At 42.6% G+C, this 144,179-nt stretch overlaps 3 protein-coding genes and 4 non-coding genes across 7 annotated transcripts in view; all 7 read left to right on the top strand.

Moving 5' to 3' along the window:
- LOC144693710 (ubl carboxyl-terminal hydrolase 18-like) overlaps positions 1-21,924 on the top strand; it is a 54,251-nt gene extending 32,327 nt beyond the window's left edge. The window contains exons 10-15 of the mRNA XM_078563635.1: positions 6,802-6,897; positions 7,111-7,287; positions 8,912-9,043; positions 10,255-10,328; positions 14,053-14,104; positions 18,487-21,924. Coding sequence (XP_078419761.1) covers positions 6,802-6,897; positions 7,111-7,287; positions 8,912-9,043; positions 10,255-10,328; positions 14,053-14,095 — 522 coding nt within the window. The 3' untranslated portion in view covers positions 14,096-14,104; positions 18,487-21,924. The remainder of the gene's footprint in view (positions 1-6,801; positions 6,898-7,110; positions 7,288-8,911; positions 9,044-10,254; positions 10,329-14,052; positions 14,105-18,486) is intronic.
- Positions 21,925-54,263: 32,339 nt separating this feature from the next.
- On the top strand, positions 54,264-64,414 carry LOC144693718 (uncharacterized). Its single transcript, XM_078563650.1, has 11 exons — positions 54,264-54,618; positions 55,123-55,184; positions 55,765-55,796; positions 56,666-56,718; positions 57,161-57,297; positions 57,700-57,756; positions 58,022-58,064; positions 61,680-61,796; positions 62,275-62,531; positions 62,788-62,947; positions 63,040-64,414. Exons 9-11 carry the CDS (start codon positions 62,283-62,285, stop codon positions 64,086-64,088), a joined length of 1,458 nt encoding a protein of 485 aa, XP_078419776.1. The 5' UTR covers positions 54,264-54,618; positions 55,123-55,184; positions 55,765-55,796; positions 56,666-56,718; positions 57,161-57,297; positions 57,700-57,756; positions 58,022-58,064; positions 61,680-61,796; positions 62,275-62,282; the 3' UTR covers positions 64,089-64,414.
- On the top strand, positions 55,621-55,689 carry LOC144694334 (small nucleolar RNA SNORD49). The gene has a single exon (XR_013579718.1). It is a non-coding gene; the product is annotated as a small nucleolar RNA SNORD49 (small nucleolar RNA).
- LOC144694341 (small nucleolar RNA SNORD65) lies at positions 57,009-57,081 on the top strand. The gene has a single exon (XR_013579724.1). It is a non-coding gene; the product is annotated as a small nucleolar RNA SNORD65 (small nucleolar RNA).
- Positions 57,557-57,626, top strand: LOC144694342 (small nucleolar RNA SNORD65). The gene has a single exon (XR_013579725.1). It is a non-coding gene; the product is annotated as a small nucleolar RNA SNORD65 (small nucleolar RNA).
- Positions 57,877-57,950, top strand: LOC144694333 (small nucleolar RNA SNORD49). The gene has a single exon (XR_013579717.1). It is a non-coding gene; the product is annotated as a small nucleolar RNA SNORD49 (small nucleolar RNA).
- Positions 64,415-76,410: 11,996 nt separating the features above from the next.
- Positions 76,411-143,828, top strand: LOC144693717 (ephexin-1-like). Its single transcript, XM_078563649.1, has 15 exons — positions 76,411-76,625; positions 89,557-89,710; positions 95,811-96,155; positions 99,516-99,610; positions 105,491-105,771; positions 107,689-107,849; positions 108,558-108,710; positions 111,887-112,016; positions 112,783-112,857; positions 119,302-119,391; positions 119,768-119,931; positions 121,075-121,233; positions 122,846-122,925; positions 129,226-129,330; positions 141,530-143,828. The coding sequence occupies exons 1-15, from the start codon at positions 76,448-76,450 to the stop codon at positions 141,727-141,729; spliced, it is 2,370 nt and encodes a 789-aa protein (XP_078419775.1). The 5' UTR covers positions 76,411-76,447; the 3' UTR covers positions 141,730-143,828.
- The last annotated feature ends 351 nt before the right edge of the window (positions 143,829-144,179 follow it).

The raw sequence follows: 144,179 nt of genomic DNA, 5'->3' as shown, positions 1-144,179 counted from the left end.
CATGAGGGGACATGTTTCTAACATTTTTCAATTCTTTATTTTTTATTTTCAAAAATCTTCAGCTCCCTGAGGCACGGAGCTGCCTCAGGGAGCTTTTACTGTGCGCACCCTAATGTGCGAACTAATGTGCTTGCCCTCCTCCCCCCCGCCACACAGGCAGCGCTGCAGCATGTGATTCACGCTGGCTGGCTGTTAATTGGCCAGCCAGCATGAAATCGCAGTCGGGAACTGATCACGGGCAGCGGTCCGATTCGCCCCCGCCGAGCCTGCCCAATGACCGGAAAATCCTGGCCATGGTCGTCTTGTTCTGTGCCCCAATACCACTGAACATCCTTTGCAGTGAGCTTGTGTAGAGGTTCACACTCTGATGACTTTGGGCAAGAACTTTGTTAGCTAGTTCACAAATCCAACAAATCGTTGCACTGCCTTCACATCTGTTGGTTGCTGCATCTCTGCTACAGCTTGCACCTTATCAGGATCAGGGCGAAGCCTTTTCACTGTCAACACATAACCAATGTTTGTGACTTCAGTTATCTTCAGTGCAGTATTTTTCTTGTTCAGCTACAGGTTCACCTGGCGAACTCTCTCTCGCGGCCTCACTGGATTCTGATTGTGATCTGCAATAGCTTCTTCCATCCTATCTCCACATCCATAGACTAACAGATCACCCCCGATCTCTTCCACTCCTGGAAGATCATTGACTTTAAGAGATCGCACTACCCCATGACAACCATTGAATAAATTTTGCCGCAACTTGCCAAGGCAAAGGTTTTTACCCTAAATGTGAAGGATGGATAGTGGCAACTGAGGTTGGATGAAAGCAGCAGTTTTATGGTGACGTCTGAGCACCATTTGGGAGGTACAGATGGTTCTGCATGCCATTTGGCATTTCTACTGCTCCAGAAGAGTATCAATGCAGACAGTATTAGATAGGTTTTTTTTCATTCATTCATGGAATTTTTTTCATTCATTCATGGGATGTGGGTGTCGATGGTTAGGCCAGTATTTATTGCCCAGCTCTAATTGCCCTTGGGAAGATGGTGAGCTGAACTTCTTGAACCCCTATAGTCCATGTAGTTTAGGTACACCCACAGTGTTGTTGGGGGGGAAGTTCCAGGAATTTGTTGCAGTGACAGTGAAGGAATGGTGACGTGTTTCCAAATTAGGATGGTGAGTGGCTTGGAAGGGAACTTCCAAGATCTCTTCAAGGCTCCATTGAGGCCCTTTGGGTCTATGCACATTCTCAGCTTTCCAGGTTTTTTTCACTGTTACCATGCTGCTAATCCAGTCTGTAGGAGTTGTCACTTTTCTGATTACTCCTATCTTTTCAAGCTCCTCTATTTTGTATTTCAGGCTGAACTTGAGGGCAGCTGGAACTCTCGTCAGAAGATGCTGAGTTGGTTGCACACTCTCTCCTACTTCAAGGTGATATTCACCAGGAAGACATACAAGACCTGTGTAATTTGTCAGGATCTGTTCAGCAGTCAATGGCTTGGTGCCATGGGAAATACTGCAAATCTCTTCAGGTACATGGAGGGATACCAGTCTAAGCTTTTGACTTGTTTCAGCTGAGATAAGGTGATTTATATCTGTGTCCACTATCTGGAGCTGTAGATCTTCTTTCTTCCCATTGCATTAATAGGCTCTCATCTTAGTTTGTCCCCTTGAGGTGAGCATTGTTACATCATATAGCCTCAACTTTACCTTCGACAGACTCAGTTTCAGGTCACTGCCTTGAGCAAGCCACACAGGTCTGTGAAATTCATGATGTTGCACAAAACACCAGTGTCTATCTGAGCCATCGCATTAACCTGATACTCTCCTGCAGTCATCATTTCAATCGTCACAAACCATTTTTTATCTTGAGACTTGACAGCACCAAATGTGGTCTAGGATGTAGAGTGATTTGTCAGAATCATTGTCTGACATCCCTACAACCATCTTTGTAGGCTTGCTTTTCTTTTTTCTGGCAAAACACTAACATGCAAAGTGATTCCGCTTCTTGCAGTTAGAGCGCTGCTTTCCCTATGCTGAACATACTTCACTTTCTTTTGTGTGGTGTCGTTTGCAATATTTACATCCAGTCCTCTGGCCTTGATCTTTCTGCTGGCCCTTCTATAAATAGTTCTTCCTTTTCTCCATTGTCTTGTGCTTGGAAGGTCTGAACGGCCTCTCTGCAGACTGCAAAGCCTCATCAGTTCTCACATCAATACTCTTCAGCTGATGATTGGCCACTTCAGATCTTCTGCACATGTCAATATATTTCTTGAGAGCAACTTTCTCTTCTCTCAGCTGACATGCTTGCATGGCAGGATCTCTTGTTCCTAAGACAATTCTATTTCTGATCAGATCACCCTACAGTTGCTCAAACTCACAAGATTCAGCTCGGCGTCCCAGTGCAGTCTCATACTGATCAATATTCTCCCCCTTTTCCTGAGCCCTGGTGTTGAACACACAGTATTCATAAATAACATAATTAGATGGCTCAAAGTGGATCTTCAAGGCCTCCAAAAATTTACAAGACTTTTTTCACCCAGAGGTTGGTGGAGTCTGGAACAGACTTCCTGAGAGGGTGGTGAAGGCAGGTACAATCGAGGTATTCAGAAGGGAATTGGATGACTATCTGAAAAGAAAAAATGTGCAAAGTTAATGGGATAGGTCAGGGGAGTGGGACTAGGTAGAATGCTCTTTCAGTGAGCCAGTGCAGACTCGATGGGCCAAATGGCTTCCTTCTGCACTGTAAAGATTCTTTGATTCTGTGATCTGCTAACAGAATTGCTATTCTTATTCGTTCAGGTTTCTTGTTTAACTCTGGAGCAATTTCACAGTTCTGCCATCGAGACTGGAAGAATTTCCGATTTATTTTCAAATCTCTCTTCAGCTCTGTAGGAGCTGGTACTAGAATATTCAAAGCCATTTGGCTCACCCAGCAGTCAATGTCATATACAAAGTTCCAGACTGAAGTTTTAATTATTCATGTGGTGGATAAAAATGGCTTCTGCGCAAAACCTTTGGGCAGAATTGTCCCAGATTTGTACTAAATACGGTAAGCGGGCGTGAAAAATGACTTTTTACCTTTCACATCATATTGTTTGCTTCCCACGTCATTAATTATACAGGCACAGGAAACATGCCGTCTCGCTGCTGAGCAGCCTCTGAATCACCTCACCGTTGTTGTGGGCACCGCCATTACCTCACCGTTTCCTCACTCTGGGTGCCATATCTAAACTGCAGCCGTGCACACAGTTCTCAATGCTTGCAGCTCAGGACTGCTCCATTGAAAGCCAAGAAGAGTTCAGTGACCTGTTATTGGAATGTCTTTTGGAGGCCCACTGTGATGTCCTCCACCCCCTCTCTGGCCGCAGGAGGTCCAACAATCTCACCACTCCAGCATGGGAGGCAGTGGCAGTGGTGGTCAGTGCCAATGCTGCACAGAAGAGGTTGGCAATCCAGTGCAGAAAGAGGATGAATCTTCTCATCTATGCTGCCTGGGTAAGGCACCATCTCATCACTCTAAACTCACACACTCACAAGGCCATTACACATTCACTGGCATCTCGCTCACTGCCAGCTCAAGGGACATCACCTCTCACTCTCTCTCACACACCCTCACATCTCCATCTGGCCTCATCTCCTCTGGAGACTGCCTCTTCAGCCCTCACCATCTTGAGGCCACTTACACAGTTCAAATTGTGTCCCCCACACACACCCTGGGATAACCCCCTTCCCCAGTACAGCCCTCACCCTGCAGCCTCTTCCCTCGCCTGAAGCCACTTCTCCCCATTCCCCAAGCAAGCCCTAGCCCTGCAGCCATTGAAAAGCCACCCCGCCTTACGGCTTGTCTGGTAGGCTCCTACCCATGAACCCTCCTAAAAGTGCTGTGCTGCTGCCTGCAAAGCCTGGCGCTGATGACCACAAGTGCTGCCCAAAGCAAGGTAGGCAAAGAAATCTCATAATACCAAGCAGAGTGCAGCTCGCCAGGTGCACGTTGCTTATGTACAGTTGTGAAACTCATCAATGCCCGGGTGGTCCAGCGTGGGGTGGATGATTCCGGTGAGCGGGGCTAATAATGAGATACTGAAGTATTGAAATTAGATTCCCGATGTGTGGTGGTAGGAAACATGGCCCGCTATTGATGGGCAGAGCAAATGACCACAGACTGGATTCACTCCACTTGAAATCAAAAAACGGCTGAAGGCACTGGATACTGCAAAGGCTATGGGCCCTGACAATATTCCGGCAATAGTACTGAAGACTTGTGCTCCAGAACTTGCCGCACCCGTAGCCAAGCTGTTCCAGTATGGCTACAGCATTGGCATCTACCCAGCAATGTGGAAAATTGCCCAGGAATCTCCTGTACACAAAAAGCAGGATAAATCCAACCTGGCCAATTACCACCCCATCAGTCTACTCTCCATCATCAGTAAAGTGATGGAAGGGGTCATCAACAGTGCTATCAAGCAGCTCTTGCTTAGAAATAACCTGCTCACTGACGCTCAGTTTGGGTTCCGCCAGGGCTACTCCTGACCTCATTACAGCCTTGGTTAAAACATGGACAAAAGAGCTGAACTCCAGAGGTGAGCTGAGAGTGACTGCCCTTGACACCTGGTTGACTGAGTGTGGCATTAAGGAGCCCGAGCAAAACTGGAGTCAACGGGAATCGGGGAGCGGGGGGAAAACTCTCCACTGGTTGGAGTCATACCTAACACAAAAGAAGATAGTTGTGGTTGTTGGAGGTCAGTCATCTCAGCTCCAGGACATCACTGTAGGAATTCCTTAGGGTGGTGTCCTCAGCCCAACCATCTTCAGCCTCTTCGTCAATGACTTTCCTTCCATCATAAGGTTAGAATATTCGTTGATGATTCCATAATAATCAGCACCATTCGCAACTCCTCAGATACTGAAGCAATCCATGTCCAAATGCAGCAAGACCTGGACAATGTCCAAGCTTGGCTGACAAGTAGCAAGTAACATTTGCACCACATAAGTGCCTGGCAATGACCATGAGAGAATCTAACCATCACCCCTTGATGTTCAATGGCATTACCATCACTGAATCCCCCACTATGAACATCCAGGGGGTTACCATTGACCAGAAACTGAACTGGACTAGCCATATAAATACTATGGCTACAAGAGCAGGTCAGAGGCTAGGAATCCTACAGCGAGTAACTCACCTCCTGACTCCCCAAGGCCTGTCTACAATCTAGAAGGCACAAGTTAGGGGTGTGATGGAGTACTCACCCCTTGTCTGGATAAATGCTGCTCCAACAACACTCAAGAAGCTTGACACCATCCAGGACAAAGCAGCCCGCTTGATTGGCACCACATCCACAAGCATTCACTCCCTGCACCACCAATGCACAGTAGCAGCAGTGTGTACCATCTACAAGATGCACTGCAGGAATTTACCAAGGCTCCTTAGGCAGCACCTTCCAGACCCATGACTACTATTATCTAGAAGGACAAGGGTAGTAGATACATGGGAACACCAGCACCTGGAAGTTCCCCTCCAAGTCACTCACCATCCTTGCTTGGAAAAATATCGCCGTTCTTTCACTGTTGCTGGGTCAAATCCTGGAACTCCCTCTATAACAACACTGTGGGTGCACCTACACCACATGGACTGCAGCGGTTCAAGAAGGCAGCTCACCACCACCTTCTTGAGGGCAATTAGGGATGGGCAGTAAATGCTGGTCCAGCCAGCGAAGCTCACATACCTTGAACGAATAAAAATAAATGACGGTGCGTAACCGATCTTTGGCCTTCTCGCCTCATTGTCTGCTCACGCCTGCAATGAAGCCCGTTGCCAATGAGACTGGATGATTCCTCCCTTTGTTTCGCCACTGAGTCTTCTGCCAATGCAAGATGGCCACCAACATCCGTCTGTGCACTTGTCCGTGTAGTGCAAGAAAACAGTGGATTGTATTTAACTTTATATTACAAAAAAAACAAGTCATTGCAGAGAATAGCAAAATGTTTCAGATATTGATGAGTTAGCTGCCAGAGTTGGTATATAATAGATCTGAAAGTATGCCACAGAAAAAGATAAAGGAAATTACCTAGACGAAATTGGTTATTGTATTTTGTTCTGAATGAAATAGCCCTTTCTGGTTCCAAAACCCACTCTCTAGGATTATTTACTTAATTTTGTTCTTTGGTTTCAGTTCTCATTTGGATTGCTGTGGGTTTGAATTTTGCTTAAAAAAGAAACAAGAAACTAAACGGAGAGGATGAGTATCACACTGAGTTAGGGGGAACAAGCAGAGCAGAGTTCTAATCTCCGTCGCTCGCAACGATGTCACGGAGTGAAGCTGTACAACTGCGCATTCACCGCATTGGCAGCAAAAGCAGCCAAGATGGCATCAGTGATGACACGACAGTGGCAAGCCACAGTATACAAGGGGCAGCAGTGTACAAAGGCATTTCTCCAAACACTGCTGATGAAAATTCTTTCAAAACTTTTACTTAATACAAAGTGCCACTAAATATTGAGACAAATGTATGTGGTGAAAAAATAGATTTCTTTTTTTTTTAATAAATAGAATTTTTGATCTCAGGCTTTGATGTTAGAAATTTATAGACATAACTATCAAAAGCCCAACTGTCTGGTCTAACTTCGAACTGACCAGGGAAGGAGTAATATCTGGGAATTATTCTCTTGGAAATGTAAAATGTTAGCCATTGCCTTCCCCATCCATAATATTTTTGAAATTCGATTTCTTTAACCCCCATTCAAAATAAGTAAACTGGATCTTTTTTTTCTCTGGTTTAACATTGAGAACTTTTATATTTAACCAGGAGAATTCCCTCAAAAGCTTCTTTAAATGCCAATGCTTAGATGGTGATAACAAGAGTCACTGTGACAAATGTGGGGAAAAGACAGCAACACTGCAGGTAGGAACTGACCTACCAAATCAGATTTGGAAGATTTATCGTTCTTGTGTCAAATAATCAATATGGTATTTGCCATTTCTGTATTACCAAAGTAATAATGTACCATATAACTCACAACTAGATTTGTTTTTAATTCTATGATATTCAGTACAGCATGAAAATTCTTTAAAATGCTAATTTGATATTACCTGATTATAACCTTTTCTTCAACAGAGCTACAGAGTGTGTTCTTATCCACAAATCCTATGCCTACAGTTAAAACGCTTTGACCTTGCACCAGACATGAGAAAAGCAGTCAAAAGCAATGATTTTATGGAATTTCAAGACGAGTTATATTCTGAAAGTTTCACTGAAGGACATGACAGCCAAAGGATGAGTTATTACGCAGAGGTGTGTGTGTGTGTGTGTGTGACTTTTCCACTGCTTTTCTTCCATTATTCAGCTCTGAGTAACTGCCCTTCCATTGTTACCTATCCAAATACGGTTCTCAGGTTGAGAAGTCGCATTGCCGGGACTCCAAGCTGGATCCAACCCCACAAGGGCTGGTGGTAGAACCGTAGCTTATTTTACCAATAAACAGGCTGTTGCCGGGATCACCGTCTAGCTAAGTATAGTGACCCACCTCCTAGCCCAATCAGAGGGCCAGCAGCACTGCAACCTCCATAGACCCATCATTACACATGGATGCTGCTGATGCTGCAGGATGAAGGATGAACGAGGCACCCTCAAAGCCAAGTTAAGTTTATTCTGAAGAGCCAGGCAGGCAGGCCCCAGTGATCAGGAGGCGTTCATCTTCAAGCAATGGTACTGTAATCATGGAGGAGGTCATTGCCTCCAGGGGTCTCCTCTGCGGGGTATGAAGCAGCCAAAGAAGAGCTCCACCAGCCCCCCAACCATCCCCGCAACACTCACACCCTCCTCACCCCGGGCACCTGCTGTGAAGCAGCTGGGGTTTACCTGGCTATCTCCGAATGCAGTGCGGATGTCAGGCTCTCCTTCCCCCAATGCCTTCATCTGATATATTACCAGACCTTCCCCCTCCCAGCCCATCACCATAGGAATGGTAACAATAAGGCTTGGCTTTCCAGCTATGGTTCCCCTTTTCTCCTTTGTACAATCACCTCCAAAGTCCTCAAGAATCAAATTTTAGCCACCTCATTTGGCATATCTCCATGATATATCCAGAAGCATGGGTTAAACTTTGACATTTACACTGACTGAGCTTAATTCTAGCTCCCCACAACTTCGTGACCCCTTGTCTGGTTTCATCCTTTAGATTCCTTGACAACGTAAAATCCTGGGTCCGTCACAATTACCTCTGGCTTAAAATCAATAATACATCGTCTTAGGTTCCCACCACAAAATTCCCTGCCACCTAATCTATTCCTTCTCCAGACACACTCATTTGCATTCATGGTATCCAATTCAACCCCCAGCTACAATTAAAGCCTCACATCCTACTCATCAGTGAAACCACTTGCATCCACCTCACAGCCTCTTCTCACACTTTAGCAAAACACTTGTATGTGCCTTTGTCACATCCAAACTGCTTTTCTCACCCTCCATTAACTCGAGCTTATTCAAAATCCAGCCACACATAACCACTTCCACGCTAAGTCCCACGAATCCATCACCCCCGTCCTTGTTGACCTAAACTGGTGCTCCATTCCCTCAAAGTGTTAAATTCAAAACTGTTATCCTCATCCATAAATTGTATCTCTGCGATCTCTTCCAGCTTTCCCCAATGCTCGTTCCCTGATTCTAGTTTTTTATGCAATTGCCCTCCATTGACAGTAGAGGCCTCTCTGGAATTCTCTTCCTAAATCCAGCTTGCTACCTTTCTCTCCCCAGAGTTCAAAGACAATTTCTTCAACCAACCTTTGATCACTCTTTTTACTCTCTCCTGCCCTGATCCTGCCTCCCTTTTCTTTGTGCCTGTTGTAGCTTTGGCCATTTCTTTATGTTAAAGGTATTATAAATCTGCTGTTGCTAATTGATTACTTCTCTTTTGCAGAACAAATGGCAATACAAACTCCTGTCTGTGATTGTGCACAAGGGCAATACATCCTTTGGGCATTATTATGCTTATATAAGGGACTTTCAAGAAATGAACTGGTATCAATTCGATGATGAACATGTTCTGCGTGTAAGTACTGGTATATTTAAGATACAGAATACTTAAACTAAAATATCAATCCCATCGTCCAGGTTATAGACAGTTACCTCTGTATAGGATGCAGCCTATGGAGAATTGTTGATGTCCCCATGCGCTTTGTCGACCTTAACCCCTTCCTTTCTCGAGGTACATGTACCTTGACTTTCTGGAACCATGCCCCCACCCCTGCCCCCCACATTGAGATCATCCAATAACCCCTCATGACTTTTCAACTCCCAGTTTATAGGATGCAGATGTGTCCCCTGACTGTGACTGTGCGATCTACCTCACAGTACCATGCCTCTAACCCCTAGAACCAAATTCCTTAGATGACTAACCTGCATAGCATGCTGTTCACGACTGTCACTGCTGAGGCAGGACTTCCTCTGCCCAAGACTGGGACCAAGACATTTGTGACGTACAGAATCCTTTAACATGACCCGCACAGCCCCAGGACAGTCTGTTCAATATACTCCTGATGGTGTGGCCTGAGCCTTAGACAGCCTGTTCAATATGCCCCGACTGCGTGACCTTAGCCCCAGGACTGTCTCTGACTCTTCCTCGCACAGTCATATAACTCTTGTCCCAGGATAGTCTTCAGCCTACCTAGAGTGGAGCAGTGAAAGAAGCGTCGATGTGCCTTGAGGTCATTGATGAAGCGAAGCTCGCCAGGTACCTACTGCTTATCTATGGTTGGGAAACAGGCTATTCTAATTTTCTGCTGGCGGGGCACTTAATTTGGAGGGAGGACACAATTCTGGCGAGTTGACCTTTTAATGAGCATTCATGAGGTGGAACTGAATGCAGATGTGGTTCCCGTCATACTTCAGTGCGGAAATCAACCTGCCACCAAAGTCGGAAGAACAAAATTCCAAACTAATTTCCTGCCAGCAGGAAACTGACTTTTGCCATCATGCCAAATTTTGTGCCCCCCACTTGCCACGATTCCCGCCACTGGCAGCAGCAGAAAATTCAACCCAATGACTTTTCTACATAGATATTCAGTCACAAAAGGCACACAAGTGCCATGACATTTGAATCTACATTGCATTGCCCAAGAAATAAGGAAATCAACATGAACATTTCAAGATACATGCCTCTCAAAAGAAGGTGCTAGTTAGCTAGTATTGCTGCTGTACCTGGATTTTCAGATTGTGAAATCTCAATTAAATTATGAATACTGTTTATCTCTGTTCTGATAGGCAACATGGGAAGACGTTAAAAAGACATTTGGATCATTGAACAGCTCTTCACTTGATCAAAATGAATTTCACATGTAAGGTTACTGCAATACATTCCATTAACATTTTTAATGTATGGGGGATGAGTGCAAAATTAAAATGTAAAGCTAAAATTATCACATTTTTGATTTTTTTACCATTTCAGACAGAAAGGATTAGGAAAGTAAGAAAGAAAATTATATTTAAAGGCTGTGCTTTAAAGCAAAATGCATTCACACAAATTGTTTTCAAACAAAGGTACCGAAATGGGAATGCAGAAAAAAAACCTGAGTTACGATAAAGGCAGATATTATATAAAGGTTGTAAATAATAGTGAACAAATACTTGTGACAAAGATGAACTTTTTTTTTCATTTAGCTTGGTAGAGGTTCCTTTAACTTCTTTACCCCAAATGTGGTGAGTGTGTTGCTACCCCAGCCAGTGGCTGAAGTAATAGTATAGATGCATTTAATGCGAAGCTAGGCAAGTAAATGAGGGAGAAGGGGACAGATGGTTATGATGACCGATTTCGATGAGAAAACATGGAAGGAAACTCAAGTGGAGCACAAACGCTGGTATGCACTGGTTGGGCCAAATGGTCTCTTTCTGTGCCGTGTATCCTAATCATCATTAATCATAGGTTTAAAAGTTTTGGGGTGACATTGGACTCAGTAGCACCCATTTCTTAAACTACAGCAATAGTGTCCTTGACATGTACATCAACTTCTAACTGGATGTAGCTGGTCACCCTATTTATAAAGGAGTTTTTGCAAGACCTAACAACCGCTGGCAGCGTACTGAGCAGGTTAATTTGATGTCAGCGCTTCCATTTTGGAGCTCCATGTTCCAGCCCATGCCCTCTATTAATCACACAAAACCGAACATGACGTTAAACAGTATGGAGGATGCCTCCATCAGGACTATGAAGAGGATCAGCAATTTATTTGCAGATTATTGCTGGATTATTTATTCTGGCTGTTGCTGCAATTTTACACATTTTGGGTGCTGTTCCATTGCTGTTCCATACTTGTTAAAAGTTCCAGTAATTCACAGAGAGCAATGTGGCTGATGTTGAAATACTTTTTTGACGACATAAAGGCTTGTGAACAAAGTAGTTGTTTCCAGATATGTGTGGAGCCATCTCTTGGAATTGAGCACAATGGGAAGAATGAGCAGAGACCACACAGAGCAGGAGAAACTGCTAGAGGAGAGAGGAAGCATTTTTATGTGCTTTCCAGTGAGCTGGCACCTGCAGTACTCTCTCCACGATCTCTCTTTCTAGTGCACCTGAGCCTGGTGTCTCACCACATGCAGATCCCACCTTTATCCTATCCTCTAATTTAGCACAGTATCATTATCTGAGCTAGTGGCTGCAAAGGGTGATGGTGTCCTGTCATCTTCACTTTCCTCTTGCACTTGCTCCAGTGTCTGAGTAGGTTCCAGGTCTTGAATATCCGAGGTGAAAAGGGTACACAAATTGGGTTGTGGTGAGGGGAGAGGAGAAAGTAACAAGTGTGTGCTTACACCATCAGCTTGTAAGTCAGAAGAAATTGAGGGTGAGGGAGAGGTGGGATGTGAGAAGGCGGATTAGGTATGCAGGTACCCTTATCTTCAATCACTTCATTCATACTGAGGCCACAGCCTTAGCAAAGGCCCTTTCTTCCATGGGTATTAAAATATGCAGGAGTGCCTATCCCACTTCCATTAATTCCTGCTGCCTCCTGTGGTGCCCCACCTTCTGCAAGAAACAGGAGATTGCCAGTGAACATCGTACAATATGTTTGGATACCTGTCATGATTGAATAGCTGTCAATGTGTGTAAGCTGTGAGATGTTGCTGTAAGGCTTACAACAGTACTAAGTGTGTGAGAATGAGGTGAAGCACTGAATTTTAGGTAAAAGTCCTGATTGATAGAGATTTCTGATAGATAAGTGATAGGGGAATTGACCTTGACCACTCATGTGAGATCATTAAACTTCTCCCTGCACTGTATCCAGATCATCATTCCTGGCATTGACTTCTGCCACTATGTCTTCCCACTGCTTTCTTAGCATGTATCTGGGGGGCCTTCATTAGGTAGGTACAGGACCTACTTAATTTATTTTCCACCTCTGTTGCAGCATTGTGAAACCTTGGGCATGCACAGAATCACAGAATTATTATGGTGCAGAAAGAAGCCATTCAGCCCACTGTGGCTGCGCCCATGCTCTCTCCCATGGTTAGCATTACTGATTCTTACACAGCTCACCATTCCAATGATCTCCACACCAGCAGCTGCCAGAATGCACCTCCCCTTTAAGAGGGGTAGGTTAGCTTTAAGTAGTGCTTGGCATTCAGGAACTGAGGCCCTTGCTGAAGCATGTAGCCAATGAACAGTATGGGCAGCAAACATGGAAGTGAGCTGGCAGCACAGTTGGCATCCTGCTATATTGCAGTGAACAGGAATGGGTGGATCACAGGTCATAATCCCTGCCTCTGTTTTCATCCAGTTGTCCAGTTTAACCCCGACTGGCTAGTATTGTCTCCAAATTTAACACAATACAAATCCAGCAAGTTTTATCAGCTGTCTGCAATTGTCTCCTCTCAGGGACAAGCTCAGCTGCTTTCAAACAAACACAGCCTGTGTGTTTTGTTCAGTTATCTGTATGACAACCAGCTGTTTTCAAAATAATCCAGGACACATTCGTAATCATAACTGTTTTGGGGGATATTAAAGAAACTGTAGCTTTTCGCATCTAGAAAAGTCACTTCTGAACTTCCAGAAATGTTGTTCAGACAAGACAGCTGCTGCACTGGTAAGAATCTCAAGGAAAGAAACACTGTTTATAATAAACTGACGTTTATTACTAACTTAGTCATTTGGCCGCAACTGTTTTATAGTTCACCTATCAAGGAGCTAGATAGGATTTCAATTATTATTTATTCATTTATGTTACACCAATTTGCTTGATAATTTAATCTTAATAAAAGAGGTCTAATTTTGTATTAATCTATTGCGTTTTGAAGATCATGAGAGAAATAATCTATGGAGGTTTAGGATAATCCCTGTACCTGAAATAATTAACCAAAATGTTGTTCTGTTCATTATCTGGAATATGTTACTGAAAACTTACCTGTATCAAAGTTGGTGAAGGTGCTGTCAATATAGAGAGTTGGGACCCATCTATGAGAGTGATCACAGGCCAACAAATGTTGAGGAAGGGTAGAACAGACCTACAAATGTAAGAATGTATCTAATACACTCTTACACAAATAGTTTCAATAAAAGAATATGCAGTAAGTGCAATTTAATTTTTCAGGCTAGCCAAATGCCAAATTGGCCTTGCTACAGAGGGTGAAAATAATCTTCAAATCGTAAAGGTCCAGAACTTCTGGCGCTCATTATCAGATCAATTTTGCTGCACACATGTTTTCCCCAGTGTTGATGTGGGCATGGTGGACCTCACATGGTTTAGTGCCAATTGTGGTCTTAGAAACTAGCCTCCAACTGTTGGCTGGTACTTGTGGAACAACCGAGTAACAAGTGCTCACTTTTCTATTTTTTTTACCCCAAACCCACTCATTCCATCAGGTCCCATTGGTAACTTCTCATTGCCAGCATGGGATGGAGTGGTAAAACTGCTAAGCTGACACTAGTGCTTTTTCATGCTACCACCAGCAGAAATCCCTACCTGTACATTTGGATGAAGCTTTGTAACACTGATGTATTGGTTATGACTGCATGTAAATATATGTGACTTCCTATGTGCTATCTAAGTTTAACAGTTTCGTTTTACCTAGGGAGGGAACAGCTTATCTTCTTTTTTATAAGAGAATGGATTGATCATTCCAGGTTAGTCATTCATTATTTATTGAAATATTCTTGGTTTGAAGCCATTTTAATAAGATTTTCACTGAGTAAAAGATTCTGTAGTGTTCTTCACCTCTATACCCACCTTGGGTGCAGGTGTGGTATAACATGATTGCTTTTGTCACAGTATGAAAGCACAATAATTATCAGTACTATGGTGTTGCAGAATTATAGGTGTCTCCAACAAAATCTGAGTGTGATGGAACATTATTTTTAGCCCTGGTTTTAACCTAACTTATCTGGAGCATAAAACCAAGCAAGGTGTAAAAGGGCATCTGTCTCAAACTTGCCCAGTTTCCACCAACAGGTTAAAATTTGATCCATTGTTGTGAGATTCTTTCTAAACTGCATTGTAGGTCATTGACTGATTACGTGCCAACTACAAGTGTTAAGAATGCGAATAGAGTAAAACATATGTGCATTCAGTCAATTTCCACATTACAAGTCTAGCTATGTACAATTTTATTAGAGTGCTGGGATTACATAAGAACATAAGAAATAGGAGCAGGAGTAGGCCATTCAGCCCTTTGAGTCCACTTCACTATTCAATGAGATCATGGTTGTTCTTCTATTTCAACACCATTTTCCTGCACTATCCCCCTATTCCTTGATGTTTTTAATATGTAGAAATCTATCAATCTCAATCTTGAACATACTCAATGACTGATCCTTCTACTTCCCTCTGGAGCAGAGAATTCCAAAGATTCACCACCCTCTGAGTGAAGAAATTCCTCCTCATGTCAGTCCTAATTGGCCTGCCCCTTATTCTGAGACTGTGTCCCCTGGTTCTAGACACCCCCAGCCAGGGGAAACATCCTTCCTGCATCTACCCTGTTGAGCCCTATAAGAATTTTGTGCACTTCAATAAGACGACCTCTCATTCTTCTAAACTCCAGAGAATAAAGGCCCAGTCTATTTAATCTTTCCTCATGGAACAATTCCTCCACCCCAGGAATTAATTTGGTGAACCTTCATTACACTCCCTCTATGGCAAGTATATCTTTCCTTGGGTAAGCAGACCAAAGCTGCACACAATACATCAGGTGTGGTCTTACCAAGGCTCTATATAATTGCAGTAAGATATCTTTACTCCTATACTCAAATCCTCATGTAATAAAGGCCAACATACCATTTGTTTTCTTAATTGCTTGTAGTGCTATATGTTAGATATGTGACTCATAAACAAGGACACCAAGTCCCTTTGAATTTCAACACTTTCCAGCCTTTCGCCATCTTCTGTTTTTCCTACCAAAGTGGATTACCTCATATTTCTCCACATTGTATCCCATCTGCCAAATTGTTGCCCACTCACTTAGCCTCTCCAAATTGCCTTGAAGCATGCTTGCATCCTCCTGACAACTCACACTTCCACCTAGTTTTGTGTCATCTGCAAACTTGGAGATATTACATTTAATCCCCACATCCAAATCATTGATATAGATGGCGAATAGCTGGAGCCCAAGCACTGATCTTTGTGGTACCCCGCCTTTCACAGCCTGCCAACCTGAAAATGACCCGTTTATTCCTACTCTGTTTTCTGTCCATTAACCAGTTCTCAATCCATTATTACCCCCATATATATTACCCCCAATCCCATGTGCTGATTTTTTTTCACTCACCTGGTGGTGAACAATTAAACAACTCACTGGAGGAGAAGGCTCCACAACTATCCCCATCTTGGGAGCCCTGCACACCAGTGCAAAAGATAAGGCTGAAGGCCATGTTGCAACACTCTTCAGCCAGAAGTGCCAATTGGTGATCTATCTCGGCCTCCTCCGGAGGTCCCCAGCATCACAGATCCCAGTCTTCAGCCAATTCGATTCACTCCACGTGAAATTAAGAAACGGCTGAAGATACTGGATCGTGCAAAGGCTATGGAGCCTGACAATATTCCGGCAATAGTACTGAAGACCTGTCCTCCAGAACTCGCCGTACCCCTAGCCAAGCTGTTCCAGTACAGCTACAACACTGGCATCTTACCCGGCTATGTGGAAAATTGCCCCAGCATGTCCTGTACACAAAAAGCTGGACAAATCCAACCCAGCCAATTACCGCCCCATCAGTCTACTCTCAATCATCAGTAAAGTAATGGAAGGGGTCATCAACAGTGCTATCAAGTGGCACTTGCTTAGCAATAACCTGTTCACTGACGCCCAGTTTGGGTTCCGTCAGGGCCACTCAGCTCCTGACCTCATTTCAGCCTTGGTTCAAACATGGACAAAAGAGCTGAATTCCAGAGGTGAGGTGAGAGTGACTGCCCTTGACATCAATGCTGCATTTGACCGAGTGTGTCATCAAGAATCCCTGGCAAAACTGGTCTAAATGGGAATTGGGGGAAAACTCTCCACTGGTTGGAGTCATACCTAGCATAAAGGAAGATGGTTATGTTTGTTGGAGGTCAGTCATTTCAGCTCCAGGCCATCACTGCAGGGGTTCCTTAGGGTAGTGTCCTTGGCCCAACCATCTTCAGTTCCTTCAGCAATGTCCTTCCTTTCATCATAAGGTCAGAAGTGGGGATGTTCGCTGATGAATGTTCAGTACTATTCGCGACTCCTCAGATACTGAAGCAGTCCATGTACAAATGCAGCAAGACCTGGACAATATTCAGGCTTGGGCTGACAAGTGGCAAGTAACATTTGCCAGGCAATGACCATCACCAACAAGAGAGAATATAACCATCACCCCTTGATGTTCAATGGCATTACCATCACTGAATCCCCCACTATCAACTTCCTTGGGATTATCATTGACCAGAAACTGAACTGGACTAGCAATATAAATACTGTGGCTACAAGAGCAGGCCAGAGGCTAGGAATCCTGTGATGAGTAACTCACCTCCTGACTCCCCAAAGCCTGTCCACCGTCTACAAGGCACAAGTCAGGGGTGTGATGGAATACTCCCCACTTGCCTGGATGAGTGCAGCTCCCACAACACTGAAGAAGCTTGACACCATCCAGGACAAAGCAGCCCGCTTGATTGGCACCACATCCACAAACATTCACTCCCTCCACCACCGACGCACAGTAGCAGCAGAGTGAACCATCTACAAGATGCATTGCTAAAACTCACCAAGGCTCCTTAGACAGGACCTTCAAAACCAATGACCACTACCATCTAGAAGCACAAGGGCAGCAGATAAATGGAAACGCCACCACCTGGAAGTTCCCCTCCAAGTCACTCACCATCCTGACTTGGAAATATATCACCATTCCTTCATTGTCGCTGGGTCAAAATCCTGGAACTCCCTTCCTAACAGCACTGTGGGTGTACCTACACCACATGGACTGCAGTAGTTCAAGAAGGCAGCTCACTACCAACTTCTCAAGGGAGACTAGGGATGGGCAACAAATGCTGGCCCGGTCAACAAATGCTGGCCCGGGCAACAAATGCTGGCCCGGGCAACAAATGCTGGCCCAGCCAACGATGCCCACGTCCCGTGAATGAATAATAAAAAAACCTTATCAAAAGCTTTCTGAAATTCTAAATATACCACATCCACCAGTTCCCTCTTATCTATTCTGCTAGTTACATCCTCAAAAAGCTCCACAGATTTGTTAAACATGATTTCCCTGTCATAAATCATGTTGACTCTGTCCAATCCTACCATGATTTTCTAAGTGCCCTGTTATCACATCCTTTATTATATATTCTAACCTTTTCTCTACGATTCATGTTAGGCTAACAGGTCCGTAGTTCCCTGTTTTCTTTCTCCCACCTTTCTTAAATATTAGGGTTACATTTACTACCTTCCAGTATGCAGGAATCATTCCAGAGGCTGTAGAATTTTGAAAGGTGACCACCAGTGCATGCACTATCTTCGCAGCCACTCATTTCAACACTCTGGGATATAGATCATCATGTCCAGGGGATTTATCTACTTTTAAGTCCCATTATTTTTCTCGTACTACTATTTTTACTAATAGTAATATCTTGAAGTTCCTCATTTACACTAGTCCCTTGATTCTCCATTATTTCTGGAGGGCTTTTAATATTTTCCTCCGTGAAGGCATACACAAAGTATTTGTTTATTTTCTCCGCCATTTCACCAATAAACTTCTATCAGTGGAATTTAAATAATGTAAATAGGGAGCTGGTCATTTTATTGCACTCTAGCATGAGGGGAAGCTGTGATGGGAAAACCTCTACATATTAATATTGGTAGCCTCTCTGGTTAGTTATTACCTTTTAAGACTGTCTTCTCTTTTCAAAACGATTGAAGACTAGAATTCAGCTGCCTGTGCCACCAGAGTCTTTGTTTTTAAATGGAAAGGAAGATTTGAAGAATGGCATGGCACCACTTAGACATGCATGATTGGATTTCTACTTCACTTTTAACATCGGTGCTCTTCCTATTTTTCTACAGCACTGATGCGAAAAATTCAGTGTAAAGGCAACACAGGAGCATTGACCATGTGTTGCCCTGGGAGAATAACCATGGGAAACAGAAAATTACTCGTACGGCTGCAAATAAATGAAACCCAACTATAGGATAGCATGTAGAGTTTATATTTTACTTCTGCATCCTTGATATCTATCGTAGTTTGTAAATATCGACCTTTTGGGGTATTGACTCTCCTTTCCCTTCACTGTAGGAATGCAGACCTTGCTGTCCATCCACAGCCTTCTTCATTCTTCTTTGAATTGTGGTTTTATAGTTTTACAATAGATTTTCAGTCTTCATTTTCAATGAAATGTTTTACCTGTTTGTAGACATTAATATTTTTTTATTAATTCATGAATGTGCAGGTGAAAATGAGACCAAATCAGAATGCTAATCAAAATGCAAAACATTTTCTAATTTTGAAGAAATGGTTCATTAAAAATAATTTGCGTTAACCAAAGAGTTGGAAAAATGCCAATGAAACTGTAATGACTGTAGCTTTAAGACTTATTTTACTGTGTAGTATCACCTGATAGTGTGAACGAATCAGCTCTAAGCAAGGGGAACCTTAAGGGGCGGAGTTTTTGACTAAGTGTGGATCTTGATGGAAGCCTGTAATTGCTGCTGAAGCCCTGTAAATAAAGTTCACTGATTCTTTTGAGAAACCTGTCTGGAAAATCAAGTCCACAACAGAAACAATTCAGAGCAAGCTGATTCTCAAATTCTTTTTTCCAAATATAAATTGTGACTGTAATATAACTTGAAAATGTAAAAGGAACATTCAAAATTTACAAGACTTTTAGTTGCCTTTAATAATAAAAACCATTCTGAATTGATTCAAGATGAAATAGGATGCAGTTTAAGGAAATCTATTCCTACCAAAATATCAAAAGATTTTCAGATGTTCATGACTTGTTAGTTTTTTTCCCTTAATCATTTAATAACTGAATGAAGTGTTAAAATTCTAAAATGGGTTGTATCAAAATGTCTTTAGTAGAGAATCTCCTAATGGCTCATGGTCTGTAATGAGTGTATGGAACTGGAAAAGTCTATTGGCTTCAGTCTTTTCAGATAACGGGAAGGGGGGAGTACAATTGCTGACCTGCTTTACAATAAGCCTTGCTGGAAGGAAGTGCTTGTATGGACAATGATGTGGGACTTGGTTCTGATGCCCTGCCACACTAGTCAATAATCACTGTTTAGCCTAACACATGAAAAATGACCTTCTGGGCGATGACTGTTATTTAATAAAGGTTTGATCATGGGTCAAACACTAAAATATTGCCGTTTAGTCATGCTTTGAGAAGGATTGCAGTACTGCATGAAAAGAATGGATAGATTTTTACAAACTTTGTCATTATAAAATATCTCATTCAGGTCTGTGAAACACTTACATTAATACATTTAAGCACTAATACTTGAAGTTAAGTAAATCAATGTTGGTTACATTTTTTTACTTTTTGTGCTGTGGTGTATTTTTTTGGTGTAGTTATTGCAAATCATTGAAAATGAAGGTTCTGCCCTGTCACAGTACCAAAACAGCTCTTATCAAAGTCACAAATGGTCCTATGTTAATGTGACAAAAGTAAACTTTCCCTCATAGTCCTTCTCGATCTGCCTGTAGCCTTTGACACAGTTGAGCACACCATCATCCTCCAACACCTGTCCATTATCATCCAGTTAATTGGGAGAGCTCTAATGTGTCTCCTACTTATCTCTCTAATTATAGCCAGAGAATAACTTGCAATGTCTTCTCTTGCTGCTCCTGCACTGTTACATCTATTGTCCCCCATGGATCAATCCTTGCCCCCACCTATTTCTCATCTCTATGTTTCCCCTAGGTAACATCATCCGAAGGCACAGTGCTAGTTTTCATATGCATGCTGGTGAGACCCAGCTCAACCTCACAGCACCTCTCTCATGCCCTCCCCTGTTGCTAAATTATCAGATTGCTTATCCAACAACCAATGCTGGATGAGCATAAATTTCCCCCAATAAAATACTGGGAAGATTGAAGCCTTTGTTTTCGGTCCCTGCTCCAAACTTAATTCCCTAACTACCAGCTCCATCTGTCATCCTAGCAACAGTCTGAAACTAAGCTGATCTGTTCTCAACCTTGATGTCATATTTATCCAGAGGTGAGATTCTGACATCATATTTTGTGCCATCACTACGACAGCCTTTTTGCACCTCCGTAACATCCATGACTTTGCCCCTGACTTGGCCCATTTGCTGCTGAAACCCTTGCCATCATTTGCTCTAGACTGGACTATTTCAATGCACTCCTGGCTGGTCCCCCATATTCTACCCTCAGTAAATTTGAGGTCATCCAAATCTCTGCTGCATGTATCTTAACCAGTAGCAAGTCCCTTTCCCCTGTCACCCCTGTGCTCGCTGACCAACATTGGCTCCCGGTCAAACAACAGCTTGACCTTGAAATTCTCATCTATGTTTTCAAATACCTGGCCTTGCCCCTCCCTATCTTTGTAATCTCCTTCAACCTCACAACCCTGTGAGATATCTGCATGCTAATTCTGGCCTCTTGTGCATTGCTAGTCATAATTTCCCTACCATTGATGGCAGTGCCTTCAATTATCTAGGCCCCAAGCTCTGGAATTCCCCCCCCCCAACACCTCCACCTCACTACCTCATTTTCCTCCTTTAAGACAATTCTTAAAACCTACCTCTTTGATCAAGCTTTTGGCCATCTGACCAAACATCTCCTTATGTGACTTGGTGTCATAAATTGTTTTACAATGCTCCTCTGAAGTGACTTGGGACGTTTTATTATATTAAAGGCCCTATATAAATATAAATTGCTGATGTAAGATTAAATTTTTCTGTACTTCCTTGATTTGAATCAGATAATGGACTCAATGGACTGAATGGGTACTGTAAATTACTCTATGCTGGATTGTACTCTGTCAGCTAGTTTCTGTCTTTTGGGGGAATAGTTTATTTGCCAGAGACAGTAAGCTGCAACTTGATCTCTTTCTGTCCAACCTTTTCTCAAAGAAATATATATCTGCTGGTGAATGCCAAACCATCATAGCATGTTCCCAGCTTGTACTCTGCTGCTGGCACAGTGCAGGTGTTATTTTCAGTTGACATAGCAACCTGTCCCAAAAGGGATATGAGTCCAAATAGAATACTAATATTAATGACTGAAGTACACACGAGACAGATTAATTCAGCAACAGCCTATTTTGTAAAATGATGAATGAAATATAAAATCTGGACCAATTAGCACCCCATTTATGCCAAACACTAGCCATGAGGAGAGTGGGTGGGGGTAATAGTGTGATAGACATTGAAGATTGGAATTAACTTTAGCATTGTACAATTGTTAAATTGAAAATATTATTACAGCTTGTAGTATCTTAGAACATGTAACAAATGTAATAAAATCTCCAAAAATGACACGTTCTCCTCATTTCGCTTCTTTCACTCATCTTCATTCATTGATACAATCAACCAGCCAATGGACTAAAGTTTTACTATCTGAATGTGATTTCTGCTTTAGTGGTGATATGGATGTAACTCTGCCATTTTGTGAGGACAAATCAAAATGTTACAATGCATTCCAACTGTTTATATGGCATCACTTGACTTTTCCCTTCTCAAGGGCAATTAAGGATGGGTAACAAATACTGACCTTACCAACGACACTTGTAACCCAGGAACTAATAATTTTTTTTTTTTAATTCATGCATTAGAAACTTTCTTTCATTGATCTAGCACTTGTGCAAATGTTTGTGGAAAATTCTGGAATTTTTTGAGAAGATTCTTTGGTGAAATCTGAAGGATATTTTTCGCAGTTGTATAATATAACATGTCAATATTGAAACTAAGCCAAAGTATTAAACATTAATTTATTACGCTACCAGCAATTTTTCAAGCCAACCTCAAAATATTCAGTACAAATGCTTATTTCCTAGTCCATTTTCAGCTATTTCACAAAAATGCCTTTGCCCTGATAACCCTAAATACCCAATTCAAGATAGTGACCAACTTCACATAGATTTTAAAATCTTAATTTATTAAAATGGTGACAGTTTAGTTAAAGTACTGAATTTCTCAAGGAAGCATAACCCCCTCCCAGGCATATATCATATTGTGTTGGTGTGCACTATTTTGCAGTCCACAGTGAAGTAATAGTGCACGTTGCTGACTTGGAAGAAAGCTTCCCTGAAAGAGTGACCTCTGTGCCATGGATTTCACCTTTCCAACATTAATTCTGTGGCTGCTATAAGGGATTCCTAGGATCCAGCATCAGTGATGTCATCAAGCTGGATAAACAGCCAATCACATTGAAGAATTCTCTTGGCGAGCGAGCCAGGAAGTAACAAGCAGGTTTTATCACATATTTTATTGTAATGTTACAGAAAGCAAAACAAAGATTGAGAGACAAGTACGGGACTAAGGTAGCAGCTAGAATTGATGGACTTGTTAGTATTGTTATGATCCTTGGCCAGCCCCTGAATTGTGGGTGAAGATCCGGTTAGGGATCAATAACGTTTTGTTTAAAGTAGACAAAGCTTGAGATTCAAGACACTTAGTAAGTGAATAAAGCCACAAGATTCCATGAGTTTGCAACAAATAAAAATAAACTTTACAAAGTCAGAAAGATATAACAATTTACAATATCTGTCTTATGCTTACCTTGAATGTTAGAGTACGAGGCACATGTGAATTAACATGTGAACTGTGATTGAACACACCACACTACACAATAAATTACATGCGAGCAAACACGATTCCACGGATTTTTCAACAATCCACCCAGATGTTTGTCACACTGTACGCCAACAAATCTCACTGAAACATTACCTTTCCCATGAGGGCTTTCAATCTCCACATTTGAAGGTCTTGCCTTGGGATTCTCTCCAAAAGTCACTCCCACTTGGATGTCTGCAACAATGGCCCACATCAGGGTTTCAATCTCGCCTCCTGAGATTCCTTTCCCCTGGATTTCCGAGTACAAACAAACATCAACTAACAAGTATCATTCCAGATCTTTGGCTGTGCCAAGAAGAACACCACTGCTCCAAAGGGGCACCTTTGGCCCAACAGCCCGCAGCACAAAATCACCAACCTTCAGCTGCCTTCTTGGATCTTCAGGGCTTCTCTCAGGCCCAGTTCACTTAAAGACTACTCCCTGCAGCGCTCTCTTTAATTTGGAGCCTGTTCATCTGCTCCTTTCTTTTAATTTGACTTAACTGGGACCTGTACCTGTCCCCTGTCTTTTATCCCTGCCTTTGGGATGCTTCTTGAGACCTTCTCCCTGTCTCCCTCCCTTGTCCCTTACCTGGGACATTTGCTGCTCATGGCACTCCACGCCTAGGTATTCACAGTGTTCTTTTTTTTTCTTATGCACAGGGCCGGTCCTGGGCCTGAAGGATGAAAAAATGGTAGTAATACGCATGTGCGGCCAGTTCCCAGCCCTCGTATGCACAGGAGGCTCAAGGTTTGTTGGGAATTGGAGTTTGCAACCTCGCAGCTAAGTATTCCTTTCTTCCCTTAAGAGTCCAAAAGTCTTTGGATCTCAACTTTGAATATAATAGATGGCTGAACACCCACAGCCTGCTGGAGTAGAGAATTCCAAAGTTTCACAACTCTTTGAGTGAAGTAATTTCTCCTCATCTTTGTCCGAAATGGCCGACCCCTTATCCTTATGTTATGCCCTCTATTCCTTCGGTGAGGACAACAGCCTTTTGGCATCTACCCTGTTGAGCCCTCTCTAAAACAAATTAGCTTTTTGGGGCCAGAGAAGTTGTTCATCAGTCAAACTTAATTACATGTCATTCAACAAGGCAAAACATTTTTAAGGTTTTTTACAAGACAAAAATTGGAACTTGTGCCAATTCCGTGATCTCTAATTGATTTCCATTTGCAAGGACTTAACAGCGCACCCCAGGGAATCACTGACAACAATTTTGGGATTTCTATATTTAATTGTACATGAAGACATCAAAGCTACTGTTAGTGTCATGAAAGTATATTAATTTTCATAATATTATTGTGATTAATTGTAAAAGAAGGTTAATAGTGGGGTTTTGACAGTTTCTATTTCTGTGTTTCTGTGTGTGTGGGGTTCAGTTGAATTGGAGACAGCTGGTCTGGAGGCTTTGACTCATCAAAAGAAGCTAGGTTTGAAATGCTAAATAGGAAAACACGGCTGAAGCTTTAGCATGTAAGGTGTAAAGGGAATTTGTATTTGTAGATAGATGAAGGGGGATTTGGTTTTCAAAGGGATTTGTCTGTTTGCAAACAGCCAGACAAGCAAGTTAAGGAATGTGTTTATTTTTCTCAAAGGTTATTGACAATATATAGTGGCAACATGAAAAGATTTATATTATGAGAAAGGTAAAGTTCCAAAGACATATGGGAACAATGGAATTTATATTAAAAATGGAGAAACATGTATAAAGGGGAATGAGGCTGTTTGTCAGGGAAGGCATTGTAAGATGTGACAGAAGTGGGAGAAGCCAGCAGTTTTGTGCATTAAGCCTGCTGTCTATAGAAACTGAAGCTGGGAAAAGCCACTTTTAATTCTATTGTCCAAGGTATTGTGCTAACTTACTGGATCTGTTTAAAATCTATTTTTTTTTTTACGTTGCCTTAATGGGGGTGTAACTGGAAGCCAGATTAATTAAGGGTTTTAGGAGTTATTATAATAGTAATTTATAGACCTATGTATGTGCTTGGAATCTTTTCTTTTGTTAATAAATATTTTGTTTATAAAAAAAATCTCTGAAATCTTGGTGGACTTATTACTTCTGAATTCAGGGCATACATCTCAAAATAAATAAAAATTGCAAAATGGTTGTGATAGCGCGATCAAGTTTCCCTTGTGGATTTGATCCACCTGGCACACATCATCTGCTGCATCATGACATTAGTGCTAGAGTAATGATGGTGAAAAGTGACAATTTTACTGTCATTAAAACTACAAAATCCCGCCATGACATTTACTATTCCAGATTCTGATTTTAAATTCCAATACCACCTACCACTTGTTGCAGTCACCTTTAGATGCGAAGTGGTGCCTGGCATGATGGAAGCTGATGGGAGGAGAGGGAGAATGAGAGAAAGGATTACAATTTAAGATAATTGAACCTTTTCTATTGCAAAAGCTGTAAATTGTTTTGGGATTTAGGTGTCAGCTGGGATTCCGTTGGCAGCACTTTCAGCTTGAGTCACAAAGTTCTGGGTTCAAGTCCCAATCCAGGGCTTGAGTATAAAACCAAAGCTGACACTCCAGCGCAGTACTAAGGGAGTGCTGCTTGACTGAAGGTGCCATCTTCTGGATGAGACATTAAACTGAGGCTTGCCCCCCTGCTTAGGTGAATGTACAAGAACCCATGGTATTATTTTGAAGAAGAGTAGCGGAGATATCCCCAGTGCCTTGGCCAAAAAAATCTTTCAATGTCACAAAGAAACAAGTTATCTGGTCATTATTATATTGCTGTTTATGGGAGTTTGCATGCACTTATTGGCTTCCACATTTAATAAAATATTGAATGCAAGTGAGTAATACAGCAATTATCCAAATGTGGTTTAGTATTTTTGTTATAATTACACTCCCACGTTTCATTATTATTAGTCGGCACCACTTGTTAATGTTTAACTTGATGTCAATTGACCCTCCATGATGAAGATAACATTGTTACTGGGTAATTGAATGAAAATTTAAGCACAAAAATGATGTTTGTGCTACTTCTTCAAGATAAGCACTTGAGAGTTCTAGGGTAATTTGTTGATTAATGTAATTATTAGATTGCTGTCAATTGTGTGAATTCAGAAAATGATCTGAAATACTTTCTCAAGATCTCTTTTCCACTGAAGACAGGAAATCAACAATTCTTGTAACTGTGAAGCAAAACCAGTTTAAGTTATTTTAGTAATCTGCTAGTATAATTGTGTAAGGACAATTAAGTAAGTGAAATTCAAATCATCTCACTAACACCAATCACATTTTGCTCCATCAGCTAATATGGCTTTCCCCAGTCAGGAAAATTACTTGGTGACACTCACTGACCCAGTTTATACAAGACTAATACTTTTGGCAAGTTCCAGAGGTGTTTGGTGAATGTGGAATTGTACCCATGAAGGGGTCAATGCTTCAGAAGAGGAAGATTAAAGGTTGGCCAAAATTAAATTAAATTATTTTTTACTGTTATGAAGTAACCTCCTTGAATTTCAGGAAACTTCCCCAGAAATGGACTCCCCAGACTCCAGCTCCAACCTCCTACCAAAAACTGATATATTCACATATTTGCACTGTTTCCTATTTTCTAACAGAGTTTCAGGCACCCTACGATATTTAAGCAATCTGGCAATAGATAAGAAGGCTAAGTGTTAGCAATAATTTTAACGGAACTGAAAACTACGATAAAGCTAGTTGAAATCAGTAAGCAAACAATAAATTTGGCATAGCTTATCTGGATTCAATTCATTCATTTTCTATCCAACTTCCTCATACTCACCAAGCGACTACTAAGAAAAAATATATAAAAATGAGAAAAGACAAAACTTCTGACTTATATATTTGAAACCCCAATTTAAGATTCATTTCGGGTGTTGCTTTTGCAGTGCTCAGTACCATTTGTGACTCTTCAGATACTGAAGCAGTCCATGTCCATTTGCAGCAAGACCCAGACAGCATTCAGGGTGGGCTGATAAGTGGAATATAACATACTCAACACACAAGTGCCAGGCAATGAACATTTCTAACAAGAGAGAATCTAACCATCTCCCCTTGATATTCAATGGCATTACCATCACTGAAACCCTCACAATCAACAACCTGGACTTACCATTAAGCTGAAACTGAACTGGACTAGCTATATAAATACTGTGGCCACAAGAGCAGGTCAGAGGCTGGGAATTCTGTGGTGAGTAACTCACCTCCTGACTCCCCAAAGCCTGTCCACCATCTTCAAGGCACAAATCAGGAGTGTAATGAAATACTCCCCACTTGCCTGGATCAGTGCTGGACCAACAACACTCAAGAAGCTTGACACCATCCAGGACAAAGCAGCTGCTTGACTGCCACCTCATCCATCACCTTCAACATCCATTCCTTCCACTACCAACACACAGTGGCAGCAGTGTGTGCTATCTACACGATGCACTTCAGCAACTCACCAAATCTCCTTAGCACTTTACAAACCCACAATCTCTACCATCTAGAAGGGCAAGGGCAGCAGATGCATGGGAACACAAGCACCTGCAAGTTCTCCTCTAAACCACACACCATCCTGACTTGGAAATATATCGCCGTTCCTTCACTGTCACTGGGTCAAAATCCTGGAACTCCCTCCCTAACAGCACTCTAGGTGTACCTACACCACATGGACTGCAGCGGTTCAAGAAGCAGCTCCTTCTCTCAGGTAATGCTGATCTAGCAAGCAATGCTCAGATCTATTAAACAGAGGCATCTCTTTACACTCCAAGAGAGAAATCTTATGAGCAGAGGGAAATGTACTTAATCCGAAAGAATTGGTAGATATGAGCATAATATCAGGAAATTAAAATTACCAATAGTAACAGGTTACTTATCATGGTGTTGTCTGGTTTAGAGGGCAGGATTGGTGGAAATGCACTTTCCAACCTGTGAACACTGTTGGTAGTGTCTTTTGTTGTATTGCTGGTGCACTGCCTCTGAATGGATTCAGAACTGACAGTATTTCTCATCTCAGATATCTTTATAAGATGTAATATGGTGTGTGTAACCAGAGGACATTGTGATTAAAGTGTCGGTAATCTAATAGTAATGGTAGTATGGCTATAATATCAGGAAATTATCATAATTTACACTATTTTGATGTATGCGCTAAAAAACATGAAAAAAACATTGTTCTGCTATCCCACAAAAACTAGGGTTGAATTATACACGAGATATGTGAAATATTATGGATCTTTTAGGTAAAAGTCGACTATTACTCAAATATATACAGTAGTCCAGAGCAAGTCTATGAATTATCATAAACTTAGAGTGAATATGCAGTCAAATTCAAATCTTCCTGAATAAGATTGCAGGGTGATTTCTTTACAGAGTGCAGGTAGATGTAGAACAGACCATTGTAATCATTATAGTCAGTACCAATGTCTGAAAACACAACAGAGAATCCATCATAGTGCTTCTTTCATACTGAACATATCTGGTATAAAAACTTTAAATTTAGCTTAAGCAAACCAGTGATACTCTTTTTAGCTAAAGCCTCGTAGAAGGTTATCTCAGCTCTCTCCCATTATATTGTGAATGAAAGGCTTTTCCCTATTTTTATCTAAAATCGCCTATCATTAACAAAAGTTTCATTGTATAAAGCAACCATTCTAATGTGATTTGGAACTGAAGTGAAGAAGTAGGAGTTTCATTTTGAAATTGCTGATTTTTTTAGAATAAACTTTATAAGTGTTTGATTTTTCTTAGTATGCTGCTGGACTAAGTGAGGTCACAAGGGGGTGCCAAATGCATGCCTTATTGTACGAGATTCAGGAGCTTGTGAATATAAAGTTCCTGGACACGATTTTCTGATTTGGGTTGGAGCCCCAACGTTGGCATCATGTGTAGGCCCAGACCCCGCACAGTGTCAGGAGCACCCAAACAAGACATTGATTTTGGTTGGTTTAGCCAATTAGTGACCAGGGACAGGGGCGGATTTACAATGAAACACACTGTGCGATGGCACAGGGCACCCAAACAACAGGGACGCCCCAAAATGATGAGTGAATGCTGAGCTTTTGGAAGTGCTGAGGCATTAAAGTTTAACGTGTCTGCTTGCCTGATCTTATTGAGGTGCTTAAAGTTTAATACAGTGCGTTGCCGAAGAATACCAGCAATCAGAGGAGGGGTTTCAGTATGTTGTGTTAACTTGCCATAAAAAAATGGTCCGGGGTGGTGGGGTGGGGGGAGCAAAGATGAAGCTGAGTACAGGGTCCCACTAACTATACATCCGCGATTGACCAGGGGGCATTTAAGGACAATGGGCAGGCACTTGAAGCCAGTAGACACCCTCTCAGCACTTCTAAAATATTTGAAATAAAAAATGGCCACAGGTACTGAAACACGATTATGGAGGGAGAATTTGATCAGGCCTTCCCGTATGTGGCTTGGAGGTGGGATTTGCCCGCAAACCATCATGCCGGCCATAGCCCAAACTGCCCAAAAATCCTGTCCTCTGTGTTGCAATTTTTGGTAACTAAGGTTTAATATCTTTCCCATTTCAAGCATAATTCAATTTTTGGATTAGACTACTTATTTTTATTTTCCTAATAAGTCAAAAAGTCAATTTTTAAACTAAAGTAAAATGTGTAATGCACGCAGACATTCAAACAGATATATTATTTCATATATGATTTGCTGATTATAAAAGTGACACCATCGCATGTTTTTCCTGTCTATCTTTTTCCAAAAGCCCTTCATGCATGATTTTCTTCTCACTAACTCAAAACATCCAAGAACGCAAATAAACTTTGTAGCGCCATAAAATGTCAAACCTCTTCACGCTATTAAAAAAACATTGTGATATTAGGTATAAAAGTTATAATATTCCGTCTTTTAAACTGCCACAAGCCCTAAAATATTTCATTGTGTCCCATCTCTTCATAGTCCTTTAATCTTATATAAATTTTAGTCAATCATCTGTGATGTTGCTCAAATCCGTCAGAGGATTCACTGATTTGTAACAATATGGATGTGTTTGCCACATAAGGGAAAGCATCAGGGCCACTGCTTTACAGTGACTGAATCATCAAACTTTGTTTCTATTAAGTGCTTTCCTCGGATTTTTGTTGATGTTTTGGGAAGTGAATTTACAGCTCCCCTCATTGCTCTGTGAAAACTGTAAATGAGAGGCCTTATTTACATAAACATCTAATTCTTTCACCTTTGTTTAAAATGTATCCCATTTTCATCTCTCGGCATTTTTAAAGCTGATAATTTGCAGGAGGATGGTGTGCAAGATGCATCAAATGCAGCTGGATATTTTGGATATTTCTGCCCTGAAATTCCATTTAGGGGTAGGCAGTGTCTGCTGTGCTGTTGTCAATGCAACAGAATGGAATCCCTATTCATCCCAGCTCCAGGCCAGAAACCTCATCCCAAATCTTTTCTCCAATTTTTGGCTCCATACAAATCTATTCCAGGCAAGGTAGTTAACTGCACCTGGGATTAATTATATTGATCTGCTAAACATATGAGACAGCCCCAGGAATTTCAGAAACCTGTTATTTAACATAATGGTGAAGGGTTAATAAGGACAGTCAAGGGTTGGGTCTATTAAAGTTCAAACAGATCTTCTTGTGGAAGTTGAGTATTATACCCCTGCTAGCCGGTTGGTGAAAGAAGAAACCAGAGCCAGTCTTGGAACAGATTTATTCACACAATGAAACATTACAGGTATATGTCTCCTGACACCCCCGTCTATTTCTGTGTCAATCAGTGTCTCTTTATAAATGCTCAAGTAACCATCTACTCAATGCCCTCCACCTGTACGTGCTTAACCTCAATTGATACAATTAACACAGAGGACTGAGGTACTAAATCGATACTTTATATCTGCCTTTACCATAGAAGATGCTGCTTCCAAAGTTACAGTAAAGGTAGTAGGGAAATTGGATAGGATATAAATAGATAAAGAGGCATTTCAAAGTTTGTCAGTGTTCAGTGTTCAAAGTAGAAAAGTCACCCAGTCTGAAAGGGATGTATTTTCAGTGGCTGAGGGAAATAAGAATAGAACTTACAGAGTTCTGGCCACATCTTTCAATTTTCCTCAGCTCCAATAGTGTTATCACGACGACAGGAAATTCAAAAGTCTTTACAACCAATTAAATATTTTTGAAGTGCAGTCACCATTATAAATGTAAGAAACGTGGCGACCCATTTGGGCACAGCAAGCTCCCACAAACAGCAATGTGATAACGCCCGAATAATCTGTTTTTGTGAAGTTGATTAAGAGTTAAATATTGACCAGGGCACTGAGGATAACTCTCCTGCTTTTCTTCAAAGCAGCACCATGGGATCTTTTATATCTTCCCGAGAGAGCAGACAGGACCTTGGTTTAACATCTCAACCAAAAGACAGTACCACCTCTGTACTGCACTAGGGCATTAGCCTAGATTCTTGTACTCAATTTCTGGAGTGGGACTTCAACCTACAACCTTCCGACTCAGAGACAAGGCTATTGCCAACTGTGCCACAGCAGATATCCCTGATCAACAAAGGGGAGCAGAATAAATTCAGCAATTACAGGCTAGGGAGCCTAATTAGTGGTAGGGAAACCTTTACAAACAATAAACCGGGTTAAAATTAGTTGGCACTTGGTAAAATATGAATTAACAAATGAAAGCCAGCATGGATTTGTTAGAGGCAAATAGTGCTTAATTAAATTCTTTGATGAAGAAATGGAGATAGCTGGTGAGGACAGTGCATGATGTTGAGAAAGAGGACTTTGGAAAGGCAGATGATGAAGTACCACATAATAAATGCACAAACAAAATTAAAGCCATGTGACTAAAGGCACAATGGCAGCATGAATGCCAATTTGGCTAAGGGATAGAAGCAGAGAGAAGTGGTCAATGGTTGATTTTCAGATTGGAGGGAAATGTACCCTGGTGTACAGGGGGTTGGGATTCAGACAATTGTCACTTTTTTGTTTATGAACATATACTTAAATATATATATATTAATGACTTGGACTTAGGTAATTTCAAAGTTTGCAGATGCCAAAACTCAGACAAACAGTAAACAGTGAGAAAGACAGTAATCAACTTCAGGGGGACATAGGTAGACAGGTGAAATGGGCAGAAATATGGTGGATGAAATTTACTGCAGATAAGTGTGACATAACTAATTGTGGCAGTGTTGTGAGACAAATGCCAGAGTTCAGAGATGGTTAAAGTCAGAAGTTTATTAGAAGCATGTAGGGGAAAGATTCAAGCTGCAGAATCTCTCCAAGAGCAGTTACAATAACATACACTTATACACAATACAGCTTCAGCTGGCCACATGCCCAAGTGTGTTTTGTCTGCTCATGGCTTTCATGTGTCTCTGGTAAACACGTCTTATCATATTTTCACAGACAAACAGGCCTGTGGGACAACAAAATATGAAAACAGAAAGCAGCTTGTGCTTATCGGCTACAGCGACTTCATCCCTAGCAAAACATATCTGGAAAAAAAAGATCAGGTGTATAAACTAGGGTTATGGGGAAATGCAGTGAAGCTGCTTCATGAGTGTAACCCTTCATTTCCCACATCAGTAGGGAGAATGAGGAGAGGAAATATAAACTAAATGATACAATTTTAAAGATGGTGCAGGAACAGAGACCTAGGGATGAATATATGCAAGTGTTTTAACTAGGACAAGTTGAGAAGGCAAACAGGACCCTTGGCTTTATAAATAGAGGTAGTAGGCTGGATTTTCATCCTAGAGGCGGGAGCTGGGAAATTTCCTCGGTCAGCACTCCTATCTTGGGAGAAAGTGCCTGCAAACATAGGGTTTTCATTCAGTAGGGGGTTGTGGAGTCGAGGCCGCTACCCCCTGAAAATATTCAAAGCACCCAAGTGCCAAGGCGGACTGGTTAAAAGGCCCACCTTTGGTGCTCTGGGACTTCATGTCAGTTATAATAAAATCAATAAAACAAAAAACAACCCTCGAGTCCTCCCCCCTCACTCCCACGCACCCTCCATGCCAACTCACGCCCCCCCCCATTCATCCAAATGGCCCCTCATGCCCTCTATGCCAAACTTTTGGCTCTTCCATGCCCATTCACCCAGTATACCCTGTGTACAAAAGCACTGAACTCTATACTGGCTAAGAACCCAGACATTCGATAGTATTTTAAAACAGCTGTGCCCAAGGGAAAATTGCTTAATTGACAGGACTTTCTCACTGATCTATTCTGTCAATTGCACAATTTTTATTTACAGACAACAAAGAGGTTTCAAGTTCTTGCACTTTCTGCTATTGATAGTTTAAATGATCTGGATGGCTTTGTAGAGCTGTAGTAAAAGCACCTTTTTAAAGTAGAAAGTTATGAATGGGTGGAGGGTCACAGGTTGGCATTGGTAAGACCTTTTGAACTTACCTTTCAAAAGGTTCCCTCACCCACGCTATGGTTCACAATACCTCTGAGGGGCCACGAACCACAACTCCTTGAAAAGCTGGCCCATCTCCATGAAAATTGGGGAGGGCTAAGAGATGCCTATCGCAACAATGGAGTGAGCCAGGTCTAGAGTGTAGGGTGCAGGCTTGTGAGCTGCACCAGACTGCACCCTTATCCGTGCTGGTGAAAATTGGGAATGGGGGTGGGACTGGGAATCCTGGAATCAGTAAAGGCTGCTATTTTTAAAGGTCTACAGAAGACAAGATTTACTAGAATGGGAAAAGGATGTGGGCCTTCAGTAATGTGGGGATATTTGAGAAACTGGGGTTGTTCTCCTGAGAGCAGAAAATTTTAAGGGGAGATTTGATAGATGTGTTTGAAATCATGAATGGTTTTGTTAGATTAAACATCGCCTTTTCAAGTAGAAAAAGGATCAGTAACCAGAAAACACAGATTTAAGGTGATTAATAAAAGAATCTGAAACATCATGAGAAAAAGAAGAATCTGCAGTGAGTTGTGCCAGTCCGGAGTGCTCTGCCTAAAAGAATCGTGGAAGCAAATTCAATAGTAACTTTCAAAAGGGAATTTGATAACCACTTGCAGGCAAAGGAATTACAGTGCAATGGAGAAAGAGCAGGGGAATGGGACTAATTGGATAGGTCTACCCATGACCTCCTGTGCTGTTTTATTCAATGATGGATATAACAAAATGTCACTTCACAACCTGAACATGCATATGATGCTATAAGCAATTCTGGTATATTAGTTTGTGAAAGATGCAAAACAATCTTATTGTCTCAATAGAATCAATCTTTTTGTCACTTCCTCCTTTTGTACCACTTTATACTAATATAATGTGACACCTTTGATATATCATTGAAATATTCAGCACTAAACACTTAGAGATATTTTGAACTCTTAAATTATTTATCAATCAGCAAAGTCATTCTAAGAACTTTTTGGTCAAACCACTCCTTTCCCCCATGCTTTTGTTGCCAGACAAGTGAATCTAGAGCCCACCTGAAAATACAAAATGCATAAGGATAAACATATCATTAATAACCATGATCAGATCCCATCAAGGCTGATACCCCTTGATGAAGGGGGCTAAAACGTCAACAATCATGGGTGTCTCAGCAACCGGCGTGTCGGGTATTGGCATTCAGTGAGTCTCTGAAATGAGGTGAGGGTCTCTGAAATTGGGAAATTTCTTAGATGGAGGCTGGTTCACTGGAATGGGTGTGCGGAAGACTCCCTTGTAAACCAGTTTACAGAGTTCTAATCCATGAATCAAACAATGTTAAGCAAAGATTTCTGGAATAAATCCTTTTTTACTTAAAAACAAATCAGCAAGAGATTACATGTAATGTTGCACAGATTTATCCCTCACCAAAAGCGACCATTAGCAAAAACCTCACACATACAAACGCCACTGAATGGGTAATTCATCAGTGACGTAACATTGCCCTTTACAATTGCAAGTTGCCTTTTTTAAAGCATCTTTTATACATTTTTCATGGGTGGCCCTGGCTGTTAGATTGAAACATGTGCTCTTCTGTTGTTGAACAAATTTCGGAAAGATAATGGGCAGAATTTTGCATTCTGACTTGGCTGCGGGCGGGCAGCCAATCGCAGCCGCCGAAACGGGCCCCTCCACTATTTTAAGTGGGCGGGCCAATTAAGGCCTGCCCAGCGGGCTGCCCGACGGGAAGCGCTATGCGCCTCCTGTGCGGGGTGGGGGGATTCCCCAACTGTCAGAGTGAGCTCTTTCGCATATGCGCACGAAGGAGCGCATATCTTCCTGAGGGAAAGTGCTGCCTCACAGAGATCACTGAAAGGCTGGCAAATATAAAAAATAGAACAATAAAAATTCATTAACATGGCCCCCTCATGTGAAAATGTCGCACGAGATGGGACATGTTAATGAAATAAACAAAAACTTTATTAAACATTTTTAAAACCGCTATCAAACCTCATCCCGCCACTGGATGAGGTTTGTGAAAAAATCACCTACCCCCCTGCCCATTGGGCCCGTGCGCTGAGCCGAAGTTCGCACGGGCCCCTCAAAATCATCGACGATTGGCAAGTTAAGGTCCTTCATGAGGCCTTTAATTAATGGCGGGTGCGCGTGCTGACTGAAATATCACGATGCTGCGCACTGACGTTGGGATGCTCATGCGACATCAGCGCGCGACATTTTAAGCGCTGGCGTATGGGCTCTGCCACCCACACGCCAGCCGGAAGATTCTGCCCTATGTCTAGCACAGCATTAAATAAAGATTTCAAAACAAAAGACTGAGTTATGAAAAGTAACAACTTGCTGAGCAAAAAACAATGTCAAAGAAATAAATTGAAAATTTTAAAAATGAGTAATAAATAAAGATGGCCATTAGAGTGTGAAAGGGTGAGTGTGTGTATGTCTGGCTCACTCCTGGTCTCAAGGTGCTTCTCACTCACCCTCACCCAGAGAGATTGGGTGAGAGTGCCTGTTCATGTTTGGGGGTGAGGGTGAATGAGAACCCTGAGACTGGGAGTGAGCCATACACACATCTTTTCCCTCTCTCACACACACGCACACACACACTCTTCCTTCTCACACGCACACACTCATAAGCCTGAATTTTTAGCTCAGCGGGCGGGCGCGATTGGCAGGCTTGGGAGCGGTCGAGAAACAGATCACCAACCGCCATCAGCCCCCGACCGCGATTTCACGCTGGCCAATTAACAGACAGCCAACGTGAAACCCGCGCTGAAAAGCTCAGCGCTGCCAGGGTGGGGCAGAAGGAGGGCGGGCGATGACGTTTCCATAGGTGAGTGCTGTGAGAAATCTCCCTGAAGGCAGAGAGCTGCCTCGGGGAGCTGCAGACCCAAAAACCATGAAATAAACATACACACACACACACACACACACATTGACTCTCCTGTGTTCACACAAACTCACTCAGTCCCCCCTCTCTCACATTCACACACTCCCCTCACACACTTACTCTCACACTCTCCCCTCCAATACACACTCACTCTCCTCTCTCAGATACACACAGTCACACTCTCCCCTCTTATGTACACTCAGTTACACTCTCCCCTCTCTCAGATTCCCGCACGCGTGTGCACACTCCCAACTCTCGCGCACACACAATTTCCCATGTTCACACACACACTCACTCCCCCCTCTCTGTCTCTCACACACACACACACTCTCCCCCTCACACACACACGCTCATCCTGCCTGATACAGACACACACTCACTCTCCTCTCTCTCTCACACACTCTCCCCCTCTCTTGCGCGCACGAGCTCGCACTCTTCCCCCACTTTGTGCATGCGAGCTCACACTCTTCTCCTCTCTCTCACGCACAGGCATGTGCATGTGCAATAGGACCCCCTCCCACACACACACACACCCACAATCTCCCCTCTCTCTCACACACACATCACCGACACACACAGACACTCAGTCTCCCCCCCTCATATGTGCATGCACTCTCCCCCTCTCTCAAGTGCACACCTACAATCTCCCTCTCTCGTGTGCATGTGCAGTCGCCCCCTCACACCCACACACAACCCTCTCCCACACACACACCCTCAGACACAGACTCACTCACTGACCGTGCTCTCTCACACTGTTAGGCCCCACACTTGGTCCGGGCGCAGGACCCACTCTCGCTTGAGGCCCTGGAACTTAGCTTCCCACTGTTTGCTGCTTGACCAAATAGGCTCACCCATCGGCAGTGAATGTAGAGAGAAACCAGCTTATGATTGGTCGAGCAGCTTTACAGCATTTTTCATATATAAGTCAGTTGTATGCCCAACAAGTTTAGGGGCCAAGTCCAGAGGGCTCGTAGGCTGCAATACGTCGGACAAGCCTGCTCTGCACACTAATTAACGTGCGTATTCTAACCAGCATTTTAAGATTAGCGAAAGATCTAGCACAGGTTTGAAGTAGTGTTGTTCATTTATTTTCAGTTCTTCTTAATCTTCTGTTGGACGTAGGTTTTGAGGCCAGGCATACCACTGTCTGGAGAGTGTTTTCACAACGGTCCAATGGCCCTTCCTGCTCAAGGTCTTCCTGTTCTGTGAAAAAGCAATTTGCAACAGATTCATGTTATTTTGATAAATCTTTTCGTCTTGCAAAGCATGCTGGTACATAGAATTCGATCACTGTTTAAGTTTTGGCCAAGTTACAGCAAAAATCTGTATTCTTATAGGTGGGAGTCAGAAATAAATTTCCTTTCCTCTGGGTTTTCCCTATTCCCTATACACGGGTTTTTGGAACTTGACACACAACAGATGCTGGTGCAGAAATACTGAAGACCAGGAGGCCCAGGATTTTATATGGTAAATACAATGACATTGTAGAAGTCATGTGATCAGGTGTCACGTGGTCAGAATGTCACGTGATCAGACCCCCCAGGAACACCACCACCAACATTTGGGAACCCAGTGTAAGTGCTAGTGAATTACAGGATCTGGGGTATGTGGGATCGTCACCATGTGCTCTGGCATTTTCACTTTTCCTTAGAGTCTAATTTCAAAATTATATTGTTCCTCTTTCTGATTAACACCTTCACATTATTCAAGGACACAAATTAAATCACAGTGACATATATATTTCCTCCTCTCGTTTTCCGTACCTCAACTTCCTCTCTTAAAGGCAGTGTTCAAAATACTCAGAAACGACACTTTTGGGTTCATGGTGAAGCTTCACCAAGGCAGCCCCGATATTGGGCTTTGGACCAAATTGCCATAGAGCTTCCGTGGCACTAGAGTGTGCTAAAGACTGGGTGAACTGGGAAGAAATCAGACAGTGGCTAGCACTGTGGTGGCCCTTGGGTAAATAGCTCCAATTAGGGGTGGAAAGAGAAACAGGAAAATGTCATGGACAGTTGTGTGTGTGTGTGTGTGTTGGGGGTGGTGGTGGAAAGGGTGCAGGAGCTGCTTCTCACTCAATGCTTTTAAAACTAACACATAAATATAATTTGAAATTGCCTTAGGCATAATCTTCCACAACACTTTTGTGCTATTTATGCCGATATTGTGGGTATTGCACCAAAAGAACAGTGGAATCGAATGGAAATTCCAGGCTGATTTGCTTTCATGATTACAGTCATAATTATTAACATCTAAATTCATGTGCTGCTGATTATTAATAATAATTCCGCATGATCCTATTGGGAAGCAGGCCATGGTCCCGTAAATGTCCCACCTTCTGGCATGATCTTTTAAACATACTTATTGGCAATGATATAGAAAAGTAAGGTTATTGACCAGGAACATAAATGCAAATATTAAAGTAAATTTTATCAGTGAAAGTTATAATAATCACTTTTGTTTTCAGGTAATGGTTCTCCTCCTCCAGGCAAACATCGCACCATTAGGATCAGGGATTCATTCTTGATGTTGTTGTCATCAGAGAATTTTCTTTCATCGTCCAATTGCTTGTTGTCAAAAAGAAGGCGCAGATCTGTAGCGGCTAAACCATAAAAAAACAAAGAGAATAAAAGGAAGTTATAGGCCAGTTAGCTTGATGTCTGACGTGGGGAAGGTGTTAGATTGATCATTAAGGAGGTTACAGCTAAGCACTTAGAAAAAGCCAACACAATTGGGAAGAGTCAGCATGGTTTTGTGAAAGGGAAATCATGTTTAACCAATTAATCGGGGTTCTTTGAAGGAGCAACATGTGCTGTGGATAAAGAGGAGCCTATGGACGTACTGTACTTGGATTTGCAGAAGGCATTTGATAAGGTGCCACATCAAAAGTTATTGCAGAAAATAAAACCTCATGGTGTAGGGGATAACATATTTGCAGTGATAGAAGATTGGCTGGCTGGCAGAAAACATAAATGGGTCTCTTTCTGATTGGCAGGATGTGATAAGTGGAGCCCCGCAGGGGTCTGTGCTGAGGCCTCAACTTTTTACAATTTACATCAATGACTTAGATGAGGGGAGCAAAGCCACGGTAGCTATATTCACAGATGACACAAAGATAGGTAGGAAAATATGTTATGAAGAGGACATAAAGGGGTTGCAGGTGGATATAGAAAGATCAAGTGAGTGGGCAAAGATCTGGCAAATGGAGTTTAATGTGGGAAAATGTGAAGTTGAAGACTTTGGCAGGAAGAATAAAAAAGTAGAGTATTACTTAAACGGAAAACAACTGCAGAATTCTGAGGTGCAGAGGGATCTAGCATGAGTCACAAAAAGTTAGGATGCAGATATAGCAAGTAACTAAGAAGGTTAATGGAATGCTATCCTTTAATACCAGAGGAATTGAACATAAAAGTAAAGATGTTCTCCTTCAGTTATACAGGACATTGGTGAGACGGCATCTTGAATAGTGTGTGCAGTTTTGGTCTCCTTATTTAAGTAAGGATGTAAATGCGTTGGAGGCGGTTCAGAGGAGGTCTACTAGATTGATACCTGGAATGAGCGGGCTGCCCTATGAGGAAAGGTTGGACAGGCTGGACTTGTTTCCACTGGAGTTTAGAAGAGTGAGGGGTTGATTATACTTGATTGAAGTATATAAGACCCTGAATGGTCTTGACAAGCTAGGCATGGAAAGAATGTTTCCTCTTGTGGGTAAGTCCAGAACGAGGAGGCAGTGTTTTAAAATTAGAGGTCACCCTTTTAGGACAGAGATGAGGAGAATTTTTTTCTCTCAGAGGTTTGTGCGACTTTAGAATTCTCTGCCTTAGAAGGCGCTAAAGGCGGGGTCATTGAACATCTTTAAGGCGGAGGTAGATAGATTCTTGTTAGGCAAGGGAATCAAAGGTTATGAGGCATAAATGGGAATGTGGAATTCGAAATACAGACATACCAGCCATGATCATATTGAATGGCAGAACAGGCTCGAGGGGCCGAATCTCCTACACCTGCTCCTAATTCATGTTTGTATTTAAAACTAAGAGAACAACTAAATAAAACTGCAGGCTCATCCTAAATATCATCGTTAGTCATTATTCTAATTTTAAAATTAAACAGACTTAGATCAAGCAACACTTCCAAAATAGCTACTTCCAAACTGGTGTTAAATCCTGGTGTAAAACTCAACTTGGCACGTGGGGCGATGCAACAAATCATGAAATAGGAAAGAGAGACATGATGGATGACAGAGGAAGAAGAAAAAAAGCTGGAAATTAAATTTAAAAATCAAAGCCTTTCGCGCCGTTAATACATTTCTTGGAAAGCTTCTCAGTTTTTTATACTGAGTGTTTATTATTACTTTCCCTAGGCTGGAACTGTTGGTAGTTCTAAATCTAGATTCCCAATCCTTGAAAAAAAATCGTCGCTGAGTTGCAGTCTCTTTCTATGAGGGCTTGATATTGTTCCATTTTTCTGTCTGGTTTTGAACTGTATCATTGGGCTGGAAGTGGAAAACACCACATAATGCTGCAACCAGGGCTCTGGCTGTAGACAGATACATATAGAACATCAGTGTTAAACATTGAATTGAGAATGATTTGTGTCCATTTCTCCTCTTTTGTTTCCCCCGTTGCCGACAATTGTGCTATTTCAGTCCTAACCTACTTTACTCCTTCATTGAAGGTTGGTGCTTTCCTTCCAACTCTTTAAGTATTGAAATGTTTCTTGGCTGAGGGCACAGCCAGTAGTACTTAAAGCAGACTTTGCGGATCTCATGATCGTGAAACTGTCAACATTTACTCCATAAAACTGAGGACAACATTGGCCGTAAGCCATAATTGCTGTTGAACAACATCCGTGGCCCTGAAAAGCTAATTTACATTTGCAATTTTTCCATTACGATACAATAAAATCTATGGGTTTTTAATAGACTAAAATTATTTGGCCAAAATGTTGTCTCTCTTATGAACAGGAATGCACTCCTTCTACTGTAGCATTAGGAGTGTATTCAGCACCCCTTCTACTGTAACATGGAAAGTGTATTCAGCACCTCATCTACTGTAGCATTAGTAGTGTATTCAGCACCCCTTCTACTGTAGCATTAGGAGTGTATTCAGCACCCCTGCTATTGTAGCATTAGGAGTGTATTCAGCACCCCTGCTATTGTAGCATTAGGAGTGTATTCAGCACCTCATCTACTGTAGCATTAGTAGTGTATTCAGCACCCCTGCTTCTGTAGCATTAGGAGTGTATTCAGCACCCCTGCTATTGTAGCATTAGGAGCGTATTCAGCACCTCATCTACTGTAGCATTAGTAGTGTATTCAGCACCCCTGCTTCTGTAGCATTAGGAGTGTATTCAGCACCCCTGCTATTGTAGCATTAGGAGTGTATTCAGCACCCCTTCTACTGTAGCATTAGGAGTGTATTCAGCACCCCTGCTACTGTAGCATTAGGAGTGTATTCAGCACCCCTTCTACTGTAGCATTAGGAGTGTATTCAGCACCCTTCCGCTGTAGCACTGGGAGTGCACGTGGTTGATATAAGGTGGTGGCTTGACGATAAAGGGAACTGGCCAACAGCATCTGTGAAATGCAGCCAGGGAGGTATAGCAGCTGGAGTAATACCATTCGGAAAAATCGTGGTCTTCGCCCCGACCCCAGTTACAGTGAATTTGCATTTGGAAGGACGGTTAGTGAAAGCTCCAGATCTGCAGTTGGGTAACAGCAGCAGGAATTGGGAGGGAAGGGAGCAGACCCGGGCCACAGTAAGCTCCGTGTCCCAGGTCAGATTCAACCAAGCGTCCACTTCCGGCTCTAGGGACCGAAGTAACTCGGGACTGCGCCCCCATTATGGCCGGTCCAGAGATCCCGGAGAAACGCAGGTAATAGCAGAACTCATGCCTGCTATCGTGTCTCACTGCCAGTTATTCACCTATACGCACAAAGCAGGGAATATTGTGGGTCTGCTTTCTTCACCCCATTTAGTCTCAACTGTATTTGTATTTCCATTTCTTTTTGGCATCAGCAAAATACTGAGCAGTCCTGCGGTACTGAACAGTTATATTTAATAGATTAATCCTATGTGTGCAGCAAGGCGTGTTTTGATGCAATTCAATTTTTTGGGCTAAGTCTGTTTTAAACCTTTGATACTTTAAGATAAACACTAATATCTGTTTTGGAAGATGCAGGTTATTGTGCAAAGTAAAACACCTTAAACATTGCTCATGCTAAGACTCTGAAGCAGATGCTTTACTGTTACAACCCTCTTGCAACCTCCACAATGTTCATCACTGCAACATACCCCAAACCCTGGAATTCCTTCCGTAAGCCTCTTCGCCTCTCTATCTCTCTCTCCTTACGTGGCGCTGTATCAAATTTTGTTTGAGAACACTCCTATGAAGCACCTTGGGATATTTTGTCATATTAAATACACTACCACAATGCAAGTTGCTGTTGTGGGCTAGTCTGGGCCAACGCCAGTTTTGTTAAAGACAAAGTCAGCTATTACATTAGAGGTACGATTCTGTGACATAATAGTCAAGTAAGGCATGCAATGACAGACCTGAAATATACTGCTGACTGCGCTTCATTGCAGCTGCACTGAACTCAGCATCAAAAGGATTCTTGCTTGTGTACTTGGACGTGTGTGCAGGATTTTAATTCCTCCAGCAGCGAATTGTTCATGTGGAGAGAGACAAAAAATATTGTTACTTGTCTCATAACATTGCAAGGATGGCAAGCAAAGTTTGGAAATTCCCCAGCGGCCCAATCAATGAACTGCGCAAGAGGACACCTTGCACCTCGTGATTTCAAATCTGTTTCAAAGTACTTTGTATACAATTAATTACCTTGAAATGCAGTTACTGCTATAACATTTAGTACATATAATCCGTCTGTTGCAGCAGAACTGGGTAAAAAGGCAAATTGATGGAATTTACTCGTCCTAGAGCTACTGCAATTCTAGTCTTCAGTCGCAATAAATTATCAGTATCAATCTGGTGAAAATGCTTCATTTTGCATCCTCAACCACAGAGTCTTTGGGCCCAAAGTGGAAACTCTACCCCCAATTTGTGACTTTGGACAAAGTATGCCCAAAATTGCGCCTGTTTTGAAAAGCATTTTTCACCCTGGGTTTCTGCTCAAACTCATTTTCATATCACCAAATGCAAAATTTGGCGTGAAACATCACAATCAGCAAGTATTTTAACAATTTTTTTGTTTAAGTTATCTTTAAAAATGTTTCATGATATATTGAAGAATGTGATTAGGTGAAAATGGGTTTATCACAAACAATATTCCTTTAAAACCAGTGCCAGTCCAATCCTGTGTGTAACCTGATCTAATTGTTTTCATAGATAAGTTTTCACAGAAAACTTATCTGTATCAAAGTTGCTGTCAATATAGAGAGTTAGGACCCATCTATGAGAGTGATCACAGGCCAACAAATGTTGAGGAAGGGTAGAACAGACCCACAAATGTAAGAATGTATCTAGTACATCCTTACACAAATAGTTTCAATAAAATAATATGCAGTAAGTACAATTAAAATTTTCAGGCTAGCCAAATGCCAAATTGGCCTTGCTACAGAGGGTGAAAATAATCTTCAAATCGTAAAAGTCCAGAACTTCTGGCGCTCATTATCAGATCAATTTTGCTGCACATGTTTTCCCCAGTGTTGATGCGGGCACGGTGGACCTCACATGGTTTAGTGCCAATTGTGGTCTTAGAAACTAGCCTCCAACTGTTGGCTGGTACTTGTGGAGCAACCGAGTGACAAGTGCTCACTTTTCTATTTTTTTACCCCAAACCCACTCATTCCATCAGGTCCCATTGGTAACTTCTCATTGCCAGCATGGGATGGAGTGGTAAAACTGCTAAGCTGACACTAGTGCTTTTTCATGCTACCACCAGCAGAAATCCCTACCTGTACATTTGGATGAAGCTTTGTAACACTGATGTATTGGTTATGACTGCATGTAAATATATGTGACTTCCTATGTGCTATCTAAGTTTAACAGTTTCGTTTTACCTAGGAAGGGAACAGCTTATCTTTTTTATAAGAGAATGGATTGATCATTTCAGGTTAGTCATTCATTATTTATTGAAATATTCTTGGTTTGAAGCCTTTTAAAAAAGATTTTCACTGAGTGAAATTTTATGAGAGAGTGCTCGGATTACATTTCACCAACAATTTTCTAATCAGTGGAATTTAAGAAAGAACATAAACAGAGAGCTGGCCATTTTATTGCACTATAGCATGAGGGGAAGGGAAGACCTCTGCACACTAATATTGGCAACCTCTCTAGTTAATTATTACCTTTTTAAGACATTCTTCTCTTTTTGAAATGATTGAAGACTAGAATGCAACTGCCTGTGCCACCAGAGAAAATGAGAAGAAAAATTTGCAGAATTATAGGGCATCGCTTAGACATACATGATTAGATTTTTACTTCACTTTTAACATCAGTTTTAACTTCACATTTCACTGCAGCATTGATGCAAAATGTTCAGTCTAAAGGCAACACTGGAGTATTGACCATGTGTTGCCCTGGGGGAATAACCATGGGAAAAAAAAAATAACCTGTATGCTGTAGACAAATGACATATAGGATAGTATGTGGAGTCTATTTTTACTTCTGTATCCTTGATATCTATTGTAGTTTGCGAATATTGACATATTGGGGTATTGACTCTTATTTCCCTTCACTGTAGGAATGCAGACCTTGCTGTCCATCCATCTGGTGGTCAACACCTTTCTTCATTCTTCTTTGAATTGTGGCTTTACAGTTTTACAATAGATTTTCAGTCTTCATTTTCAATAAAATGTTTCGCCTGTTTGTAGACATTAATATTCCCTCATTAATTCAAATTCCAATTTGAAGCAATGGTTCATTGAAAACAGTTTTGCATTAACCAAAAAGATGGGAAAATGCCAATGAAACAATTTAAAACAAGCTGATTCCAAAATCCTCTTTTCCAAATATAAATTGTGACTTTAATATAACTTGAAAAATGTAAAAGAAACATTCAAGTTTTACAAGACTTCTGGCTGCCTTTTTTCATGAAAATCATTAATTCAATTAATTAAAGATGAAATAGGTTGCAGTTTAAGGAAACCTATTCCTACCAAAATATCAAAAGATTTTCGGATGTTCAGGCCTTGTTAGTTTGTTTTTCCCCTAATCATTTAATAACTGAATGAAGTGTTAAAATTCTAAACTGTGTTGTAGCAAAATGTTTTTAGTAGAGAATCTGCTAATGGCTCCTGGTCTGTAGTGAGTGTATGGAACTGGAAAAGTCTATTGGCTTTAGTCTTCTCGGACCAAGGGAAGAGGGAGTCCAACTGCTGACTTGCTTTACAATAAGCCTTTCTGGAAGGAAGTGCTTGGATGGACAATGATGTGGGACTTGGTTCTGATGCTCTGCCATACTAGTCAATAATCACTGTTTAGCCTAACACATGAAAAATGGCCTTTTGGGTGTTATTTAATAAAGGTTTGATCATGGGTCTTAAACAATAAAAGGTTTTGCTGTTTAGTTATACTTTGAGGGTGGCACGGTGATTAGTGCTGCTGCTTCACGGCTCCAGGGGCCTGGGTTTGATCCTGACCTCGGGTGTATGTGTGGAGTTTGTATGTTCTCCATATGTCTGCATGGGTTTCCTCTAGATGCTCTGGTATCCTCCCATTGTCCAAAGACATGCTGTTAAGTAGATTGGCTATGTTAAATTGTCCCCCTCTGAGTGTTTGCCCTGTGATGGACTGGTGTCCCATCCTGGGTGTATCCTGCCTAGAGCCCATTGACTGTCAGGATAGACACTGAATTGGATGAAGTGGTTCTGGGAAAAGTGAGTGAGTTGTACTTTGAGAAGGACTGCATGAAAAGAATGGGTAGATTTTGTAATTTTATGAACTAGGTCATTATAAAATATCTCATTAGGATCTGTAAAACGCTTACATTAATACATTTAAGCATTAATACTTAAAGTTAAGTAAATCAGTGTTGGTTACATTTTTTTACTTTTTGTGCTGTGGTGTATTTTTTGGTGTACTTACTGAAAATTATAGAAAATGAAGTTTCTGCCCTGCCACAGTACCAAAACAGCTCTTATCAAAGTCACAAATGATATCCTATGTGACTGTGACAAAAGTAAACTTTCCCTCATTGTCCATCCCAATCTGCCTGTAGCCTTTGACACAGTTGACCACACCATCATCCCCCAACACCTGTCCACTATCATCCAGTTAAGTGGGAGAGCTCTATTGTGTCTCCAAGCTTATCTCTCTAATTATAGCCAGAGAATCACTTGCAATGTCTTCTCATGCTGCTCCTGCAGTTATCTGTCTTGTCCCCCAAACCATGAAGAGAGTGGAAGAGGGTTGATAGACAATGAAGATTTTGTTTTTATTCCTTTATGGGATATGGGTGTCACTGGCTAAGCCAGCATTTATTGCCCATCCCTAATTGCCCTTGAGAAGGTGGTGGTGTCGGAGATTAATCACACTAAGGCATCATTAATACGTAGAAACCCCATTTATTACTTGTGCACAAAGGAGACAGCACACAAAAGAGCTACTGTACAGTCTCGTGGCAGAATACACACAGACCTGTTAAAAGCATTTTTATAGCCAATCAGTAAATTTTGCACAAATCTATCTGCTTATTTGCATAAGTTAACTGACCAATCCATATTTCAGTAAATTTTCATTCCCAGCACAACATAGTGCTTACGCAAATGCTTATCACAATCCTGATTACATTGGCCTGAGAAATAACAAAATGGAACGTCTCAGGTCTCATCCTACAACTGTGGTCAGACAAGATGGTATTGTTCTCAAGGCTGCAGTATTTTTCTCTTAGGCCTAGGCATATAATTCAACTTCTCTATTAACCCTTTTAGCACTAAATGGGTTCCCTATAGTTGCCTAGGCTACCACACTCCCCACCTCCCCCGCCCTGCCCCCACCCCTCCACTTTTGTCCTACAAGGACAATCCATCACCCTTAGCCAAGTTCTATGTATCCTAGCCGCCGGGCTTCATCCTCAGTGGAATCCTGATTCCTGAGGAGAGGGAGGGAATAGATAACTGGCATGCCACCAGGACACTGGAGGCTCTGTAGTCGGCAGGCAGGGCAGATGCAGCAGGTCTGAATGAGCTGCAACACTTGCAGGACCAGCAAGTCGGGGCAACCAGACAGATTTTTGTAGTTGCAAGGCCCAAATTCTTCAGTGTAGTAGCCAGTAGAAGTCCAAGTGGAGGTGGAATTATTTGAGGTGAGATTGTATGGTCGTTGGCAATCACACCCACCCACATTAAAGTATGTGAGACTATCCTCAGATCTTGGGACCTGCGAAAGACATACCATCTCATTGGCCTTGCACTCCCAAAAGGTGGTCATAGGACCAGACTGGTTGTGGAACCGAAATCGGCCCTCCTGGTAGTTATAATCAGCAAGGTAGGCACAGGACCCAATGGCAGTTCACCCACCCGAGTACTACCCTTGGAATAATTTCTCCTGACACATAGCCAGGCCAGCCCCTTAACAAACTCAAAGGTGGGCTCCTGTTTCCAAATGGGCGTTCGATGAACTAGGGCCCCTGTATTACCTTGGGACCATGTAGAATCTGAAGGGAAAGCCAAAAAATGCATCTCTGAAGAGGCGGGGTTAACAGGAAAATGAGTACAAATCCAACATTTAGTCCGATTAACTTGTGAGGTTACGGCCTGCATTCGTTGAACTGCAGAGTTGGTAGTCCATGGAAGGACCACGCAGGACAGGATCCAAATCAGAGTCAGCATTCTGACGGCTCAGTTAAAGTTCCTGCCCAAGCATTTCCGTCCGAGGTCAGCGTCCACTTGACGTGCGATGTGTGGATCCACAAGGGCGTCCTTCAACCTTCATGGCCGTATGGGTGGTGGACAAGATTTGGAAAGGCTCCTCCCATTGAGGTTCCAAACAGTTCTTTCTCCTGAAGGTCTTTACCACGACTAGATCCCCGGGCTGGTATTGATGGCAGTCTTCAATGGTGGGCTTTTTCTGAACTTTTACCACCTGCGTATGCAAGCTTTTGAGAGAATTAGTAAGCGCTATACAGTATGTAATCATTCCCTCATCCATAGCGTGGATGTCCATTTCCCTAGCAGACAAAGGTGGTGCCACTGGGAGACGCATAGGACGTCCCATTACAACTTCATAAGGGGAAAGGGAGTTGGTACGGTTAGGGTGAGAGCGCATAGTCATGAGCGCCAGGGGTAGAGCTTCAGGCCATTTCAAACCAGTTTCCTCATATAATTTAGCTAATTTGTTTTTCAGAATACCGTTTTGTCTTTCCACCGCCCCAATGGACTGGGGGTGGTATGGGCAGGAAAGGTGATGGTTGCATTGTAAGGCCTTCACTTTAGCGATAAAATGAGGTCCATTATCACTCGATAAAATCTCTGGTATCCCAAATCTGGGTATGTATTCACGCAACAACAATTTTACAACAACAACAGCAACATTTCGCCGGGTGGAATACGCCTCCACCCATCGTGGGAACATACTATAACTAAAACATAATTACATATAGGCATTTGTATAAAGTCCATTTGTAGGTGTACAAACGGGCCCCATGGCTGGGGTCCCGTACCGCAGTCACTGTGGGTGTCTTGCCTGGGTTATGTCATTGGCAAAGCAGACATTGTGAAGCTATTTTAGCTGCCATGGCGAAAAACCCAGGCGCAAACCACATATGCTGTGCCATTCTGTTCATCCCCCTTTGCCCCAATATTTTCTACTCTATATAATGTCCTGCCGGGTGTTGACATAGGTACACCCATACTGCTGTTAGGGAGGGAGTTCCAGGATTTTGACCCAGTGACGGTGAAGGAATGGCGATATATTTCCAAGTCAGAATGGTGAGTGGCTTGGAAGGGAACTTCCAAGTGATGGTGTTCCCATGTGTCTGCTGTCCTTGTCCTTCTAGATTTCTAGATGGCCATGGATTTGGAAGGTGCTGCCTAAGGAGCCTTGCTGAGTTTCTGCAGGGCATCTTGTAGGGTGCCAATCAAGCAGGCTGCTTTGTCCTGGATGGTGTCAAGCTTCTGGAATGTTGTGGGAGCTGCACTCATCCAGGCAAGTAGAAAGTATTCCGTCACACTCCTGACTTGTGCCTTGTAGATGGTGGACAAGCTTTGGGGAGTCAGGAGGTGAGTTACTCACCACAGGATTCCTAGCCTCTGACCTGCTCTTGTAGCCACAGTATTTATATGGCTAGTCCAGTTCAGTTTCTGGTCAATGGTAACCCCCAGGATGTTGATAGTGGGGGATTCAGTGATGGTAATGCCATTGAACGTCAAGGGGCGATAATTAGATTTTCTCTTGTTGGAGATGGCCATTGCCTGGCACTTGTGTGGCATGAATGTTACTTGCCACTTGTCAGCCCAAGTCTGGATATTGTCCAGGGGGAGAGTTTTCCCCATGTTGGGCAGGCCAAGCAGGAGCGGGCATGGACCTGATCGCCACCCACGATCGGGTCCGCACCGCCTTTTTATACAGGCGGGCCAATTAAGGCCCACCCAATGTATTTCTCCACTCCCGAGGATAGCGGGAATGGGCGGGTGGCGGGCAAGCACAGACCGCTGGGTCCAATGGTGACCCGGCAGCCTGTTTAAATGAAGGCCTGGCTGCCTTTGCAAGGCTGCTCACAATGGCCGGGAGGAGAGCACAGCAGAGGGCTACTGTGCATCACACAAGTCCAGAGGGTAGGGCAGCGAGGCAGGCCAGGCCGGAGGGTAGGGCAGCGGGACAGGCCAGGCCGGAGGGTAGGGCAGCGGGACAGGCCAGGCCGGAGCGTAGGGCAGCGGGGCAGGGCAGGCCGGAGGGTGGGGCAGCGGGGCAGGGCAGGCCGGAGGGTGGGGCAGCGGGGCAGGGCAGGCCGGAGGGTGGGGCAGCGGGGCAGGGCAGGCCGGAGGGTGGGGCAGCGGGGCAGGGCAGGCCGGAGGGTGGGGCAGCGGGGCAGCCCAGGCCGGAGGGTGGGGCAGCGGGGCAGCCCAGGCCGGAGGGTGGGGCAGCGGGGCAGCCCAGGCCGGAGCGTGGGGCAGCGGGGCAGCCCAGGCCGGAGCGTGGGGCAGCGGGGCAGCCCAGGCCGGAGCGTGGGGCAGCGGGGCAGCCCAGGCCGGAGCGTGGGGCAGCGGGGCAGCCCAGGCCGGAGCGTGGGGCAGCGGGGCAGCCCAGGCCGGAGCGTGGGGCAGCGGGGCAGCCCAGGCCGGAGCGTGGGGCAGCGGGGCAGCCCAGGCCGGAGCGTGGGGCAGCGGGGCAGCCCAGGCCGGAGCGTGGGGCAGCGGGGCAGCCCAGGCCGGAGCGTGGGGCAGCGGGGGAATGTGCCCCTCAGTTCTCGGATGAGTGCCTAGCTGCCCTCCTGGAGGAGGTGGCAGCACGGCGGGAGGTCCTGCTTCCGAGGGACGGGAGGAGGAGGCCTCCCCGCCTGACTAAAAGTGTGTGGGAGGAGGTGGCCGAGAGTCTGAGCTCCCATGATGTGGTGCGACCCACATGGGTCCAGTGCCGTAAAAGATTCAATGACCTCCTGCGCTTGGGAAGGGTGAGTACCATGTTGGCTGAGGTCACTTAATGCAGACGTCACCCCTTCACCCCCCCACCATCCCCGGCAACTCTGAGTACAGTAACGGCATTAAATCCTTCACGACATGTATCCTTCGCTAGATGGGTCAGCAGATATTGCCCATGCCTAGTTCACCCTGAGACAGATGGGTTCTGCACCAGCAGCATGTGTGACACTGACACCCAGAGTATAGATTCGGGGGTGAAATTCAAGGATCTGCACCTAGGCAGAGAGCTGGAACTGGGAAGCATGTCAAAGTCAGGGTGCTAACATGCTGGGAGGGGAGCTTCCAGTGGCGGTGCACCAATCCATCTGCTGCCCTTGGCGTTCCACGTGCTTGTGCTTCCTTGCTTGGCAAGGTTACACCTTGTGGTGCCACATGTGATGGAGGCAGCATTTGGGCAAGGGGGTCAGACCTGGCAGCTTAGTGTGAGTGTGCGGCAGCTGCAGGGTAACAAAGAACTGGAGTCCTGCAATGTCCCACTCTGGTTGGGGTGGCAGGGATGCGATGGGAATCCAGGTACAGGCTGGACTAATCAATGCTCTTCTCTCATTTTCAGGAGAAGACTGCACACAATTCCGCAGAGCGGATGTGGACTGGTGTAGGCCAGGCCCAGTCGGCCATCCTGACACCTTTTGAACAGCAGGCCATAGATCTGGAGAGGCGCCACGCTCCCAGATCCACCGGTGGCGGTGAGGCTGGGATGCCACGGGGAGGTATGTTTGCCGAGCACTCAGGTCACCATGTGTGTCCCAGCAGCCATGGCACTGCTGAATGCTCAGTGACTGAAGGGTTGATCATTGATTATGGAAGGATGAGCGCATAATGATCCAGGGAACCAGCATGCGCATTGACATTGTCTCCATTTTAACTAATCAAATGTCCTTGTTCTTCCTTTCAGCATCACTGGAGCAGGGCCAGAAAGAGGAGGCAGAGGGACCACCTCTCACACCTGAGGGCACAGAGGAAATCGACTCACCAGCGTCACACCATCTCTGCCAGGCAGGCACCAGCGCAGATACTAGCACCTCGGTGGGAATTAGATCTTCGGTTAGTGCCCCGGGGCACGGTGGTGAGGGCACTTCACACTCTCTTGAGGTGCGGGCAGAGACAGAGAGCGCCCAGGGCACCGGCATTCGGAGGACTGATGGGGACCAGGAACATGCTCGGTCGGTGGCTGATGATGTGCCTCTGGAGTGGTCTGTGAGGCAGCAGACGCTGGAAGTGCAGCAGGGTATGCGGGGGGATCTGGCGGTGATACATGAGGCTATGCCTAGCATGGTGCCCGTGCTGGAGGAGTCCATGCAGAGCATCACAGATGCAATGGGCCTCATGGCCAATGCTTCCTCCATGGAGAGAGTGGTGACTCTCGTGGAGGCTCCTCCAGGAGACCAATCAGGGCCTCCTGGGGCTGCGCTCGGACCTGCAAGTCCTCACCGGCATTGACCTCAGCTGGTCATTGCCCGTGTGGGAGATGGTTTGGGCACCAAGTATCCCATCTCGGTGCCCATCCATCTATGGTGAGCAGGGACTTAACATCAGTGCAGCAGCTGCCTGTCGTCTCTGTGGGCTTCTCTCAGGGCGCTCCAGATGAGGGCAGCATCCCCTCCTCCCTCTGCCAGTGACCGTGGCATCCAATGAGGCTGCGGCGACTGGGGAGAAACTAGCTGCTCACACAGCCAAGTATCACTAATTTTCACAATTAAATATCTGACAGATAACATTTGCGATCCCTCTTAACCCACCCATGGATGAGATTTATATAAACGTCTCCTGCATGTTGCACCCGTGCGACATCCTGAAGATCGCACGGGCCCCAAATACCATTGTCTGATTGTCTCTAATGACCATATTGAAATGATTGTAATATTCATTGATTGTATTGAAGCACCTCGTGATCCATGTGCAAAAGTTGAATCTGATTGCACTTTTTGTGATGGCAATTTAGAAATGTTTTGTAATGTTCTTCCAGATATTTTATGAATAAAGTATATTTTTCCAAAAAAAATTAAATCAAGGCCACCCCCATCTGCCTGCTGAGGTGATTGTCAAAGAACCTATGTCATTATTTTGAAGAACAGCAGCAACGTGTTTTGGTCAAAAAGAAACATTCCTAAATCAACATAATAAAAAACGAATTACTTGGTCATTATCACACTGCTGTTTGTGGGAGTTTATTGCTGTGCACATACTGGCTGCCATTACAACAGTGGTTACACTTCAAAAGTACACAGAGATAAAAATAAGAGATAATTGCTCCTATCACTGCTTGCTTGTCCCCACAACCACCCCACCCTCAACTTCTCTCTCCCCCCCACCGCCCCCCCCACCTTAAACCAGCTTATATTTCACCCCTCTCCTAACTATACTTCAGTTCTGTTGAAGTGTCATGTTGGACTCGAAACGTCAACTCTTTTCTTCTCCACCGATACTGCCAGACCTGCTGAGTTTTTCCAGGTTTTTGTTTTGTCAAAAGTACACAGTTACCTGTAAAGGAATTTAAGATTTCCAGTGGCTTTTGCAAAACAAAGTGCAAGATTTTTAAAAACTAATTTCTCAAAAGGAATCCTGTCAACAAATCCCGACATCTGAATTTAAAAAAAAATACCAGCAACAGCAAAACGTCTCTTGGGGTTATCAAGTTACAGGAAATACAGAAAAACAACTAGGCGCACCCAAGGGACATAGCCCAGCACCAGCGGCACAAAATGCAACAAAAATGATTGAGGATTCAGACACCCCATCCCGATTTTTAGCCTAAACCAATACATAGTTGATATACAAAACATAGAAAATGCTACCAAAGCGCGACTACGCCGAGGACATTCACATTTGATTTTGTCGCCAGGACAATTTAAAGCCGCGCGCGCGCAATTTAAACAGAGGGGAAGTGACGTCTTTTGACCATCCCATTCTTTAATCGACACCCAAAATTAAGCGTGTAAAAGTATTTTTACTTGTGTTGTATTTTGTATTAGACCTGCATTCCAGGGCTATTATTTGTTTCTGATTTTCGGGGCTAATTTAATGATTTGCTGTGACGTCATGGATCCGGCCTGGCCAAGGCTATAAGAAGGGGAGCGGGCGGAACTCGCTCTTTCTCTGAGGGCGGCGCTGGCTGTGAGCGTGTTGGTTAGGCTTCGCTCCTCATCGATTGGCGTTACCGCCGTCTTCATGATGGTAATTCAGTCGCAAGTGGTTGCTTTTCAGGACATTTTCAGCGAGTAAATCAAGCGGGGCCCATTTTTATACTTTTATATGGCCGTTTTTGAGCGACCGGGCGCCACGTGGTGTGGGTGGGGGAGGGGATGACGGTTACGGGTTTCTCCGGGTGTAGGGCGCCTGCGTATCCCCGTCGGTGCCTCCCATGTGCCGGTACCCGCGCCTGCGCTCTGCAGTTCGAGTTCTTGTGACCGTCGTTCTTTTCCTTCTCTGCCCATGGTGGTTGCTAATTCCTGAGCACCAGTTAGGCCCCTGGTCCGTCAGAACTTCATGTTGGATTCCTTATGGAGTCCATTCCGGCTGCACGTGTTAACACTGGTAAGATGGCGGCAGCTGGTGGGGTCACAAGGGTGTCGTGTTGAGGTTCAGTATCTGAGCGGCCCTTTACCCCCCACACAGCCCGTAATGACTTTGGGGGCCCACTGGTCAAACTGTAGGACATTTCAGACCATGTCTGGGCAAAGTGCGATTCTGTTGCCTCTGGAGCGTGTAAAGTCAGCGGCCCAGTGATTTAATATGGTAGTAAAAATATACTTCATCCTGAAATTACGCTTAGAGCTGACATAGCGTCTGAACGTGCAGTGTCTGAGTCTTTTGCTCTCTTTTAGAAATGATAAATGGTGTTTCTTTTGACTAGAATTAGCTGTATTTACAGTAATCTGGAAATAATTCACAAATTGACAAACATTATGGTGTGAATGTTGAGATTAAAATTGAAGTAGCTGGAATTACCCTGAGATTGGTAAATGTTGAGTAATGGTTTTCTGGTCATAGCCTTTTTCAAGTAAATACTGAAGTTTGGCAATACCTTTTCTAATGCAGGCATCAGTTTTCACATCTGAGAAGTGAGAATGAGATTGATTCTGCACTGTTTGCTTTAACAGGTCAGTTGGTTCCATATAAACTTGGTAAAGCATCATAGTGTCTTTAATGTGAGGTTAGCATTTACAGTTGACTGAAATTAGTCATTCTGGAGCTTGAATGTGTTTGATGTACAGCCCATACCCTTCCTAACATCCAGCTTATTTTCATACATGTGCTTAGCAATGGGCAGTTGGCTCTTGCAATGAGAAGGAACTTTTCCTTTCTCCCTTTAAAGTAAAGAATCAAGCCTTGTCCAGATAGTTTAGCATACAGTCTAGATTGTTTCAGTATGTGAATTTTTGCAATGAAACCTTGCCCTCCCTTTCTGGTGACTGGAAGAGGCCATGTCACGACTGGAAGAAAATTGTGGGAGTTCTCTAGGTGTTATGGCAAACATTTGTCCCTCAACCAGCATTACATGCAAAAGCATAATCTAGCAACTTGTATTTACCCTGTTTGAATGATGAAATCGAATAGGAAGTGCCGTCAGATTCGAGAACTGATGATCCTGTTCTAATTCTGATTTAATGAAACTGAGTTTCTTTTAAAATGCATGAGTTGGCTAGGGAAATTATTGAATAGTGCTTTGTTCTTTTTCAGCAATTGATATCCCTAATGGAATGTGCTAATTGGTGAGTTTAATCAAATACTATCAACCTCGACTAACATAGAGGAGACTAAGCATCTTCTAGCAAACTGGCCATGATTATTTCTTGTTTCCACCCAATTGGCACTACCAATTGTAACTCCACAGAGGTGTGGCTTTAAAGTGCACTCTCGAACTTGAGTAATACTTCAGGTCAATACAGGCTAGCATATTGTCAATGGTCTCTTTTGATTGAGGTGCAGTTTAGATACAAAGATCCTGTTGTAAAATTTGAAATTGTCCATAGCGCTTCCAGTGTCGCAACCAACTTTGGAAAACTTTGGCTCCTTGTGCTATTGACTTAGCAAATTGATTTTCCTGCACAATTCTTGTTACAGTTGCATGGCATGTACCTAACTCTGCTGTGAAGCTTGGGAATAGTTGGTCATGTAACCTGCAACAAAATTGGGAAATTAGAATCCCTCAGGCTTTTAATTAATTTTGGCAATTATAAATAGCATGCCCTTTATATCCAAAGCTACATATGTTTGCAGTGATTTGAGGCAAATAATGAAATGTACTGCAAATTTTACTGTAGAATGATGCGGATGGAGAAGCCAAAATCAAAATAGCTGGAATTAGTGTCAGGTTAGAAAGTGTTGAGCAGTAGTTTTCTGATCATAAAAGCTAATCTGAAACAAAAACAGAAAATGCTGGGAAAACTCAGCATGTCTAGCAGCATAGCATCTGTGGAGAGAGAAACACAGTTAACGTTTCAAGTCCATATGACTTGAAGGTTCATGGACTCTAAACATTAACTCTGTTTCTCTCTCCAGTTTTCTGATCATGCCTGGTGACCTTTTTGATGTAAATAACTGAAACCTAATGGTGTATTTTCTAATTGTTTTCTTTCAGTGTAGGTGTCGATTTTCATACCTGAGGAATGGGAGCTGGATTTGCTCTGGCGGGTCAGTTTGAGTCTTTGTTCATAAAATACAGGATATGGTCCTATGAGCTTTTGTTTTGAGTTGGTGTTGCTATTAAGGTGCTAAAATCTGAAATTTGAGTTAATTGCTGACTCCTAATTTATAACCTTGCCTGACATTAAGTCTAGTTTTTTATTATTGTGGCCCAACTGGCTCTTTGTATGAGGAGCTTCCACCAAGTTTGGCATTGAGATGCGTATCTAAAGCTAAGTGTTTAAAAGTAATCTAAGTAATTTACAATTAGTGAGTGAGATTGATCTGTAGAATGACATGCATGATGAAACCAAACTCAAACAGCTGGAATTACCGTCAGATTGGAAAGTGGTGAGCAATGGTTTTCTGATCATGTCATATAATCTTTTCATTGTAAATACACAATGCTGTGGTGTTTTTGTTCTAACTTTTATTTTCTCTTTGAAAGCAGCAGAGCTTTTCACATTTGCCTGTGGTCTCCACAAAGGAAAACACATGAGCCCATTGTAATTGAAGATGGCTAAGGAGCTCTAGAGTTAAACCAAGTTCCAAAAATGGTGTAACTGGCTCTTCATGTCACTGCCGAAGGTAGGACCTTGTATGCCAAATGTCTATTTTTCACATTAATTGCAGCCACTTAAGTACTTAGCACTTATGGGTGATGAATTCTGGACTCCTGCACGTCCCTTATTTTAATCGCTCCGTTATTAGCAGCTGTGCCATCTAGGACTGACACTGCTAAGAGTGTATCTCAAAGTACTGGAGCATTTTACTGTTAAATGTGCTATATAACTTCAAACTCTGAAGCAAATCTCTTATTTATAGCAGTTTTGCAGATATTAGCTGTGGGTGATGAAACTACTCAATTGCTGGAATTACCGTCAGATTGAACAGTGTTGAGCAATCGTTCTCTGATCACAGCGTTAGGTTCTTTTGTGTTGTCTACAATAAAAATATGAGATTTTAAGCACATTTCTCTGGTGTCTTTAGATGGAGATGGTTGTCACACTGGATGCTTGGCTGTATCCTTGAACGATTCATTGACAGGTGAGCAAAATATAGACTAGCATGTTGATCTGTAAATTTAGGTAATAACTGAATTGTATCTAAACTCTGCAGCTTGTCATAGCCAAATTGATACTCAAAAAAATTTCACTAGATCCATTTCTGAATGATGATAAATGCAAATAGGAAGTGCCGTCAGATGCGAGAACTGATGATGCTCTATTTCAATTCTGACTCAGATGGAAATAGTGCTACCTTTTTTAAAATGGTTATTATGCCTTCTGAATACAACTTCACTCTCTTTCAGCAATTACCATTGACGAAGTCTTGGAATATTGCTCATTGAATTGGTGAGTGGTGAATATATTAGGATGTATGACATTAGCAATCAATATCCATGACTGAGGGACTGAATGGTCAACTGTTTCTTCCTGACATCTTTAAGCATTTTTAGATTTTGCTACACTAAAATGTAGTAAATGTATGCTCCTGGTTCATCTCAATTTCAGGATTCTCTATAAATCATATACTAATGTCCTTTAGGGGAGGAAATTTGATACCTTTACCTTGTCTAGCCTACATGTGACTCAAGACCCACAGCAATGTGCTTGACTCTGTGTCCTCAGAAATGGTTCAGCAAGCCACTCGGTCTTTAAAAAAAAAAAGAATGAAATCAGACAGACTGTCAATGTCTTACTAGTCACATTAAGGCTTAATGGCAGTAACATTGTTAAACAGCTGATGGGTATTCCTATAAATGGTTCACCTATAAGTGGGGATAGCTGGGGCACTGGTGTTGGAGCTGTGTTGACTGTGACCACCTGGCATAGACTTAAGCACTGGAAACAACAAGAGCAATGCCAGCACTGTCAACCCTGCAAAGTCCTTCGTAACATCTGCAGTTTATGCCAAAACTGGGAGAACTGTTCCACGGGCTAGTCAAGCAACAGTTTGACAGTCATATTCTCGGAATCATACTGTGCAATGTCCCAGACCCCTCCATCCCTGGGTACGTCCTGCCTCACCAGGAGAGACCCACGGAACAGCTGCACTCGAGGTGTGTGACTGCCCTTGTTGTCAAGGCAGCATTTGACTGAGTGTGGGATCAAGGAGCCCTAGCAAAACTGAAGGCAATGGGAATCGGGGTGGGGGGTGAGAGAATGCCACCGATTGGAGCCACACCTAGCACAAAGGAAAATGTTTGTGGTTCCAATCATCTCAGTCCTGGAACATCACTGCAGGAGTTCCTCAGAATAGCACCCTCAGCCCAACATTATGCAATGTTCAGCAACTGAGCCAAAATGCAGAATAATGTTAAAAAGGGAGAATTAAAGGTGCACTATCTGATGGCACACAAAATTCACAAGGTAAATGAATTGTTGGCCCAAATAAAAGTAAACTGATATGATCTAATTGCCGTTAGAGATATGGCAGCACAGTGACCAAGACTGGGAACTGAATATTTGAGGATATTCAACATTTAGGAAAGACAAGAAGAAGGAGGTTGGGGGTAGGACATTTGAGGTGCATGTAACAAGGGTATACATAATCATGGTGCTCCACTGTATACATGACTGGGTAAATCAAATGAGTACCAATGCTGTTCAGGACAAATTCCTGGAATGTGCATGCGATGGTTTCCTCGAGCTTGAGAAACCAACTAGGGAGCAGGCTATTTTAGATCTAGTGTTATGCATTGAAGCAGGACTAATTAATAATCTTGTAAAAGAACCTTGGGTAAGAGTGACCATACTGTAATAGTTTTCAAACTTAATGGAAAATTCTATGTAGTTACATCTGGAACTAGGGTCTTAAGGAAACTATGAAGGTGTGAGGGGCAAGTTAACTGGTGGGTTGGGAAAAACAGTATGGTAGGCAGTGGCTAGTATTAAATAATTAAACACGATTTACAAGTATACACTCATTTTAAAACATGAAAACTCAATAGGAAAAGTGGGTTAGCAAATGAGGTTAAAGATTGCTTAGATCAAAGGAGAAAAATTACTATGCCTGAGGATTGGGAGCATTTTAGAATTCAGCAAAGGATGAAGAAGAAACTGATAAAGGGAGAATAGAATATTAATGCAAACTAGCAACAAATATAAAACTGAAAGCTTCTCTAGGTATCTAAAAAGGAAAAATTCAACAAAGACAGATGTGGGTCCATAACAGGGAGAAACAGGAGAATTTATAGGGAACAAGGAAATGGCAGGGCAGCTGAACAAATATGGTCTCCACTGAGAAAGATGCAAAAAAAACTTCCCAGAAATAGAGAACCAAGGGAAAATTGGGAATGAGCACCTGAAAAAAAATTAGTATAAAATAGTACTGGAGAAATTAATGGGACTGAAAGTTGATAAATCCATGGGACCTGACGACCTACTTCCCAGAGTGTTGGTGGGGTGGCTACAGACAGTGGATGCATTGCTGGCCATCTTCCAAAATTCTATAGATTCTAGAATGGTTCCTGGAGTTTGGAAAGTTGCAAATGTAACCCCATTATTGGCAAAAGGAGGGAGAGAAAACTGGGAACTACAGACCTGTTAACCTGACATCAGTCGTGGGGAAATTGCTAGAATCTATTTTAAAGGATGTGATAACTGGACACTTAGGAAATGGTAGGATTGGGCAGTCAAAATGGGTTTGTGAAAGGCAAATCATGTTTGTCAATCCTGTGAAGTTTTTTGAGGATGTTATTAGCAGAGTAGATAAGGGGGAGCCAGTGGTTGTGGTGTATTTGAATTTTCAAAAGGCTTTCGATGAGGTCCCATGCAGGAGGTTAGTGAACAAATTTAGAGCACATGGATGTATTGTGTACAGTTTTTGTCCCCTTACCCAAGGAAGAATATACTTGCCATAGAAGGAAGTGCAGCAGAGGTTCACCAGACTAATTCCAGGGATGGTGGAACTGTTCTATGAGGAGATGGGGCTTGTATTTTCTAGAGTTTAGATGAATCAGAGGTGATCTCATTGAAGCATACTAAATTCTTAAGGGGCTAGACAGGATAAATTCAGAACGGATATTTCCTCTTGCTATGGAGGAGGTGCGGGGCGGGGGGTGGTCCAGAACCAGGGGGCACAGTCTCCGAATTGCAACAAGCCATTTAGGACTGATGAGGAATTCTGTACACCAGGGGGCTGTGGAAGCTTAGCCATCGAGTATCTTCAAGACAGCGATAGATTTCTAGATATTAATGAAATCAAGGAGTTTGGGGATAGTGTGGGAAAAATGGCAAAATGGTAAGTGGCCATGATCTATAATGGTGGAGCAGGCAAGAGGGGCTGAATGGCCTGCTCCAGTGTTGCTGTTTCACTTACCTGGATGAATGTAGCTCCAACAACACTGAAGAAGCTTAACATCATTCAGGCCAAAGCAGCCTGCTTGATCGGCACCCCATCCACCACAAATGCAATATCAGCAATGTGTACTATCTGCAAGGTACACTGCAGCAACTCACTAAAGCTCCTTTAACAGCACCTTCCAAACCCCATGACCTCTACTACCTAGAAGGACAAGAAGCAGATGCATGGGGGCACTGCCACCTGCAAGTTCCCTTCCAAACCAGTCACCATCCTGGCTTGGAACTATATCGCTGTTCTTTCATTTTTGCTGGATCAAAAGTCTGAAATGCCCCTCCTAACGGCAATCTGGCTGTTTCTACACCACATGGAGTGCAGAAGTTCAAGAAGGTGGCTTGCCTGCAGGGCAGTTGCAGATGGGCAAAATGCTGGCCTAGCCAGTGACTCCCACATCCTGTGATTGAATAAAAAGATTGTAATCAGTTGGTTAACCTGTCCAAATCAGGCTTCCAATGTAATAAGTAGTGGTCTGTTTTGTTGAGAAGCCAAAAGAACAAGTGCTATTAATGGAAAGCCTCAATGGGGACATTTAATTATGGGCTTGCAGGCAATGAAAGGTATGGTTTCCTCAGCTGTTATTAACCTTTGTTTTCCTCTCTTTACAGTGCACGTGAACAGCTATTGAAAATACAGTCATTGCTGACAGACAACTATTGGCCTTTTTCTTGTGACTTGTGGAGTTTCTGACAAACAACTTAAATCCACTGTTCTCATCCAATGAGGTTTCTGCGATAGTGTTGATTATTTGCCTGCCTTGTTCATAAGCAGCAGTGTTCTAAGCATTGAGCTAGAATTGTAATGTTTGTGCCCATTTGACATGTATTTGAATCTTTTGTCCTATTACCTGTTGTAATTTTTCTACATTGTAATTCTTCTATATCTGTATCATGATGGAGTAACAGTTTACTGAAGACTTGTGAACAAATGAATAAAGGAGCATTTTGTGAATTTTTTTGATACATGGAGACCTGCAGACATTTGCAATAAAATTAGTATCTTTATTACAACAATTCTTTGAAATTACCATGCCATTCAGTATTCCCATGCCATCTGTCTCATTTTCCTATTCCTTTCATTACTCATTAGTGCCATTCTACACTATCACTCCTTCCCATGCAGAGAGAGTGCGTGGGTACTTTTGAAAAAGACCAGATCTATAATAAATACTACTTTGAAAAATACTTATTTACTTGCTTACAGAAAAGAAGATGGCAGTACAAAAAGCAGATGAGAGGAAGAAATGTCATAACTTTAGTGATGAAGATCTCGACATACTTCTCAATGAGGTGGAGGCGAAGCGTCACAGGCTTCTTGGTTACGATAAGCGCAGGGCACCTAGAAAAGTTAGCATCTTGGCATGGAAGGAGGTTGCAGAGACTGTGACTGCTAACAGCACCATTCCAAGGACTGCAGAGCAATGTCGCAAGAAATTGAATGATTTAACACGATCTGCCAGGGTTTGTAGTGCTCATGGAGGTTTCTTCATTTGGGCTTTAAAAAGTTATGAAGTGGAATTGGTTTTGTGGGTGGGTTCAGGATGATAGGAAGTCAAGTGGTTGTAAGATAATAGTTGCTTTTTGGGGCAGTGCTTGTAAAGATCCTCTTATTTGCAACCACAGAGTGGAGAGGTGATATTGCTTAGTGAAAGCTAACTGCAACAAGTCAAATTCAAGCCAGCAAAGTAATATTTGTTTTGCATGTCTGTTTAAACAGATTAAGATGGCTCATAATGCCCAGGAGCGTTTATTGACCAGGGATGGTGGTGTGGCGTTTCTGAAGGATCTTAATGAATATGAAGAGAGGGCCAGGCAGCTTGTGGGAGTCAGTAATAGTTCAGTGTCTGGTAATCAAGCAGACATTGGAATGGGGAGAGGTGAGTGTTGCCAGCTGAATGTTTAAACCATGTACATGCATTTAGGCTTCTGTTAAATGACATGAACATGCATGAATGTTTTCTTCTGACAGGAGCGCAGCCGTCTTTGGATACACCCTCTGGAGATGGCAGTGAGTCAGTAGCAGCAGCCAGTATTGTTGAAAGGAGACCTGCAGATGACACTGAGCCACGGGTCAAAGAGGAGGAAAGCGTGACTGTAATTGAGCTAAAAGAGGAAGTGGAGTGGCATCCAGACGAACAGGAAGCTGTGCACCCTGGCTGGGAGGGCAAGCGAAGTGGCACTGTTACTCCTGTCTCCACGTTGCACCTACAGGATGCTGATGTGGGGGGTATGCAATCTTGGGACAATATTCAGATCGCCACCTCGCCATCTCCTGGCCCTTCTTGCTCTGAGCGAGGCACAGATAGATGTCACCCGGCCATCCATGACCCTGATGCCACGGGGTTAGTGGGAGGATGTGTGATAGACAGGTCCGAAATGTCGAGTGGTGATGGACCTCCAACAGTTCAAGCACTTGATCCGTCATCCTCGGTGACACGTGGACCACATCAGCCCCATGTTGAGACTTCAGTAGAAGAAGTGGAAGAGGTCTTTGTTGCAGGATTGAGGGACATACTGGTGGCTCAGCATGACAGGCAGCTAGACTCTCTGGATTTGATCAGACAGGAAATGACAGGTCTTTGTCATGAGGTGAGGGAGTTGAAGACAGCTCTTTGTCAGGAGGTGAGAGATTTGAAGACAAGTCTTTGTCATGAGGTGAGGGAGTTGAAGACTAGTCTTTGTCAGCAACTGGCCCTTTCTATTCAAAAACTTACTGATGCGTTGACTGCTACAAAGCAAATCCAGCACTATCAGGATGCTGCAAGTGACCTTAACCAGATACCGGTACAAACACAAACGCATGCTACTGGTATGGCAGTAACACAAATGAGCCCAATAGAACCGTTCTTGATTGGTCCACGTACAGAAACAGTGCAGGCCCGTGAACTAGCAGCTACACCTGTGATGGATGCTGCTTCTGGGCAGCAGCACCCCAACGATGAGTTATCTGGTGCTGGACATGGCATTGGCACAAGAGGGGTCCGATCGCGGGTACGGGGAAGACGCAGGAGGCATTAGGGTTCCAGCTCTGATTGGACTTTTTCTAATTCCCACTTAGTGGTCCTCAGCCATAGAATACAGTGCAAATTTTGTTTTGAGGAAATGTTTATTTATTGAATTATATTTATAATTTGCTGTACATGTTCTATTTGAGTCTATTTTTACCCATTAATCCGTAGTCATTCTAAACTGTACAAAATTGTATTAACAGGAAGCATTTTAATAACTAATCTACACAAGTCTTGCACTAAGCAGCTGAAGTTGACATTGTTCAGCCATAACTACCTCAAATATCCAGCAATGAGCCTTCGCTGCTAAAATAAAATGTCACTTGTTTTACTTTACATCTACACCTGTCCTTTTGTCTGATTTCCTGGGGTGGTGCAGAGAGAGTGGGAATTTTGCCACTCAATGTCTAGATGCAGTAGTTGCCAGCTGCTCTTGGGCTGCCCTGGCGGCTGTATTCAGGGCCTCCTCAGGCACGGCTCCAACATCTGTTTGGATGCTGTAATCGATTTCTGGCACAATCCCATCTACAGGGTGGAGGCTCAGCCCTGCAGGGGAAAGTTTTGCAATGTGAGAGTAGTGAATCGTAGAATATTTTCAGGCCACCATAATCCTCGACACTTAACAGGATAGAATTGTAAATTGCCCCCTGGCCTTTTCAAGCAAGTCACCTCAATCTTGCTAGTCTTCTAAATTGAAATATCAAAAAAATCATAAATTGATAAATTTCATGCATTTTAAGATATTTTAAAAGTCATTTCAATTTCAATCTTGTTTTAAAAAAGGTAAATAAAATTTAAGAGGATTGGTAGATCTGCTACTGAGCAGGTTCAGTGCCTGTTAATACATACCAGCTTTCAAAAAAACCTGTGAAATCAGGTGTTACTTGTGGGCAATCTGTATCCCTGCTGCTTTAAAGAGCAGGTTGGTGGGAATATCAACTGAGGTTCCTCCAGAGCGCATTGGTGCACACAGCAATTTCTGGTTTTCAATGCAAGCATATGCTAGAAGTTGCAATGGTGTTCTGATCAGTGGCAAATGTCTCAGTAAAATCCTGCCCTGCATGCCAACTTAATTCTTCAATCAGATGATGTCTCCTAGCCTGTTAGCCACAGTGGTTTCCTCTTCATGTGCCATTCCTATCCTTTTCCTCCTGCTCAGCTGGTGCTGGCAAAAGAGGAAAGCAAACAAGTTTTTACTGTCACTTGACACTGTCCACACTTGTCAGACAATTACCTACACCAGGCAAACAGTGTGATGACCATTGCCATTTCTGCTGAGCTCAATTATAAAGGCTTATAACACATTAAGCATGCCAATGGTTTAGGGAACTTCAATAAAACCTTTGCACCTAAATTTTAACATAACTAATTCTTGCTACTGTATTTGCTGTTTCAAAAGCTTTGCTGATTTCAGGTATATTGGAAGTATTAAATGTCTGTTTGTATTGTATAGCTTTGCATTTTCACCATCCATTGCTTATACTTGCCAAATTGCATTAACACTGACAATCCCACAATAATTGATGTGGTCTGTATATAGAAACCTTAGCATATCACAAAAGGATTGGACCAGAATTTATAATTGTAAGAGTAGTGATACTCTGGGTGAATCGTAGGATATTTTCAGGCTTAGGGAGCAGAAGTACAGTAAAATGTGAATATGACGATTTTGCAAAAAAAATTTTTTTACCTTGTTTCTTATTCTCTTTTAATCCAATCTATCTTTCTGCACCCAGATTGACATTGAATTATCTATCTTCAATTTAGTCTGTCTCAGTCTTCCCTGAGTTTATTTTCCAATCCTTAAATAACCTTTTTAGTTGTCCTGTCACTCAGGTCCCAGATGCACTCTTTTCCTCACTGCACTGTTAATCAACTGACATTTTTGTGAGCAAAATGTTGCTGAAGCATGCAAAGGAATATTTCTAACTAATGACAGGCACAGCTTCAAAAGAATTGCAGCCCAATATATTTCGAGGTGTTGTCATTGTTTTGTAGACAATCATACTCCTTTTTCAAGTACCATATTATCTTTTACAGTCACCCAAATAGATGGTGTCTTTACTTCAGCACTGCAATGTTTCCAGTACTCAAGTGTCAAGAGTGGATTATGTGTTCAAGCCTTGCAGCTTGTACGCACAACATTTTTCCTTAGATCTGTGAGTTAGCAACTGAGCCAAGTGAATTGGAGTGATAGTGAGGATGTGTACAGAAAAATGCTGGCATTACCGGATGCTGAGGGGCCTATGTACATTTAGAGGAGGAAATGCGATTAAAGGAACTCATCATTTTTATCCTCAGGAGATATATGGAGGTTTCACGATATTGTTCACTGACAATGGATAAAAGAATAGGGAGAGAAACAGAACGTTCAAAAGAATCCTCAGCTGGCACATGTCCACCCACTTCACTGTCTCCAACATTCTCAATGGCGGGTGTGCATGATTTCCACCTAACAAAAGGTAGATTGTCTGTTCCCCACCTGTTGTCAGTTTCTACTGACTTACAGAATGCCTTTTCATTTAAAAAACCCAAGCACTTGTATCTGCAGGTAGCCAATAATGGTGGGGGAGTGATAATGAAATCGTGAGACATTTCCTGACCAAATTATATTTTTATTATTTCCTCCATTTGCCATTTTGATCTCATGCAGGTGCCAGTATTTTCTCCTTGCTTTGGATATGCATGGAATCTTACTAAAATGACTGAGCTTACAGCTCTCAGTTTAATTTGTGTTGCCTCCATTATTAGTGACGCCAGCTGTTCTGGATGTAAAGCATTCGATCGACATGTTCAGATGAATATGATTGCACCTGCCACATTGTTCTCTTCTGTTTGGAGCTTCATTTTGTATTTCCATTTCTCCAACTCATTGCTTTGTTCAAAAATAGCCTATTAGAATAACTTGTTACATTTTCTATCCTTAATGTGAAAGCAGACTGAATGTTTTCCATTTTATTAATCCTCAGCTTTGTATGTTTTTAAACCAATTTTTTTCTTTGCAATTTACTCTTCTGTGATGCTGTAATGCATAGCTTTGAATTTATGAAATGTAACATAGAGCCTGAAGGTGATTTTATTTTTTAACTCTGCCATTACCACTAACTTACCTGTTAGTGAATTTTCATCAAGAGACACAGCTGAATTTCTTAGGTGGGAATGATGGCATTTACTGCTTTTAGTTTGAAGGGGGAGGGTTGAAATATGTGTGGTTTTCTAGCCCCAAACTGGAAGATATTCCTAGTGTGAGATCCTGGCACATCAATTCAAGTGCAGTCGCACTTCTCCACATGAGTTTTAATGCTATGGGGAAAATAGAGCCTAATGTTGTGTAAGGTCACACTTTAGCAACCATTTTGGCTGTGACCCATTGAAATATTTTCATAATGAACCTTTAATGTGATTTTGCAAATAATTCTAAGTATGAGCATGGACCTTGGGTGTGTTGATCAATGATAAAGTGGAAGTGTTTTATTTGTTAGTGTGACATGAAACCACACATATTGAATCACACAAACCATATAAATCAGATGACTGATAACTGAACAATAACTTTACAATTGGTGCAAAGTCCTGGGATATTATGACATTGTGGCTATCTGTTAACAAGGGGAGAAGACATGAAAGATTGCAAAAAATAAAACTGGAAGTAAGGAATTTAATCTAAAACAAGCCCCTAAAATCAAATGTTCATGCTTACCAATGCTTTGTTCTGGGCTATTTTGAAGCATGTGTAAGTGTGGAAGATTTGAGTTAGGCATGTGATCCACTTTCCAAGACTGAAATGATGCATAAAGCTACATACACAAAAGCTACAAAGAAATCTGGTGCAGTTACTAGTATGCAACTTTTGGCATTAAACCTTCCGTAACAGTTTCTGATACAAAAGAATGGATAATCAAAACTGGTTATTTTCATATCACAATTTTGATATGTGGACCAGCAAATGGAACAATCGCATATTGCATTTTGGGTATCTAAATTTCTTTAAAGGTCAAAACTTCCCAGCTGGCATTTACACATTATGTAGTCATGGAGACGGCTATTTTTGTAGATATTGGCAGCATCACCACCTAAAATGGAACAGGGCTCAAAATGCAGATTACATGGGAAGATGCCACAGATTTAAATCCTCAAAAACTAACAAATCATTCCTATAATGCTCAAATTTAAATTGTTTCTTCTGCTGTATATGATGCAAGTTCGAACTTCATGACCTTTGAGTTGCTATTGAATTTCAGTAACTGAATGGGTTAATACGTTAACAGTACAAAGCAAACAAATCATTCTGGACTTTAGTATTCAGAGGAGTGACACAGGTGTGCAGAGCAATTGCTGAACCCAGGAAATACTCAAATAGCAAAGGTCTTCCTGGAAATACTTATTACAGTCACTACTCAAGTTTAACTAACATGGCTGTTTATGTGAATATATTGTGTGTGGAAAGTGTGACTTATTGAGAGTAACCAGAATTTAAAGAGATGTAAGTAAATTTCTATATAGTTTAATATTTTAAAAGATCAAAGTGCATACTCAAACGTTTGCGGTCAATTTCTAGGAGTAACGTGCTTTCCACAATGTTTCACACTGATGAAATTTTAACTTTTTACTGAATTTATACTTGAACTGTCTTGCAGCAGGCCTGCAAACTGCTATACAGCAACCATAGAGTATGGGATGGGACTGTAACCATGTTTTAAATATTGTATTTGCTTTAGAAGAACTCAAAACGAAAAGTGAGTAAAGGAAATGGCTGCTAAATGGAGCTTGTATGTATATATGATAGAGATTATAAATTACTATAAAAACAAAAATACCTGGAAAAACTCAGCAGGTCTGGCAGCATCTGCGGAGAGGAACACAGTTAACGTTTAACGTTTCGAGTCCGAATGACCCTTCAACAGAACTAAGTAAAAGTAGAAGAGAGGTGAAATATAAGCTGGTTTAAGGGGGGGTGGGACAAGAAGAGCTGGAGAAAGGGCCAGTGATAGGTGGAGATAACCAAAAGATGTCATAGACAAAAGGACAAAGAGGTGTTGAAGGTGGTGATATTATCTAAGGAATGTGCTAATTAAGGGTAGAAAGCAGGACAAGCAAGGTACAGATAGCCCTAGTGGGGTTGGGGTGGGGTGAAGGAATCGAAAAAGGCTAAAAGGTAGAGATAAAACAATGGATGGAAATACATTTAAAAATAATGGAAATAGGTGGGAAAAGAAAAATCTATATAAATTATTGGGAAAAAAAGGGGGGATCGGAAAGGGAGTGGGGATGGAGGAGAGAGTTCATGATCTAAAATTGTTGAACTCAATATTCAGTCCAGAAGGCTGATACTTTAGGATATTCCAGAACTTCATTGTCATTGTCAGTCCCTCAAAGCGAAGATGACGTCTGCCAGGCATCATGATTTGTGTGTCTTCAGGTGACTTAGCAGGCCAAACCTGGAGCCACAGTTTTTTGGGAGGCAGGACAAGAGTTACCATGAGGAAGGTGGCGTGGGGGGAGGGGGGGGGGGGCTGTTTCTTGAGCCAGGGTTCTGCTCTCCTTCCGTTTTTGTCGCTTTGCTGCAGCAGAATATATGTGGTCAGTTCCCAGAATTCTCACTGAAGCCAATTCCTCCAGAATCGCAGCCATGATCATGGGAAACCAGCTCCGCCGGTCTGGACACTGCACCTGCCTGGCAAATAGTCAGCTCCTGAAGCAGATCCTCTTCACACCTGATGGCACCTGATCTCAAGGAGGATCACTTTTTTGAGAACACTCCGAAGACCTCATTGAGAAGGGGAAAAAATTGACATTGGCAGATGGTAGGAACTTGCCACAAATTGTAACATGTGATGGTACCTCATCCAACAAGCTGCAACACAGTCCAGAGCTTAGGGCATAGGCAGCTCAAGGTGTGGCCACCAATACTGGGATACTCAAGGCCAGAATTGGGGGAGCGCAAATATCTAAGAGGGTCTAGGAGGAGTTTATAGAGGGACATGAGAAAACAAGGATGAGTATTTTAAAATCAAGATGTTACTTGACTGTGCTAATATAGGGCAGTGAGCACAGAATGCTAGGTGAACAGAACTTGGTACAAGTTAAGACGTATGTAGGAAATGGTTGAATGACCTCAAGTTTACTGAGGGTAGAATGTGGGAGACTAGATGGAACTGTGTTGGGATAGTCTAAGTCTAGAGGTAATAAAGGCATGAATAAGCATTTCAGCAGCAGCTGAGCTGAGCCAGGTGAAGTCAGATGATGTTCTGGAGGTGGACAAGGGGCAGTCTTAGTGGTAGCATGAATATGAAGTCAGAAGAGCATCTCTGGATCAAACGTGACATCAAGATTGCGAGCATATTGGCTCATTCTCAGACTGTTGCCACAGAGAGAGATGGAGTTGGGAGAGGGGGAATGAAAACAATGGTTTCAGTCTTCCTAGTATTTAATTGGGGGAAATTTATGCTCATCCAGTGCCTGCTGTCGGATGAGGGCAGCGAAGGCATGGTAGCTAAATTTTCGGATGCCATAAAGATAGGTAGGAAAGTGTGTTGTGAAGAGGACATAAGGAGGTTGCAGACAGATATAGATAGGTTGAGTGAGTGAGCAAAAATCTGGCAGATGGAGTACAATGTGGGGAAATGTGAAGTTGTTCACTTTGGCAGGAAGAATAAAAAAGCAGAGTAGAATTCCGAGGTGCAGAGGGATCTAGGTGTTTTTGTGCAAGAGTCACAAAAAGTTAGTATGCAGGTACAACAAGTAATTAAGAAGGCCAATGGAATGCTATCCTTCATTAAGAGAGGAATTGAACTTAAAAGTAAGGATGTTATGCTTCAGTTATACAGGGCATTGGTGAGAACGCACCTCAAATACTGTGTGTAGCTTTGGTCTCCTTATTTAACAGATGATGTTAATGCATTAGAGGCGATTCAAAGGAAGTTTACTAGATTGATACCTGGAATATGTGGGTTGTCTTATGAGGAAAGGTTAGACAGACTGGGCTTGTTTCCACTGGAGTTTAGAAGAGTGAGGGGTGACTTGACTGAAGAATGTAAGATCCTGGACGGTCTTGACAAGGTGAACGTGGAAATGATGTTCCCTCTTGTGGGTGAGTCCATAACCAGGGGGCACAGTTTTAAAATTAGGAGTTGCCCTTTTAACACAGAGGTGAGGAGAAACTTTTTCTCTCAGGAGGTTGTGCGACTTTGGAACTCTGTGCCTGTGAAGGCAGTGGAGGCTGGGTCATTGAATATCTTTAAGACAAACGTAGATAGACTCTAGTTAGGCAAGGGAATCAAAGGTTATTGGGGGTAGAAGGGAATGTGGAATTAGTAATACAAACAGATCAGCCATGATCTTATTGAATGGCGGAGCAGGCTCAATGGGCTGAATGGTCTATTTTTTGCTTCTATTTTGTATGTTCGTAAGCAGTCTGATAGTTTAGCAACAGTGGAGGAGCTGGGTGTCATCACTGTACATGATGCTGTGCTTTTGGATGATGTTACTGAGGGTAGCTTGTAGATGAGAAATAGGAGGGATACAACGATTGACTCTTGGGGGACTCCAAAGGTAACGATGCAGGAGCAGTAAGAGAAGCCATTACAAGTGATTCTCTGGCTACAATTAGACATGATAAATGGAGCAAGGTGAGAACAGGCCCCCCCAGCTGGACAACAGTGGAGAAGCATGGTGTGGTCAATCATGTCAAAGGTTGCAAACAGGTTGCAAAGGACGAGGAGGAAACATCTACCTTTGTCGCAGTTACATAGGATGTCATTTATGACTTGGATGAGAGCTGTTTCAGTACTGTGGCAGGGTTGGAAACCTGATTAGAGGGATTCAACCATGGAGTTCCAGGAAAGATGGAAATTAATTCAGGCGGTGACATTATGCTCAAGCACTTTGAAGAGGAAAGTGAGATTAAAAGGACCAGTGGGGTCAATGGTTGGCTTTTTGAGAGGAGTGATGACTGCAGGTTTAAATGAGAAAGGGACAACATCTGAAGAGAGAGAGAACAATTAAGAATATCCGCTAACATGGGACTGGAGGAGAGGGGTGATTAGCAGTTTAGTGGAAATAGGATTAAGGGAGCAGGAGGTGGGTCTCTAGAGCGATGAGGTCAGAGAGGGCATGAGGGGAGACAGGAATGAAACTCGAGAAAGATGTAAGCCAGGGCTAGGGCAGGGGTAACTATAGAGGAAGGGAAGGACATGGCAGAGGCAGCTGATTGGATGGTCTCGATCATAGTGACAGAGAAGTCCATGAGCTCCTCGCACCTATTGTTGGAGGTAAGAGTGGAAGGGAGAGAGGTTTAAGAAGACAGTTTACAGTAGAGAAAAGTAACCATGGGTTATCTTTGCATTGCAGATGATCTTGGCGTATTGAACAGTTTTAATAGACGGGAGCAAGTCTCAATAGTGTGCAAAGTGGCCCAACCAGTCATCCACTGGTTGTGGATGACTAAACCAGTTGTCTGCCATTTCTTTCAAGCCTGCATTCCATGGACTTAAGAGAATAATGATGAGGGCAGTACTGATGGAACAAACTGGGTGAGATAAAGTAATGGTTTTATTGAGGATGAAGGCATCAAAGTTGGAGGTGAGGGTACAGTTGAGCAAATCAGTGGCTGCGGAAATGTTGTGGCAAGCAGAGGGTCAGAGACTAGACAGGTGAAATTTTATAAGTACAGTTGTAAGTGAACTGGGGGATAGTTTCTTACAGAGACAGGTCCAGAAGGAGGTAGGATTAGGGCATGGAAGGAGGATATGGATAGTGAGTGATGCAAAGAAATGATCAGAGGTGGCCTTATCTGATATGATGGCACTAGCAAGGCCACGTGAGATGGCAATGTCAAGGGATGGCCGTGAATATGAGTTGGGAAGTTTACCTGGAGGGAGAGATTTAGGCAGTGATCTCAGGAGAATTAGCAAGATGAATTGGGATGGAGGTTGAAATCACTGAGAATGAGAAGTTATTCAGTGCTGAGGCTGAAGGAAGAAAGCAGTGAGAACATTTTTACTGTACTTGGGAGGGCAGTAGAGAACATTGCTTTTGAAAAAGAGGTGAGAGGGGTGGAACATGGTTGGACAGTTAAAGGAGAAGAAAGTGCGACAGGAGTAGATGGTCAGGCTAAGGTGTGATCTTGTGATAAGTGTCACACTGCCATCACGCCAGCCATGATGGAGTGACTGGTGGGAGATGTAACCAGGAGGGGAGGTTTCCTTAATTGGTAAGATGTCATCACTGCTTCAGCCAACTTTTCTATTAAGGCTATGATGTCGATGCAATCATCCATATTTAAGTTCATGGATGGCAAGGGCCTTGATTACAAGAGAATCGACATTCTGCGGGGAGATGGGTAGAAGGGTAGTGAAACCTGATCTTCCGGCATGGGTTCACAGGGTTAGCAGTGAGAGGGATCAAGACAAGAAGAAGGCTGGCAAGGTTAGCCCCAGTGGCGTACTGAATGGGAAAGTTGATGAGAGATTAGGCTTGGGCAAATGGGTTTGCTGCTTATAATGAGCCAGCACTGAATGCCTCAATGAGCCTATTGGAGGATGTCAAGTAATACAAAAAGGGAAGCTATAGTCTTGTCTAACAGAGATTCAAGTCTAGGGCAGCAGCAAGAGAGCAGGAAGGAGAGCAGAACACTTCCTAGATATATCCAATACATAACTCAGAGTGCATAAAAAGTTATAGTGGAAATAAAAAATATGTTTTTAGGTTGGAAGAAAGAAAGGCCTGCATTTATATAGCATCTTTCATGACCTCAGGATGTCTCAATGTGTTTTACAGCCAAAGAAATACTTTAATTGTTTACTCACTGTTGTAATGTAGGAAACACGACAGCCCATTTGTGTATAGCAAACTCCCTCAAACAGAATTGTGATAATGACCAGATATTTTTATGATAGTAATTGAGGGATAAATCTTGGCCAGGGCACTGAAGATAACTCCCCTGCTCTTCTTTGAAATAGTGTCATGGCATCTTTTACATTGAGAGGGCAGATGGGACCTTGGTTTAACATCTCATCTCAAAGACTGCATCTCTCTTAACTGTCAGTTCTATTATTAGTTTCGTCTGTCACGACAGAGGTGCTGTAACTGCATTAACAAATAGACCGAGGTGACATCCAAAGCCCAAATTAGAGTAAATTCAGAAAGGTAGATTTTAGCTGACTTAATTCAGGTTCAGGCACATTTGAACCTGGAATATGGTCAATGCTGTGCACTATCACGCAGCTAAAGGAATTATGTGGCTCTGTATACCCTCCCTACACCTCTCTGCTTCTCTACTTTGCTTCCCTCCTTTAAAACGTTTCTTAAAACTTTGACCAAGCTTTTGGTCATCTGACCTAATATTTCCCGATGTGGCTTGATGTCATATTTTATTTTATAATGCTCCTGTGAAGCACTTGGAGATGTTTTATTACATTGAAGGCTCTACATAAATATAACTTGTGAGTTAAATAGATTAACATGTCAGCTTTCTTGAAAAAGCAACATGTTAAAAGGCCTAGAAAATGTGCAGAAGCTTGGGATTATGCAGAGTGGTGGGGAGGGGTCATTTTCTCCACGCCATTTGGGTGATAAATAGGCAGATTGGATTGTCCATCTATTGTAGAACCTGCCTGGTTTTCATCTCTTTTTGATTGTACTCAGAATAACTCTCCTCTTCCCACTTCTGCAAAATGGCTTCTTGAGTACTGAAGTGATCTATCCTTAGCCTCTCTTGTCTCCCTTACCTACATATTGCCTCTTGGTGACACCATCCATGTACATTAGGACAGCTTTCATTGATGCCCACCCAAATCCCTCTCACAACACAGAATTTGTACTATCAGACTGCTTGTTTAACATTTAGTTCTGGGTGAGTGTAGTTATCTGAAGCTAAACATCAGGAAAACTCATCATGTTTGACCGTTACCTTAATGTTCATATCCTCATCACCAGCTTCATTCCCCTTCACTAAGTCACCATCTGAGAATGAACCAGATTGTCTGCAAACTTGATATTCTGTTGGATTCTGAATTGGCCTTCTGACCCCAAATCCTCTCCATCCCAAATCTGTTTACTTCTACCTTTGTAACATTGACTACCTCAGTCATCCTGACCATCATCCTATCCTTTACATTCCACAAATTGCTGCTGATCCAAAACTCTGCTGCCTATATTCTGTCCTCCATCAAGACCCATTTTCCTATCATTCCGAGCCTCACAGTTTGCTCCTCAAATATAAAAAAAGCTTTGTAATTACTTCCAGCCCTAAAAACAACTCTTACATCCTGAACTTCCCATTTCTTTGAATCTGGTCTCATGGATCGCTCTTCTTTCACCCATTTAAGCCCATGCCAATGCATGTGCTTGCTATGATTTCTATCTGCCCATATGGAAATGGGAAAATTGGGCCCTCTGTTTTATTTTGGGTGATAAATATCAATAGAATCTTAAATATAAACCCTGAGGTTTGTTTAATCTATCCAGGTTGGAGGTTGGTGCAGGCTTTCAATGTTGTATATTGCTTCCTTCTTTCACATTTGAATTCTTGGAGTTAAAAGAAAGCATTGAAAATGATGGAGGAGTAGGGTTGAAGTAAAATGGAGTTGGTGTGTAAAAAGCAGAAATAGTGCTTCATAGCCTATAAGGAAATGGATAACCCATAATGCTGAAATTAAATAAATCAGTTTTACCAGCTTCTCTCCATCCCATCACACAGATCTCCATGGAAATATTGAACTAAAAGATGATCATACTGTAAAAATATGTATTTTTAAACTCCCTCAACAGTTTCACCTTTCCAGTCATTTATCAGAAGATCCACAATGAGGCATGGTGAAGGCAGCTGCTCATTGTGACCCCTGTATTGTAATAAGCGGAGACTCTATGGTATTGCTTACATACAGATTGGCAGATAGAAATGTCATGAACAAAGGGAAGTTTTCTTAAAGGGACAGGCTAACTTATATAAATCATCTATGCCAAAGTTCTGTTATTTCCGAATTTCATCTTAATTAGACCAAAACAGATAGAACCAGATTTCTTATTTGGTTTGGAACTCATTCCCACCTACTGTACCCTCCTTTAGTAACAGTGCTATTAGTTGCCATAGTAACAAAGATGAATTCATGCCTGGTACTGACAATATTTCAATAGCTCTTTCTGAAATCTCTCTTCATTTCATCTGAGATGAACTAACTACAGTACAGCTGCCCTTGGAGTAAAAGATTTGGGGACACACACTGGATTATAAATATGAACTTACATTTCTTTCCATTTACCAAGGGTACCTAGTATGGATTCAACAGGAATAGCACAGCAAAGAGGAATCAGCGTGAAGGGATGATAGCAAGCAGTAAAAGCAGTGTGAAGCAGATTGGTGCAGTGAAAATGGATGATGCTCCCGGTGATAATAGAGAACTTGATCCCACTCAACATGATGCTGATGATTCAGAGCGAGAAGGAAAGAAGCATGTACCCATTCGCAGGAATTCTTTGTTTTACCGATCTATGAGGAGGAAACGACATACCAAGGGTCTGTCTGAACCAGCACCAAGACAAACAGACAGTAAGTTACTGAGATGTACAAACAAAATCAATAGAATGCACAGGGTCACAGAATAGCCATGCCACTTCACTGTAGAAAAGCAATATTTAATGATTTCTATGTTGTTACAGCTGATAACCAAACTGATTTAAAAACAAAATCCCCTCAATTTTCTCTCCTTCTTTCCTGACTTATGTTGGGATGAGGGTCCATGGGGACCAGATTGCTGCCTTCCACCTTGCTCGATTGCTCATTAGTCACATGTATTTTTGGCAGTGAGTGTCAGCAGGTTACCCAATTATGGAGGACACTACCAAGCCATGTGGCTTTTGAACCTGTTCTCACTGGACACAAACATGCATACAGATTTCTTTGAATGGTAATGAAGAGTGGGAACCCTCCCTAGTTTAAGGGAAGTGCAACCAATCAACTATTGCCCCAGCTGAGATTATCCAGCCCCACACTGACCAAAGATCAAATCTGGGATCTTCCTGGTTTATACTACACAGAATTGTGCCTTTGCCAGTGGAGCCAATTGGTGGAGTCCCAAATACTTGAGACGCAAATGAACATTGTGCAGTCAGGCCACTTGTTATGAAACAAATTTTACTGCATGGTTATCCATCAGTCTGTGCCTTGCTATTTATATTATTAAAGCGGCAGTGTCTTGGCAGGTGGTGAGAGATAATAACAGAACAATCATTATTATTTTTGCTGTGAAAAAGTAGTATGCAAGTGACATGATGCAAGTATGTGAAAGGATTTGCGCCATTACATTGCAACATTTAGTAAACAGAAAAATGTTTGTCAAATGTTCTTTTTCATAACCACTGTGCCCCCTTAAGAATAATTAATGATCTAAAGTGCTCTTGCTCACAGTGAAATACTGTAAGCGCATAGAGCTAGCAGTCAGCTTGCCCAGGCAGCACCTTCAAAGCTTTTCATTCAGAATACAGAGTTCAGACCCACCGTGCCACTCAGGTAGGAGGACGTTTTCTGTTTGTGTTTCATATAAAAAATGTTTCTTAGTCTTGATGGTTGGGATATTTAAAACAATTCAGTTTTTAAGGTTGATTTTTTTTGTTCAAAGTCATTCTCATAATGGGAGTCTAATCTCTGATATGAAAAAATTTAACAACAGGGTAAAAATACTTTTTAAGAAGGTGCAGATAAATATGGGTGTGGACTGATTGAGCCAAATGTCCTATTTCTGTGCCGTATATTCTATGTAATTTAAGGTAATATACAGAATAGTAACAGACGGGAGGGATTTATACAAATGTGGCCCTGTCAATAGCAATCAAATTTCACTGGCATGTCTTTACACAAGTGACTATTCTTTATTTGTGAGTGTGTTGATAGGCAGTTCAACTCCATGATGCATCACAGTCATGTAACCCCAATTGACAAGCATGCACGTTAAAAAAAAGGACAATGGATAACATCATAAATTTTAGCTGATTTTATTCCTTCTCAAGTTTGGGTCAAGTACAGGTGAAGTCAGCTTATAGAGCAGAGATCAGTTAACTCAGCAGAGATCAAGATCAATCCTGGGACCTCTCTGGTCTATAACAGAGCAACAACGCATGGCACATTTACCTACTGAACAAACAGGAGAGCTAACTCATTCATTTATCAATTAGTAAATGTAATTTGTCTCATTTAAATAATATTTATAAATGTGAAATCCAGTATTTTCCACAAGGCTTTTTTAACGGCGATCACTCTAGAAACAACATAACCCATTTTGTTTTAATATTTAAACTTCATCAAAATCATTGGAACCCAAGATTGGGTTATTGCTTCGAAATCTGTCAAGGCTGTCTATTTTAATTAGCAAATCTCCCATGGCCTAGCACAAGGTTAACCAATAGGGTTAATGTTGACGGTAAAGTGATTGATGAAAAGATGTACATCACAGGTAGATTTGTTTAAATGTAGTAATTACGCACAATGATTGAATAATAAAATGCAGTTTGAGATTTAAATAGTGCTAAGTCAATCATTTAAATGATAAAAGTAAATGAGTAAGTTAAGTATAAAATTCAATAAACTATTATATGTTTGAGAGGATCCCACAATACTGTAGGTGGGTTAATTTGAATTGGTGAGATACAAAGGTAAATATGTGAATAAAAAGGTTAAATAATGGGGAATGAAGACCACAGGAAATAACAATTTTTAAAAAAGGAAATGAATAACATCTTGACAGACAAAAGTTCTAAAGAACGTAGTCCAAACACTGGTTATGTGTTACTAGTCTATCAATAACTTCTCTACTATTCTCTGCAATATCCTGGTTAACATTTAAAAGCACAAACCCAGCTAATTGGTTTTCACTGGTTGAATTGCAAAACTAACAAGCTCAAGAGGAACTCTCATAGTTTCTGTGTTCTATCATTCATAAGCCTACTTCTTTGAAAGGAGTGGCTTTATAAAAAAAATCATAAAAATTTCAGTTTGAACTTCCAACCTCACCCCCACGTACCTTATTGGAGGATTGGAAGATCTTTATTAGATTATTGCAACTCAATATTTATAAAGATCTTTTAAGGGTTTCATTGCAATAAATTGAAGAAAGAATGTGCAGGACTTTTATCAAAGCATTTTTCAACACCTCTTATTGTTGTATGTTGTAACGTTCAGTAGGTCTCACAAAAAGATTTTGAGTCTTGTTTGGTTGAACATTACCTGGTTATTGATAACATATAACTATGTACATATATAGTACATAGTTATATACATAGTCTAAGCTATGAGCTAGCTCCATGTTTGCTTTTACACAAGTCCTTGACAAGTCCAAAGCTGTCTTTAGTCTCAGGTTATGTGTCTCTTTACATCACGCTGTGGGTGACACTGTTTCCTAATCCCACATTAACCCTCGCTATGCCAGATACCCATATACTACACCCCCCCCAAAGGCTTTCCTTAACCTACTTACATTACAACCATGCTCCCCCTTCTCCCCCATACAACCCCCCCTAAGTCTCTGACTTTATAAATTCAGATGGTCTGGAGGCTTGACAATTCTCCTAGAACTCATTCTGGTCACATTCGGAAGAGTGGTAGGCTCTTTTGATTTGGACAACCTTTGTTGATTTGGAGTTTCAGTTGTAGTCTGATTTTCTGACACTTGGTTGTCTTCTTCTGATATGCTTTTACTGCTCCTTGGAAATGAACTTATCTTTGTCAACTCCCCAACTGCTCTGCTTGAGGACCACCAGCTTGTTCTAGTCTTTCTGAAGAGCATGTTCACTCTGTTCATTCATGGTACGAACCTGTTTTTTCTTTTTCCATGGGAGTTGAAGGTGTCTCTCTCTGTTGTTTCGTTGTTCCTCATCAGTGGGCTCACCTTGCAGTTTGGCTTTTATCACAATACTGTGTTCTTCTATGTGTCTCTGTGCCGCACTGAACTATGCCTGGCGAGTTGATGGTTGCTAGTTCCTTGCTCCAGCGTCATCTTGCAGCTTTGCGCATTATCTGGAGGTTGCAGTGTTTGTGCTGTGTTTACAGGTAGTGTGACAGCAACTGCTGGAGCCTGGAGTTGGGGCTCATTCTTCTGTTGCTGGTCATTTTCCTGTGTCTCTTTCACTCGAGGTACAATAGTAATTATCGGAAAGTTTGGTTGGTCTGATCAATGAGGAGCTTCTGCCGCCTGCAAAGAAACTGGACAAACCGGCTCTGTAAAGAGTGAAGACAATTCAGAGCTGAAATTCCAGCTGAGAGTCTCTTTACAGGTGGGTCTTTTGGGAAATTGCAGTTCCACATTAGTGACGACAAAGGTTTTCTTGACGTCTTCTGCCATTTTAAGAAGGTTAAGGGCAACATAGGCACCTCTGCTCAAGAGAGAAAAAGATTGGTTTCATTCAAAGTATGCGATTTTGTCTATCTGCTTGTCGACGCATCTTAGTGGTTTGAGGACAATGTCTATGACTAGAAGTCAGTTTCCTCCAGGCCTGTAGAGTAGTGTAGCTGACATTCATTTCCAAAGGTCTCTCAGCCATGGCTCCTTATCTGAGAGGACTGTAACACTGGCTCCCAAGTCCAATTTGAAGTTGGTGAGGTGACCATTTACTGAGATGTCCGTATTCCAAAAACAGAATCCAGGATCTTTGACCTCAGCCAAGGAGCACGGTTGGGTCTCTTCCTGGTGTGGTACCTCAATCTCATGGATTGTCTTGGGATCATCTGCTTAGCTGGGTGTCTTGGCTTTGTGTAGCTTTCTGAAGTATCCCAATGGTTGCAGCTGAAATACTGTACTGAGATTGCTGGCCATTGCTGTCACCTGTGAGGTCATTTGGTTCTACACCACTGATATGGTCAGGTCATAGCCTTCAGTCAATCTGTATAATTCATTGATAAAAGAGTCAACTAGTTCTGCAGGCCATTGGTCGCATTTGTTGAAATCTGCTCTCTCTCTCAAATGTTGTTGCCTCTGAGATTAAAATATGTATCGAATGATTTTAGAACTTCATCAGATTTATCTGAGGATTCGTTTATTCCTTGCCTATTATTGGCTATTGGACCTACTGAATAAAGTTCAGTATTCACTTGTTCAGTCTCTGTCTTTTTATCTAATCCTGAAGTTATCATTTATCTTAAGAATCTTTTCTGCCAAAGCCCCAATTTTGTGTTTGGTCTGGACTTTGGATTAATCCAAATTGGTCCGGTAATGTTGATTTGTTGTCCATGGTTGCTTTAAAATTCAGATGAGTACAGTTTCAATTGCTGTAGTTTTAAAGATAGCGCTGCAGTAACCATTTTTTCAAAGATCCTTCCTGCATTTGTCACGTTTTGATGAGCTCCCATGGTCATGGCGGTCCCAATCTCTTTGGGGTTTAGTTTTTTGCAGTGATTTGTTAACTCAACAATTTGGGGCCTTCTCTGCGACATCGGAGGATGTTTGAGTGTTTTACAATGGATTCCCGGCTTCGGCTGAGGTTTTTAAACCTTCCGCTTCAAATGTTTTCTTACCACGAGCTTGGCTGCCATTTGGCGTGGCGCCGATTCGGAACCCAAGTTGGCCATGGTGCGTTCAGAAATGGGCTGTTCTGATTTTTGTACAGCACTGAAGCTTTTTAAACTAACCCTGGCTTAGAGCTGCTTTTTTTTTGCTCACCCCTGCTAGGTCCTTTGTGTACTATGGGCGTTCACAATGGGCCTCTATGAGATCTCGTGGAGCCCTCAGCTGCACAGTGGAGCTTTTTCTTCTGCCTTCCTGTTTCCAATTCTGCAATGCAGCTTCTTTCAGGCGATCTCCCCCTGTGTCTTCACTTCAAGTGCTTTCATTCAGGTCAGAATGGTGCTCCTTTAGTTTTCCAACATTTGAATTTTTGCTCCAGCTTCTCTGAGGTTCTTTGTTTGTCCCCAGAGCTGCCACCATTTTGTATGTTGTATGTTCAGTAGGTCTTACAAAGAGGTTCTGAATCTTGTTTGGTTGAACATGAACTGCTTATTAATAACACATAACTATATGCATATATACAGAGCATAGCCCAAGCTATGAGCTAACTCCATGCTTGATTTTACATGGATCTTTGTCCAATCCATAACTGTCTCTAGTCTCAGGTCATGTGTCTCTTTACATCACACTGTGGGCAATACTGTTTCCCAGTCCCGCATTAACTCTTGCTATGCTACATACCCTTATAATACACTTATTTTTCATATAACATCAATTTTGGGTGAAAGGATTGGTGTAGGGCACACTCTCTCTCAACAATGCAACACTGAGCCTTGGAGCAATAAATTTTAGTTTTAATTGTGTTCTGTGAGTGGTGATAAATTGAAAGAGATGTTTCAATCTTTTGTATTTCTATAGGAAGTAAAGAAATTGCATAGTTCCATGACTCACCAGAAATAAAATTAACTTTGAGGCTGATTGGTTATCATTGCAGAAAGCTGGAGGTGGACTTAAGTTGTGAGGAATCCGATAATAATAGGAATGCAGCCTGAGCCCCTGCAAATGAATAATCTTTACATCTTTAATGTAGAAATATGCAAATAGGAAATGTATTTCTACAGCATATGTTTGGCAAAGGGGAGATATATTTCAAAAAGAGACATTTTCTCCCAGCAATTAAGGACATGTTCGGTGGGATTAAATCTGAAGAAATTTTTTCCTCCTTCTCCCATCTTCTGTCACCACTTATTTTCCAACCCCCCTCAACTTAATGTATCCGTTCCTTGCTGGGATGCAGTTCCACGCATGCAGTCATCATCCAGTATTTTGCTTAAGTGCCCATTATTAATACATAAGTCTTGACAGTGAGTGTCAGGAAGCTATTTGACTATGGGGATGTGACTATTCAGGCTCAGTCCTGCATTACCTGACATCCACACATGGGTAAATGCATTAAGCATTGGGATGTTTGTAGCTTTCTGTAAATTATAGAGACTCTATATTGCTATTTAATTCCTACAAAAGGTAATCTTTATCAGACACTGTCTTAGGTGTACTTAGCTGTGGTAGGTCAGAAGATTGGTCAGAATTTAAGAACCAGCAAAGATTGACTAAAAAAAAAGAGAGATAAAGTTGAGTATAAAAGAAAGTTAGCTAGTAATATAAAAACTAATAGTAAGAGTTTCTACAAGTATTTAAATAGGAAAACACTAGCTAAAGCTTGTGTTGGTCCTCCAGAGAGTCAGTTTGAGGAATTGATAAGGGAAAACAAGGAAATGGCAGAGGTGATGAACAGGTATTTTGTGTCTGCCTTCTCTGTAGAAGACTTAGGGCAGAATTTTCTGCCTGTTGGGCGAGTGGGCCTGACCCAATCTCCGGCGGGCGGGGAGCCGATCCCCGCTGGAGAAGCGGGCCCCACTGCCATTTTACGTCGGCGGGCCAATTAAGGCCCACCCAGCGTGACGTCTGCCAGGAAGCGCTATGCGCTTCCTATGTGGGTGGGGGAGGGGGATTTCCCAAAAGCGAGAGTGTGCTCTTTCGCGCATGCGCACAAAATAGTGCACATCTCCCTGACACTAAGTGCTGCCTCAGGGAGAGCGCTGACAGTTCTAAAAACATTAAAAATAGAAAAGAAAACCTTAACATGCCCGCCTTCCTGAAAATTTAAATGGGCTCGGGGTGACGTCGGGGGTTCCCCCGTCATCATCCCGCGTCATTTTGCATGTTGGTGAGCGGGCCCCGCCCCCTGCTCGCCGACGGCAAAATTCAGCCCTTAGAAAACTTCCCAAAAATACTTGGGGCAGAATTTTGCCCTTGGCGTGCGGGCTCAGTGGGGGCGAGTGGGGCGCAGTCGGGATGCCGACCGCTGCCCACGATTGAGCCTGGGAGGCAATTTCACACTGATGGGCCAATTAAGGCCCACCCAGTGTGAAATGCGAGCAGCAGCGCTCAGCGCTGCCTGTGTGGGGTGATAGGAGGACGAGCGGGGTGAGTGCGATCTTCATGCCTGTGCGCGAGTGAACGCTACATGATAGCGATATATGAAAAAATATAATTAAAAAAGTAAAAATGTAATGAAACATGTCCCCTCTGTCACATGAGCAGGGACATGTTATTCATCAAAAAATAAAGTTTTTATTTGATTTTTATTTGCTTTTAGAAATCTCATCCCATGCGTGGGTGGGATTTCCAAAAAAGTGCAGAGGCCGCTTGGCCTTTTTGCCTGCCTGCCAACTGTAAGGTTGGATGGGCAGCGAAAAATTTCTTTTAATTACCTTTTTAATGGCTTAAATAGGCCTTTTATTTGTTGGCGGGCGGGCTGCTGACTCCGTCACGTGCCCACCGACCGAAATATTGCGCGATGACATCGGGACGCACGGCCAATGTCATCGTGTGTCATTTTATGCTCGATCGGGTTGGCTACGTGCCCGCCCGCCAAGCTAAAAGTTTTAGCCTTGAAAATCGAAAGATGAGCAGGAGAGAGAAACTTAAAATAATCACCATGGGCAGGGTTTTACCTTCCCCCGCCGATGGATTTGTAGGTGGGGATGGGGGTGACCATAAAATTCAGCTGGCGGTCTTCCCACCGGGTTCCCGCTCAGCCCAGCCTCTCCACAATTTTACGCTTGGACAGGCGAGGCCTAGGCTGGCCTCCATGCCCTTGCATCAGTTGAGACCCTTAACTGGCCAATTACTGACCACTTATGGGCTGCTTCCCATCCGGCCTCAATTTTCAGGCTGGCGGGAGGAGTTCATCATCTGTCTTCTGCATGGCTTCTATTTCCCCCCCTCCTTCCCACCACTGCGGCCTCTCTACCAACACCCCTACACTCTCTCCCTGCTCCTCTGGGCCTCAGATCCCCTCCCTGCCCTGAGACCTCCACACTTACCTGATCCTGGACTCCTGGGACTTAGGCTCCAGGGACTGCTTGCAGCCCCGGTCTTGTCTACTGCGGCTTCTGATGCTGCAGGGGCTAGAGAGCTTCCGGCCAATCAGTTTGGCCAGAAGGTCTATGAGGCAGGAGGGACTGGAGTCCCGTCTCCAGCCAATTAATGCTTGTTGGAGCATGAAATCACTATGAGGCAGGCAGTGTCAGCATTGGGGTGGAGGTGGGGTAGTGGGGGGTGGGGGGTGTTCGCTGCCGACTTTTCAGATGGCGGGAATGGAAACCCCGCCATCCTAAAATTCCTGGTTCATCACTATGGAAAATGTGGTGGGAAAACTATTAGACCTAAAGGCTGACAGGTCCCCAGGACCAGATAGTCTGCATCCGAGGGTCTTAAAAGAAGTGGCTGCAGATATATTAGATGCATTGGTTATAATCTTCCAAAATTCCTTAGGTTCTGGAAGGGATCCAGTGGATTGTAAAATAGCTAAAGTAACACCTTTATTCAAGAAAGGAGGGAGAAAGAAATCAGGAAACTACAGCTCAGTTAGCCTAACACCTGTCATAGGGAAATTGCTAGAATCCATTATTAAGGAAGTTATAGCAGGATACTTAGAAAATCATAATTTGATCAAGCAGAGTCAACACAGCTTTGTGAAAGGGAAATTGTGTTTAACTAATTTATTAGAGTTTTTTGAGGAAGTAATAAGCAATGTGGGTAAAAGGGAACCTGTAGATGTGGTGTACTTGGATCTCCAAAAGGCATTTGATAAGGTACCACATCAAAGATTACTATGCAAGATAAGAGCACATGGTGTAAGGGGTAACATATTAGCATGGATAAAGGATTGGTTAGCTAAAAGGAAGCAGAGAGTAGGGATAAATGGGGTTAGCAAGCTGGAACTAGTGCTACAGGGGTCAGTGCTGGGGTCTCAACTATTTACAATCTACATCAATGATTTGGATGAAAGGACCAAATGTATGATAGCTAAATTTATCGATGACACCAAGATAGGTAGGAAAGTAAATATCAAGAGGAGGTAGTGAGTCTGCAAAGGGATATGGACTGGTTAAGTATGTGGGCAAAAGTTTGGCAGATGGAGTATAATGTGGGAAAATGTAAATTTGTCCACTTTAGCAGGAAGAATGGAATAGCAGTATACTATTTAAATGGAAAGAGATGGTACAGAAGGATCTGGGTGTCCAGGTATATGAATCACAAAAAGTTAGTGTGCAGGTACACCAAGCGATTAGGAAGGCAAAATGGAATGTTGGCATTTATTGCAAGGGGAATGGAGTATAAAAGTGTGTTTTACTGCAGCTGTCAGGAAAGTAGAATTGACAGCACAACCAATTGCCTTATTGAATGACAGAGCAGGCTTGAAGGGTCGAATGGCCTACTCCTGCTCATAAATGTTCCTATGTCCCTAGGTATATTGTTTATGAGAGGATGGTTCCCAACTGAAGGACATAGATTAATGACAGATTTATACAATGTCAGAAACTTAATTAATTATCTATAGATATAAATTGGTTTATGAGACAGAAAGTTCAAATGCAAAAGTTAAGTCTTGAAATGCTGAGGTCAGAAGTCTGTCAAATGCAAAAAAAAACAATATTATCTTCAATCTAATTAAGATCAATTTTTATCAAGCATCAATTAAATGAAAGACTAAATAAATTTATGCAGATTGAAAGACTCAGAGCTGCAGCTACATACAAAATATAGAAAAATGAGGTAAATTAATCTATTTAAGCACCTCAGAACATGTGATTTTTTAAAAAAGATGGACAATAATCAAGAAGTCTGGAAAAATATGTCGTAATAGATCAGAAATGGAAAGATCAAGCATTTTTTGCACCGACACTGACATATATAATATTGAGAACAAGAAGCGAGATCAACCTGCCAAGTATTTCCAGCATTTTCCATTTTTTGATACAGTGCTGAGACCAGAGCTTTGGAAGCACATAGAAACAAAACAGGAAGGAATAGAAACAAGGTCACTAAAAGCCACACTAGGAAGATGAAATCAATATTCTAAAAGCATGAGGATGCACTGCTACAGAATTGTGAGCATGCGGGGAAGTTAAAAGCTTCCACAGAATGGAGAAGCACACATGTATTGAACAGCAGAATGAAGTAAAGACGGCAGGAATACGAGGCAGGATCAGGCCTGAGGAAATGACAGAATGGCAGAAGAACAGAACTGCTTGGATGTGGCTAGATAGGAAGCTTCAGTAGAATTTGCTAAGCTTCTGAAATAGGATTATACTGTGTCTCCCAAGAAGCCTCAGGGACACCAATTTTGGAAAGTAAATGTTAAAGCGCTAGTTGTGATACAAATTAAGGTTTGATTCCTTGTTTATCAAATTAGCATTTTATCATGTTTTGGAGGATTTTTGATATCATATTTACAATCCAAGCTACCTTCAAGGTGACCTTCATAAAGAATTTAACATTCCTGCATTATTATCAGATGAATATGCTCGATAATGTATCACATGATTATTTATATAGTATACAGTGTCTGAAGATAGCACTGGTACATGTATTTTGTCAAGAAACTATCATATTTTCCCTAATATTATTGTGGAATATTTTAAAGCAGGTTTGTGTTTGTGCGTGTGTGTGTGTGTGTGTGTGTGGGGCTGATTTAATTGGGCTGGAGATGGATAGGCTGCAAGGTTTAAATTGTCAAAGAAGTGACGTGTAAAACAGGCATTTGAAATGAAGTTGAGTAGAGCTGAAACAAAAACAAAAATACCTGGAAAAACTCAGCAAGTCAGGCAGCATCTGCAGAAAGGAACACAGATAATGTTTCGAGTCCGAATGACCCTTCAACAGAACTAAGTAAAAATAGAAGAGAGGTGAAATATAAGCTGGTTTAAGGGGTGGGGGGGTGGGACAAGTAGAGCTGGATAGAGGGCCAGTGATAGGTGAAGATAACCAAAAGATGTCATAGACAAAAGAACAAAGAGGTGTTGAAGGTGGTGATATTATCTAAGGAATGTGCTAATTAAGGGTAGAAAGCAGGACAAGCAAGGTACAGATAGCCCTAGTGGGGGTGGGGTGGGGTGAAGGAATCAGAAAAGGCTAAAAGGTAGAGATAAAACAATGGATGGAAATACATTTAAAAATAATGGAAATAGGTGGGAAAAGAAAAATCTATATAAATTATTGGAAAAAAAAGGGGGGGGTTCAGAAAGGGGGTGGGGATGGAGGAGAGAGTTCATGATCTAAAATTGTTGAACTCAATATTCAGTCCGGAAGGCTGTAAAGTGCCTAGTCGGAAGATGAGGTGCTCTTCTTTCAGTTTGCGTTGAGCTTCACTGGAACAATGCAGCAAGCCAAGGACAGACATGTGGGCATGAGAGCAGGGTGGATTGTTGAAATGGCAAGTGACAGGGAGGTCTGGGTAATGCTTGCGGACAGACCGAAGGTGTTCTGCAAAGCGGTCACCCAGTCTGCGTCACCCAAATGTTTACAACTGACAAGATAAATAAGGCACGGTTATTATGTTGATTTTTTCCCAAACGTGCTGGTCATAATGGTAACATGAAAGATTTTTATATTCTGGGAAAAGTAACTTGTAAAGACAAGTGGAAAAAATGGGATTTACCAATCAAAAGGGATAAAGTATATTTAAAGAAGGATGGAAGGCTGTGTGGGGTGTGGCTGGGTGAGACCTGGAAAGGTGACTGTGTGAAACAGATTTGCGGAAATAACCTCTAGCTGCCTTGCAGAAGTTTGCTGTTCCAGTAACCAGTAACATTAATGAATGTTTAACTTAATCTTTAAAATCTCTAAAGGTGATAGTGGACTCTTTACTTCTGACTTCAGTGCACAAGCCTTCTCATAATAAATACAAATTGCAAAATCGTTGTAATTGCATGGCCAAGTTTCACTTGTAGATTTGGTCTGTCTGGCATATACCACCCGCCATATCATAACAATTTATATAGTGCACAGTGCCTGATGTTAGCACTGGTACTTGCATTTATATAGTGCAGAGTGTCTGAGGTTAGCCCTGGTACATGTATTTTTCAGGTTCTACGGTAGCATTCTTGAGTCTGATTTTTGAAGTCATTAAACTGAAGTGTAAAGTTTCATTGGCTGGCATAAAATTGGATTCATTTCTTCACGTGAGAGACATGTAGAATGGTGACTTTTCATCACCATTGTTACCAACTATAAACAAAATAATCAAATGTAGTTGTGGGCGTGTCTACGAGGTTGAAATCAGAAAGGGTCATTGGATAACACTTTCAGAAAGTGTTACAACAATTTCAAGCTACATTTTAACCTACTTTAATAGACTCAGCATCATAATTTAGCAAAACCCTTGTTTTTTAATGTGCATTGGAAGTATCTATTTGTCTGTTGATTATTTTCTGGTGGAGTCCGGCAAATGTAAATACATTACAAAGTTACTGAAATTATCCAAATCTAACTAATTGTAAATGTGAAATAATAGTTTTCAACCAAACTTTTTTTGTCACAATACAAAGTGTATGCACTCCTAGTGTGGATGTCCTGATTGAAACTGCATTTATAACATTACAGAAAATTAGTTTTATTTTTGATAGCTTAGTCCCGTGTTGTTGGAACCTGAGTAATAAGTTACCTATATTGAAAATTGTATGGGTTTAATTTGCTTAGGTGGCTACAAGACCATGAAAAATGAAGGTCTGCAGGAAAGATCAAATGATTTAGGACGTGCTCCTAAACCTTCCAATTCATTACCTTGCTGGAAAATTCCCACTATCACCCCACAGCACATGCAGAGATCTCCACTGTTCAGCAACAATCTTAGGTAAGAACATGGATAAGCAAACCTTGTTGGTATTAGGCATGGTGAAAGTGCGGGCAATTTGTGACATACTTTTGACTTGATTTATCAAAATGTTTCAACTGATTCTGATTTTCCAAAAAGTCCTCCAACATAAGGGTCCTGATTTAAACTCAAGGTGGGTATCAAGCAGGCAGCAGCAAACCGACCTCACCTTGGCATCATGAGACATTGGCCTTATCCACGCACCTCCAGTCAGTTTCCCACCAACACTGGCCAGAAGCAGCATTTGGCTAGTCGACAGGAGTAGAATATCAGGAGGGCATTGGCAGGAAGCCGAAGCAGCTGTTCCCATGGTAGGGTTAAATCGACCCCAAAGGTTTTACAGGAGGAATTGTAGTAACTTCATGAAACATGTGATGGTGCTGCCAATGTTATGTATGGATGTGCATGCTGACTTTACAGTGGCCATTTGTTTTGAGTTCCGGTCACCTAATCATGGGAAGGATATTGTCTGTGAAGGGTGGATTGATACAAGAAACAAAGATGATTCAGGTAATAGACTTGAGGAAATATTTTGCTTTTAATAAGTTTTGAGAAGTTTTGTGCTCACTAAGGTGAATGCAACTTGTCCTCTTTCAGGTGCCAGTGAAAGTATTAAGTACTGCCAAGTTAGGTGTAGCACAGTGGAACACACTCTAATGGTCCAGCGGGACAGTATTTATTTTCCATTTCTAATATTCTGTTACTCTCTGGGTGAGATTGCCAATTAGTAACAAATTAGGGGCAGTTTTTGTGCCACAGGCCAACACCCACTAGAATTTGGATTTAGACTATCCAAACTCATTTTATGTGGAATTACATAGAACGTACAGAACAGAAATAGACCATTTGGCACAAACTTTCCATGCTGATGTTTATTCTTCACTCAATCCTCCTCCCCATTCTTCCTCATCTAACGATATCAACATAACCCACTATTTCCTCCCCCTCATGCTTGTCTAGCTTCCCCTTAAATCATCGGTACTGGCTTTAACTATTCCCTATGGTAGTGAGTTCCATATTTGACCACTCTCTGGGTAAAAAAGTTACTTCTGGATTCATTATTTGATTTCTTGGTGACTATCTTATATTGAAGTCCTCTAGTTTTACTCTTCCCCACCAGAGGAAACATTCTCTCTGTCTACTTTATCAAAACCTTTCATAAATTTAAAGACCTCTTTTAGTTCACCCCTCAGCTTTCTCTTTTCAAGAGAAGAGACCCACCCTGTTCTTCCTTTCCAGATAGGTATAGCCTCACACTTCTGGTATCCGCCTTAGTGAATCTTACATGCACCCTCTCCAGTGCCTCTATATTCTTTTTATAATATGGTGACCAGAACTTTATACAGTAATTCCAAGTGTGGCCTAACCAAAATTCAATTCAAGTTTAGCATAACCTCTCTACTTTTCAATTGTGTCCCTCTAGAATTAACCCTAGTGTTTGGTTTGCCTTTTTTATGGCTTCATTGATCTGTGTCACTACTTTTAGAGATCTGTGCATTTATGCTTTCATATCCATTTGCTCCTCTACCCTATTTAAATCATTATTTTCCAAGTAATTTGTGACCTCTTTATTTTTGTGTAACTTCACACCCCAAGTGTGTTGAAATTCATTTGCCAATTATATGCCCATTCTGCATGTTTATTAATGTCTTCTTGTAATCTGTTGCAGTCCTCCTCAATATTGACTTTCCCCCTCTACCTGGTGCCATCTGTAAATCTAGAAATTGTGTTTTTGATTCCAAAGTCTGCATTTTTAATATAAATTATGAACAAAAGTGGTCCCAGGACTGATCCTTGTCAGACCACACCTCATCTTTTGCTACTCTGAAACGTAAGCCTCTACTCTTTCTCTCTGCTTTCTGTCTTGCAGCCCATATATCTGTCCGCTGTACTACTTGCTCCAACTCCAAGTGCTCTGCTCTTACTTGTTGGTCTATTAAATGGTACTTTATTGAAGGCCTTTTGGAAATCCCGATAAATTACGTCTACTTCATTACATTTTGTCTACTCTCTCTTTTATCTCGATGAGTTTGATCAAGAAATCCACACTGACTATTCATTATTAAATGTTTGGCTTCTATATATCTTTACATTTTCCCCTCAAGTAGAGATTCCATTATCTTCCCTAGGGTCCGACTATCGATGTTCAACTGACTGGTCTATAATTTCCTGCACATGTTCAAACTCCCTTCTTAAATATAGGGATAAGGTTAGGTATCCACCAGTGCTCTGGCACTACGCCTTTTTCTAATGAATTATTAAATATGTGGAATAATATGTGCCTCTGCTATCTCTACCCTAGATTCTTTTAAGGTGCACTGTTGAAATCTGTTCAATATTATCCTCTTTGAGTTTGATTAGTTTATTTAATGGCCTGGATTTTGTGGTGGTAATGATAGGAAAATTGTCAACATTCGCCATCATTACTCTCCTGAAACTGACAGCAACCGTGGGAGTGTTCACACGCTCAGAATAACGTGGAAATCTACGAGCTACAACTCTCCTAAGGTTGAAGGCCCACAGAATACAATCCCTAAGAAATCAATGAATTGAATGAAAAAGCAATAAAAATTGGGAAATAAGATTACTGGTCCGAACTGGTCTTGTATGCCTTAAAATGGAACGCCAGTAAAAACTGAGAAATAAGAGTACTGGTCCGAACTGTTTTTTCCTATTGGGTGAGAACTTCCCCTTTTCTGCTCTTAATCTCATTGGGCTGAATTTTCCCCCCATTGGGGGGGGAGGTTGATGGGCGGGCATGCACAGGCACGCTTCCGATTGGTGCCCCCGATTGGAGGCGCGGTGCCATTTTATGGCCCAGCATGACTTCCGCACAGAAGCGCTATGCACTCCCTGTGTGGGCGAGGGGGGGAATCCCAAAATCGAGAGTGCGCTCTTTCGCGCATGCACACGAAAGAGCGCATTCATCTCCCTGTGGCTAAGTGCAGCCTTAGGGAGATTGGCTCAAAATGTTAAAAACCTAAAAATAGAAATGTAAAATTTACCTAACATGTCCCCTCATGTGACAATGTCACATGAGTTGGAACATGTCCATAATTTTCCCAAAAACTTTATTAAACTTTTTTAAAAGCTACATGAAACCTCATCCCGCCTGTGGATGAGGTTTCATGCTTTTTCTAATTCCCGCCGGGGCTCCTGGCCTGCCCGCCAACCTTAAGGTTGGACGGGCAGGTCCTTTAATTACATAATTGACTCTGTCAATGGCCTCAATTGGCCATTGAGAGGTCGGCGGGTGCACAGCTGATTTCGCTGCGCCCCCGCCTTCCTGAAAATTTAAATGGGGCACAGTGATGTCGGGAGTTCCCCCCGACATCACCGTGCATCATTTTACGCGTCGGCGAGCGGGCCCCGTAAAATCCTGCCCCTTGTAAATTTCCTTGAAAATGTTGCACCTTGTTGAATGAAGCATAGCTAGATTTTTAACAACGTACTAATGAAAAGATTTTGTAGAATGCCAAATTTTGCCATTATGATAAAACGCCGCATGTTTTTAAAATAAATTTTTTAAAGTTTGCTTATATTGATGTTTTAGCTTCCATCTAAATCCAATCATAATTATTTATTTTGCTAGCTGAAAGTTCAAATTAGAAATGAAGGATAAAATGTTTTAAAATTGCTGGTCTGCTTACTGTGAGAAAACTTCAAATTGATTTCCTGCTAGCTGACATAATTACTGTTGCGTGCCTGGAGATTCCCTTGGCATTGTGGCAAATTTAAACTGACAGGGAAAGGGGAAATCTATGCCATAGTGATCACTAGATTTTTCTGGGCATTGCTCTTCAAGGTCAACAGTGAGCACCATTGCTTCACCACTGACCACAAAACCGAGCCTATATTTCTACTCTTCATATCTTATATGTTGTTGTCTCACCTTGCAATGTCACGTCCACCCGATCCAGTTCCCTGGTAAATATGAAAGAAAATAATTATTTAATATTTCTGCCTTTTCAGATTTGCTGCCTGTGACCTTGCCCTGATGTCTCTTAATGATTTCCCTTAGTAGCCATATTTTCATTCTGACTTATCTTTATCAGTTCATGTGGACAACACTTTACTATTTTCTCCTATGTTCCTTGATAATTAAATTTCATAGTTCCTCTTTGGTTTCCTGGTTTTTTTTTTTGCTCCTCTCCTAATCTCTTCGTATAGTCAATGCTGTAGAGCAGTAGAAAGAAATGAGTGGACGGAATTGTTGAAAAGAACCCTAACAACATTTGTAAAATAATTCCTGGTCTCATTAGGTGCTACACCAAATGGAGAACATAAGACATTGAGAGAAAGCAAAATATAAGAAGTACAAAAAAAAACTAAAAATGCTAGAAATGCTCAGTAGGTCAGGCAGCATCTGTGGAGAGAGGAACAGAGTTTACATTTCAGGTTGATGACCTTGTTTTGTTAATTTTACATCTCATTGACCTTACTTCTCTAATCTTTGCCAGTTCCAAGAGGTCAACAGTCTGAAATATTAACTCAAGTGCCCTCTTCACAGATGCTGTTTGACCTGCTGGGTATTTCCAATATTTTCTATTTTTATTATAAAACATTGAGGTGTCAGCAGCAATTCCAGTTTGAAGCATGACTAAGCCTGCTTATTGGATTACTGAGCCCATTGGTGCCATTCTCAAGTTAATACCAGTTAAATATTCCAGCTATTCTTTGTCCTGCTTTGAACAGAATGCAAAAAAATTTGACTTTCTGCTAGCTCCAGCTACAGATTCCAAGCTTACATATTGCAGTCTTCTGTTACAATCTTGACTGATTACTCAAGTGTTTATTTTTCCCTGAGGAAATAGAAAGATGGGGTCTCTGACTCCTTCATCTTGAAAGAATTAAGCTGTAAGCATACCAACCAAAAAAAAAACAAAAATTATCTATGCTCAGAAGATATTACATGAATAGAATTATCACAGAAATAGATGTGGGTTTTTTTCTGGTCATTGGGGGATGACGTAATGAGTTGCTTAATGTACCCCATAGTTTTAGGTAATAGTAAGGATTGCTTGCTCATTAACACACTAATACTTTCATCTCAGTGTTTTTATTTTAAAACCTGCAAAAATTACATTTTATCGAAACACAATCTTAAATATAACTCATTCCAAAATCTTTTTTGTGAAGGGAAAAATGTAAAAAAATCCCAAAATATGTTACATCCATTGCCTGCAGTACTCTTTTCTGTCCTTTATCCAATTTCCTAAGCAGCTTGTCACATTCCTTTTAATACAAGGTGCCTTCATTTTATCAACAAGCACTTGATCTACAGATCCATGAACACAGAGCAGCCTATAGCTCTCAAAGTAACTGCAGCCCTGAATTGTTATGCTGCAAGGTCCTTTAATACTGCCTTAGAAATGGGCCTTCTACTGAGAATCATAAAAAATTGCATTGTGACGCCCAAAACATCATTGAACCATGAGTTTTACATGTAGATTAGGTTCCTACCTGCTACAGCAGGTGCTTTGACCAATCCCAAATTTACTGAAGATAAGATATCGTTGCATGGGAGTGATGTGGTTGTGGCTCAGCCTGATCTTAATCCCCTTGTGCACCATTCTCACTGAGTTACAGGTGTTAAAATCAGCCAATCATGTCTGATGCTGTTGCATTGTGCAAACGTTAAACAGAATCTGCAATTTGTTCACTCAATTGACACAAGGACTATGTTCTCCTCATCTTCATATAGTGGAAGAATAAATACCCTATCAAATGATGTGACTTAGGCTAGTAACATGTAATATTTTTGGCAATAACCTCAGCATTGCGAGACATATTCAGCTCGTGTTGATGGTTATACCAGCAAGGAGTCCAGAAGTGGTGAAATGAGCCCCCCTTGACTTTGTTTTAAAGTTGAATACAATGACCAATTATTTTTGGTATACTTGTAGTTCTGAATTTTAAATAGGAAACTGCGTATTGTTACTTTTATTATTATTTTTATTATATTGTTACTTATTATTTAAAAAATAATGTGCTGCTTATTGTTACTTTTATTATTATTTTTATTAAAAAAATAATGTGCCATTGTGTTTTGAATGTTGGTGTTTGCTTTTTGGCACAGGTCATTGGTATCAAAGAACCTTGGACCTAAGTATTGGAGTGGTATTGATGCAGCAATGCTGCCCATTCACCATGGATCTTTACCAGTTTTGGAACTGCATGAGGTGCAAAAAGAAAATCATATACAAAGACCTTATGACAACCAATGTTGTCAATCAGCATCAAATCCAGAAAATCTTCTAAAGAAAGCAGCCAATTTCATTCCAACTCAGGGTAAAGTTACTGGTGCAGAGACTCTGGCCAATGAATTTGGATCCTGTACTCTCAAAGAAGCTCAGCCCCTTGAAAACACAGGTTTAAAGGTAATTTCATTTGTGGATGCTCCAGAGAAGGACAGCTTCAACAGGTAAGATATATCCGAGAAACCAAGTAAATAATAATGTTTTGGAAGCATAAAACAGAATGAGACTAGCATAAAAAAATATTGTCACTTCTCAGGAGCTGGATTCAAATCCAGTTAAACACTGTAAGCTTTATGTGTCCTAAATGAAATTTATTTAGGCAGGTTCAACTCAGTTGCTTTTGAACATGAAACCCTAGCAAATAACTGTGAAAGCTTTCCCATTCTAACCAATTTGTCTTCATTACCATCCTTGGCCAGACCCTGGGATGCGGAAGGAGATCCAATTAGGGACCAATAATATTTTTGTTTGAAGTAAGTAATAGTTGAGATTCAAGATACCTGCTTTTAAAGTAAAGCCAGAAGATTCCGCAGCTTTTGAAAAAAAAAAATTACTATACAAGCTCAGAAAGATAAACAATTTACAATATGGATCTTGAACTCTAACATTGAGGGTAAGTACGAGGTACATGTTAATTAACAGATGAACTGTGGTTGGACACAACACATTACAGAGCAACAAAAACAGATTCCATAGCCTTCTCAACAAATCACTCAGATGTCAGTCCCACTGTGAGTCAACAGATCTCACTGAAACTGCAGGTAAATGGGATTAGGTAGATAGGTCAGGTGTTTCTCACATGTCGGTGCAGAATCGATGGGCCGAAGGGCCTCTTCTGCACTGTGATTCTGTGATCTTTCTCATGAGGGTCTCCACCTTTGAAGATCCTGCCTAGGAATTCTCTCCAAATGTGGCTTTAACAAGGCCTACCTCATGTAGTTTCAATCTCTCCTTCAGAGATTCCTTCTCCCTCGATTCCCGAGTACACTCAAACACTCGTTCACAGATATACTTTCAGATCCACGGCCGTGCCAAGCACACCACTGTTCCAAAGGGGTACCTTTGGCCCAACTGCCCTCCTTACTTAAAGTCTGCTCCCTGTAGCCCTTTTTCTAACTTTTAACTCAACTTAATTGGGACCTCTGCCTGTCCTTGTCTCTGTGGTACTTGTTGGCTGTCAGAGTCCCCGAAACTGACTAATTCAAGAAGAGATGTTCACTGACACTTGAACCTTCTCAGAGGGTCCCACCCTTGGTACTAGGCAGGAACAAATGTAACAAGCATTGGAACATCCTGTACCCTAAATGTTAGTCTCCTGCGACTGACAGACTGTGAGTTTAGTGCTCAGGGACACAATGAACTGAATTTATAACGTCTTGAAAATGTCAATTTCACTTGAAAAGGCCGTAAAGGTGACTGGTAAGATAAACAGAAATCCCACATTGAGGTGCAGAATTAAACTTTACACCTGATCTATGATGTGGAAACACATTTTACTTGCACACCTTTAAATAGAAATAAATTAAACAATGCGTTAGAACATTATCTTTTCATCTTGGGAGCTGAGAGTTGACTTTAAAAAAAACTACAGGTGGATTCCCTGATTGCACAATTCAGGTGAGAATTGGCAATGGCAGCAAGTGCTGGTCAAGAATTCAATAATTTTACTGGATAGAAAACAGGGATGGGAGGATGTCCTGACCAGAACCCAGTGAATGCCACTCTTTGTTGCCAGTGCCCAAACAGAGATCACCCCTCTAGACTGCGCTGTTTGATGACACACGTAAACCCTGGCAGCAGGATAGTGCCGTCTTCTGCGGCCCCTTCCACCTTGAACTTCCTGCTGGCCCTGCCCCCCCACCCCCTGTGCCTGCGCCTCTCCTCCCACAGGTCACTCCACTGGAACCTGCTTTGGGACACCTGGTCCTCTCTCCCTTCTGCCCCTCTGAGGAAGAAGGAGGTGCCTCCAGCAGAGACCACAATCCCCATTACCAGGGTCATGGAAGGCTGTCTGATACCTGGAAGGGTCCACACAGTCTGAATCCTCCGGGGGCCTGGAAGACAACAATGAGTCCTGAATTGTTCAGAATGAAGCTCTGAAGCGAGATGAAGCCTTCCAGTCCAAACAAGCAACTAGCAGCACACGGTCTCCCCGTTTTGCCCGTGCGACGGCCAAGAAATCACATGGACTACGTAAAATCGCTGACAATTAGTGTGTCAAGGGACCTAACTGGCTCTTAATTAATGGCGGGTGCACCTATGCCTCCCGCACGCGTCCGCCGACTGAAATATCGAGAGAGTGCGCGTTGATGTCGGGACGCTTAGCCGACGCCAACGCGTATTACTTCACTCTCGAGTGGGTCGGGTGCATGCCCGCCCACCGAGCGAAAAATTCTGCCCTGAGCCTTGTTTGTTCAGGTTTTAATTGTTGGAGATTTGAGAGATGTCAAATTTAAAATTTCTTACAATTCTTGCAATTTCTGAACTTTCCCTTTCAATTTATTTTTTCTCTCCCTTGCTTAATCCAATCTTTCTTCCCGTCTCTTTATTTATCTTTCTGGTTTGATGCTGAGTTCACCAGCTCCAATATACATTTTCTTCTCCATCTTTGCACTGTTAATTTCACAATCTTCAATCTGATTTCTTAAAGAGATTAAACAGTTGCTTACCCTGTTCACTCGAGTCTCAGATGCCTTGAGTCCCTTGCTATGCCATCAGCTCATATTTTCAGCAACTGGGTGGGTATAAAATACTTGAGCTGAAGGCCGCAGGGGCAGATTTAACAAAAGGCTCTGCCACAACAAATTCTGGGTCAATGAGTAAAATTGACTCTGTTAAAACAGACAATGGGTCTCTGTAACTTGGACATTTCATTTCTGTTCCAATGGTACAGCACTCACTAGGTTGCTAACAGAAAACAATTGATCCAAACTACACATGTAAACTCCAGGTATCAGGCGGATTAGAGTAAAGTATGCACATAGGCCAAGATTTTAAGGGTCCCCCTCAGCCTGGCAGGATATTACGGTCCCGCTGAACTGAATGGAGATTTAAATGGCTTGCCGCATAAGTCGGCGGGGGGAGACACACCTTGGCAGGGCCATAAAACCCTGGCCATATATGCAGGTCCAAATTCATTTTGTTCATGTATGCTCTCAGAACCAATGAGAAATACCGCACAAATCTAATTCATCCCTCAGCAAGGTGTTTACTTTTTTGCTTCTGTTTGTGGGCATCAGCCAGCTGGGGGAGGTCTATGCGTAATCGAAGAATCTATTAATAACAAGCATGAGGCTGGTAATGTGGTGTCACAAAGTAAGTGGAGGATTTCTGAAGATCATTCTGAAGGATACTAAGCGCTAGAGGGGCAAAATAAATAGAAAATTAATCTATACATGCATGCTGTTAATAGGTAAATAATATTTGTTCAATGTAGGGAAATGAAAGACTTCATAAATATATTATTATTCCAATGAAAACTATCTTATGTAAGTCATTGATCATCTCTTTCTGTATCATTTTAGATTTCTTCCAGCAAGCTCACAGCAAAATGGAAATTCTCCAGCAAACGCTTCCATAACCAGATTTAAGAATGTGTGGCATTTCATTGAAAACATAGGTACTATACTGTGAATGATCAATGTCTTTGAATATTTCACGTTATTGCCTCTAATATGATTCAAGGAGAAAATTTTGTCATTAGTATCCTTGCTAAAATGAAAAGGTTCAAAATTATGATGAACCTGAACATCCCATTTGTTTTTTTGTCTCATTGCTGTTGATTTTATAATGTGCGTGTTTGCGAAACAGTGGGTGCTGGCTTGGGGGAGTTACTGAGCCTGTCAACATGTGGGAGGTGAATTAACATTAGTACATAGTTATTAATCCAAGGTGCTTCAGAAGTTTCAGTTTTCCATGTCATTTCATCCTTTTTACATTATTTGGCTTATTAACTGCATCAAACCAACATCATAAGCAAAATATTATTTCCATAAATATATCCAGCGCCACAGGCTGAAAAGAAAACCCACAAAAAATGCTAAAGTCATTGGCAACCTTTTTTTAAGCTGTTTTATTTTTTGAACATTAACCTTTTTGAGAAGTTTTTATCGACCTTGACTCAGTGGTGACATTCTCATCTCTGAGTTGGAAGGTCATGGTTTCAGGTCCCACTTGAGTATATAATCTAGGCTGGCAGTCGAATGTAGTCACAAAAAAGAAGATTATTTGATCATTACCTAATTTTTGTTCACGTGATCTTGCTGCACACAAATTGGTAGTTACATCGCCAACATCAGTGTCCACAGGTCAAAAGTACTTCAATGGGTGTTGAGTACTTTGGGATGTCCTGAGATTGAGAAAGATGCTATTTAAATGCCAAGTGTTTTCTTTATTTTAGTAGGCTATATCTCCCTACTTAATCGTTAAACCTGCAGTTTAAGTACTATTGCTTTGGTGCAGAATACACAACCTGATTTGCATGTGGTTTTGTGATTCACTAGAGAAGAAACTGTCAGCATTTGCTAGCATTACTCTGTGAAACTGATAGCAATCTCTCTCGTCTGCACCTGCATAACTAAATGCAGAAATCTGGAAGTTATTGTCAGTGATACCCTGCTCCTCCACAGGTTGTACTCTTTCAGTCCTTGCAGATGCAATCAGCACAGAAATCAGTGATTTGATGTGAACTTCAACTTTTTATGCACTATTCTCACTGTAAAAACCATTGAAAATGTTTTGACTTGTTGAATGAGTATAACTGAGTTTTAATGGCATACTAAGTCATACTGCTGAACAATGTTTCTGACCTTGTAAAGCTATTTATACAAGTTTGGAGTGTAATTCCTTCCATTCCATGATAAAAAATTCCATAGATTTTTAAAATGATCCATTAAAAAGTGTTTCATGATATTTCTGCGTTTACCTTAATCCCATATGTCCCAAAGCTCTCCGTAGAAGAATTAAAAAGTGAATATTAGTCAGTGCTTTTCACTTCCTGGTTTGCTGTCTGTGAGAATTCTTCATTTTGAGGTTATCCAGCCTGTTTGTTGACTTCACTGTTCATGGTTGTCAGAGATCCTCTATAGTTGGCACCAGATTGAAATTGATGTCATAATAGGGGAACTCGCTAGATCTTTGTGAGCACCTTTCTCCGAGGTCAGCACGAGTGCCGGTCCTTCACCACTGCCTGCAAAATACCAGCAATTGGGTGGTACAGTATGACAAGCAACAGTGTGCAATCAGGGACAATAGTAACAAAGGCAGTTGTTTCCTGGAATTGACTCTGGTGTTTGCTGGAATACAGAGACTCTTGGAAAAATCATATTGAGGTACAGCAGATTTCTCATTCTCAGATTTAGCATACAAAGTGACAGATAGGAAAGGCCCAGCTGGTACATTGAGCCTGTTTCCAATGTTGCAATTGAACATTAGGATCCCCAAAATTCTGCCAACTGTCAAGGGGCATGTAAACTCCTGGGGAAGGCAAACATAGATAAAAGGTTAGGCCAATTCATGGGGATCAAAATCTGGGAAATTATTTTCTGATCTCTGAAGGTTATCAAAATATGTACCAGGAGAGATCATGAGATACATCACCCAGTTCCTCACCTACCTTTGGTACTTTGTGAAATCAACCAGAGGTAGTAAGTTGCCCTGCTGACCAAACTAGCCCCATGTTAAGGTTCTTTATTCCAGAGATGACACTGTCTGGGAGAGAATTTCTCAGCTGCTGTTAGGCTGTGTCCTCACCTTCCTGTGCAGTTTTTGGATTGAAAATCTTGGTTTCACTGCCTTGGGAACAGAGCCACTGCAGCAAAATAACAATTTGTATGGATATAATGCCATTAACTTAGCAAAATGTCACAAGGTGCATCATAGGATCAAATAGTTCTCAAACAAAATTTGATGCATAAGGCAATATTAGGACAAATGGCCAAAATATTGATTAAAGAGGTAAGTTTTAAGGAATAACTTAAAGGAGGAAAGTGGTGTTGAGAGGGTTATGGAGGGAATTCATGCCATGCACTTTGTTTTGTTGTCTTAACATACAACCACAACATACAACAACTTATACTGTCAGACCATTGGCATTAATTCTGTCACAATAGGTTAGATTTTAGATTTCCTCCTCAACTAAGAAACTGAAAAATAAAGCTTGAAACTGACAGATTGTTAAATAAGTTGAATAGAGTGGCCTGAATTTCCACCCCTGGGTCTATAACAGAAGGAAGTGCTTTGGAAATTGAGATTTTCATTCTGAGGTGGCCAGGCATCTCTGGCACCTGGGCCAGATGACCCCAGAATGAGTGTGGAAGCTGCCGAGTGTGGAGGCGGGCTGGGCAGGAGGCCTGCCTTGGTGTACCTGCACTTTGTCAAAGATTTTTAAAAGAGCATTAAGACAAAAAACAGCCCTCCAGCACTCATCCCTCAAATGCCTCAGGAGCCATGCTGAAATAAAATAAAATTCTAAGTCTCTCTCTCAGATTTTATTTTGTAAAAAAAACCTCATTCATTACATTTACATCCCTTCAACTACATAATCCCCTATATAAGCAAACATTTCATTCAAGTGCTTAATTCCTTATAAAAACAAGCATGAGAATTCATAGTCCCACTTCAAAGAATCTATAACCACTTGGAGCTGTCAGTCAAACTGTGAAATGGAAGGCTGTAATAATGGAAGTTTGTGAATACAGTCATGTAGCACAAATCCAGTAATGATAACCCCCTGGCTTATGTCAACACACAGAGCGAAGTAGCAAGCAATTCTTTTTGAAAACAACAGACAATTCTTTCAAAGATTTAAAGAGGAGTTTTAAATGTCTTGACAACTTGACAGTTGCTTTTGACAGTTGCTTGTGACACTTCTGACAATTCCTCTTGACAGCTCTCTTGACAGTTCCAGTGAGTTTATGCACTTTTTACACGCACTCATGTCCATTTTAACAGATGTAAAGGGCACCTTACTTCCTCCAAAGGGCACCCTCAAATGTGTTCTGGGATCATACCCAAAGGGGTAGCCTACCTCTCCAAAAGGATACTCCACCTCTCTAAAGGACTCCGTAAAGTTTAAATCTGCTCCTACCAGGTCTAATCGGCACACGTTGGGCAGAATTTTGCTTTGGCGTGCGGGATCAGCAGGGTCAGGAGGGGGCGGTTGGGTAGCCAACTGCCGCCCGTGATCGACAGGGCTCTGCAATTTTACGCGGGTGGGCCAATTAAGGTATGTGAGCACCAGCGTTGAGTGCTGCCTGCGCGGATTGGTGGGGGCGGGGGGGCAGTGCGAGCAGGCCTAGCGCGCATCTCATGCATGCGTGCTTGAGAGCATAGAATAATCTCCCTGAGGCATGGAGCTGCCTCAAGGAGATGAAGGATATATTGAACAAATTATTGAACATCAGAAAAATTTAATAAAACATGTCCCCTCTCAGGCACGCATGCATGAGGTGCGCACTAAGCCTGCTCACCCTCCCCCCCCAATCCGCGCAGGCAGCGCTCAGCGCTGGTGCTCACGTACCTTAATTGGACCACCCGCAGAAAATTGCATTTTTCCAACAATGGAGAGGCTCTCTGTCATTGTGAAAATCCAGGCCAGTGATCAGAAAGAGACATCTATATGCTCCTCTGTAGCTTCACAACCCATCAGGTTAACACATTTTCAACTTTTAGCCATTATACTACAGAGCACACAGCACACCTCAAGCACATTCTTGGGGTCCTCTCTGTTGCAGTGTCACACTGCTTCACATTCAAAGGTACACTCACAAAACTATTCAGAATTTCAGTATTTTACTGCTTCAGTATCTAGAATTACACGGCACTGCTTTATAAGGCTGCCAACTTTGCTCGGAAGTATTACAGGAGGATTCATCACATGACATAATTTGAATGTAATTGTAAAGCGAGAGAGTACCGACCAAATGCTAGTGTAATTAGCCACACCACCTCTTGACAGCTCTCTTGACAGTACCAATGAGTTTATGCACTTCGGTGGTGTGCTGTCTTGGTGTGCTGTCTTCGCATTTCATCATTCATTGGGCTACAGAGTTGCCAGGGATTTATGGAAATCTCAGAGCACATCTTAGTGAAAATATCTTTGAGAGCTCTCCCCATTGTTCAGGACTTTAATTCCTGGGGGCTCTAGGACAATCCAGGATTTTGAAAAACTCTTCTCCCTGTTCAAGAGTGAAATTCTAGGCCTGAAAACCCACAGATCATTGTTCCCAACAGTACTGCACCTGCTAGAGAGCTCCACTTCATACCCAATCGGAGTATATGGGATCAGCAAAATGTTACACAATTGACGCCTACATGATTGGAGAAGATCTTGGGTGCCTGCCTGCCCCATGAGACCACAAAGTGTGGTGTTGGTGCCCCAGTTGGGGAAGGGGTGGCAGCACCTCCTTCATGCACAAATCTTTTGACTGTATCCTGAAGGAGCTGCTCTAAAAATGTTTTAAAAATTGTTGAATCTTCTTTATGGGCCCAGCCACGACCTAGGCCTCTACCTCCCTTGCAGCCAATCATCAATCCCCGGGTCAATGTTTCCCAAGCTAGGGCCATGCACTGGGCTTGGGAGTCCATATCCCAGTCCCATGTTCCACACCACCCGCACCCCACCCCTTGCCCCACCATCAACCACCACTTTCCCAAGTGGAGCCTCCACTTTAACTGTGCTTCCTCTGCAAAAGTAATTCCGGAGCAATATGAGCACCCAACACATCTGGCTCACAGTCCAGTTTGCATTGCTTCCATTGCCCTACCACTGGAGTTAGAGCAAACTGTGTTTGAAGGGCTGAGAATTTTTGACTTCTCTTTTTTTCTGGAAGCTGCTTTCTTGACCTCTCCTTTCTCCTTTGTTGGATATTTCAGTGGAAATGTATCATACTCAGCTGGAAGAGTGGATGACTTGCTTCTCAGTGTTTGCTAATGAGCCTACGAATTTGGGTGCTGGGAATCACACATAAGTGACCTCAGTGAATTTTTGATTTCCCTTCCTTGTGGGAACTATCTGACTAGCCATTGATTCCATTCTTATGATGACAAAGGTTAACGGATAATCACTCCATCGTGTGAAGTTCAGAAGCTTGAAACCACATTCTGCTCGATACACCATTCTAAATAGGTTTTTATATTTCAATGTAGTCTTCACTGTGCCTTTGTGGAATTATTTTTCTGTAAAAAAAATACAATCTTTGAAAACCATCAGATTTGTATAGATGCTGCTAATGAATGCTTCTATGTGTTTTATATTGGACTATGGGTCAGGATGCTGATTGTACCACAGGCTGGCTCTATTCATCCTGAAATGTTCATTATAATCATTAGCAGATAAAGCGAAAGGAATCACAGGCTAATAATGTAGGTCTAAGAATTCTCCTGCTGTTTCTCTTGATCTGATAAACTGCCATGAACCCTAGCCTGCATCACACATAGTGCTTGCATGTGTAGTTAATCTGATCCATCGACTGAAATGTACCAATTTGTATTATCCTAGAACTTTTGTACCAGGAATATCGGGAAAACAGCACGTTTCAAGAAATTGAGACAAGACGGTTGCAGGATTGCACTGAAAAGGACTCGGCTGAGTTCACAAATGAAGCCAAGCCTCAGGAAGCAACGACTGACTCCAATGCGCCTGCTCAAGTGATATCACAGCCAGTCAAACTCAGTCAGAGAACAAGTAACCTGGGCATGAAATTATGGCAGAACTTAGAAAAAGTGAGAAACAGCACAGTGTTGAGTACTCTCAGTCGCAAGGAAATTAAACTCCAGGAGGTAAGGCAGGAATAAAGGCAAGGCCTATGTGTAGTTTTACATTCAATGCATTATTCATTCCAAAAACTTCTGAATATTCAAAATGGCCATCTACAAACTGTGGATGTCAGTCACACAAAATTGCAAATGACAGTGAATAAAATTAGCCATTTAAAATGTTTTGGTTTTTTTGACAACAACATCAGGCACCAGTGAGCTCACTATAGATCCCATAAATCAGAGAGACAATATTGGAATATGACAACTGAGGGTGAGGATTTTGATATACCTGAAGTACAATCTAGTTGGTGACTGGTTAAGGTTAGGGACTAGACTGGAGTGAATTAGTAATCTAATATGATTCCATATTCTTCTATTCCACATTTGTCTTGGCACAGGGGTGATGATCTGAATGTAGTTCAATTCTGGCTTTATACATTTTTTGTTATATTCCTAGACTTTGCTGTGGGGAATGTTAAGACTTTATTTATTAAAGTCATTTTGAAACCATAACACCACCAATTATTCACTACTGTAACACTAGTCCTACTTCAAAAGTCCAAAAAAATCTATAATTGCTGTGATTAAAATAATTTTTAATTTTGTTTAAGTGTAGTGCATTCTCACTTCAGTTTGTCAGCTAACAGAGGAAATTTCTGCAGTTTTCTGTTTGCAATGAAATTATGAGCACATTCTTTATGTATGAGTTTGTAACCTTGATATGAATAGGCACTAGTGGAAATTGTCCTTCACAGTCATGGCAGATAAGAATAATCAACGATTCTAGTTCTGTGGAGGTCTTGTGATTTATTAGGTAGCACCCTTGCCTCTGAGCCAGAAGCTCTGGATTCAAGTCCCACTCCAGGACATTGGAGGAGCATTCATGACACAGTTCAAACAGGTTGATAATCAGTCTCCTTACACTTCCCCACTATTCACCAAAGGGGGAAAAACATTTGTGTGAAGATACCAAGCAAGCATAGTTCTGTGGAGCTTTTGATTACACTGTCCATATGTAGGCATTTGTAAAGATTTGCCACGTATTGATGTAGTAAAAAAATGTTCATGTAAAATACACGACAACAATTGAAAATGGTCATTAAAAAAACATAAAATAATGTAACAAATGTTTTACATGGCATGTCAACTGTTCATGTTTTATGCAGTTGGTCAATTTCACAGCTGGTAGGAGTGTGTTTACCTTTGAAGGTGAAATTGAAGAGGAATTTAAACTTCCCATGCTGTACTGAGCTCACCAGATCAGCCAACGTAAATTTGGGTGTAATGGTCTCACTCCACTTCCAATTCATCCCTCATGTCTGCTCCCAGCCCCAGCCAAGTGCTTTGGATCTTCCCTCAGCAGATTGAACTCTTTTGCTGTTATTATTGTGAGATTGGAAATTCTCAGCCATAAAGTGCAGCATATTGTAATTCCCAAACAATGCAGCAACATTAGAAAGGAGTTAGAAGTGGCAGTGAGGACAAATTGGGAGAGGGTGAGAGTACTTTCACTTACTGAAGGGAGGGGGGAAGAAGGGGGTGTCTCTTTTGAGATAGAGGCAGCAGGGAAGAAGGAAACATGCCTTTGCGACCTGGAGGCAGAAGAAAACTATTTCTGTGGAATCGTGCTGCTTACAATATTCCACTACATAAATGATGGAATTTAGTGTAAACCCAGTCTGACCATTATTGTTCCATAAGATGAATGTCCTTATCCATTACATTACTAAGACTCTACAGGATCCAGACACACATTGAATGTGAGATCTTATGGTGTTTGCGTAGTGAAATATTTTAAAAATGCATTAATGTGTGCAAAATCTAAGAGTAAAAAGGAAAGAACAAATAACATTAAAATTTGATATGACATACATATTAATCCTAAATGTTTTAAGGATATAAAAATGTGAATTTTATCACTCAACAATTTTTCTTCAGGCAATGTTTGAACTTGTCACCTCTGAAGCTTCTTACTACAAGAGTCTGGAGATCCTAGTTTTCCACTTCATGAAATCTGAGCAGCTTAGTGAAGCACTCAGTCCCATTGAGAAACATCATATTTTCTCGAACATCCTTGACATCAAAGCAGTCAGTGAAAGGTAAGCCGAGGAATGTCAAACCTACTAAATGTACAACAAGCTTCAGATAATTGTGACGTCAGTGCCATTGACTTCAAATTTTGGAAAATTTTCATCATGCTTGGATTGACTTTTTGAACAGTTGATCCTATTAATTTTACATCTGAGAACTGTACCCTGACACTAATTCAAAGAAGAAAGCTCTCCCTTGTATTAATGGCTTGTATTAATCCATCAAACACCATCATTAAAACAGATTATCTGGTGATGATCACATTGTTGTTTGTGGGAGCTTGCTGTGCATAAATTAGCTGCTGTGTTTGCAACATTTCAACAGTGTTTGCACTTCAAAAACACTTAATTTGGCAATAGAGCACTTAGGGATGTTCTTAGGTCATGAAAGGTGCTAAATAAATACAAATCTTAGTGTAACCCTATAGAGACATAGACCTATAATCTTACTGGTGTGTCTCAGTTTTGTTTTATTTTTTGTGTTTTGTGCTTTTCATGTAGTAAGTTTGTAGCAGATGCCACTGCAGGAAGAATTCAATGTGAATCTGTCCACAGGCTTCCCCAGCCTGCTGTTCTAAAGTATCAAGCATGAGCATAACAGAGAGGCACTTGTAAAGGTGCAGCTGTCTCACTTTATAACCCTTATCAGTGTACACTGATAGATTGTTTCGATTCCAGTCAGCAAACATTACTGAGTACATTACTTTTTACTTTCAGATTCTTTCGGGACCTGGAGCACCGTATAGAAGAAGACATTGTCATCTCAGATGTCTGTGATATTGTGTATGAACATACTGTCAATCACTTCAATGTCTACATCCCCTATGTTACAAACCAGAGCTACCAGGAGGCTGCCTATCGACGAGCAATGTATGCTTCATTGATGTTTCTGAACAGGATGGTAGAACAATCCTTGTCACAGTGTGTGCATGTACGGCTGTGCATGTGTCTGAATGAATGTGCCACTGAGCCTAATATAGATGCAGTATCTCACCTACATGCATAAAATTTGCTGGTGTTAGCTTTGTGGCAACAGTCACATTTGAATCTCAAAGAAACCTGTTTTTCCTCAACACCCAGCAGGTCAGGCTGTGTCTGTGAAGACAGAAAGATGGGGTTAACATTTCAGGTTTCACAACTCTTCATCGGAACTGGTTCTGGTGAAAGTGCTAAGATCTGAAACATTAATCCTACCTTTCTACATGGATGTTAGCTGTGGCTCAGTTGGTAACTCTCTTGTCTCAAAGTAACAAAGTTCTAGGTTCAAATTCCACTCCAGGACAAGAGCGTAAAAATCAAGGCTAACACTCCACTACAGTACCGAGAGACTGTTGGAGGTGCTATCTTTTGGACGAGCCATTAAACCTCTCAGGCAGACATAAAAGACCCCATGGCACAATTTCAAAGCAGAGTAGGGGTGTAATCCCTGGTGTCCTGGCCAATATTTATCCCTCAATGAACATCATACAAAAAAAATTAGCTGGTAGGTCATTATCACATTGCTATTTGTGGGAGCTTGCTATGTGTAAACGGACAGCCACATTTCCGACATTACAACAGTGATGACTCTACAAGAGTACTTTATTGACTGTAAAGTGCGTTGAGATGGCTGGTGACTGTGAAAAGTACTATACAGATACAAGTCTTTCTGTTCTTTCGCAGCCTGACCTGCTGAGTGTTTCTAGCATTTTCTGTTTTTACTTCAAATTTCCAACATCCACAGTATTTTGCTTCCTATTTTCTTGAATTGTTTGAACTGACATTTCACATTCCTGTTGCAAATGATGGTATATCTGACAAGTCAAGAACAATGCTTAACATTGTTAGAATATTGTCAATGGCGGAGAGTTGCCTGGAATGTGCACTTTGACATTTCCCATTTCCATTAAAAAATTCAAATCTTTTTTATTCATTTACGCATGTTAATATCATTGACAGCCCCAGCACTTATTGTCCGTCCCTAATTGCCCTTGGGAAAGTATTAGCGAGCTGCCTCCTTGAACTACTGAAGTCCATGTGGTGAAAGTACTCTCACAGGGTTGCTGGATAGGAGTTTTGAGATTTTGACCCAATGTGGATGAAGGAATGGCAATATGTTGTCAACTCAGGATGGTGTGTGATTTGGAAGGGAACTTGCAGCTGATGGCTGCCCTTAGCCTTCTCGAGGCCCTAGGTTTGGGAAGTGCTGTTCAAGAAGTCTTGATGAGTTGCCGCAGTGCATTTTCTGGATGGTATACACTGCAGCCACAGGATGCTTGTGTGGGGAGTGAATGTTTAAGGTAGTGGATGTGGTGTTAATAAAGTGGGCGGTTTTGTCATGGATGGTGTTATGCTTCATGAAGGCTTTTGGAACTGCACTTATCCAGGCAAGTGGAGAGTAGCCATATGCTCCTGACTTGCCCCTTGTAGATAATGGAAAATCTTTGAGAAGCCAGGAGGTGAAGCACTCGCCCCAGAATTCCCAAACTCTGACCTGCTCTTGTAATCACAGTATTTAAGTGGCTGGTCCTGTTCAGTTCCTGGTCAATGGTTACCTTCAAGATGTGAATAGTGTGTGATTCAGTAATGGTAATGCCACTGAATGTCAAGAGGTAGTTGGAGATGATTATTGCTTGGCACAGATGTTACTTGCCACTTATCAACCCAAGCCTGAATGTTGCCCAGCTGTTGGTGCGTGCAAAATTCTGAGGAATTTTGAATAGAATGGAACACTGTGCAATCATTACTGAACAGCTTCACTTCTGATTTTATGAAGGGGAGAAGGTCATTGAGTAAGCAGTTGGATGGAGATGGTTGGGCTAAGAATATTACACTGTGGAACTCCTGCAACAATGTCCTGGGGCTTAAATGTTTGACCTCCAACAGTCATCTTCCTTTTTCACTAGGTATGACTCCAACCATTGGAGAGGTTATCCCCCGATTCCCATTGACTTCAGTTTTGCTGGGGCTCTTTGATATCACACTCAAATGCTGCCTTAATGCCAAGGGATGTCATGCTTACCTTATCTCTGGAATTCATTTCTATTTTCCGTGTTTGGACATAGGCTTTAATGGGTCCAGAGCAGGGTAGCCATGGCGGAATCCAAACTATGCATCAATGAGCAGGTTATTGATGAGTAGTTGCCAGTGAATAGCACAGTTGACAGCATCTTCCATTGCTTTGTTGATGATTGAGAGTAGTGTGTTGGATCAACCATTGGCCAAGTTGGCATACCTGTACAATTTCTCACTTTGTTAGATAACAGTATTGTAGCTGTGTTGGAACAGCTTGACTAGAGGCATGGTTAGTTCTGGAGCACAAGTTGTCAGCACTGTGGCTGGGATTTGTCAGGACCCATTACCTTCGTTGTGTCCAATGCTCTCAGCTGTTTCTTGCAATCATGTGGAGTGAACTGAATTGGCTGAAGGCTGGCTTCTCTGATGGTGGGGAGCTCAGGAGGAGGCCAAGATAGATCATCAACTTGTTAATTCTGGCTGAAGATCAATGCAAATGCTTCAGCCTTTTTTTTTGCACTTATGTGTTGGGCTCCACCATTTTTGAGTACTTAAAAAAATATCAAAATCATCCTCTGCTCAATCTGTCCATGGATAGTTTAGTTTAGAAAATGTTGCAGTTCATGGGACCACCCCTTCTCCTCAAATTGCAAAATGGTTCTCCAAAGTGTTGTGCATTTAACTGGTGAAATCATCTATCTGAGGCTTTGTCTACATTACACTGCCTGTTCTGGCCCCAGTGCCTTCATCAACTGTGATCACTTTTTAAAAAAATGCAAGACCGCTGGTCTGTAGAACTCCAAGCTTTTCAGTGACACCTCCTGATCTCTAGCACTTCACACACCCACAAAAAGCATCTGGGTGTCTGGGGCAATGTCACATTCTAGACAATGCTCAGAAATAGTTTTTGGCAAATTTTAAGGAAACCTAAAATCCTGAGATTTTAAGGCATAACATGGGAAAGAATGTATTTGTTATGGCTGAATTTCAAATATACGTTTCATTAACATTTTAAAGAACTGCTACCTTGACTTTGCACTTCTTCTTCAAAGGGAAAGTAACCTCCAGTTCCGTAATGTGATGGCTGAGCTCGAAAAAGATCCCAAATGTAGAGGACTACCCTTCCCATCATTTCTTATCCTGCCTTTTCAAAGGATAACACGATTAAAACTGCTGGTACAGGTACCTGAGATCGCTCTATGGTTATCAGACTGACTATGTTTTTCAGGCAAACATTTCAGCATCTATTAGTACTATGATCATTATTTTATACAATGAAGATGATTGTGTGATGCTGTGGGACATCAACAGTACATTCTATCAAATTGCTGGGTTGAGTCAAGTGTTTCCATACTACCCAGTAAAATGTAATTCCTATATTTTAAATAAAAAATCTATTAAGTGCTGCAAAAGTATAAATATTACTCAACAGTTAGTGTAATATTCATTTTGAACTTGGTTAATGAGGTCTTTCTTTCACAACGACTCAAATAGATATAACATATGAACATTTTGTAGCTTGGGGTTTTTTGAATGGGTCACAGGCCTCTAGAGGTATTGTATCATATTCCAAAAGAATATCCACTGTGCATAAGAAATTGGAAGCTTCAGAAATATACAAAAGTGTTTTTATTTGTCGTGTAAATGAGGCCACTCAAGCAGCCAAGAATTTGATTCCCAATTCAATCCTCAAGGCTGCTTATCACGTTACAGTCACATATCTTGGCTGAATGAACCTCATCCTTCCATAGCAGGTAGAATGCTGTGTCATGGCAATAGGTTCCACTGGAAGGGAATACAGATATGTGAACTCATTATTTAGTTTCTCCTGTACCCCATTGAGAGCTGATATTTGAAGCAGCATAGGATCAAGAAATGGATGTCATGTATGTCCATAAAAATTTACAGCTAAGTAGCTAATGCCTCTGAATTCAATTTTGTTTGACAGAATATCTTGAAAACAGCAGAAGAAGAGTCAAAGAGGGAAAGCACAGCTGTGAACGCACATAAAGAACTTGAAAAGGTACAAGAGCAACACTCCCTTTTTCCTTTTTTATCCAGCCTCTTTGCTCACTCTTCACCAGTAGTTTTGAGTTTGGACAATAATACAAACACCTGATGTTGGCTTGTGCCACCCATTATACAGTGCTCCTGATTTTCATTTCCATGGAAGTCAACCCTTCCCTTTTTAATTATTTTCCTTTTGCATGTTTGCTATGCGTCCTATGCAAGCATTTATAATTCTTGACCTCTATATTAAGGTGTGCACACATGGTATTGTAATTCACACACCATAAAACAGTAAAAGACTGTGACAATATACATGGGTAGATTCAGGTCTCTACTTGTCCATTATTAGAACCCTGATCATTAATTTGTTGATCCTCTCTAATTTTGTGTAGTCAGCTTTAATTACAATGTGGGGAATGACTCCCTGCCCATTTTTGGGCTTGGGGCTGGGAGCTCTTTGGAGGGTGAGGAGCAGTGGTAGGTGGGAGCAAAGGAGGAGGAGGGGGCACAAAGTTACATGCCAACAACCCTTTAAGTATAATCCATAAATTTAGAGAGAGACAAAGGGCGGAATTTTCCGAGCCGATTGGCGGCAGGCATGTTAGGTGGCATGCCCGGAGAATATAGCACGATATGCTTCACGACGGCATGAAGGCAGGTCGCAATCGTCCGCTCAGCCCACCAATGGTGGGCTGCGTTTCCCGCCATTGGTCAGCGGGGAGCTAATTGTAATACATCAGCATTTAATTAAAAGGCCATCCCGCCAGGCTCTTGGAACCCCACCGTATCGCCCGTCCACGTTGGCAGGAAAGCACGCTGACGTGTTTCACAACAGCACACAGGCGAAATGTACTTGGCGGCCTTCACTTTGGGGGAACTGAGGTGAGTGAGCAGCAGCGTTCACCACAGCTCACCCATTGTTTACAGACCTCAGGGATGCTGGGTGGTGGGGGGAGGGAGCGGGGTCAACTGATGTCTGGCCCCTCAGGCGACTGCTGAGGGAGCGGGGATGTCCGGGGGGCAAGTGCTGGCCAGCCTCAGAGGTGACTGCTGAGGGAGGGGGTGTGTCCGGGAGAAGTGCTGGCCAGCCTCGGAGGTGACTGCTGAGGGGGAGAGGGTGTCCGAGGGAAGTGCTGCCAGCCTTGGAGGTGACCGATGTTGATGGGGAGGGGGCAGGGTGGGAAGCAAGTGCTGCCCTGGCACTGCATCCCGCGCATAGGCAATCAAGGTGGGGGTCAGGGTAAGAGAGGGAAGTGGCCACATATTCGGGACACCTGTATAAACTGACCGTGCCTCTGCAACTGAGACAGATCAGGCACAGCCACAGTGATTTGATTGGGGTCAGGCTCCTAGCCTGTCTGCCCATGCAAGCAACGCATGGCAACAAAGGGCCACCAAGTACTCCATACCTTACCCCTCAATCCCCCTCGTCCCCACCCCCGGCACAGCCTTTGAGTCCGCTACCACTTTATTGGACCACGGAGCAGTTGGGCTGCACGTGTTGTACAATCTCCTCGCCAACGCTGGCCATGTAGCAGTCACAGCCCCTTGCAATCTCAGCATCCTGGTTTGGACCAGTGCCCTCCATGTCAAAGGTTGTTAGGGCAGCCATGCAGCACATTCATCTCTGGTCATCTGAGGGGTGACCAGCGTTCTCCGGGAAGCGTTAAAGGGCAGTCACACAGGGCCAAGAAAGGTGCTAAGTACAGCCATGATAACCACAACTCTCTCTCTTTCAAGATGCAGGAGGACCATGTCAAGATCATGGACCCTGGTGACCTAGCTGTATGCCTGATGGCCGACAGAGACCTTGGAAGACGGAGGAGGCAGCGACTGAGGGTCCTGACAGCGCAAAGGCAGGAGCAGCAATCTCATGAAGAAGGGGCAGCAGGGACTCCCGCACACACTGCCCAGGAGCGATAGTGAGCCGTGGCTGGTCGGTGCCTAGCGACACCCAGGGTCTATAGACACCGCCTGTCATTCCTGCAGATGACTGAGAACCAGTGTCACCGACGACTGCGCATGTCCAGGGACATGGTCGCTCACATCTGCCACTTACTGCAGGACTTGGTGCCAAGGGGACATGGAGGGCATCCGCTGCCAGTGGCTGTGAAAGTGACCGTGACTCTCAATTTCTATGCCAGTGGCTCCTTTCAGGGTTCCACAGGTGACCTCTGTGGGATTTCACAATCCACCACCCACAAATGCATCCATGAGGTCACGGATACCATCTTCTCCATGGCACACAACCTTGTGCATTTCGCCCGGGACCGGGACAGTCAGGATGCAAGGGCCATTGGATTCTCCCTGCTCTCGGGATTCCTACAGGTGCAGGGTGTGATTGACTGCACTCATGTGGCACTCAGGTCTCCATCGCTATACTCAGTGAACTCCATCAATAACAAGGGCTTCCACTCACTGAACGCACAGCTGGTGTGCGACCACCAGAAATGCATCCTGCAGGTGTACGCACGGTTTCCAGGGAGTATGCATGACACCTACATCCTGAGTCGCTCGCAGATCCCTGCAGTCTTCCAGGGTCCACAGAGGCTGCAGGGATGGCTGCTTGGGGACAAGGGCTGCCCGCAGATGCCGTGGCTGATGACACCCATGCAGCAGACGGTATAATGAAGCTCATGCTGCACCTCGCAACTTGGTGGAGCAAACCATCGGGATGCTGATGATGAGGTTCCGGTGCCTGCACTGGTCTGGTGGAGCCCGGCAATATAGTCCACAGAGGGTGGCACGCATCATTGTCGTCTGCTGCGCCCTTTACAGCCTGGCACTTCAATGGGGGAGACGAGCTGGCTGAGGAGGAGATAGAGGAGCTGGTGTTCTTCGTGGAAGAGAAGGATGCCGACACGGATGAGGGTGAGGGTGTTCTCAGTGACAATGATGGGCATGAGGCTCTCGTGCTGGCTAGACGAGGCAGGCATGCTCGGGAGGCCCTCATAGCTGCCAGATTTGTGGAGGATGATGACAACATGCAGTGAGGCATCCCCATAGATCCTCACATCGCAGTTGTGAAAGTTTGTCTCCAGTCAGGCTTATGGCAGCGCCAATACCCTCTGTGAGAATGCTCCTGTCATGGAGATGCAGTGGAGGCCCTAATAGTCAATCCATCGCAGGAGGATGATGACAACATGCAGCGAGGACACTCCATAGATCCTCACATAACCTCTGAGAATGTCTGATTCCTGTCTGGCTGAGGGTAGCTCACTTTCGCTCCATGATCAGGGCCACCTCAGCGATGCAGACATGAAACTTTAAACGTATCTGATGCTGTGTCCGTCTTCAGCACCTCAGCCCATCAGGAGCTGGTGCACAGGTCATAGAGACTGGTGTGATGGGGGCCAGCTCCACCTTAAAGGTGCTGAGAGCACACAGAGAGAATGAGAGAACTCTGTGATGCCTGCCCACTACATTCTAGCAGCAATGACCAGTGCTGCTGAGGTGCAGGCATCAGTGATGTTTCCAGGGAGTGTGAGGCCGGACCATCACTTTGGTCTGAAGGCTGCACGGAGCACCGGGAAGAGGCCCTGGACTGAGACACCTGCATTTATCTTGTGCAGAAAGGTTTCACATCTGAGTGACGAGAACACTGCTCATCAGAACAAGGAGCCATAGGCAGGGAGACATGCTTAGAGTTTATTGACTATAGTGAACAGTATTTGTAAGTGATCAACACCCATGGCCAGGCTGTGCAACTACTTTTACCTAACTTGCCTAACCCTGCCTCTACATCTTGGTGCTCCTCGAACATCCACAGTGAGGTGGAGGCAGCCTGCTGACTGCTACACCCTGTCTGTGATGACTTTGGTGGGCGTCCTCTGGAGGGCCAAGGCTGGAGGGCCCCGGCCTGCTTTTGGGGTCCTGCTGTGTGGCAGTGACACCCACCTCGGCCTGTGAAGCTGGAGCTGCAGAGGTCACAGGAAGAGAGGAGTCAGATAGGCAGGTCACTCCCGGAGTCACCTGGGTGGATGGCCCCGGAGTGTGCACCTGCTGATGCTCCTCCCTATGGGTGCCCGAGGGCCTCTGACTGACTCCGTGAGCGGAAGGGGTAGCTGGAGTGAGATTAAGCTGCCCAGCAACCCTCCCGTGTACACACTGTTGACAACTTTGGCATCAGCAATGAAGTTAAGCCCACACAGCAGTGCAAGAGTGACATTCTGGAGCAAGGTCTCCATGGCGGCCGCCATCCTGCCAGTGTTGACCTTAGTGCATTGCAATGCCGTCCAATATCCCCTGAGCCTGAAGTTGGACGGAGTCCTCCACCATGCTTTGCAATCTGAGGAGTACAGTGGACGTCCCTTCCTGTTGTTCCGGAGCTTGTCTTTGCAGCTCCAGCAACTATGACATGACCAATTTCAGAGGCTCATCATCTGACTCGGACTCAGCAACGTTCTGACCTCCAGCAGTCCTCCGAGTGCCGGGGACCTGGGAAGTCCCGGCCTCCACCTGCTGTGGATCAGACGGTGTGATGTGCTCACCAGGTTGTGATCCCGAGGCTACTCTGAAACTAGGTCCCAGCGAGATGTGTGGAGGGTGTGGGTGAGCGCTGTGACGGGACTTCAGGGAGGGTGCCTTCAGATTCCTCTTCAGAGGTTTCATTGGGGCTTGATTGGAGGCCCTGGGTCATGGACTCCGTCTGCTGCTTCCCAGATGTGCCTGCGAAAGCAAGGGGAGATAATTGGTGCATGGCAGTGGCCTGTGAAAGAGGACACATCACTCACAGCATGGTTGTCTGATGGATCCTCACTTGCTAAAGCAGCGCCGACCTCACCATCACCGGCCAGCTGGATGGCTCTGTTTTCGAATTCTGTCAGAGCTTTGATCTCTGGCATCCTTCCACCTGTCTGCGACCTCTCCCTCCTGTTGTGAGCCAGTTTGTCCTACATGGGTAGAGATGGGGATAGTGTATCAGGACGCCTGCAGGGCCAGATGATAAGTATGCCTGGCCTGTATGGGTGATGAGTGGTCCCATGGATGGAATGAGGACAATGACGGTGTGTGTGAGAGAGTGAATGGTGATGTCCTTTGCACTGGCAGTGAGTGAGGGCCCTGTGGATGTGTGATGGGATTGTGAGTGTGTGAGTTGGGAGTGATGGGAAGCGTGACTTACCCTGGGGGAATGGAGGAGATTATTTATCCTTTTGCGGCACTGGGTGGCTGTCCTTCTCTGCAGGGCGTTCGCACTGACCACCATTGCCACCGCCTCCCAAGCCGGGTTGATGACTTTGCTACCCATCCTGTGGCCAGAGTGGGGGCAGAATATACCCATGCGGGCCTCCACGGCATCCAGCAGTCGCTCGAGGGACCTGTCGTTGAACTGGAGGGCTGCAGTCTTTTTGCCTTTGCTGGCCATGTCTCCCAGGCAGCGGTGGTGAGCTGGTGGCGATGAGCACTTTGCTGGCGACTGCCTTTTAAAGATGGCGGCTGGCATGGTGCAACGGCGGGGTGATGGCAAGCGGGTGAATGAGAGCCAGCCTGCCATGGAAACGGTGTGTTTCATGGGAGCGAATAAATAATGAGGTGGGCTCGGCATGATACGGTGTGAAAACCCGCCATTTTCATCGGTGGGTAGGACTCCATTTTACCGGCCCGCTACCGCACTTAGTGGAATTCTGGGAAAATTCCGCCCATAGCCTTTGAATAGAAATGGCCACATAGGAAGATAAAAATGTTGCTAACTTCTAAATGGCTGATAATATCTTTAATGTGAGTTTTAGCATGTGCAGAGGCTGTATAGGTGACAAAAATGCCTGGCAAAATCTAGTGGCTGCTACATGAAGTGTGCAGGCAGGAAGTGTGCTAAGCCACAACACACCAATTCCAGCTTGCTTAGTAAAGTGATGATGCACAAGGAGATGGCACATAAATTACAACTAAATGGTAAATAGTAGGACAAAAGAATCATGTCTAAGTCCCTTTGTCTTAATTTTCTGATCTCCTGCACAAATGGTACAGATGAGCTTTACACTCACAACACGCTGATGGGGTGTCTTATTAGATTAGATTAGATGCACTTACTCCACACAAATATGGGATTAAGCACACTTAAAGCGAAAACTGTTCTGTGCATTTTCATTCTACATAGTCTATGATGCAGTCACTGATTCATTTTAATTACTTAGGAGGCTCAGTGCTTTCCTGGGCTCCAGGAAAATTCCATCTACAGAAACTAAGTTAGCAGCAACTACAAACTTAGGCGTGTTGTTCCTGCTTGTGGCATCTGCCGAGTTAAACTTATCAATTTAACATTAATGTTTCCTCTATAAAGCAATCTTGCAGGAACGTCTTTTTATGCACAGTTACGGATTAAGCCAATCTTGCAAGGAAATAGAACAAATGAAGAATTAAATGACATACGACATCAGGAGCTTGGCATTTTCTAAACATAATCATGTAAAGATGTATTGACTGCAATAATCTGTCTAGTAATTTCTTCTTGTTGAAGGTTATCAAAGAGTGTAGTGAACGTGTGAAAAAAATGGGTAGAACTGAGCAGCTGATCAACTTTGAGAAGAAACTGGAGTTTAAAGTCAAGGTATGAATAGAAAAATAGACCCCTGTCTATATAAGAGTAAATAACTCACTGTCTGCAGGCCAGTACACTTTAGAGAACTCTTCAGAACAGAATGAGTGGATTGGAGGACCAAGGTAAAGAAAAATCAAATTATAAACAAAATAGAAGATAAAATCACTCTTTATACAGTATAAAAGTCATATAAAATGTGTGTTACAATATGCATATTTTTAAAGGAATTCTCTAATTATAACAAGGTAGACTAGTGAAGAACAATAGCTTCCACTTAAACAATATCATTAAGCGTTTCTGACCAGTAACCATAGCCAGATCAATAGACCATCTTTATTTTATTATTACTAAAGATTCCATCTAACCAACACTGTACTCTCCCCAGGCTGTGCCAATCATCTCCCAATCTCGGTGGCTGCTGAAAGAAGGTGAACTAGAACAGATGTCAGGACAGAAAGCAACACGAACCTTTAGGAAGAAGAAACTGTTCAAGCCAGTGTACCTGATTCTGTTCAATGATCTTTTCCTAATAACCAAGAAACATTCCTAGTGAGTCATTGCAAAAGCATCAGAGCTATTGTCAATGTGAAAAAAACTAAATTGAAGTATTGTATGGTTTCATGTAATATAGCTTTAAGGCTTGTGCATGCTATCCAGGTTCCACCTTTGAAACTATCCAAAAAACCTTGTAAACAAATCATTGTACACTCACATATACATTTGTGTCTATACCTTTCCATACCTCTTCTTTCGGAAACTAGAAATTCTTGATAATGCAGCAGCCAGAAAATCAGATTTCAAAATTACACAGTATGAGCCAACACTATTGGACCAAAGCTGCAATTCTTAAAGGAATAAACCTGGATAGAAAAGCTTTCACTAGGGTGCTGGATGTTCAGTGGATTTGACACTGGTTATTCACCCTTGGGACATGGGTTAAATTCAAGCCTAGATTGATGGGATGAATGTCTCTTCTGTCTTTTGGCTGTAACAGTCTTATGTGAAAATGAGTTTTTGATAGTCTCAATCTAGCTCCTAGTAGACTAAACAGTCATAAATTCATCACTAACTAGCAATCTCACTCAGAGAGGCTGGTGTGGGAAATAAACGATATAATGTTGGTCAGTGGAGGATATTCTTCTGATGCACTTTTTTGAGACACATTAGAGGCACTTCACTCTATATCTGGCTGTTTGATATCTGACCTGTGAGTGGTTGCCATTGTCTCTGGTTGCCTGTAAAGCGAAAACTCTCTATTGTCCAATGCTACATCTTATGAGCACTTACATTCAAGAATATCCCTTTAAAATATTACCCTCATAATAACTGCAGTTTACACACTTGATTGCCATCATCCAATAAAGTTTTTATAGCTCAGACATAATATCAGGGCAAAAACAGAACTAAAAAGGTAAATTTTCCATACCTGTGCGCCGAGGAGTGGAAAATTCACCCTGAAGTACTTCTAGTAGTCCTAAAGGAAGTTTATTCACGTTGACAGTGAAATATCTTATGATGAAACATTATTCGGGCCTCCCAATCTTGTTATTAAGGGACAGAAAGAGAATTGTCTCATGCTAATAATTCTAGAACTGTCTCTTAAATCAGAGGCAATTTTCTGGACGGACCTTGCAGAAATTCTTCCCCAGACTATTCAGTATGGTTCTTAACTATGATGTTTTTTATTTCTAGTGGTGACAGGTATGAAGTGTTTGACTATGCACTTCGAGGCCTCCTTCGGGTACAAGAGCTAGAGGACCAGGGTCAGGCACTTGCAAATATATTCCTGCTACGACTCTTGGAGAACAACAATGACCGAGAGGTCCAATATATGCTGAAAGCAAAGTCACTGTAAGTATCTCAACAGAGCTGTGCAAGAAATAAAAATTGAAATTTTCTGGAAATGTGCATCAAAGTTGATGAATTTCTAGGAATACTTCCAATCTTTCCCAACAACCTAGGCAGAAGATTGCTTCCATCAACTCTCCCACCTGAGAAATACAATAACAGTTTCAGGTGCAGATCTGTTAGCATCAGAGAGAATAGGCAAGCTAATATTTTGGATAGGGACCTTAGTCCAAAATGTCCTGACACAGAATCTCCCATCTGTATTTCCAACATTTTTCATCTTATTTCAAGTTGTTAGCATATGTATTATTTTCTTGTTTTAAATCTCTGCCAAGAGGTACTCCAATTATCAGCCAACTAATGGGGCCTATAAAGCAGTGTATTAATGGTGCTGAGCTATGGATCATGCTTCCTACGAGCCTGATCATTGCTTCACAATATCAGAATGTACATCTGTGATTCTTTAACACTTCAGTCTGTGGGATGTGACATCCATCTGGCAAAATGAATCTCTTCGTATAATTTTTCCTCCCTAGTTACTTATTTGTGAATGTGATAAATATCTCTTCAGAACAGCAGGGCTGGCTTTCATCTCACTTGATCTTGAAAGGAATGATGGCAAAAATAAATCAGCTAACAGTTATTCAGTAAAAGGTTATGCAAATGACATTCTAATAATATACAAGATGGAAGATTTTTAAAAGGTTTTGCTGTTAAAACCCTTCTCAAATCTGTTTGATTTGAAATCCCAGTGGACCCAATGTTTCAACTATTGGAATCAAAGTCCCTGGGCGGAATTTTACAGCCCCTCCTGCTGGTGAGGTTATCCAGTACCACCAAAGTGAATTGTCTTTTGAATGGCTTGCAGCATTTTACGCCCTTGCCCCGACGGGGGGGGGGCCATAAAATCCCACCCACCATGTTGAGCAGCACAACTCACCTGATAATTTTTTAACTATAAGATCTGTGTCACTAACCCTGTGCTTTACTGTGGATGGAAATATACATGCATCTCTTGTAACTATAACAGTTAAATGAACTGCTGTCTGTAGTTAAGTCCAGGAACGTATTATTCAGAATTGCAGCCAATTATCTTAAAAAGTAGAATAATTATATTAGTTACATTGCACTATTGAAGATTCTCCTATCACAGCTAACATCTTATATTCTTAATGCTCAAATTACCTTGACTACAATTTACCAAAGAGCAAGTGGATATAATTATGAATGAATAGCATTGCTTCTTCCCTTTTTCCAACACTTTTTAGAAATGGCAGGGATGCAGTTCAAATAATAAAATTCACTGTGTCATTATGCCTACTATTTACCAATTTGGTTATCGGCTGAAATTTTACCATCAGTAAGTGCCACTTTGTAATAAAATGATGTTGACAATGGAACGTCTCTTGGAAATATAATGAACTAAACAAACCTAATGCTTCACAGCTCATTACTGAAGGGGTTTTGTGGATAAAATTGCAAAGCTTCTCTACTGTTCTGAGGTATATAGAAAAGCACAATGGCTTATGTTCCCTTTGGGATCTCCTCTATGTCTTCCTGTTTCTTTTCATGATTTATTTTACTGATTTTAATTGTCCACAAATCTACGTTGCAGGAGTGATAAGAAACGGTGGGTCCATGCACTTGCTCCAAACCGTAGAACAAAGTATGTTTCTCCCAGCTCACTGCATTGGGGTAAGGCTTTATGTTGTCATTTATTCCTGCCCACATATCTAACCAACCTTAGATACCGTAATCAGAAGTGAACTTTTCTCTCATTTCTTATACTAACATTTGATGAGCAGGCAACGAGTGGCATCCTGCTTCTGAGATCCATCTGGAACTGCGCCGAAATTGCACTATATCTGACCCAGGACTGGGTGCCCGAAATGGAAGCTGCTAATTTCCGTTAACGCATAAGCACAAAGGTCAAAAGAAACGACTGTTAGATTAATCATCATTGTTCAGTGTAAATGTTTAATTTTTGACTCCATCCCTTGGCTGCAGGTAAAGATACTAAAATTAAGTAACACTAAAAACAGGTGTGGGGTCACGGTGCAATGGTTAAACCACACCCGTTGCTTCCACTGTGGGCAGCATGCAGTTTGCTTATTTAAATTATTGTGGCATGCAGCCAGCATTCAGTGTGCTTGAGAGGCTGCATGCCTGATCAGAGGAAGCAAAATTGTGGAGATCAGTATGAGTTTAACCAGCTAGCCTCCATCACTTAAACTCAGCCTGTACCTCTTAAAGGGAAGGTGCATTTTGGCTGGAGCAGGTGCTGGATTTCATTGTAAAAGTGAATTTGACCAGGAAAAGACACAAGAATGGCACAATATGATAAACAGCAGGTTCCAAGAGTTTTCAACATGCACTGGAGGCCTTGAGCAAGAGAGGGAAAGCAGGAGAGATACAATCTATCCACAGGAGATCTGCAGACAAACTGTGTAAAGGCAGTGGTGGTCAATGCCCAGAGTCTAGCCCCCAGGAACTGGATACAGTGCCACAAGAATTTCAATGACCTCACATGAGTGGGGTCAGTGAATGTATCTTCAAATACTGTATCCCACAAACTGCATCACTAGCTTCACACACTGCACCCCACCCATCATTCATTGATCAACAACCTTGATCAATCATGACTCATAGCTTATATTCTGAGCTTCAATTCACCCTCACATACATAGCACTGCTGCAAACATCACACTAGCATCTCACAGCTTGCATACATGGTAGTCACATTATCCAAACACATTGACACTCGCTAACTCACTTCCCTCTTTGTTGCAGGATAAGGTAGCACATGTTTATGTCCTGACCTATATGGAGGAGATGCTGCTGGCCATTATTGGGATGGGCATTACTGAGGCTGTGACTAGTGGTGGGACTGAAATCATCAAAGGTGACTGTATCCTCATACCTAAATCTCCTTCTCACATCCCGCTTCCCCCTCATCCCGCAATCTCTTCTGATTTACAAGCTGAAGATAGTATAAACATGCACCTATTACTTCCCCTACACAGCATTACACACTGATTGACAATCTGCCTACTCTGCTTAATTCCGGTGGATTCTCCCTCCGCATGCACTGAAGAAGAGACACAATCGCACTTGCAGTACCGCCTCAGAATACTGACACTGTGTCTACCTCAGAGAGTAACTTAGTGTGGGATCTGCACATGATGAGACACTGGGTTCAGGCGGACTGTAGCCGGGGTAAGATGCAATGGTAGGGCAGTTAACTTGTCATTGGATGAGGACATATATGAATTCTGTTGCAGAGGACTCAGATAAGGACTTCAATGGGAAAACCCACCGAAGAAGACCGATGGGTATGTACACCGAAATGAGGAGTAAGGAGAAATCCCACACCAACCTGGCAAAGGGCTTTCTGCAAAGCTTGAAGCCCATCCTTTCTAGCATGGAAGTGGTGCATGAGAGCACTTGTGCACCCATCCAGGATGTAGCATCTGATGTTGCAAGTTCCACTTCAGCACAAGCAGAAGTTGCCCAATGTTTGGCCGCTGTAATGGAAGCTCAAACAGAAGGCATGCCAGCTGAGCTTGTTGCCTTGCAGGCTCAGACGGCTGCCATTATAGTTATGGATATCAATTTTTTAAAGGGCCTCCGGGATTTCACAGCAGCCCAGCAATTAATCCTCCAACAGACTGCTGGAATTGCAGAGGTGCTCTCCTGGGGGAGCGGCAATAGTATGGTGTAACGTAACTAGGTGCCCTCTTTCAGGGTCACAGCATTCATCCTTACATCACTGGTACTATGCCAGTGCCCTTGCTGTTGCCTGTCAGCCAGCCAAGACTGCTGCTGCCCATGCCAAGGTGATATAGTCTGAAGCCAGGCCTTCTCGGCCCAGAGCTGCTTGGGGTTATCCTGCAAGACTGCCTGCAGTTTCAACCTCTGAAAATCAGCTACCTTCCACCAGGCGTGCTGCAGTCACTAAGATAGAACTGCATAGGAACACTAGAACAGACAAAGGCTCAAGGAAGACAGGCACTGAGGGAATGCACAAGGATGATTAGTTGACTTAAGGCGTAGTTTGTTTCATAAATTTGGCTTGGAATGTGTGTTTTGTTGTGGCTTTTATGTCACCATTGTGGCCAAGACAACACTGTGATGGTCAGTAACAGAGGGAAGGTAAGGGCAACTTGGCAAATGGGGAATTGAGGTTGCTGGAAATGCAGTCAGATGAGCCAATCATGGCTAACCTAACCAGAAATGGGTTTGCTAGTTACTTCCTCTTCTTCCTCCTCCATTTCCTACTCTCAGCTGCTCACCATGTAGCTGATGACAAGGGCTGTGCCCTCATGATGGCCAAGTTGTGCAAGAGTGGATGGTGAACTGTGACCTGTTGCAAATATCACGTGTTCTAGCTTGGAAGGAGCCCATGCAAAAAAGTTCAAGGTCACGGTCACCTTCACAGCCACTAGCAACGCTGTCCTTGCTCTGTTCTGAAACTGCAGTTGTTAGCTTTCCTAATTACTTGCTGTACCCGCACACTGGCCTTTTGTGATTCATGCACGAGGACACTCAGATCCCTCTGAATCTCAGAGCTCTGCAACCTCTCATCATTTATATAATATGCTTCTTTTTTATTCTTCCTGCCAAAATGGACAATTTCATATTTGCTCACATTATACTCCATTTGCCAGATCTTTGCCCACTCACTTAATCTATCTATGTCCATTTGCAGCCTCCTTATGTCCTCTTCACAACTTACTTTCCTACCTATCTTTGTATCATCAGCAAATTAGCAACCATAGTTTCGGTCCCTTTATATAAATTGTAAAATGTTGTGGCCCCAGCACTGATCCCTGTGGCATACCACTCGTTACATCCTGCCAATGAAAAAGACCCATTTATGCCTACTTCCTGTTACCTGTTAGCTAGCCAACCTTCTACCCATGCCAATATGTTACCCCCTATACCATCAGCTTTTAGTCTCTGCAATAACCTTTGATGTGGCACCTTATCGCCTTCTGGTGTTTGATAAGTACAATACATCCACCGGTTCCCCTTTATCCCAGCACATGTGACTCCTTCAAAGAACTTCAATAAATTGGTCAAACATGAGTTCCCTTTAACAAAACCATGTTGACGCTGCCTAATTACTTTGAATTTTCCAAGTGCCCTGCTAAAACTTCTTTAATAACACCTTCTAACATTTTCCCTATGACAGATGTTAAGCTAATTGGCCTGTAGCTTCCTGTTTTCTGTCTCCCTCCCTTTTTGAATAAAGGAGTTACATTTGCTATTTTCCAGTCTAGTAGAACTTTCCCTGAATCTCTTCACAGAATCTATGGAATTTTTTGTAAATTAAAACCAAAGCTTAAACATCTTACTAGCCACTTCTTTTAAGATCCTAGGATGAAGTCGTTCAGGGCATGAGGATTTGTCAGTCCATAGCCCCAGCAATCTGCTCAATACCACTTCCCTGGTGATTGTAGATTTCCCGTGTTCCTCCCTCCATTCCATTTCCTGATTTATAGCTATTTCTAGGATGTTACTTGTATCCTCTATAGTGAAGACCAATGCAAAATACCTGTTCAATTCATCTGCCATCTCCTTATTTTCCATTATTAATTCACCAGACTGACTTTCTATAGGACCAAAGCTCACTTTGTTAATTTATTTCATATTTAAATATCTATAGAAACTCTTACTATCCATATTTATATTTCTAGCTAGCTTTCTCTTGTGCTCTAATTTTTCCCTCCTTATTAATCTTTTTGTTCTTTATATTCTGTCCAATCTTCTGACCTGTCACCCATCCTTGTGCAATTTTATTCTTTTTCATTAAGTTTGAAACTGTCTTCAACTTTTTTAGTTAAGCACTTCCCTTAGAATTTTTCTTTCTCAATGGAATGTATATATTCTGTGTTTTCTGAAATATCCCTTAAATGTCAGCCACTGCATCTCTATTGACCTATTCTTTAACCTCATATGCCAGTTCACTTTAGCTAGCTCTGCTTTTATGCCCTCATTTACATTTAAAATACAAGTTTTGTATTTTCTTCTCTCCCTCAAACTGAAAGTAGAATTCAATGATATTAATACTACTGCTATCTAGAGGTGCCTTCACTATGAGGTTACCAATTATTTCCATCTTGTTGCACAGTACCAGGTATGGTATAGCCTGCTCTCTGATTGGCGCCATGCTGTTCTAAGAGACTACCCTGAATACATTCTATGAACTCCTCATCTACACTACCTTTGCCCCTCTGAATTTTCCAGTTTATATGTACATTAAAATCCCCTATGATTTCACTGTGCTTTTCTGACAAGCTCCCATTATCTTTTCCTTTATACTCTATCCTACTGAGTAGTTACAATTAGGAGGTCTGTACACCACTCCCACAAGTGACTCCGTGCCTTTATCGTTTCTCATCTCAACTCAAACTGCTACTATATTTTGGTTTCCTGAACTTAGGTCATCCTCTCTAATGTGCTCTCTAATATCATCATTAATTAACAGAGCCACCCCTCCACCTATTCCTAGCTTCCTGCTCTTCCTAAGTGTCACGTATCCTTCAATATTCAGGTCCCAATCGATGTCATCTTGTAGCCATGTCTCTGTAATGGCTATCAGATCGCACTTATTTATTTCTAATTGCACTATCAGTTCATCTGTTTTGTTTCGAATGCTGCCTGCATTCAGATACAGAGACTTTAATTTTCTCCTTTTTATTATTTTTATAACATCTAGCCTTATCTGCTAATTTACTCTTCGATTTGTACTCTCTGTCCCTTCCTGTCACGGTCTGTTTATCATTTCCTATATTAGTACCTTTCTCTCCTGCCTTGTCTCTACTGTTTGGTTTTCCACATCTTCCCAAATTTGATCTCTTGCCCCCACGATTTAGTTTAAAACCCTTTATACACCTTAGTTGTGTGGATCGCTGGAACGCCAGCCGCAGCATGGTTCAGGTGTAGACCGACCCAATGGTACACCCCCACATTCCCCAGTACTGGTGCCAGTGCCCCACAAACTGGAACCCACTTCTCCCACACCAGTCTTCAAGCCATGCATTAATTTCTCTAATCTTATTCACCCTAGGGAGTTTGCACGTGGCTCAGGTAATAACCCAGAATTTATTACCTTTGAGGTTCTGCTTTTTAATTTGATGCCTTGTCCTCCTACTGACTATGCAGAACCTCCTTCCTCATCCTGCCAATGTCATTGGTACCTACATGGACCACAGGAGCTGGATCCTCCCCCTCCCATTGTAAGTTCCCCTCCAGCCTTGAGCAAATGCCCTGAAACCTGGCACCGGGCAGGCAACACAGCCATCTGGACTCGCTCTTTGTCAATCCCCCTCACTATACTGTCCCCAACTCTTTTTTTATTCATTCACAGGATGTGGGCTTCGCTGGCCAGGCCTGCCCTGGTTGCAACTACCATTGCATTCCTTTTCGCTCCCTCCACATAAATGGCTTTCTGTACCACAGTGCCATGGCCAGTCAGCTCATCAACCTGTAGCCCCAGTCTCATGCAAACAAGCTGAGAGAACCTCAAACCTGTTGGACATTACAGAGGCTGATGCTCCTGCACTCCTGTTGAACCCGTGTTTAGCTGTGCGTGTTTAAGAAACAGCCTTAGCTGAAGCATTGAGCTTCAAAATGACAGCGCAGGCATCAAATCAGTGTTACACACTGATCGACAATCTGCCTACCCTGCTTGCTTCCGGTGAACAGTCCCTACGCATGCACTCACACCTTCACCAAATTGGCATTTGGCGCAGCTAGCACTGAAAGTGTGCACATGCCGCAGATGCCACTTTGAAAGCAAAACAGCACTTATGACAATGAAAAACCAGTCACAATGGAACCAAATTTGCAGCCAAATATATTGTAAGTGAATAAAAAGAGCCTCCTGAGGAACCTTAGTTGTCGAAAGACAGGCCCTATGTTCAGTTGTAGATAATCAAAACATTGCCATTGTTTGTTACAATCTCACTAATGTTCTGCGGTCTCTACTAGATTGTCCCCAGGTACAGTGTGTCCAGAGGTACACTGCACAAGAACCTGATGAGCTGTCTTTGGAAGCTGCTGACATCCTTAATGTTGTGGAATGGACAATAGATGGTAAATGTCATTTTCTATTGTAAAGTACGGTTGCAAGTTTATAATTTAAATATCTTGACCTTGTACTGCACTATCGTCTCACTAAAATTGCTGGTTTTCTCCCAGTTCCTATAGTAATAGATTCTCCTTGTTTTAATCACTGGGGGAGCACAATAAAGAAGCATTAAATTAGGAAGTAGCGCACATTAGTTGGATGCTGAGTGAAACACCACGGTGGCAAATAGCAACAAAACACACAGATTGTACGAAAGGAAATAACATTTGGTCCACTTCATTTGCATCGTGCCAGAGAATATTCTTGCAATGGTATTGCACACTGAAATATAGAATGAGTGACATAGCTTCCAGCTGTGGCTCAGTAGGTAGCTTTTATTGCCTCTGAGTCAGAAGGCTGTGGGTTCAAGTTCCTCTCTATGACTTAAATGCTAAAATAAAGGCTGACACCTCAGTGTGGTACTGAGGGAGTGTTGCACTGTCAGAGGTACTGCCTATTAGGTGAGGTGTTAAACTGAGGCCCTGTCTGCCCTTTCAGGTGGATATAAAAGCTCCCAACATATTCTTTCATGGGTGTTATCCCTTGTGTTCTGGCCAAATTTATTCCTCAATCAACATCACCAAAAGATTATCAGATATACCCTGTCATTATTGTTTGGAGTCTGCAAATTAGCTGCCACATTCCCTACATTACAATAATGACTACACTTCAAAAGTACTTTGTTGGCTGTAAAGCACTTCATTGGCTTTGAGAATCAATGGTGCGATATAAATAGAAGTGTTTCTATTTGACAGTCAGGGAGTAGTTGTCAAATTAGTAAATCAGGATACATTTATTGAGGGAATTTTTTCTTTATTCATTCATGGGATGTGGGTATTGCTGGCTGGGCCAGCATTTATTGCCCATCCATAATTGCCCTTGAGAAGGTGGTAGTGAGCTGCCTTCTTGAAACGCTGCACTCAATGTGGTGTAGGTACACCCACAGTGCAGTTAGGAAGGGAGTTCCAGGATTTTGACCCAGCGACAGTGAAAGAACGGTGATTTATTTCCAAGTTAGGATGGTGAGTGGCTTGGAGGGGAACTTCCAGGTGGTGGTGTTCCCATATATCTACTGCCCTTGTCTTCTAGATGGTAGTGGTTGTGGGTTTGTCTCCTGTCTAAGGAGGCTTGGTGAGTTCCTGCAATGCATATTGTAGATGGTACACACTGCGTCAGTGTGCGACGGTGACGGAGGGAGCAAATGTTTGTGGATGGGGTGCCAATCAAGTGGGCTGCTTTGTTCTGGATGGTGTTGAGCTTCTTGAGTGTTGTTAGAGCCGCACTCATTCAGGCAAGTGGAGAGTTTTCCATCACGTTCCTAACTTGTGTCTTGTAGATCGTGTAAAGGCTTTGAGGAGTCAGGATTCCTAGATTCTGACCTGCTAGTCCAGTTCAGTTTCTGGTCAATGGTAACCCCCCAGGATATTGATAGTGGGGGATTCAGTGGTGGTAATGCCATTGAACATCAAGGGGCGATGGTTAGATTCTCTCTTGTTGGAGATGGTCATTGCCTGGCACTTGTGTGGTGCAAACGTTACTTGCCACTTGTCAGCCTAAGCCTGGATATTGTCCAGGTCTTGCTGCATTTGGACATGGACTGCTTCAGTACCTGAGGAGTTACGAATGGTGCTGAACATTGTGCAATCATCAGCGAACATCCCCACTTCTGACCTTATGATGGAAGGAAGGTCATTGATGAAGCAGCCGAAGGTGTTTGGGCCGAGGACACTACCCTGAGGAACTCCTGCAGTGATGTCCTGGAGCTGAGATGACTGACTTCTAACAACCACAACCATCTTCCTTTGTGCCAGGTATGACTCCATCCAATGGAGAGTTTCCCCCCGATTCAATTAAATCCAGTTTTACTAAGGCTCCTTGATGCCATACTTGGTCGAATACTGCCTTGATGTCAGGGGCAGTCACTCTCAGCTCACCTCTGGAATTCAGCTCTTTTGTCCATGTTTGAACCAAGGCTGTAATGAGGTCAGGAGCTGAGTGGCCCTGGTGGAACCCAAACTGAGCGTCAGTGAGCAGGTTATTGTTAAGCAAGTGCCGCTTGATAGCACTGTTGATGACCCCTTCCATCACTTTACTGATGACGGAGAGTAGACTGATGGGGCGGTAATTGGCCTGGTTGGATTTGTCCTGTTGTTTGTGTACAGAACATTTCTGGGCAATTTCCCACATTGCCAGGTTGATGCCAGTGTTGTAGCTGTATTGGAACAACTTAGCTAGGGGCACGGCAAGTTCAGGAGCACAAGTCTTGAGTACTATTGCCAGAATATTGTCAGGGTCCATAGCTTTTGCAGTATCCAATGCCTTCAACTGTTTCTTGATATCACGTGGAGTGAATCGAATTGGCTGAAGACTGGCACCTGTGATGCTGGGGTGGATGGATCATGCACTCGGCACTTCTGGCTGAAGATTGTTGTGAATACTTCAGCCTTATCTTTTGCTCTGCTGTGCTGGGCTCTTCCAACAATGAGGATAGGGATACTTGTGAAGCTTCCTCTTCCAGTGAGTTGTTTAATTATCCACCACCATTCATGACGGGATGTGCCAGGACTGCAGAGCTTAGATCTGATCCATTGGTTGTGGGATCGCTTAGCTCTTTAATCGCATGCTGCTTTTGCTGTTTGGCATGTAAGTAGTCCTGTGTTGTCGGCTCAACAGGTTGACACCTCATTTTTAGGTATGCCTGGTACTGTGAGCCCCTGGCTTGGTGGTAATGGTAGAGTGGGGGATATGCCAGGCCATGAGGTTACAGATTGCGGTCGAGTACTATTCTGCTGCTGCTGATATCCCACAGCGCCTCATGGATGCCCAGTCTTGCTAGATCTGTTCGAAATCTATCCCAGTTAGCATGGTGGTAGTGCCAAACAACACAATGGAGTGTATTCTCAATGTGAAAATGGGACTTCGTCTCCACAAGAAATGTGCAGTGATCACTCCTACTGATGCTGTCATGTACAGATGCATCTGCGACATGCAGGTTGGTGAGGTTGATGTCAAGTATGTTTTTCCCTCTTGCTGGTTCCCTCACCACCTACTGCAGACCCAGTCTAGCAGCTATGTCCTTTAGGACTTGGCCAGTTCAGTCAGTAATGGTGCTTCTGAGCCACTTTTAGTGATGTACATTGAAGTCCCCCACCCAGAGTACATTCTGCTCCCTTGTCACCTTCAGTGCTTCCTCCAAGTGGTATTCAACACGGAGGAGTACGGACTTATCAACTGAGGGGAGGCAGTACATGGTAATCAGCAGGAGGTTTTCTTGCCTATGTTTGACTTGATGCCATGAGACTTCATGGGGTTCAGAGATGATGTTGAGGACTCCCAGGGCAACTCCCTCCCGACTGTATATCACTGTGCCGCCACCTCTGCTAGTTCTGTCCTGACAGTGGGACAGGACATACCCAGTGATGGTGATGGTGGTATCTGGGACATTATCTGTAAGGTATGATACCGTGAGGATAACTATGTCAGGCTGTTGCTTGACTGGTCTGTGAGACAGCTCTCCCAGTTTTGGTACAAGCCCCCAGATGTTAGTAAGGAGGACTTTGCAGGGTTGACAGGGCTGAGTTTGCGGTTGTCCTTTCTGGTGCCTGAGTAAATGCCGAGTTGTTTTCACACAGCAGGTGATTTTGGAGAGTTTCAGCAGCATGCCTGTGCACCACACTGCGTCATCGGCACAGGATAAGTCAACAAAGGCGATTCCTGTCTTCCGGCCTTTCGGGAAACTGGCCTTCAAGTGTGAGGTCAGTGTCAGGACCTGGTTGGAATAGTTGCAGCCTATGCGAAAACCTGCCTGCTGGGGAGCATTGCTGCTTCCAGGGTGGGACTCAGTCTGTTGAGCAGGAGATATTCCAGGACCTTATATATTGAGAGCGGGTGAGCGTACGGTAGCTGCATGGATCGTTGAGTAGCTTTCCTGGCTTGGAAAGGCCATTATCTTCGATTGGCACCAGATATTTGGAATGGTGCCCTTGCTGTGGTTGTTGGTAAACAGCTTAGCTAGCCTCTTCTTTCTCTGTAATCCGATGTTCTTCAGGAATTCTGGCATAAATCCCATTGACTTTGCCTGACTTGGTGTCCAGTTCCTCTTTTGTGGAAGGGCTTGAGAAATCTGTCCGCTCTTGGGGTGTCTGACTCTCTGATACGCCATTTGTGTTTATCATGTATATGAAAATGCTGCCCAGGTGACATAATCCCAGACTGAATTGAGTCTTATTGGGCAAGTAGCCAAGATCCCACTCAAACAATGGGTAAATAGTGGATTCTCTTAAAATAATTGGGTCAAGATTGCTGTCAGAAAAGTAGGCACAACCCTGTGTAGATGGTCACAGACTCGCCATAGTCAAGTGGAAGCCTTTGGCAGATGTGAAGGCTCCACAACTGTGGACAGGAGCACACAGATTAACAAGTTAACAATTTATGACATTTGAGCTTTGGAAAATGCTGAATTTGGGCAAAACCCAGGCTGCCTCCTTCTCGTTCTGTGACTCGTTTTCTACCAGAAAAGCAGCAAACTTGTTTGCTCTGGTAAACAGTGCATCAGTTGCCTGTTTGTTTTCACTTCTTGGGGCTGAAGATTTGGCAGCCTGGAAAAGGGGGGTGGGGGGAGGGGGTGGGGAGGAGGGGGAGGGGTGCCAAATGCAAAGGAAGTTCAGGGTTACACTAAATTTTACACTAACAGGCAGTACTATGTTTACCCTGGAAATTGCCTGTAGCTGCTCCTGCAGCATATAATACAGCTGTCACTGTCTCCGAATTGGTAAAGCACAATTTCCACATGCATTACTCTAGTGGCAAGTGCAAGACTGTGTGCCTTTACCTTTATAGTCTGTTGGCAGGGTAACAACAGTGTGTATTTATATAGCACCTTTAACGTAATAAAGCATCCCATGCTGCTTCACAGCGGTATTATAAAACAAATATAACATCGAGCAATATAAAGGGATATTAGGCAAATGACCAAAAGCATGGTCAAACAGGTAGGTTTTAAGGAGTGCCTTAAAGAGGAAAGCTAGATAGAGAGGCAGAGAATTTTAGAGAGGGAATTCAAGAGCCTCTAAAGTTTAGAAGAATGAGAGGTGATCTCATTGAAACATACAAAATTCTTACAAGACTCGACAAGGTAGATGCAGGAAGGGTGTTTCCCCTGTCTGGAGGGGTCTAGAATCAGGGTTACAGTCTCAGAATAAAAGGTAGGCCATTTAGGACAGAGATGAGGAGGAATTTCTTCACTTAGAGGATGGTAACTCTTTGGAATTCTCTACCCCAGAGGGGAGTGGAGGCTCAGTCATTGATAATGTTCAAGACAGAGATCGATAGATTTCTAGATATTAAAGCTATCAAGGGATGCAGGGATAGTGCAGGAAAATGGCGTTGGGGTAGAAGATCAGCTATGAACTAACTGAATGGTGGAGCAGGCTCAAGGGGCTGAATGACCTACTGCTGCCCCAATTTCCTACTTTCCTGAGGGCCAAGACAGCTGAAGGCACAGCCACCAGAGGTGGAGCGATTAAATTTAAGGATGCCCAAGGAGCCAGAATTAGATGAGCACAGATATCTTGAGAGGGTTATGTGGCTGTGGGAGAATACAGAGATAGTGAAGGGTGAGGCCATGGAGTAATTTGAAAACAAAAAAGAGAATTTTAAAATCGAGGTGTTGCTTGACTGGGAACCAATGTAAGTCAGCGAACACAGGAGTGATGGGTGAACACTGGGGGGAGTGGTGATGGGTCAACATGGGGGCTGATGGGTGAACATGGGGGATGATGGGTTAACATGGGGGTGATGGGTGAACACAGGGGGTGACGGATGAACATGGGGGTGATGGGTGAACATGGGGGATGATGTGTGTGATGGGTGAACATGGGGGATGATGGGTTAACATGGGGGTGATGGGTAAACACGGGGGGGAGGTGATGGGTGAACATGGGGGATGATGGGTTAACATGGGGGTGATGGGTGAACACGGGGGAGGTGATGGGTGAACATGGGGGATGATGGGTTAATATGGGGGTGATGGGTGAACACGGTGGGGGGTGATGGGTGAACATGGGGGTGATGGATGAACACGGGATTGATGGGTGAACATGGGGGAGTGATGGGTGCACATGGGGTTGATGGGTGAACAAGGGGGGGGGTAATGGGTGAACACAGGGGGTGATGGATGAAGATGGGGGGGTAATGGGTGAACACAGGGGGTGATGGATGAAGACAGGGGGTAATGGATGAACACAGGGGGTGATGGATGAACACGGGGGGTGATGGGTGAACATGGGGGTGATGGATGAACACGGGGGGTGATGGGTGAACACAGGGGGGGTAATGGGTGAACACGGGGGTGATGGATGAAGACAGGGGGTGATGGATGAAGACGGGGGTAATGGGTGAACACAGGGGGTGATGGATGAACACGGGGGGTGATGGGTGAACATGGGGTTGATGGGTGAACACAGGGGGTGATGGATGAAGATGGGGGAGTAATGGGTGAACACAGGGGGTGATGGATGAACACGGGGAGTGATGGGTGAACATGGGGGTGATGGATGAACACGGGGGGAGATGGGTGAACACGGGGGTGATGGGTGAACACAGTGGGGGGTGATGGGTGAACAGGATTTTGTGAGAGTTAGGATATGGGCAGCAGATTTTTGGATGACATCAAGTTTATGGAGGGTGGAACATGAAGGCTGACCAGGAGTGCATTAGAATAGTCCAGCCTGGTGGTAATAAAGGCAGCAGCAGATGAACTGAGGAAGGGCAGAATTGGGCAATATTGTGGAGGTAATGAGGGTAAAGGTGGAAAGGACTAGGCCTGCTCCCAGTCGGTGTTACTTAGCGGCACTCCTTGTTTTCCTTATCTCCCTGTCAGTAGCAATGGAAAGACGAAATCCCATAGGAATACCTATGGCCCAAAAAATAAAAAACAGATAATTAGAAATCCCTCCTACACATGGTAGGGTTAAATTGGACCATGTGGCACCTGTTTTTCAGCCACTATGTGACCTCCTTAGGTCCCAAAATGTTGGGCAGGAGACCTGTGCAAACTTCCAACTGGAAGTGTGCCACACGCCAGATTGGCTAAGGAAAGAAAGCAGTATCCTTCACCCAAGTCTGAAGCAGGCATTAAAAAAATCGCACAGGTAAGTGAGGGGCCTGATGCCTATTTCAGGTCGTCACTCTGCTGCCCCAATCCTGGATTAGTTAATTTCAACAGGAAAAGGTGTCATGGCAACTAAATAAATTAGGTTGGAAAGTTCTGAAAATAGGAAACAACCAAAAGACATTTTAATAATGAGAAATGTAATAATATAGCTTATGAAGTCTTAGCTTGAATTCAGGTCAGGTTGAGTCTGCAGCATTCTTAGATCCAAAGTCCTCCCCATTTTGCAAAGCAAGTTAAAAAAAAACATACATCCTATTTGTTCCATGTTCACAGTGAGTATTTTGAAAGTTTGGTCTGCACGTCCGTGTTTGATGAAAATCATTGGAGAGTAGACTCCTATTTGCTCAACACTGCTTCTAACAATGATGGAAGTAATTCTTGCCCTTGCATAATAAAAGGGGGAATTGTTGCAAATTTGGCATTTCCCACCTATTGTATGGAATCACTGTTAGGGAGGAGTTGATGAAAATGAAGGGAGGAATGGAGAGCAATAAAGTGGAGAAGCTTGTGAGTAATGAAGAGAGAACAATGGGCAGGAGCAGGAGTGATACTCGGGGAGAAGGGGAGTGGTGTTGATGGCAACATGTTGTGGTGGAGGAGGAGGAGGGAGAGTGGCGCGGCATAAAGGAAAGTGCCAGCTTGAACTGGTTTCTGGGGGTGGGGGAAGGCTACCACTATACATTTGGGTGAAGAATATCAGTTAAACCTGGTAAGGTGGGAAGGGCAGTCATAGGTAGTGTAAAGTGAGGGAGGAAAGGGTGCCAGTTTGAAAATTGGGATGCAGGAAGAGTGTAATGATGAGCTAGTTTGAAAACAGAGACAAATTTCAAGTTAAACTGAGGGAGGAGGGGAAGAAGAATGCCTGTACGAAGTAGGGATGAGGATTGGAAAAGAAGCATGTGTCCCCAGGAAAGGGTCAACAGTTGACATGGTGCAATCTGTTTATGAATCAGGTATGGAGGGGATTGAGAATCTATCCTGTGCTAATTCAAGTTCAAATAGTTTATATATTACAGTGTATTGGGCCCAAAGTGTTTCTCAGTATATGTAAATTTGAAATGTTTTCACTTATTACTATGATCATCAATGATTAAATCATTATCAGCTGGAGCACTAGAGGAATAGGTAAGACTAGGAAAGAGGACCTGTTTGGGGATTATCAGGAACTAGGAACTAAATAACCCCAAGGGTTATAATCTCCGGATTACTACCCGAGCCACGTGCAAATTGGCATAGGGACGCAAGAATAAGGGAAGTAAACACGTGGCTAAAGGAGTGGTGCGGGAAAGAGGGGTTCCATTTCATGGGGCACTGGCATCAGTGTTGGAACAGGAGGGATCTGTACCTTTGGGACAGTCTCCACCTGAACCAATCTGGGACCAATGTTCTAGCGAAAAGGGTAAATAGGGTGGTCAACAGGACTTTAAACTAGAAAGTGAGGGGGGAGGGAAGGGTAAAACTCCAAGAAGTATGACTAATGGGAAACAAAGCAGCAGGTTAGCGTGTGGGGAGGGTGGATTCAACTTCATGGAAAATTATGAAAAAACTGAAAAGAAAGGAGAGCCCAGGAGAGGCTATTAAAGTCCCCAGAACACAAAATAGGACAGAGTGTTTGGAAAGGGCTAGGAATCTAACTTCAAGCACATCAGATAAAGGGACGACAATGAGAAAGGGGATGGGAAATACAGAACTGAAGGTGTTGTATCTGAATGCACGCAGTATATAAAATAAGGTAAACGAGCTTGTGGCGCAGATTGAAATTGGCAGGTATGATGTGGTGGGCATCACGGAGACATGGCTGCAAGGGGATCAGGACTGGGAGCTAAATATCCAAGGATATACATCCTATCGAAAAGATAGGCAGGTTGGCAGAGGGGGTGGGGTTGCTTTGTTAGTAAGAAATTAAATTAAATCGATAGCAAGAAATGACGTAGGGTCAGGTGATGTAGAATCTGTGTGGGTAGAGTTGAGGAACTGCAAAGGCAAAAAAACCATAATGGGAGTTATGTACAGGCCTCCGAACAGTAGTCAGGTAGTGGGGCACAAGATACACCAGGAGATAGAAAAGGCGTGTAAGAAAGGCAAGGTTACAGTGATCATGGGGGATTTCAATATGCAGGTAGACTGGGAAAATCAGGTTGGTAGTGGATCCCAAGAAAAGGAATTTGTGGAATTTCTACGAGATGGTTTTTTGGAGCAGCTTGTGGTAGAGTCCACTTGGGAACAGGCAATTCTAGATTTAGTGATGTGTAATGAGGCAGATTTGATAAGGGAGCTTAAGGTGAAGGAACCCTTAGGAGGAAGTGACCATAATATGATAGAATTTACCCTGCAATTTGAGAGGAAAAAGCTGGAATCAGATGTAATGGTATTACAGTTGAATAAAGGCAACTACAGAGGCATGAGGGAGGAGCTGGCCAGAATTGACTGGGAGATGAGCCTAGTAGGAAAGACAGTGGAACAGCATGGCAGGAGTTTCTGGGAGTAATTTGGGAGACACAGCAAAAATTCATCCCAAGGAAGAAGAAGCATACTAAAGGGAGGATGAGGCAACCATGGCTGACAAGGGAAGTCAGGGACAGCATAAAAGTTAAAGAGAAAGCATACAATGCGGCGAAGAGCAATGGGAAACCGGGGATTGAGAAGCCTACAAAGACCAACAGAGGACAACTAAAAAAGAAATAAGGAGGCAGAAGATTAAATATGAGGGTAAACTAGCCAGTAATATAAAAGAAGATTGCAAGAGTTTTTTTAGATATATAAAGGGTAAGAGAGAGGCAAAAGTGGACATTGGGCCGCTGGAAAATGACACTGGAGAAGTAGTAGTGGGGAACAAAGAAATGGTGGAGGAACTGAATAGGTACTTTGCGTCAGTCTTCACAGTGGAAGACACGAGTGACATCCCCAAAGTTCAAGAGAGTTGGGGGGCAGAGGTGAGTATGGTGGACATTACCAAGGAGAAGGTACTAGGAAAACTGAAAGGTCTGAAGTTGGATAAATCACCTGGACCAGGTGGATTACACCCCAGAGTTTTGAAGGAGATAGCTGAAGAGATAGTGGAGGCATTAGTGGTGATCTTTCAGGAATCACTGGAGTCAGGGAGGGTCCCAGAGGACTGGAAAATCGCTAATGTAACCCCCTTGTTTAAGAAGGGAGTGAGGCAAAAGATGGGAAATTACAGGCCGATTAGCCTGACCTCGGTCGTTGGTAAGATTTTAGAGTCCATTATTAAGGATGAGATTTCAGAATACTTGGAAGTGCATGGTAAAATAGGGCAAAGTCAGCATGGTTTCATCAAGGAGAGGTCATGCCTGACAAATCTGTTAGAATTCTTTGAGGAGGTAACAAGTAGGTTAGACAAAGGAGAGCAATGGATGTTATCTACTTGGACTTCCAGAAGGCCTTTGACAAGATGTCGCACAGGAGGCTGCCTAGTAAGATAAGAGCCCATGGTGTTAGAGGCAAGGTACTAGCATGGATAGAAGATTGGCTGTCTGGCAGGAGGCAGAGAGTGGGGATAAGGGGGTCCTTCTCAGGATGGCGGCCGATGACTAGTGGAGTTCCGCAGGGGCCAGTGTTGGGACCACAACTTTTCACTTTATACATTAATGATCTAGATGAAGGAAGTGAAGGCATTCTGGCTAAGTTTGCAGATGATACAAAGATAGGTGGAGGGACAGGTAGTATTGAGGAGGCGGGGAGGCTGCAGAAGGATTTGGACAGGTTAGGAGAATGGGCAAAGAAGTGGCAGATGGAATACAATGTGGGGAAGTGTGAAGTCATGCACTTTGGTAGGAAGAATAGAGGCATAGACTATTTTCTAAATGAGGAGAGAATTCAGAAATCTGGAGTGCAAAGGGACTTGGGAGTCCTAGTCCAGGATTTTCTTAAGGTTAACTTGCAGGTTGAGTCGGTAGTTAGGAAGGCAAATGCAATGTTGGCATTTATTTCGAGAGGACTAGAATATAAAAGCAGGGATGTGCTGCTGAGGCTTTATAAGGCTCTGCTCAGACCACATTTAGAATATTGTGAGCAATTTTGAGCCCCGTATCTCAGGAAGGATGTCCTGGCCCTGGAGAGGGTCCAGAGGAGGTTCACGAGAATGATCCCAGGAATGCAAGGCTTAACATATGAGGAACGTTTGAGGACTCTGGGTCTATACTCGATGGAGTTTAGAAGGATGAGGGGGGATCTGATTGAAACTTACAGAATACTGAAAGGCCTGGATAGAGTGGACGTGGGGAAGATGTTTCCATGAGTAGGAGAGACTAGGACCCGAGGGCACAACCTCAGAGTAAAGGGAAGACCTTTTAGAACAGAGATGAGGAGAAACTTCTTTAGCCAGAGAGTGGTGAATCTATGGAATTCATTGCCACAGAAGGCTGTGGAGGCCAGGTCATTGAGTGTATTTAGGACCGAGATAGATAGGTTCTTGATTGATCAAAGGGGATCAAAGGTTACGGGGAGAAGGCGGGAGAGTGGGGTTGAGAAACTTATCAGCCATGATTGAATGGCGGAGCAGACTCGATGGGCCAAATGGCTTAATTTCTGCTCCTATGTCTTATGGTCTTATGGTCTTATAGGACAGAGTGGTTCAACATATAGGTCCTGAAATGTTGTTGGGTACCTGTGCATAAACGCACTTGCTAAAATTTCTTCCTCCACCATTAATAGAAGGTTACTTGTTTTTTAAATTTACGACAGGTCAAATTTTATTCAAATAAGGTGCAACCAAAAGACCTTCGTTCTTAATCTGCCCTTGCTTCAAGTGGCCTATAAGTCATTGCTGCTAACAACTGATACCAAAAGCGAAAAAGGCAGTATTGTCCTGGAGTAACATCTCACTTCAAAAAGAAACACATTCATTAAAATGTCATCTTTCAAAAAAAAACCCAATTAAAATGTTTTTGAAAAGTGTGTAACTTATTCAGAGCTGATAAGTTGGGAGAGTAGAGTTTAATTAGTAAGTGTAACTTGACACTGTCTTTCAGGCTGGATATTAGGAGATCGTTTGCACGATGGGGAGAAAGGTTGGTTTCCCTGTCTAATGGTTGAAGAAATCAAAAACCCACAACTCCGAGCTCAGAACAGAAAAGAATGTTACCGAATCTATAAGGCCGAGGAATGCCATGGAAGTAAGAATAAGGAAGGAAGAAAATTTACCAACAGAAATGTGATCCATCAGCGGTGATAGAATCTTATTATTTTGTCCTGCTTGCACTTTTGACAGATTGCGAAACTTTCATCATTCTGCATGGCAGTGTTAACAGTGAAATTTTACCAGAAAACTGCGGATTGTCAACAGTTTTTATTTAATTCACAGAATGCTACATTTTTAAAAGTTATTTCATCTGCACAGTATAAGCATGACTGAAGTGAATGTTTTCCATCTGCAGAATGCAGCCACTAAATACATTGGATGGAGATTATTCAGACTTTTTTTTAACTAAACAAAAGTTAGTTACAACTAAAATATATTGGCAGCTATGTAGATAAAAAGTATACTTGAATCAGGATAAATCCTGCTATACTTGTATAATGTTTGAATCAAAAGAGTTCAGAGGATGAATTATAATATGAAAAGCTACGAATAGAGTCTCTGCCTTGAAGAATCCATGAAGAATTACACTCTATATATAAGCTAAATGCTGTAGGTCTCTGTATAACTGGTATAGGTCACCTGTGAAGATGCAGTAGGGTCTTCTGCACCAGTGCTGCAGGTTTCTTGTACAAGCCCACACAATTTGACCTATCTGGTAAATTATTTTTATTACGTATTTGACCAAAAGATTCCAAAGAAGGGAATCTATATAAAAAATGTCAGATCTGTGGAATTGAACCAGCAGTAGTTTAGTTCCTAATCTTAGCCCCAGGGATTATTATTTGGTTTGTTACTTCCTAAATACAAACTTTTTGCTTTGCGCAATGAACCATTTCTTGGTTATAAGAAAACATGAAAGACAACCAACTACCACATGAAGAATGAAATCTGATAACTAAGGGAAATATCTAAAATGAGTATAGGAACATATAGGAACTATACTCTGTCTACAAAATAATGGAGATTATTCAGTTGGATTTAGAATAAATCCAGTTGCTACAAAACTCTGATAATAAGCTTTTAAAGGTGAATGATGAAGGAAATTGATATTAAAGATCTCCTTTTATTAACCTGTAATTTGAAATAATGACCCATCTCAGATGATGAGCATTGGGGGGGGGGGTTTCTATCAAACCATTATATGGGTCGCTTAGTTACAATGAAGTTATACACTTCAATGAAGAGGAAAAGCATTGTATTCAGCCCATACTACAGTTTCTGATCCCTCACCACTGATTCCCCATCCCTGAACACTGTGTCAGGCTAAACCAGATTGTTCACAACTTTGGGTTCCCTCTTTGATCGAAACTGACCCCACATCCTCTCAGTCACAAAGACTGTCTAATTCCACCTCTGTAACATGTCCTGCCTCCACCTTGCCTCAACCCATCTGTTATTGAAACCCTCATTCATGCCTTTATCTCCAGGCTCAACTATTCCAAAACAAAAATCTTGAGTTCATCCAAAAGTCTGCTGCCCTATCTTAACCCATACCAAACCCCACTCACCCAATACATCTAATGTACAGAAATTCAAACTCCTGAATCTGATCCTTAAATTTGCTGACAGTTGATTTGCTTTTCCTTTTCGAGACAACTGTTTGGCAGGATGAAAGTTGTTTTTATTTGACCCATGATATCAGTGGAACAGTCCATTAAGAAAAGGGATAGTTAGATAAATTTGTCAGTAAGTTGAAGATTTATTCAGGATTTAAAATCTTTACAGCATTAACTGTGTCATCAGAATTTTGCTCGCAGTAACTTAGGTTGGAGATGTACTTTAGCTCTTAATTGTGTCAAAGTTATCAACTGCATGGTAGTGTTATAAATATTTAGGGCAGATTTTCCACTGGGCTTAACTAATGGCCTGGGCACATACAGGATTATCCACCCATCAACGTTCTGTCATACAAATGTGGACTTTATATAGTGCCAACACTGGCAGAGCTTGAGAGAGTTTAAATGTGCAGCTGACCAGGAGATTCTGAGTTAAGAAAAATTTACATTTATAAATATTGTGATTATGAATTAGTCATCAAGCAGCTATTAAGTATTCATGAAGCATATCAAAGAGTGCTGAATAAAAGAACAAAAGTTAATGTTTTGCATTGTAAAACGGTTTCAGCAATTTGTGAAGAGTGTCATCCACCATGTGTTCCAATGGGGAATTTCTGTAATCTTATAAAGAGAACAATTAAAATCACATTATAATTGAATCCAGTGTCGTTTTTGTGGTTTTATATCTATCAGGTATGCAATTGTGTGTGTTTATTTGATCCGCGGTTGCTGTGGGACCTTATGCTTCACTGGTAAACTGCAGTTGATATGTTGGATCATGAGCTTAATTTGAATGAAGTCACACTGCCAGTGAGCAGTATCTTTATGGTACAATTGAGCTGGAACACATTCTACTACATCTCATTAATTTTCAAAAGCTAGAATGAGGTGCGAGAATGTTGAGGATGTGAATATTTATGGAGCGACCACCCATGTCTTAGAGGTTCATTTAAATGTATTGTTTTGATCATTGGTTGAGGTAAT

Source organism: Cetorhinus maximus, chromosome 19, assembly GCF_964194155.1.
Source record: "Cetorhinus maximus chromosome 19, sCetMax3.hap1.1, whole genome shotgun sequence".
Lineage (NCBI taxonomy): Eukaryota > Metazoa > Chordata > Chondrichthyes > Lamniformes > Cetorhinidae > Cetorhinus > Cetorhinus maximus.
Note: the sequence above shows the minus strand (reverse complement) of the source record. Positions and strands in the feature narration are given on the sequence as shown.

What these genes read in the sequence shown, in the direction of transcription:
- LOC144693717 (XM_078563649.1), top strand. Translation starts at nt 76,448, where the DNA reads ATGGATGATGCTCCCGGTGATAATAGAGAACTTGATCCCACTCAACAT. An exon ending in GCTGCCTATCGACGAGCAAT is followed by an intron (nt 108,711 to 111,886) that starts GTATGCTTCATT and finishes TCTTCTTCAAAG; the next exon opens with GGAAAGTAACCTCCAGTTCC. An exon ending in CACATAAAGAACTTGAAAAG is followed by an intron (nt 112,858 to 119,301) that starts GTACAAGAGCAA and finishes TTCTTGTTGAAG; the next exon opens with GTTATCAAAGAGTGTAGTGA.
- LOC144693718 (XM_078563650.1), top strand. Translation starts at nt 62,283, where the DNA reads ATGGCAGTACAAAAAGCAGATGAGAGGAAGAAATGTCATAACTTTAGT. An exon ending in ATTTAACACGATCTGCCAGG is followed by an intron (nt 62,532 to 62,787) that starts GTTTGTAGTGCT and finishes CTGTTTAAACAG; the next exon opens with ATTAAGATGGCTCATAATGC. An exon ending in AGACATTGGAATGGGGAGAG is followed by an intron (nt 62,948 to 63,039) that starts GTGAGTGTTGCC and finishes TTCTTCTGACAG; the next exon opens with GAGCGCAGCCGTCTTTGGAT.